General features: G+C 39.0%; 2 protein-coding genes across 5 annotated transcripts in view; both read left to right on the top strand.

Moving 5' to 3' along the window:
* Window positions 1-5,954: 5,954 nt before the first annotated feature.
* On the top strand, window positions 5,955-110,277 carry plekhm3 (pleckstrin homology domain containing M3). Of its 4 annotated transcripts, XM_031893433.1 has the most exons (9): window positions 6,785-7,242; window positions 23,095-23,865; window positions 28,530-29,459; window positions 49,694-49,839; window positions 53,207-53,400; window positions 62,148-62,211; window positions 77,955-78,112; window positions 83,376-83,443; window positions 87,137-87,316. In XM_031893433.1, exons 2-8 carry the CDS (start codon window positions 23,277-23,279, stop codon window positions 83,428-83,430), a joined length of 2,136 nt encoding a protein of 711 aa, XP_031749293.1. In that variant the 5' UTR covers window positions 6,785-7,242; window positions 23,095-23,276; the 3' UTR covers window positions 83,431-83,443; window positions 87,137-87,316. The 4 variants fall into 4 exon arrangements, with proteins under 4 accessions (XP_002937160.2, XP_031749292.1, XP_031749293.1 ...); XM_002937114.5 differs by lacking the exons at window positions 6,785-7,242; window positions 83,376-83,443; window positions 87,137-87,316 and adding exons at window positions 5,955-6,071; window positions 109,927-110,277; XM_031893432.1 differs by lacking the exons at window positions 6,785-7,242; window positions 83,376-83,443; window positions 87,137-87,316 and adding exons at window positions 6,129-6,736; window positions 109,927-110,277.
* A 32,930-nt stretch (window positions 110,278-143,207) lies between these two features.
* fzd5 (frizzled class receptor 5) overlaps window positions 143,208-144,179 on the top strand; it is a 5,593-nt gene continuing 4,621 nt past the window's right edge. Inside the window, exons 1-2 of the mRNA XM_004917745.4 lie at window positions 143,208-143,831; window positions 144,104-144,179. The exon at window positions 144,104-144,179 is cut by the window's right edge and continues 4,621 nt beyond it. The gene's annotated coding sequence lies outside the window, so the exon portion shown is untranslated. The remainder of the gene's footprint in view (window positions 143,832-144,103) is intronic.

Below are 144,179 nucleotides of genomic sequence, written 5' to 3' on the forward strand. Positions count from 1 at the left end.
ATATTGTGCAGCTGGCCTAGTGCATTATTTTCCTCTACCTGGAGTGTGGCTCTATTAACCTGCACCTCTTGTTGGGGGGGGAAATATTTTAGGGTGACAAGTGCCCTTTAAAGGGGAACTGTCCTCAGAAATAAGCTTTTATGTTTCTGTTTATAGTATGTAGAGAAAATCAGCACTGTGAAAATGATTACCATATATACTCGAGTATAAGCCGATCCGAATATAAGCCGAGGTACCTAATTTTACCTAAGAAAACTGGAAAAACTTATTGACTTAAGTATAAGCCTAGGGTGGGAAATGCAGCCGCTACTGCAAGTTGAAGTGATATCACCCCCCTCCCAGCAGCCAATTAGCAGAACAATGTGAAAGCATTAAGGTAGCAGCTCCCAGTTTATATCTGTCAGGACCTGCCTGTACTCAAACTCTGGACTCTATATTAGGCAGGTTCTGCATTACCTCGCTGAGCCACTGGAGACCTTGGGCATCCTGCCCTAAACATTATAATCATCCCTCTTTGCCCCATTGTTCTGACTCGTCGCCTCCTCCTCCCTTTAGTAAGCCAGGTGGTTGCAATTGGACAATTATCGGGCTTTATAAGCCAGTTAGAAGCAACCCCTGGTTGCTTGTTCATTAAGCCCTTTTTGTGATCCTGTGTCCGTACCTGCCTGACTCCTACCTGGTTCCTGCACCCGTACCTGCCCGTGTTCCTGTGACCGTACCAGCCTGACTCCTGTCTGGTTCCGTTTGCTCCACCCCGTTCCTTGTCTCCTGTCCCTGACTTCTGTTGGATCTCCCCAGGGGCGCTTCTGCCATTAGGCGAGTTGAGAAACCCACCTCAGGCGGCAGAAGCGCCCCAGTTACCAGGGGAGGCAAAAAGCCGCTTCCGGTTTTTAAACTGGAAATTCGGCTCTTCTAGTGCAGAGAATTGCGCTCTCTGCACTAGCGATCTCACCGCCCCTGGACCCGCTCCTGCGCTCAGAAGGTAAGCGCTGGGGAGTGGGGGGGGGGGGGGGGCGGCATCCAGGACCCGCCTCAGGCGGCGATATGTCCAGAATCGCCCCTGGATCTCCCGGTAATTGACCTCGGCCTGTTTATTTGACTGCTCTGCCTTCAGCCTGCCTTTGACCACTGCCTGTTATTCGGACCCTTCTTGCCTGCTGCCAGTCCCGACCCTCTGCCTGCTTAACGGACTTGTATTGTTTTGCCGCCTGCCTCTGACCACTGGCCTGTTTTATGGACTTGTATTCTTGCTGAATCCTTATAATAAATGTCTCTGCATCTCAATATGCCTTCTGCCTGTCTACAACAGTACCCGTTATATCCTTATTACACAGCATATAGGCTCCTACCTGCCAGCCACCCACCTGTGGCTGTGCCTGACAATATCAGAATAGCACACAATAATAAGAAATCCAAGTGCGGCTTGGGACTCCCCCAGTTACATGGGAGTAGGAGAAACAATAGGTTACCTGAAAGCAGTTCTAATGTGTAGCACTTGCTCCTTCTGAAAGCTCAGACCCAAGCACAATGCACTGAGATGGCTGCCTACACACCAATATTACAACCAAAAAAATACATTTGTTAGTTCAAGAACACTTTTTTAAATTATTTGCTATGTACACAGTGTAATTTAGAACTAAAAGTATACCATAAAAATCATGACAGTATTCCTTTAAAATTTACTTGATATGTTGTGTATAAAAACCTCACTAATCTTTTCCTTCAACATTTAAAAATCCCTGCAAGAAGACTCACTCTTGCTCATTCCTCCTTCTCCCTTTACATGGTGCACTATGAATAGAGGTCCAAAGAAAAACTTACAAGTGGGAGCATACTGTGGCTTCCTAGCATATTATTTCTTACCAGTGACAGAAGATGTCTCCAATAACTCGCCATCACTCTTTCCACAAACTGTACGCTCAGGCACATCCAATGACCTTAACAGGGTTAATGATATTTTATTCTGTTTCACGCGCCCCATTATGACGAGCCGCGGCGCTGCGCTGATGCTTGGCCCATCGGTTCCGTGTTGATTCCCGTCCCATCGGTAGAAGCAGACACAGTGCTTGTGTAACAATGCATGATGCGCCGCGTATGATGCCGCACGCACGCGTCTGCACACACGTACAGTTGTCCACGGGGGCGGGTGCGTGCAACGAGCGCATTGCATCTGCAAATCCAATTACCGTATATACTTGAGGGTTACTTTTTCAGCACATTTTTAGTGCTGAAAAACTCGGCTTATACTTGAGTATATACGGTACCTTTTAAAAATACAACATTTTTGGTTTAATTTTTACTGGCGGGGTCAGTGACCCCCATTTAAAAACTGCAAAGAGTTTGTAAGGAAAATAATTAAAGTCTAACAAATAAATAAGACCAATTGAAATATTGGTTATAATTGGCCATTCTGTAACATGCTAAAAGTTAATTTAATGGTGAGCCACCCCTTTTCCCAGACATGCCAGTCTGACTTCTCTAACTCAACATAATGGGGGGGGCAGCTGTGGGTGTTCAGATGACATAGTTGATGGTAAGGCACGCCCACTCTTCTCAATCCGCCTGCAACCTTACCTTAAAGGAGATGTAGGGACCTATAGGGTTAAGCTCCCTATGGCTTTAAACCCTTCCTCCTCCTTCACATCTTTATTTGTATTGGGTAAAGCCCCTGTACTCAGGTTACAGTTTAAAACAATATCCTCTATTGGTTAGTCAGGTTGTTCACACCCCCTGCAGACTGATATAGTGTCTAGCAGGAGGGTGTGACTTCCTCTTTGGCTGCCTCTGCTTCTCAGGTAACAGTGCCACTGAGTCTGGGAGCAGACACTAGTCCCTAGAAGCCAATTTGTACCCCAGAGACATCATCCCTCTGGAGAAAAGTCGGGGAGAGGGCCCCGTGAATGAGGTTAGCAATCACAGCAGATTGATTAATAGCACTTCTAGGAAAGTGACAGTAGTTGGCTCTAGCAAGCAAGGGCAGTCTAATAGCCCCATCAAGGAGAGATTAGATCCAGGAGAAGTTCTCCTATCCGGCAATGTTGCCTCAGTGTAGGGCCGCGGATTAGAGATAGAGACAGGAATAGAATAACCCTGATCCCTACTCACCGGAGGACTCATACACTAGGGGTTATCAACCTGAAGGAGTTCTTACTACCTGGACTACCTCCCAAGGGGTATTGGCTGAAAGGTGTGTTTCCCTGCCCACACTCTACCAAGAGGTGAGATAAAACGATGCATACCCTCTCTTCTGCTCAAGAGCGTATCCTTATTGTACCATCTAAGTCTGCCTGTCTGTTAGTATGATAACCCTGCCTACCCTCTGTGTCTAGGACCAATAAACCTGGATTATAGTTCACCAAAGAACCTCTCTGGCGTCCATTTATACCAACTGCACTATACAGTTTCAGCAAGTTGTAGTTCAACAACACCCTCTGCTCCATCCATCTCTTCCACATAGCGAAGGCCCATCCTAAGAAAAAAGGTTGCATGTAACACATGCTCTACTTCACTTCAAGCCTGGGTTTAAGCCAATACATAGCCAAACAAGTGTTACAGAGACATATAGAATAAACTAAAAAAGGCAATTATGAACATTATATTGTGATGGTTTCATTTTGGTCAAAAAATGTATACTATCTGTAAAAATGGCTGCCAGTCCCTGCCAGAAGCCCAGTAGGAGGGGGATAGCCAGTCACAGTCCTGCAATTAGACAAGCAATGACAGGTTACAGGTTCCTATCAGGTCAGCTGAGCTGCTGATTGGGTCTTATCCTACAGTGCAGGGTGCTAAGCGCTGCAGGCCTGCTGCACAACCTTGGAAAGGAGGCAGCAGGAAGTGGGAAAGATGGTTGGGACTAGTGGGGGCTATGGAGAAATTTTCAATAAATTACCCTGAAACACTAATTTTTAAAGTACATTCCTTCTATATTTAGTTGAGTACAATTAATTGACATACTGTTATTTTTCACACATGTCCCCTTTAACTGCACTTGTATTTGTCCAGCATGGCTTTTTTGCTGCAGCTGTCCCTTTCTATCTGTGTCCCCCCCATGTCCTGATTAGCCTGTTAAACACTGGGGCTGGAATCCTTTTTCATCCAGTGGTAGAGGCTAAATCTCTATTCCCAGAGCTGTATGCTGTTTTTAAGTATTTGAGCCATAACGGGCACTGCATATTTTATTGCTACCAATTAGAAGAAAGATTAAAACATAGTGTAGGGATCCATAAGGTTAACTAGTCCCTATGACTTTAAACAATGCAGCTTCCTTGTTTTGTGCTGTTACTGGGCAATGACGCATGTATCAGTTTACAGTTATGTCACTTATATCTATTGGTTAACAGGGAGACCACTCCCTTGGCACTCTGATATAGTGCTTAGCAGGGGGGTGCGTCTGCCTCTTTGGCTGCCCGTGTTCTCAGGGGAAGGACCCCTGAGCCTGGGAGCTGAACTAGGCCCCAGTAAGCCATGTGCCCCAGAGTGTTGTCATCCAGTCTAGTGAAGTCGGGGACAGGGACACCGTGAATGAGGACCAGTTAGATAGCAAGTTTTGTTGAGCACTTTCTAGGAAAGTGAGATAGTGAGGGAAGGAAGCGAGAGCAGTTTGGCTCAGAGGAAAGTAGTTGGAAGTACCATTCCAGACGGGCACTGTTGCCTTAGCGTAGGGCCACGGTTTAGACATAGGAAGCAGGTGGTGTGTGAACCCTGATCCAGAGTTGCCGTCGGGCCCTAAAGGCTAGAGGTGTTAAGCCTGAGGAGTGTGGTATCCAAGCTGATTGTTCAAGAGGGTGGAAAACTGACCAAGTGGCACTGATCCTGCCCAGACTCGAGAGGAGTTGGGGGGAACGGGTGTGCACCCTCTCTGTGCTGTCCTCAAAGAAATGCTATGCTAAACTACTGTATGCGAGTATATTGCACCAACCCTGCATATTGATTGTCTCTGACAATAAACCAATTCTACTGTTCAACTGCAAGAACCTTCTGGCGCCCATTTGTTATTCTGCACTGCACAAAGCTACAGTGAGTTGTAGTTGCACTACACCATAGCTCCGTTTGGTCATTTCCACATAGGGAAGGCCCATCCTGAAGGTCACGTGTACCCCATGCTCTAAACCTACACTAGCCATGCTGTTAGCTTGGTTACAGCCAAGAAAGGGTTACAATAGGAAGGCAGAAAAGGTAGCACTACCAGAGAAGGAAGCAGAACCTTGCCTGTAATGGCAGGTGTATTCTATTGATGTTTGCTTGAAGCACTCTTCTGTCTGGATTTAACTCTTGTTAAGGAGCTTTCAGTGGGACCACTATATTTACCACTGGCACTAACATGAAATATGGTGTCACATGGAACATTAATAAATGAAGGCATACTGATAGAATTGATGCAACCATGGGAAGGGGGTGCTGCTGTGCTCTTTGCAGATTAAATTGGACATTAGAGTACTGTGCCTAAAGGAGGGGATCCTTCTGTCTATACTGTATTCAGCTAAGCAGGAAAAGACTGAGTCTGCAATTATGTCTGGGGGATTCTGTAGAGTGGAAGGAGAGGATGTTTCATACCTTTCCTATGTACAGGTAATTGCTTCTTTGCTGCTTTCTTCACATCTCTAAATTTCAGGGGCCACATTACCTTTCTATTTAGCAGCAGATCGTTTTTCTTTTTTGGTCCTGGAACAAACTTCAGGTTAGTAGTGATGGAAAAAAACAATATCTCGTATCTTTTATCAGCACAAAGCCTTTACCCTGCCTTGGTTGTATTATTCTCTGTGTAGTTCCCCCATTCTCCTGCTTCATTTACCGAATAACCAATTAAAAAGTTCGTCCAATTTTCCTTTTTAAATTATAAATGTAAATAGATATCACTAAATAGCTCTAAATCGGTGCCCCACTTGTCAGAGTCTTATTGAAACTGGTTTCTGCGCTTGAGCCTCTAGGAACTGTAATTACCTTCCTTGTTGCAGGGAGGACCGTGAAGGGGGGAGGACTAAAGGTTGGGTGATAGTAAACAGGGAAGTGATGCAGAATGAGCATGAGTACAGGAGCCGCTCTCAGTGCTAGGAACTGCCTGCACAAGCCGGGTGCGTATTGCTGTAAGCTATCCCCTTTAGTACCTAGGGAACCCTTTAATGCAGCTTGAGCATAAAACGTTGTCCTTGTTAGTTGACATGGAAGTATCGCATGCAAACATTTTCATACTTGTCTGAATAAAAATAAATCTGGCTCATAACCCTATTGATATTTAAAAAATAAATTCTGCACATTTTCTAACAATATTCTTTCCTAAAAAAGCATGACTGTTGAAAGAATCTGAGTTTCATGGCATTTAGAAAACACATTTTACAAGATGAATAATCTTATGAATTCATTATTTTTGCCTGAGGTGTTTGTATTATATAAGATTTTGTTGTTTCTCATGATCTCAGGGGATTATTTTCTCTGCTTAACCTGCTGCATTTGTTTTCTTACACTGGATGGCAATATTGTTGTTTCCAGTTCTGTTGGTATGCTGTGCTGTCACAGGCATGTAAGAGTTAATCTTTTGAGATTGATGCAACCATGGGAAGGGGGTGCTGCTGTGCTCTTTGCAGATTAAATTGCACATCAGAGTACTGTGCCTGAAGGAGGGGATCCTGCTGCCTATACTGTAGATTCAGCTAAGCAGGAAAAGACTGAGTCTGCAATTATGTCTGGGGGATTCTGTAGAGTGGAAGGAGAGGATGTTTCATACCTTTCCTATGTACAGGTAATTGCTTCTTTGCTGCTTTCTTCACATCTCTAAATTTCAGGGGCCACATTACCTTTCTATTTAGCAGCAGATTGTTTTCCTTTTTTGGTCCTGGAACAAACTTCAGGTTAGTAGTGATGGAAAAAAACAATATCTCGTATCTTTTATCAGCACAAAGCCTTTACCCTGCCTTGGCTGTATTATTCTCTCTGTAGTTCCCCCATTCTCCTGCTTCATTTACCGAATAACCAATTAAAAAGTTCGTCCAATTTTCCTTTTTAAATTATAAATGTAAATAGATAATAACACTAAATAGCTCTAAATCGGTGCCCCACTTGTCAGCCTCTTATTGAAACTGGTTTCTGCGCTTGAGCCTCTAGGAACTGTAATTACCTTCCTTGTTGCAGGGAGGACCATGAAGGGGGGAGGACTAAAGGTTGGGTGATAGTAAACAGGGAAGTGATGCAGAATGAGCATGAGTACAGGAGCCGCTCTCAGTGCTAGGAACTGCCTGCACAAGCCGGGTGCGTATTGCTGTAAGCTATCCCCTTTAGTACCTAGGGAACCCTTTAATGCAGCTTGGGCATAAAACGTTGTCCTTGTTAGTTGACATGGAAGTATCGCATGCAAACATTTTCATACTGAATAAAAATGAATCTAGCTCATAACCCTATTAATATTTAAAAAATAAATTATGTACATTTTTCAACAATATTCTTTCCTAAGAAAGCATGACTGTTGAAAGAATCTGAGTTTCATGGCATTTAGAAAACACATTTCACAAGATGAATAATCTTATGAATCTATTATTTTTGCCTAAGGTGTTTATATTTTATAAGATTTTGTTGTTTCTCATGGGATTATTTTCTCTGCTTAACCTGCTGCATTTGTTTTACACTGGATGTGAATATTGTTGCTTTCAGTTCTGTTGGTACGCTGTGCTGTCACAGGCATGTAAGAGTTAATTTTTTGAGGATGATCTCATCATAGGAGAAAAGTGCAGAATCATATTAAAGAGCCTTAATGTGAGCCTTAATTAATCTCTTTCTGAATCTACAATGACAGGATGCATTAGGGCCTGGTTTTCAGTCTGCTGCACTGTGTCATTTGAATGTCATTACATTTGCCGTTTTATCATACAGTGTTAACCTTATAGTCTGAGGATGGTTTTAGTTTTTAGATCATTATGCAAATGTATAAACTGATGGCTCAGTATATTTGTTAGTACTGTGCAGCTGATGTACTTCTTGCTTTAAGTCCAGCTCATGAAAGACATTAAAAAGGGTGACACATCATTGAACAGATATAATGCATGTTATCAAGAAAACTGGCCTGGTAGGGGGGATAAAGAGGGATCACTGAAGCTGACATTTTGTATTTCTGCTATAATAACTTGCTAATGCATAATAATGTTGACATATAGGACCATGAGTCTACATTAAAATACAAAAATAAGGATTCAGTATAAAAACTCGGCAGGAGCACTTCAGCTTAGGGTTCTACCACCCAAAACAATTTGCTTTTACCAATGTCTAACATCAAATATATGATTGTAATATATGATATAAATATATGATTATGAAGATTTATCTATACTTGCTGTTTGAAGTGGCTATACAGCTTTAATGACTGCACTGTAGTCATTACATGTAACTAGACTAGGGGGGTGATTTCTCAACCCCCTTTAGGACCCCCTAATAGATTGTTAAAGTGATATTGTGAGTATGTGTAAATATAACAATAAAATCCTGGATACCTTGCAATTTGTTTTTTTTTTTTAGCTTTCTCATTCCACCCACTAGCCCAATATTACTTACAAGTCTGACACTTTGACATGGCCAATTTAGCAGTCCAGGGAGATCCAGATCCATCAGTCATGCTTTGGCGGTTGATAAAATGTGTCTAATTGCTGCAGTTCAAGGCATCTCAGCCTAGAAGAGAATTCCCCCCCGCCCCCAAATGTCTTGGCTGATCCAGCTTTCAAGAGATGAGATGACCTATAAACAACCTGCAAGATTTCATATATTTATGCATTCTTAAAGTTTTTTTCTTTTGTTTCTGTTTACACTGCTTCTTCTAATACTGCCTTTGTTTTTAACTTTCATTTTTATTATGTACAGTACATAGCACATGGACTTATTTATTCAGCAGATGATAGGGGTGCTCTTCCTCAGATCTAAACCCATTAATAAATGACCGGCATGAAATTAGTCCAAAAAAATCATAATTATTTTTGCATCAGTTGTAGTTTATTAATCTTAGGATTTAGGAAAAGTCCTTGCATACACAGGATCTTGAAAACTTGTGTATGTAAGTACATAAATTTCTGTTTCTAGAGTGACCTAGGTTACCAGTACAGAAGCAACTAGGAAAATAGCATCTTATTGGTTTGTGCTTATTCAGTATTATTAATGTAGATATTTTGAAGTTTTTCGAAATTTTCAAAATTTGTTCTGCTTTCGTACAGATCACAGATTCTGTCCTAATTAGAGCTTCCCACAATGCAAGAGCCAATGTCAAACTAGAATAACAGGACTTGATACAGCAAGTCTACCATAAGCAAGATGAGAAGGGCTTTTAAAGATATTTTTTACACCATTTCCCACTGACTCTCACATGTCTATTTGCAGGATTCCCTTTGAGATGTGGTGTCTTTTGGGCCTGCACTTGTCCTCAGTGTGCTGAGGTGGACATAATAGAGCCGTTTGCTCTTGCAGTTCTAGGGTCCTTTTGGGCCTCATGGTGTGGTGTACCCATGCCCACCCAGCACCACCCCGGTAATTCTGCCACTTCTCATGGCACAAGCCAAAAACAGAATCTAAACTAAACAGATGGCAAATATAATTTTCATTTGTGTGGCAACTGACACCATGTTTAGCCTGACCAGTATTCTGCATGCACTCATAGCAGAAACTATGTTTTCCTGCATGAGCCCATCTGCCAGCTCATGTGAAGCATTGAATAACAATTTGCTTCATGTCTAGTAACCCATAAAAGCCAAATCAGTTGTGTGTAAAAATGTTTCTAAGCCTTTAATGTGCAAGATGAAATAACTATGTTCTTGTTAATATTTGATCTTATTTAGGAATCCAAATAAAACCTTGCACATCAATTCTTTTTTTCTTCTTTATGTATCAATAAACAGCAATAATATTGTATAAACTTTTGCCAGACACTGAACAAATCTGCACAAAGAAACATTTTCTGGCAGGTACTGACAGAATGAATTGTGTGGAGAAACAAGGGGAAATTGCAACAGGAGACTTTATCAACTGTCATTTTGTTTTTCTAAAATATTATTTATCCTTTGGGTTGGTCACCTTGTAGAATGTTAGTTTGGAATATGCATTGTAAGATGACATGCAAATTGAGCGGCAGGATGAGAGTTCATGAATAAAGAAAGTTCTTCCAAATGTAGTATATTCATTGGAAGAAAGCAGGTCTCTGTGCTCCGTTTTAGAGAGCATACTTCTGTCACCGTTTTTTTTAAAGTCCATTGCAGGGTGCAAAGTACACAATGCATAGGTGTGTTTTGCACTTTGCAGCCTATGCTGCACTTGACTTGTTTTGACTTTTGTGCATGTTTACATGCACACAACATGATTAAAATATAGGCTTTGTGAATCATTTCTTAGCTGTTCTTACAACATTCTGCCCTGTATTGCCTGCAGCAATAGGGGACAGGCTCTGACAATTTAGCATGATAGAAACCTTAATTTAAAATATACGCATCTAAAAAGGCAGTGCTTGCAATTTACCCCAAACAAGCCCTAATCCCCAACTATATTCTGACAACCTCAGCCGCTTTTAGGGCCCACAAATCCATACCACATCATCTGCCCAGGCCCCACTTTAGATTTGGGCCACTGACAGTATTCTTGTCTTATTCCAACCCCAATGTTGTCCATGCATTCTTTCACCAATTGACACATGCTTTTAAAAAGTTAAACATTAAAAACTTGAACATGCTCAGGGTTATTTCACTTTTTTCACTATGGTGCATGCTCTCACAAGATTTAGAAAACATAATTATCCAATCTTGAACTTGGATGCCAGAATAAAAATAATGTATTTAATTTTCTGTTAGTTAACCAGAAAGATAAATACTGAAAAATATCAGCTTAATATATAATTCTCTCCAGTTTTGATAGTTTAGCTTTGCTAAGCTCAGTGCTTGGATATTCACTTTGGAGCCTTTTGGGGTGTATCACTGGTTCTAAAAAGTGTATAAAGGGATATAATGAAAATGTTAAGGTTTTAACTGCATTTACCATACATATTTTACCAAATGTTTTAGATTTCAAAAGTTGAAAAACATCCAATAATACTGGAAATACATGTTTCTTACAAATTTACATTATTGAAAGATACGTTTTTGAATTGTGAGCTAGAGAGGCCAAAGTCGTGTCCTGGATTCATCAGGCACCATAGGTTTAAAGTGGACCTGTCACCCAGACATAAAAAGCTGTATAATAAAAACCCTTTTCAAATGAAACAAGAAACCCAAAACCATTTTTTCATTACCACATCCATACCCATTATAAAAGCATTTAAGAATCCCAGCTGTCAATCATATATTGCCTGCCCCGCCTCTATGCCTTAGGCATAGGGGTGGGGCAGAGAGTTACTTTCACTTTCAATTCAGAACTTTTTAGATGTTACTGCCCTCCTCACATTCCCCCTCTCTCGGCACCATGTAATTTCGTAACCAGTGCATGGATATGGGCATCAGGTCCCCCCATACTGGCACAGAAACAAGATTTTGGCAGGATGCAATGCCTGCTTTGATAACAGTGTCCACAAAATGGCACCTGCCTGCTTGCTGCAATTGTGAATTCCAAGGCTGAAGAAAATAAGATTAAAATAATTTATATAGTGTAAGTTAAGTTTATCCAAAATCAATTTGGAATTATTTCTTAAGGTGACAGGTCCCCTTTAATATTAGGTTTTTTTTTTGGCCCCTCTGTCACCTATGCCCCCCTTTTTTTTAAAAAAAAAAAAGAGGGTGAATGCCTATACTAAAAACAAATCCACGCACACCCATTTTACCAGCACATTATTTTTTAGAAATCTATAATCACACGTCTGTAACAGTGTGCACAAAAATCCAAAGCACACAAATACCAAATATGCTGAAGCCCTACACTTACTTACCAAAAATTAGATTCCTAATCTACCAACCCACCATAATTGTCAGTCCTATCAGTAATGTACTTCGGAATGGTAATTCTGAAAATACTTTTTTTGTTATTATTATTACCTATTATTTGTATAGCACAGACACATTTCGACCATGCTGCCTATTAAAAGAAAGTTTTCCTCTAAAAAGCCATAGACCCTTGGAAAATACAAATTTAGTTGTTCGAAAATGGACAAACACAATGCCCTACTCCAAACCATGAAATTGAAAAGTTGTGCCAAAATCTTCAGTTTTGATGACACTTCTAAAAACAACCTTCATTTTTGAAATTCACAGTATCATATCTCTCAAATGCATTAGGTACTAAGATAAAATATCTCAAATATGAATGCCAGGGGACCCCTAAAAAGCTGGTAGGCATGCAGAGAAATTGCAATGCACAGATCATGTAAAGACCCCAAATTTGCTAACACACTGTATAGTACCACTCATCTCATCTCATGCTCTTTTAGAATTTAACAAAATATTTTTATCCTTGGATAGAGAACTGGCTGAAAGATAGATTTCAAAGAATCATTGTAAACGTAACATTACAGAATGGTGTTGGATTTCCTTTGTGCTTTTTCATAAATTACATTGTGGTTGGCGTTGTAGGTCCTCTCTATTCGCTAATGATACTAAATTGTCCAAAACTATAAGTTCCATGCAGGATTTCTGCCACTTTGCCGAAAGATTTGACTAAATTAGAGAACTGGGCAGAATTTAGCCTCTTCAGAGATCTCCTGTAGGGCCTTACCTTGGGAATGCAGTGCAGTTTTGGGGCCCAGTCCTTAAGAATTATAATTATAGGCAATTTAAATATAGGGAAAGGTTATCAAAGGTGCAAAGTGCAAAATCATGGGCAATTTTTTAAGTGATTAAAAGTGGGTGGGTGACAAAGCTCCCTGTGTGGCATGGCCCTGATAAATGAGAAGCAACAGATGGAATTCGGGCTGGGGGCTGTAGCAAACACATGGCTAGCCTAAAAGGCTGGGGGCTGCAGCAAACACATGGCACACGTTGTCATATACGCCAAAAACAAAATCCATAAAGTTGACCTGTAAATTTAATACTCCGCCTTCTCTTTTCCCTCAGGAGTTTATCATCAAAACTTACTGAATAATTGAACCGGCTCAGTCTGTCTGTAAACAAAAAAGCTTAGCCAAAGTTAGAGAATTAATCCAACATTGCTTAAACTGACACTGACATACTTGAATTAGATCAGTATTGCTAAAAACAGTCCCCAGCTTATGAACCTTCCTTCCAGCCATTTCAGCGTAGTGGTGCCCTAAGCTAATGGCAGATATTGGTTGGAGTTAAGTGTCTCTCCAGCAAGCTTGGATGGCGGGGGGCAGCATCGTGCAGTGAAAAACTGGAGAGCCAGATTTTATGTTGGGGGGAGGAGATCATTTTTAAAATTATACTAACACTGCTTCCTATGTCTTTATTCAGAATTTACTTCAGAATCAAGATAAAAAGCTGAGTTCAAGACTTCTGTCTAAAGACATATCATTATCAATTATTCACTTAGTGGGATATGTTCCAATTATGGACTCACAATTTACTCAATAAACAACTGGTATTGCTATTTTAATGTTACAGCTGGCCTGTTAATTATGTAATTGCAGCAATTGTATCAGATAACCAGGACTAGGTAAAATCCTATGTCTCTGGATCAGTTTTCCTACTGCGTGCAGTCAACCATTAGATCCTCCTGTATTCAGTTATATGGAGGCAGGGTAGTGGTAATATGGCAGGTTTAGTAATTTGCACTAAAGCAAAGGTCACATATTTTTTAGGCACCCCCAGTGAATGTAATCACTTACCTCATAACCAGGGCCAGTGCCTCTGCCAGCAGAAAACTGCACCGGCTCAGGGTACCTGCGGGCAAGCGATCATCTTCCCCTGGTCTACGCATGTAGATTACAAAGAAAAGCTGTCTTTTTTTGTTAAATTTCAGCTTTTCACTCTACTGCACAAGAGTAGGCTGTACAAAGACAGAAGGAAGAGGATCACTCCCTCACAGATACCCCAGGCCGGTGCAATTTTCTTCTTTGCTGCTGCTTGTTCAAAGATACATAGGGAGTTCAGAACAAATTGTCTGTTTTTAGTAGAAGGGGGGAGTTTAGAGAAAATAGTGCAACTTTCATATTGGTGCTTTATTATGGCAAAAGTAATAGGAAAATATGGATTTTTAATGTTTTTTTTTGTCCCAGAAGCATGTGTAATATATGGTCTTGTGCAAACAATAAATAGGCAATAATTATTTTCTGAGAGCAAGGGTTTCCTTTATGATGTCTTCCTTTAAAGGAGAAGAAAAGGCTAAGTCACTTGGGGGTGACTTAAATCGCCTACCTTTTACCCCGAGCTGGTGCCCCTGTTCGGAGAGAATAGAACCAGCCCGAGGTAGCTGCGATCGCTTCCTGCTTCACGTGCGCGCATGTGCAGTAGAGTGAAAAAGCCGAACTTAAACTATAAAGTCGGCTTTTCACTCTACTGCGCATGTGATTGTCCCGGGAATTTGCAGGCAGTGGGAATACGGAAGGAGGAAGCGCTCCGCTACAGTTACCCCGGGCTGGTTCAATTTTCTCCTAACAGGGGCACCAGCCCAGGGTACAAGGTAAGCGATTAAAGTTGACTTAGCCTTTCCTTGTCCTTTAACACCATTATGGTTATTTTTGTTTTAGTGGACACCGGCAGTAAAGTGAGTCGCCAAAGGAAAGACATACAGTATGCGTTGCTTCGTTTTATTAAGCTCACTTATTCAGCCTTTCATTTATTTGTGTTTTATTTTTCTATACTTATTTCAATAAGCATTTACTACTCCCAGCCACAAAACTTACTGACCAGTATCTCCTTCCTTATGCCTCCAAAATTTCAGAAAGGTTCTAGCATTTTACCCATGTGTCTACCTTTTCCTGCAATGTGGTTGTGCATTGCAGCCTGGGACAAAGTTGATAAGCCGTTACTAGATATTTTTTACTCCTGGCACTGCTGTTTCCTGGTTTAAACCTTATTTTTCTGATCATTCTGGTTCCTTCTCCTACTCACTTAACACAACTTTGTTGGCATTCCTCTATGCTGAGGTGCCCTGCTTTTCTTATTCTACAGTACATAGTTAAAAGGGTTGTTCATCTTGGACTTAACTTATAGTGTGATGTAGAACAGTGATCCCCAACCAGTGGCACAAGAGCAACATGTTGCTCACCAACCCCTTGAATGTTGCTCCCAGTGGCCTCGAAGCAGGTGCTTATTTTTTAATTTTTGGCTTGGAGGCAAGTTTAAGTTGCACACAAACCCAGTTTAATGCCCAAAAGAGTCTTCGGTAGGCTGCCAGTCCACATAGGGGCTACCAATAACCAATCATAGCTCTTTTTAAAACTATTTAAAACACATTTTATATGCTTGTGTTGCTCCCCAAAACTTTTTCAATTTGAATGTGGCTCACAGGTATAAAAGGTTGGGGATCCCTGATGTATACAGTAATATTCTGAGACAATTTGGAATTGGTCTTTATTTTTTATTATTTGTAGTTTTTAATTATTACACTTTTTGTTTAGCAGCTCTCCAGTTTGGAATTTCAGCAGCTATCTGGTTGCTAGGGTCCAAATTACCTTAGAAACCAGGGAGTGGTGTTAATGTGAGACTGGAATATGCGTAGGAGAGAACATGAATACAAAAATAAGTAATAATAAGTAACCATAAAATTGTAGCCTCACAGAGCCATTTGAAAGCTGGAAAGAGGCAGAAGAGGAAGACAATTCCAAAACTAAAAAAAAATTAAACAATGAGGACCAATAAAATTTTGTGTATATATATACAGTGGATATAAAAAGTCTACACACCCCTGGTAAAATGTCAGGTTTTGTAAAGCACACGCTTTACAAAAATGAGACAAAGCTAAATCATTTCAAAACTTTTTCCACCTTTAATGTGACCTATAAACTGTACCACTCAATTGAAAAACTGAAATCTTTTAGATGGAGGGAAGGAAACCAAAAAAAAAACTAAAATAATGTGGTTGCATAAGTGTGCACACCCTTAAACTAATACTTTGTTGAAGTACCTTTTGATTTTATTACAGCACTCAATCTTTTTGGGTATGAGTCTATCACTCTTGCCACTCTACCCCATGGCCCAGACATATGAAGAATACGGGAGATTGTTGTCACATGTACCACACAGCCAGTACTTGCCAGATATTCATGCAGCTCCTTTAATGTTGCTGTAGGCCTCTTGGTAGCCTCCCTGACCAGTTTTCTTCTCGTCTTTTCATCAATTTTGGAGGGAGTTCCAGTTCTTGGGGTGACTTAAATCGCTTACCTTTTACCCCGAGCTGGTGCCCCTGTTCGGAGAGAATAGAACCAGCCCGGGGTAGCTGCGATCGCTTCCTGCTTCACGTGCGCGCATGTGCAGTAGAGTGAAAAAGCCGAACTTAAACTATAAAGTCGGCTTTTCACTCTACTGCGCATGTGATTGTCCCGGGAATTTGCAGGCAGTGGGAATACGGAAGGAGGAAGCGCTCCGCTACAGTTACCCCGGGCTGGTTCAATTTTCTCCTAACGGGCACCAGCCCAGGGTACAAGGTAAGCGATTAAAGTTGACTTAGGCTTGGATGTTTTTCTTAGTAAGAAAAGGCTTTCGTCTTGCCACTCTACCCCATGGCCCAGACATATGAAGAATACGGGAGATTGTTGTTACATGTACCACACAGCCAGTACTTGCCAGATATTCATGCAGCTCCTTTAATGTTGCTGTAGGCCTCTTGGTAGCCTCCCTGACCAGTTTTTCTTCTCGTCTTTTCATCAATTTTGGAGGGAGGTCCAGTTCTTGGTAATGTCACCGTTGTGCCATATTTTCTCCACTTGATGATGACTGTCTTCACTGGGTTCTGTGGTATATCTAATGCCTTGGAAATTCTTTTGTACCCTTCTCCTGACTGATATCTTTTAACAATGAGATCCCTCTGATGCTTTGGAAGTTCTCTGTGGACCATGGCTTTTGCTGTGGGATGCGACTAAAAAAATGTCGGGAAAGACCAACTAGAGCAGCTGAACTTTATTTGGGGTTAATCAGAGGCACTTTAAATGATGGCAGGTGTATGCTGACTCCTATTTAACATGATTTTGAATGTAATCATGATTTTGAATGTAAACACAGCTACATCCCCAGTTAGAAGAGGGTGTGCACACTTATGCAACCACATTATTTTAGTTTTTTTGGTTTTCTTCCCTCCACCTAAAAGATTTCAGTTTGTTTTTCAATTGAGTGGTACAGTTTATAGGTCACATTAAAGGTGGAAAAAGTTCTGAAATGATTTATCTTTGTCTCATTTTTGTACAGCACAGGAACCTGACATTTTACTAGGGGTGTGTAGACTTATATCCACTGTATATACAAACACACACACCAATATCTATACTAAGGGGATTCATTAAATATTTTTTTTAAGTTTTTGTACTGTGCGTATTTTTTTCGACTTTTTCGTACCTTGTGACAATTCTGCGGCAATTTGTGCGATTATGAAAGTTTCAGATTCATTAAAGCTTAGTTATTGTGACTTTCCTTGGGCCAGGTTGAAGCTGCAGAGTGCCATTGAGTCCTATGGGAGGCTTCAAAAAACATGCACAGAAGGATCAAAGTCAGAAAGGTTTTCCTGCCATTTATGATCATTCAGATACGAAATTTTTTTGACTTTCGGATCACCAATACAACTATTACTTTTTTTTGTAAGCATTTCCATGACATTTTCGATCATCAGAAATTATCGGATCTAATCCGAATTTTACCCATTTCAGGATTTGAACTCATACTTTGATGAATCTGCCCCTAACTGTAGATTTTAGTATCACAATAGCCTTGAATATTATGAAATCATCAAAGCCATTTTTAAAGATAGCATCTGCCATCACAAAATCACTTAGAAGGGTGTTCCACAACCTCTGTGCCTTCACAGTTAAAAAAAACACGCTGCTTCAAATGAAATTTGAACTGAACTGGTTCTGAACTGGTTCTGTGGTTTCAAATTCCAGTATCATTGTTATAAAGATGACACACACATCCACCTGTCGGCTCAGGACATTTTTTATTGTTATCCTAAGTCACAGATTGACTTCCTCTATTATACCCACAATAATCACAACTGTGCAAGCCCAAGAAATATTTATGTGCTTTCAGACAGTGTTCCCATGCAACAGTATAATAGTACAAAAGCAGCAATCCAATCGGGAGTCTTTTACACTTACAAACATGTTTTTGACACATTCTTTAAATAGATTAGTCAACAGTGACCTCTACTGGTCACTCAAATCAACAGTAATGTATACCAATATGGCATAATAGGCAACCAAACTTCTGTCCTGCATATAATGATTTTACACAATTACCACAATTAGTGAAAAGCAAATATAATATCAGACAATGTAGGAACTTTGCTCTCTCTCTCTCTCACCTATATATATATATATATATATATATATATATATATATATTATATAAATATTTATATATACAATCTATAAATCATAATATTTAAACCCAGTGAGGGTAGCCAATTTATCCACTGGTCCTCTTTAAAGTGGAGCCTCTTGATTCTATAACTGATCTTATCCTATTTTCAGAAATTAGAGTTCATGATCTCTGAACACACTAAAATGTTTAGGAACGGGCTGATTTAGTTACTGACTTGTGTACATAAATCTGTACATGTCTGTTACACTTCAACCATGCTCTGTGAAGTAGCTAGGAGAAGCACGCCTTGGGGCATCTTTATTAACACTGGAATCAAACATCACCAGTAATGTGCCCATAGCATCCCATCAGTAAAGTTTAAAGGTGAAGGAAAGGTAAAAACTAAGTAAGCTTTATCAAAAAAGTCTATGTAAATACAGCCATAAGCACTCACAGAAAAGCTGTAGAGTCCTCTAGCAAAAGAAGCAAATTTTAGCTCCTTAAGGGCAGCGCTTCAGGGCATAGATTGGGGCATTATGTTTTCTGATAAAAATACAGAGCAGAAATGGTTGTCATTTAAAATGATATTAAATCATTACTGTTCTCAATTCATTCCATTAATAAGAAAAAGTAGAAGTGTTAAGAATCACCCTATGTGGCTTAACTCTGAGGTAAAGAAGTTAATAGGGAAAAAAAGGAAAGCTTTTAAGAAATATAAGTCAGAGGGGACAGTAGCTGCGTTTAATGAATATAAACACTATAACAAGTGTTGTAAAACAGCAATCCGGAAGGCAAAGATAGAAAATGAGGAGCGCATCGCGGCCGAGGCCAAGACTAACCCCAAAAAGTTTTTTAAGTATATTAATAGTAAAAAGATGCAGGTTGAGGGTGTGGCCCCATTGAGTTATAATAACAATATGGTTACAGCGGATACAGAAAAGGCAGATGTGCTTAACCAGTTCTTTTCTTCTGTGTATACAGTAGAGGAGCCAGTGGGCCAAGTCTCACCCAATAGCTTCACTGTTGCCTCAGCTCCAACTACACAGTGGTTGGCACAGGATATGGTGCTTAAAGGGTTACACACGATAAATGTAAACAAGGCACCTGGGCCAGATGGAATACACCCTCGGGTACTGAGAGAGCTAGGGGCAGAATTGCAGTGGCCCTTGTTTCTGATATTCTCAGACTCTCTTTCATCAGGTATGGTACCTAGTGATTGGAAGAAGGCGAATGTCACTCCCATATTTAAAAAGGGAATAAGATCTCAGCCTGGCAATTATAGGCCTGTAAGTTTGACATCCGTGGTGGGCAAGTTATTTGAAGGCTTGTTAAGGGATCACATTCAAAATTATGTAGTGGAGAATGGCATTATGAGCAGTAATCAGCATGGCTTTATGAAGGACAGGTCATGTCAGACCAATTTAATTGCTTTTTATGATGAGGTAAGTAAGAAGCTGGACAGTGGGGATGCAGTAGATATAATCTATTTGGATTTTGCCAAAGCATTTGATACCGTTCCCCACAAACGACTGCTTTCTAAGCTAAGGTCTATTGGTCTTAGTGAAGTCGTTTGCACATGGATAGAAAACTGGCTACAGGATCGGGTACAGAGGGTGGTTGTTAATGGCACATTCTCTACTTGGAGTAAGGTTCTCAGTGGGGTCCCTCAGGGTTCTGTACTGGGTCCACTTTTGTTTAATTTGTTCATAAATGACTTAGGGGAGGGTATTATGAGTAATGTATCAGTGTTTGCAGATGACACAAAACTCTGCAGACCAGTCAATTCTATCCAGGATGTGACATCCCTGCAGCAGGATCTTGACCAACTGGCAATCTGGGCAGCTAAGTGGCAGATGAGATTTAATGTGGATAAATGTAAGGTCATGCACCTGGGATGTAAAAATATGCAAGCCCCGTATAACCTTAATGGGACTGCACTAGGCAAATCCATAATGGAGAAGGATCTTGGAGTCCTTGTAGATAATAAACTTGGCTGTAGCAAGCAATGCCAGGCAGCAGCTGCAAGGGCAAACAAGGTTCTGAGCTGTATTAAAAGGGGTATAGATTCACGGGAGGAGGGGGTTATTCTTCCCCTTTACAGAGCACTGGTAAGGCCCCATCTAGAATATGCTGTTCAGTTTTGGTCTCCAGTGCTCAAACGGGACATTATTGAGCTAGAGAGGGTCCAGAGAAGGGCAACTAAGCTGGTAAAGGGTATGGAAAGTCTCGGTTATGAAGAAAGACTGGCCAAGTTGGGTCTGTTTACACTGGAGAAGAGGCGCTTAAGAGGTGACATGATAACTATGTATAAATATATAAGGGGATCATATAATAACCTCTCTAATGTTTTATTTACCAGTAGGTCCTTCCAACGGACACGAGGGCACCCACTCCGTTTAGAAGAAGGGAGGTTCCATTTAAATATTCGGAAAGGATTTTTTACAGTGAGAGCTGTGAAGTTGTGGAATTCCCTCCCCGAATCAGTCGTACTGGCTGATACATTATATAGCTTTAAGAAGGGGCTGGATGGATTCTTAGCAAGTGAGGGAATACACGGTTATGGGAGATAGCTCTTAGTACAAGTTGATACAGGGACTGGTCCGATTGCCATCTTGGAGTCAGGAAGGAATTTTTTCCCCTCTGAGGCAAATTAGAGAGGCTTCAGATGGGGTTTTTTGCCTTCCTCTGGATCAACTTGTAGTTAGGCAGGTTAGGTATAGGCATTATGGTTGAACTTGATGGACGTATGTCTTTTTTCAACCCAACTTACTATGTTACTATGTTACTATGTAAGAAACACAGGATTTTTTTTCTTCTCTTGTCTACACATGTTTTTCAGTATCAGACTTTTTCCGATCTCTCCTTAAACACATAAGGACACCCTTTAAAGATAATCACTGTCCTGTCCTGTAATATGGCAACAGACATACATTAGCTCAAATATCTACAGTGTGAAAACTACCCCTGGTATGTTTGCCTCCCTGGGTTTTCTGTAAGCATATTTTTTGAGGAACATAGAACACTTGTGTAAGAAGTTTGTATTAAAAAAATGTGCCAGCTAGGATCAGTAGCCTGAGCTTTTACAAGCTTTGTATACAAAATCAAAGATTTTTTTTAGGAGGGTCCTCAGTATGGAATCTCTGTCTAGTCTGATTTCCAATCACTAACACTGCTCCAACCTTATTAGCAGATTTGAACAGTTTTCATAGCAACCAGTATTTTTTAGTGCTAGTCTGTTATCTTAACTTATGCTGTGCCGCTGACACATTAATTTTGTCTTTTATAGTCTTGATATATAGTATCACAAACAATATTTTAGCATCCGGTAGGTAATGACTATGCCTTTAAACCCCATACTTAAATCACACTTTGTTTGGTAACTTCAGTTCTAAAGTCCTACAAAATCTGAACATTTCCAAGATTTCCAAACTTTGCATTGGTAGTTTTACATTTAAAAAATTTCCAAACCATAATCGCTAATGTTTCTTACTTCCTACTTGTTGTATTGTGTTAAAAATTGAAATAAAATAAATAAGTTACAAAAAATCACTTACACAATGAGGTGGTTAGTTCCATGCCTTAAATATTTGATTTTTAAAATTTTTATTGGGTTTTATGTACAATTCAATCTTGCAATAGAAATAATCAAGCATTAGTTCAGCAATAGTAAGGAAAAGCATAATGAACAACAAGATAGGTTGATAAAGCTATCTATTATAAATAACGCTTAAAACATAGAAATGTATAAGAGAGAAGACTGTCCGTTGTCGTGATTGCTTATAGCTGTTGCATTGCCATGCCTTAAATATTTATCATCACTGTTGCTTCTCTTTGGCTTGCTGTACATTGCCTTTACCTATCTTCCTTTTATGATTCAATCCTCCCTTGTCTATTGAGCTAACTACTGTGCTTACTCTATGCAGTCCCATCTTGTTATTGAATCACTTACTTTTGCATCACACCAGCATTTCTTGGATTTTTTTATTTATTTTATTTCCTGTTATTTATATAGCGCTGACACATTTCTGCATCACTTTACAGAGATTATTCATCATTCACATCAGTCCCTGCCCCAGAAGAGCTTACAGTCTAAGGCCCCTATTTCATTCACATATGCTGTAGGCAATTTAGTCAGGAACCAATTAACCTGCCTGTATGTTTTTTGGAGTGTGGGAGGGAACCAGAGTAACCGGAGGAAGCCCAAGCAGACACAGAGAGATCATACAAACCCCTTGTAGATAAAGTCCAGGCCAGGACTGAACTCAGGACCCCAGGGCTGTGAGGCAGAAGTGCTACCTACTAACCTACCTTTCTTAGCTGCATTAAATTCATCATCATTATCATCTTTCGGTCCTGGAACTGCCCTGATGATATTGAATTGCTGGTGTTTGATATTATATCCATCCTTTAAAAAAATTTACACCCCACATCCAAAACCTTGCTAACTTCTGCTACTTTCTAATGCTCAAAAGTACCCAAAATCTATGTAAGCCTTATCTTAGAAACAGCCAAATCAAGTATTCCCTCTCTCATTGTCTGTTTGTAGTGGTAAGTGAGAAAGTGGTTGGGGTGAGGGGGGATTACACATTTTGACTAAACATTTGAATATTTCACTAGGATATGTCTGCACTGAAAAATGTTTTGTCTCTGCTAACATTATGAGTTGTTATACTTTTTATACTATATGTAATTTTTTAAACAACTTATCCTGTTCTGAAATATAACATTTTTATATATGTTTATATAGTTTCTGCAGATATCATCAAATATGCTGATTTTCGGGTAAATTGAAGAATTCTTGTCACCTGTCCTGTCAGAGTCCTATTTAGTATATTTAATGAACAGATGTTTAAAATTACTATTGGGTTCCTGCCTTTGTTTGCAAAACCAGTTATGAGGCGCCATAAGTATTATTAATATATACAAATAATGGAAGCATTGGAAGTAGACGACATTAGTCCTGCACTAGAGGTTACAGAAGACTTTTTCAACTCTTTTGATAAGCTGGAAAATGGAGTCCATCAGCCACATGTTTTTGGAATTCACCAAGTCCCTGAATTTTTGGGAAATGAGATATCCAATAAAATCAAAGAACAAGCTGATGGACAAAATGCCAATACATCCCAAAGGAGCATAATTTGGGAGAGATGCAAAAGTAGTCTATTTGATGCCAAAACAAAGAATGGAATCCATGCCAAAGAACAAAATGAGTCTGCTAAAAGTACATATTCCGATGATCCTTTACTAGCAGAAAAAGAAAAGGGTACTTCTACTTTTAATCTATTTCAGTCATGTAACCGAAGGGTGGACAGACCTCATTCAGTCAATGACTCATTAGATCATCTTGAAGATGTTCCAAAATTTAAACCAGGACATAACAGATCTCGGTCAGATGTTAGTCATGTTGACTGGAAAAACATTCGAAAGCCAGCTCCATTGCAAAGGTCTTCAAGCCAGGGCGTGCATTGCACAAGTCCTTTTTCAGTATCCAGAAACAATAATATGGAAGCAGATAATGGTAGGTACCTTTCCCATTTATGTTGTATTTGTTTTTTTAAACATCTTTAATACAGTGTTTTCAATTCTCTTTCATATTTTATATCACAGAATATTGAATATCTTCTGTCTTAAAAGGGAAACTGATCTTGCAATGATCTTTATGTAGAATGTAGACATAATTATTAATAAAAATATTAGAATGAAGACTATCTGAAATAACCTTAGAATAATATGTGTGTATATATATATATATATATATAGAAAATAATCATCTGTGGCCAGCACACCCTTCAATGTTTCATCAAAAAAATTTTTATTGCAGATATATTGTTAAAACCAACGTTTCGGTCCTTGTTAGGACCTTTCTCAAGGTTTGAGATATATCCATTTGGATTGAGTTATATATATATATATATATATCTCAATCCAAATGGTGTCCTCACTCCAAGGCTCAATATTCTGCGGGGTGCATAGCCAAAATTATGTCTGTATAGAAAATAATTATCTGTGGCCAGCACACCCTTCAATGTTTCATCAAAATTTTTTTTATTGTAGATATATTGTTAAAACCAACGTTTCGGTCCTTATTAGGACCTTTCTCTTTTGCACAATGCAAATATTTTGTTCTGTGTGGGTTTTATGTATTTGCAAAGCCATCCTTTTTATTTAAACTACCACAGTATATCTGATTTACCTCATTAATTATATAAAAAATATGACTTTGTAAGTCCATCACATTAAGATAAAATCAGTGTAATCCCATTATAATAACAGTAATGATGTATAATTTGTGGCTGCAAAGTAGTTGCAGATCTCATGAAAAGCATTACATTGGCTTATTATTATAATTGCAAATCTGATCATTTTTAACATTATTTTTACACAATAGAAAGCGTGGTATAGTATCTTCAGTGCATCTCTTTCAGGCATTGAATAAAAGCAGCTTCATTCAACTATAATTAATGTTTTAATATGCATGAGTAGAAGTGGATGCATCTTTTAGCTAATACACTTGGTCTAAGGAGGCAAGGCAAACTCTTAATCTGGTTAATTTGTTCAACCTTTCCATTAACTTTAATTTCATTCAAGGTGTTTTTTAGCAAAAGCAAACTGTGCAAAGACTGGTACATGGTGTGCATGAATTAAATATCAGTTTCTTTTTCTCTTGCCTTCCCTTACTTTTTAGAACAATGCAGTAAAAGGTACAACCCAGGTGTTGGGTCATTTAATGTGATTAGGTTTCCTTTGTTGCCACTCAAATTCAATTTTTCTGATTGAGGATCTAAATTAACTGAAAATGTATTGCCATTTCCATTAAGACCGCTAATCAGAAAGAATCAGGGCTTTCTGACTGGACTGTTCAAAGCCAGCTTCCATCCTGACCCCCAGCGCCACAGCAAGATGTTTGAATTTTAATTGACTGGACCACTTCACTGAGAACTGATAGAGCTTAAGGGCTTCTTGTATTTGTAGAAGGAATATATAGGGAAACCTAAGCTTAAAAAAAAGCCATTACCAGGGATAAGGGCGCAACAGACCAGGGAACACTGATTTTGCAGAGAGAGAGGGAAATGTCATTTGTTGAAGATACAAAGACCAGAGAGAATGAGCATAGAACTGCTTTTCTACACTTCTAGTTGGATTAATATAGGGATATGATTTAGGCAACATTCACAACCATTATGTTCACTTTCAGGGGATTTGTGTGGGTTTCAAAGAAGTGTATTAGCTTTTCAGATGTTATAGGATTACTAATGAACAGTCAAGTAAGGCAAAGTAATGCTATAGTTTTAGCTATAATTTCTCTTGATATTTTATATCACTTTACAATTCAACAAAATGAGGATAAACAAACAGGATTGCATTTGTTTTCATGGTTTTGGTTCTTTTTATTTTGTTTTGTTTTCTTACAGATCTGGTAATAAAGAGTAATATACCAATCTTTATTAACAAACTTTTACCAACATTCTAGTGGAAAAAATGTTCTAGACTTTTACTAATAGGAACCAGGACATGTTTTAAAGTGCAATTAAAAGGTTAAAGATGAAAAAAAGATAAAATAGTTTGCCTTTATGTTTAGGTGTCCTTACCAGAAGTGATTTCCACCAAAGGTGGCCATACACGTTAAGATTTTTCTCTCCCAAATGACCCATTTCAGTGTGCAATCTGACAAATACATCAAATCATCGTAAAGTGATACCGAATGATCACACATCTAGCGATTTTTCATCCAACGTCAGTCAATAAATCAGTTGGGCAGGTTTGAAAATGTTGTTAACAATGAAATTTGCCCATTGTCCAATGTTTGCAGGGCTAAGCAGGTAGTTTTCCTAGCTTCAACTAGACGATCACTTGAAATGGTTGTTTTTGTTTATGGACAAACTGTATTTTTAAATGATTGTTTCAAGATAAGCTGTGTCCACGAAACTGAAAGATCTTTTACCTTAATGTGCATGGCAGTGTAAGACTATCTGTTAAATAGTTACATAGGGTTGAAAAAAGACCAGTGTCCATCAAGTTCAACCCATCCAAGTAAACCCAGCACACCTAACCCACACCTACCAATCTATACACTCACATACATAAACTATATATACAACCACTAGCACTAACTGTAGATATTAGTATCACAATAGCCTTGGATATTCTGATTGTTCAAGAACTCATCTAGGCCCCTCTTAAAGGCATTAACAGAATCTGCCATTACCACATCTCTAGGAAGGGCATTCCACAACCTCACTGCCCTCACCGTGAAAAACCACCTACGCTGCTTCAAATGGAAGCTTCGTTCCTCTAATCTAAAGGGGTGACCTCTGGTGCGTTGATTGTTTTTATGGGAAAAAAGAACATCCCCCATCTGCCTATAATCCCCCCCATCTGTGTTTTTCTGAACCATTGATCTTTTCCAAAATATTTGAGAAGTTGTTTATCAATATGTAATTTTCTTATTTTGCAGAATAGCTCCAATTTAGGGTACATGCATGCACACTAAGGGGCTGATTTACTAACCCACGAATCCGACCCGAATTGGAAAAGTTCCGACTTGAAAACGAACATTTTGCGACTTTTTCGTATGTTTTGCGATTTTTTCGGATTCTGTACGAATTTTTCGTTACCAATACGATTTTTGCGTAAAAACGCGAGTTTTTCGTATCCATTACGAAAGTTGCGTAAAAAGTTGCGCATTTTTCGTAGCGTTAAAACTTACGCGAAAAGTTGCGCATTTTTCGTAGCGTTAAAACTTAACGCTACGAAAAATGCGCAACTTTTCGCGTAAGTTTTAACGCTACGCAAAATGCGCAACTTTTTACGCAACTTTCGTAATGGATAGGAAAACTCGCGTTTTTACGCAAAAATCGTATTGGATCCGAAAAATTCGTAAAGAATCCGAAAAAATCGCAAAACATACGAAAAAATCGCAAAGTACCGATCATTACGAAAAAAACGCAATCGGACTCCATTCGACCTGTTCGTGGGTAAGTAAATCAGCCCCTAAATCTTCAGAATGCCTTGGACATATACACTCGGATCACATAACCCACATAAATGTCATCTAACCTCTCTTTTGCTCAATGAATAAGAATTATGCTATTGTGTAGGCATATCAACTCTACCTTTAATCCCCTAGCTCCCATTCCTCATAGTGCAGCAGCGAGCAGAGGAGCAGGATCTAACATAAAAAAAATAGTGACGTGTCAGAAATAAAATGGGACCACCATACTCCTCTTGTGATAAAATGTTTAAAGCTGCAGTGCGAGCAAAAGGTAGCCGATATACAATTTTTAATAAAACGTTTTAAGAGAATGTAATGGGGAGTATTGAGAATTTTTCATTACAATAGGTATAGTTCTTCTTTAAATTATCACCCTGCACCTGAACATTTTAGAGAAGGATGCTTTTTCCTTTAACCCAGGGGTCCCTAAAATTTTTACCTGTGAGCGAAATGTAAATATAAAATAAAGTTGGGGAGCAACACAAGCATTAAAAAAGTTTCTAGAGGGCGACCAGTAAGGGCTGTGATTGGATATTTGATATTCCAGTTTGGCAGACTATAAGAGGCTTTGTTTGTCAGTACACCTGTTTTTATGTAACCAAAACTTGCCTTCAAGCAGGAATTAAAAAATGAGTACCAGCTCTGAGGCCACTGGGAGCAAAATCCAAGATATTGGCGAGCAGCATGTTGCCTGTGAGCCACTGGTTGGGGATCACTGCTTTAACCTTTATGTTCCACCAACTGTTAAACCTACAGTACCAGAATAAAAGAATCACTGGTAACCATAGCTAAAAATGCTTACCTGAGCTGTTTTTCGTAGTGTTATATACAGGAAATGTGTGCATGCTCTTTTTCCTGTATGACATGCAGGTAAGTTGTTTTGTTTAATCTCTTTGCCAGCATAGTTACCCATGTTAAATAATTAGATTAGACTGTGTCTGCATCTATTTGTGCTAAATTAAAGAGAAACACTGGTTTATGAATGGCCTTCACCTGCAAAAACCTGTGCAGGTGATCCTTGCTAGTAAGGTGGTAGACATGATTTAAAAAGCACAAGAGAATATTCCTCTAAAATGTTTATTTTCAATGTAAACCCTAGTTACGATATATTCTATTAATTTTTTTGTTTTAAATTAAGTTAAGCAGTGTTAATGTGCTTCCTGTAATTCATAATTTTTTTTGTTTTACAGAATTAAGTTCCTCATTCCCAAATATTCTCAAGAAGGGATTCCTGGAAACTCGAATTACACCAGAGAGCTTTTGGAAAGGTTGTTATGCTGAGATATCACAATATAAATTGCATATATATGGTAGTGATTATAGTGGCAATCATAATGCCATTAATACGTATCATCTTTCTCAAATTGAAAGCATCACTATAACTGGAAGCCATGAAACTAAACTCGTTAATGTAATAATGACAGATGACCGATATCTGCAGTTAAAGGCGGATTCAGCATGGGAGGCCATAGACTGGGGTCAAAAGTTATGGGAAGCAATATGTGCCTTGAATCTTCTTCCTAACTACAGAAGTATTCACCAGGACATCTTAAAAAGACAAAATAACTTTCAGGATAGTATTAGAGATTGTATGGATAATAATGTCAACAAGTTCACTCCTAGTGCCATCAAAGTCTCGAATGGACACCAGAAAAACATCATAAAAACTGGAACTTTATATAGATTAACAATTCAGAGTAACTGGAAAGCTTTTACTTTTGTACTTTCTAATTCACATTTTGCAGCATATCAGCCTAGTTGCCTGGATGAGGATCCATTGCTCAGCTACAATATAGATGCATGTATAGCAGTTGAGATGGATATGCTTGATGGATATGATTCGTGTTTTCAAGTCATTTTTCCAGAAGATCTTCTTCGGCTTAGGACTGAGACACTGCAAAGGGCTCAGGAATGGATGGATGCCATAATATCTGCTGCTAATTCGGCAAGAAAATCCGATCAGAGTCTACTAGTGCCTCTCAGAAAGAAATCCAAAGAAAATCAGTCAGTAAAAGAACTTCAAAGAAGCAAGCGCCAGTCAGTGACCACTAGCTTTCTTAGTCTGTTGACATCACTGGCTTTGGAGAGAGGTCTCACTGCTCAGAGCTTCAAATGTGCAGGTATATTTTTGCAGTTATTATTTATAAGGTTAATGACAAAGTGTAATTATATGAATAAATATTAATATTTATACATTATTGTTAAGATTAAGCATTATCCCCTAACTACTTCTGCAGAAGTTACAAGCACCCAGAGTAAAATTCTTATTTTTTTTTAACGGAAGCTTTAGTTTCTATGCACTAAAAAACTCCAGCCTCCACCCTCACCACCCCCTTTTTCTATGTGGCAGAAGTAGAGGTAAGTGTAGGGGGGCTGGTAGAATTGTAGTTGGGTGCTGGGTAGACAGTTGAACTGCTGGGCTCTGATTTTTACCTTGTCACTGAGCCTAAGCTCAGAAATGGTCTTGTGTGAAAAGATTGTGCCCACAGTAAAATGTACTGTATTATAACTTTGAACAGGAGTAAAAGTTTGAAGAAGGCCATGGTCCCTCTAGCCCCCAATCTTTGATGCATATGTCGCTGAGGGCTTTAGTTCCCCTATAGATTGAAGTGCCAATATTTTCTGCAGCGCTTTAGGGCAAAGCCACACCTACCTACTTGTAGACAATACTGATAATTGTATCTGCATGTGTTTTAGCAGAAACAGTTCTCAGTATTGTCTATGGCAGGGTATTTTCTGCCAGTTTGTAGCTGGCTACAAGTAGCTCCATGTGTCATAGCCCTTACAGATTTTATACACCATACACGTAATTCCTTGCCCCAGTGGAACTAACAAGGTCTCTATTACACATTGTGTATATGTGTTTTTGCACTTGTTTTTTTTTTATTTAGTTTTTTTGCCCAGTGATTACCACCACCCTATGTCAATTTTTCCAGTGAATCATGGGTCCTTATCAGGATATACTTCATAGTTGTATAACAAATTTAACCTGTAGCAATGTATTGCAATTTACAACTACTATTAATGGCATGAACTGCCTGTTATCTTGTGATTCATTTGTTACTTGTTATTTTTTAACAAATAACTGTTCGGAGCTGTGAATTTTCTTGAACTTTTTCATCTGGTCCCCTGCATTATGGCTTATGAATGTTTCTCTTGTTTGGTTGCTGTTTAACCCAAGGGTGTCAGTTATATTTAATAAAGTGCTAAGATTTACATTCCCACCCCTTTGGTAAGAAGAACAAATAAGAGTTGAGGGTGCAAAGGTTTTTCTACAAATTCTTCAGCCTTTTAGTGCAAATTCCAGTAATTATAGTCATTGTGTTGAGGATGAATGGTACATAATACAACAGAAGCTAGTTCTAATTGAGACCTTACAGGAGGTACAAATCCCTCCTTTGTTTGGTTTGACAAATTAGTGCCAGAAAGTGGCAGGGTTCGAATGGGAATCAAAGCCAGGAACACAAAGATGGAACTTAAAGCTACAGTAATAACCCTCTCTTGTCCTGCCAGATAGGGGAAAAAGTAAAGACCGATGTACGCTGAAGTTTTCTTTTTGTTCAACATTCCCTTGACATGTCAGCAGCTTCGGGCTGCCTTATTTATTTAGTTAAAGTGATTAAATTGTAATAGCCTAAGACAAGCCATTGTCTTCTTTTCTAATCCCGGCTTCACAGACTCCAGCTGTCTACATTAATTGATTGACAATGACCTACTGATAAGGAAACGTGTTGGCAGAACCAAATTTTCCTCATTCACTAGAATTAGGCTGTACTGTTTTATTTGTTCAGCATGATGTGAGAAAAGCTATGAAATTCAAACAACCTTGCCAAGAATGAAGATTTGTCTGAATAGAATTTGAGAGGTTTGGTTTCATAGAACTTTTTAAAAAAATTTGAAGTGTGTCTGGATTTCTTTTTTTGCCATTTCGTTTGGCTGGTTTGCCCACTGACATAATCCTTGTTTTCTTGATAGGAGAGTTTCATGGGGGAAAAAATAAATATATATATATATATATAGCAAGACAGTGAGCTGCACACACCAGGACTTGGCAAAAAAATGATAAGTTTATTTAAGCAAAGAAATCCAATGTTTCGAGCACTAACTGTGCTTTTCCTCAGGGAAAAAACTTTTCCCTGAGGAAGAGCACAGTTAGTGCTCGAAACGTTGGATTTCTTTTCTTAAATAAACTTATCATTTTTTTGCCAAGTCCTGGTGTGTGCAGCTCACTGTCTTGCTTTATATGTTTTTGCAGTCAGGCTTGAAACTCTGTGATCCAAACATAAGGCTAAAATGTAATGTGCACTGAAGTCATTGGTTCAAATGGAGATCTTTGGAGTGCAGTGAGGGAATAAAGTCACAGTATAGCTTTGAGGTAGTGACAAATCGATGGAAGCACGTCTTGTGGGTCAGGTTTGTGAGTGCAGAGAACTGTACCTTGAGGGCTGAAATACGTTGGCGTATGTCTGTAGAAAGCCTAGAATGTGAAATGATTTTAGGAAGGTTTAAGAAGGTTTTTCTGAACTTAAAATAGATTTAGTGGGCTGCCAGATATGGGTTATTTGAGCCATGCTATTATATTTATTCTGTGAATGTTGTCTGCTCAAGCCGGGCCTTGAGATAGTAGATCTGGTAGTTTGGATAGAACCCATAGCTCCTCCACCAATAACTGTACAGGGGTTGCGAACCAAGCACGTCCTAGCCATTCAGAAGCTTTTACAATAGTTGAAATGCCTTAGATCTATATATTTTGCAGGAATCATGGAATGGAATAAATGGAGAAAGTGTAGACAAGATAACCCAGTCAGGGGCTGACCCAGTGCATCCACCCCCACTGCTTGAGGATCCCTTATCCTGGTAATAATGTGATGAAGCTATGTGTTGAAGCATTGATGTATGGTATTCACCATTTTCATTCCCTAGGATCCAAAGTGTTTCTGCTTTGGTGATGTGCCTGCCAATTGTGTATTCCTAGTATAAGATGAGAGATCAGGGAGCTTTCCACTCAGTCCATGATTCTGAAAACTTTCTTGAGGGTGCCTGCTCTCCTTGTACCTCCCTGTCTGTTCAGGTATGCAACTGTTGTTCCATTGTCAGACTCGATCTGGATATGTTTTTTTTTTTGGAAGGAAGCACTGCCAGTGGGTCAGAGCGTTGTACACCACTCTCAGTCCCAAGGTGTTTATATGGAGTCTGGTCTCTTGAGAAGATGTTCCTTGACAGACCTTTGGTGACTAAGTTACTCCCCAACTTACCAGACTGGTGTCATTAGTAATGATCTCTTGGATTTGCCAAGACCACTTTCTGCCTTGCTGTAGATGGTGTAGGTGAGTCCACCAGTGCAGACTGATGATGGATGCTGGAGTCAGGTCTATTGGTTGGGAAAGATCCTGATGAATTTTGCTCTATCACCTTAGAAAGTTCAACTGCATCCTATTTGTCCTAGGAGAGGGTATCTTATGAAGTCTGTGGACCTGCTCTTCAAGGACAGAGCTTTGGGCTTGAAATTTATACCTTGAGTTGGCTTTAGTCTAGAATTATGCCCAGGAAGTCTGTTGTCTGTATTGGAACTCATACACTTTTTTTGTTGTCTTCAAAGGAACTGTGTCAATATTATTGTCTAAGATTGCCAAGAGGGCATTAAGTACTATTTAGAATATTCTAGGGGCTAAAGTCAGCCAGAATGAGAGAAACTAAAAATAAAAATGTTGTTCGCCAATTACGAATGCAGGTGGTGGGGCGCTGCAGGGGCCCCTGGGAATGTGTGGGGGACCCTGGGGGCCTGGTGAGTTCTGCACTTCCCAGTCAGACCCTGTTTAAGCTTCCCCCCCCATACCCTGTTGCTGGATCATGGGACATTCTGCTGTGAATTTTGAGTTCCTTTTATTCCTGTCCTGAGTTTTGCCGTCCTGAGAATCGTGTATTGTAAGTCCTGTTCCTGCCCTTGTTTCCCCCTGATCTGTATTCCTGGTTTGACCATGGCCTGTTATCTGTCTTTTCCTATCTGGCCTCTCCTGACCTTTAGGCTAACGCCCCACAGAGAGTTAGTCACTGCTACTGCAAGCAACTAATCTCCACCACTAATTTCCACCAGCACCAGCAACGAAGTGAATCGCCGGTGAAAAGTCATGCACATTGCTTTGTTTTCCGAAGTCGTGCAAAGTTGCCTACAGGAGTAAACCTTGTGACTTTTGGAAAAATTGCTTTATAGGAGTGCATTATATCAAACATGTACCTAGGAGTTTTCAATGGTACTGAGCTTGATAATATAGTCTTTTTGACAACACAACTGGGTAGAGACCAACATACCTATCTGATCAATGAGATTGCATTGCATATTCCACCACTAAAATTGCAAAAAAAGAATAGCGGAGCACCACGAGAATAAAAATATAAATCCGTCTTTATTCAATCAACAGTAAAAGGCACATGCACATCCCAAAGGACCTACGGGATGTTCATGTGTCTTTTACTGTTTATGGAATAAAGACGGATTTTTATTTTATCCTCGTGGTGCTCTGCTATTCTTTTTTTTGCAATTTTACACTTGGGATCCATCTGGGAATGGATTCGCGTGTAGCACACTTGGGCTGAGCGGTTAGTGCTCTCGTGTTTTGGTTTGTATTTTCATGCATATATTCCACCACTAACCATGGAAAATGTTTTGCAATGTTGGGTTTTTTTTTTCTTTTTTTTTTTAAATGTTTATTTCATTTTAAAGATGTAAATGTAAATTTTCCTCAACAGTAGCTTAGATCTGAGGATCATAAGATGATTAGATGCTTTAATCATATCTCTCTTTCTAAAAAGGTGTGAAATGTATTTGCAGATTTCTGTCAGGTTTAGCAGAATGTACAGTTACATCTGTCAAAATTAGGACAACACCCTTTGCAACTGTACAGGCAGGGAGAATTATAACTACACTATAATTGAATCTGGGCCATTATTTGGAAATCTACCTAGTCCACTTTCTGACATACCACCTATGCAATATATAAATTGTATTGAGAGACACTATCACCACTTTCTGGGCAGTGAGCAAAAAAGTGCACCAAATTCTTACATAATGCATTTTGGCGTTGCAGAATTGCAGCATGTCTCTGTTCCATTTGGGGGTACAGAGACATGCTGATTCCCTATTGCACAGAGCGCTTTCTGCAACATTGCATATCATTCATATGTGCAAGTTCGGGAGGGGGAAATTCCCCTCAGGGCCCTGTCATTGCCACCTGCTCTGTTGCTTCTTACTGTGCACCGTGTGCAGAATTTTTCACCCAGGGCTAGGTGCAGAAGTGCTGCCTAATTGAACACTAAGGGGCACATTTACTAACCCACGAATCCAAACCGAATTGGAAAAATTCCGATTGGAAAACGAACATTTTGCGACTTTTTCGTATTTTTTGCGATTTCTTCGACGCCTTTACGACTTTTCGGAAATTGTTGCGACTTTTTCGTTACCAATACGATTTGCGCGAAAAAACGCGAGTTTTTCGTAGCCATTACGATGCGCTCGTATCTTGTCGCGACTTTTTCGTATTGAGCGCTCGTAAGCGGCGGGCGAAACTTTCAGACTTAGGATGATTTTGGAAGCCTCCCATAGGACTCAATGGCACCCTGCAGCTCCAACCTGGCCCAAGAAAAGTCACCATACTGAAGCTTGAATGAATCCGAATGTTTCGCACTCGGCGCAAACGCTACGAAAAAATCGCAACATTTTGCGCAACTTTCGGAATGGCTACGAAAAAGGCGCGACTTTTCGCGCAAGTTTTAACGCTACGAAAAAATCGGCAGATTTTGCGCAACGTTCGGAATGGCAACGAAAAAGTCGCGACAATTTTCCGAAAAATTGCAAAATACCGATCATTACGAAAAAAACGCAATCGTACGCATTCGGCCCGTTCGTGGGTTAGTACATGTGCCCCTAGAGGTTGAATTCTTGCATTTGCCCACATGTTTCTACCAATGGGAATTGTAAGTTGCCCTTATAATTACTTACCTACCACTGAAGCAGAATGTCGATGGCACCATGGAGCCAGACAGCGTAGATTCTGATTTTCCAAAACATATTTTATTGTGTTAAAAAAAATCTTGTTACCTTGGCCTAGCTTGGAAAAAAAACAGTGTCCATATATATATTATTTGCTGGGGGACTGCATAGGGATTATGAGTCTGTGTTGGAATCTATCTCCAGACGTACTTGATTTTAGAAACAAGACAACCTGCAGTATTCCTTTTAGGAGGAAAAGAATTATCTCCTGTGGGTACTACTCTAAAGGTGGCCATACACGCACCGATAATATCGTACGAAACCTTGTTTCGTACGATATTCAGTGTGTGTATGGTATGTCGGCGAGTCAACAATATTGCAGGAAGCTGCTGATATCGGCCGACTCGCCGATCGGACCAGTTTGAAAATTTTGATCGGGCGCCATAGAAGGCGCCTGACCAAAATCTCCCTTCAGCGCTGAATCGGCAGAAGGAGGTAGAAATCCTATAGTTTCTACCTCCTTACCTGCCGATTCAGCCCTGAATGGTGTGTGGCGGATCTGACGATGTTTCACACGAAACATCGTCAGATCGCCACATGTATGGACAGCTTAAGGGTATATAAGGGCTAAACTAAATAGGACATTTTGATCAGATTTTTTCTGGCTGCGGCCTTTCGGTCGCCTCTTCGAGCAGCTATACACACACCGAATATCGTACGAAACAAGGTTATGGGAATACTTCTTTTTTTTTTTTTTTAAAAATGCATCAGTTAATAGAGCTTCCCCAGCAGAATCCAGCATTGAAATCCGTTTTTCAAAAACACAAACAGATTCTTAATTTCCCAGGGCGCTACAGCCCTGTGGTCTGTGCTCTTATAAACTTCAGTCACACTTTACTGCTGAGCTGCAAGTTGGAGTGAAATGACCCTCTCCCTTTCTCCCCAGTAAGTTAGCAGATCCCAGTAGATATCAGAATCGCTCTCAATAGTTAGAAATCAAGACCGCTTGGGAGTAGGAGAAACAATAGATTACCTGAAAGCAGTTCCAATGCGTAGCTCTGACTCCTTCTGAATGCTCAGAATCAGGAGCAATCCACTGAGATGGCTGTCTACCCATGAATATTACAACTAACAATAATACATTTGTTGGTTCAAGAATAGTAGAGTGAATTATTTGCTATGTAAACAATGTAATTTAGAAATTAAAAGTACATCATAGAAAGCATGACAGGATCCCTTTCAGGATGCGCCACAATCAAAACAGCCTAGAAAGAGGTTATCCACATGCTGCCATGGGTGGAATTCTGACAACAATTTACTGTGTATCCCAGGTCAATAAAACAGGGAACTGATAGGTGCTGCCCCCTCATTTGTGCTAAGGCTAGTGCCACAGGTGGCTGGTTCTTGGCTAGTGGAAAAAAGCAGGCCTAGAGTCAGCCCTACGCTGGCACCAGCCTCCTACCATGCCTGCACCCAGAAGCATTGTCTCTACCTTGGTGTATCAGATGTGACTGATATATGCTGAAAATGTGAAGTTTCTTGGCTGAAATCTGCCGCATCTGCTTGCATGCAAGGTAGTACGCTGGTGTCAGCGTAGGGGCTGAAAATTAGCCCAGTGTGGCACTAGCCTCATAGTGAGAAATTAGGCTGAACTGCCTATAATGCCTCCTGTTCACCTTAGGATGATGGCACATGGGGAGATTTGTCACATTTGGGTAATCCGCCTACCCACAGGCAACAAATTTCCTAAAAAATACCTCTGCATTGGTGGCAATTTTTGGCACTTAAGAGCAGATTTATCATAATGTGAGTTTAGTGCTTACAACATAAAAACTCACCCATCTTCTGTTCATTCGTATGGGATTTTTAGAAATGTATTTATGAAAGAGTGAAACTTAGGGGCTGATTTACTAACCCACAAATCCGACCCGAATTGGAAAAGTTCCGACTTGAAAACGAACATTTTGCGACTTTTTCGTATGTTTTGCGATTTTTTCGGCATCTTTACGAATTTTTCGTTACCAATACGATTTTTGCGTAAAAACGCGAGTTTTTCGTAGCCATTACGAAAGTTGCGTAAAATCTTGCGATTTTTCGTAGCGTTAAAACTTGCGCAAAAAGTTGCGTTTTTTTCGTAGCGTTAAAACTTATGCGAAACTTCGCACCTTTTAAGTTTTAACGCTACAAAAAAGGCGCAACTTTTCGCGTAAGTTTTAACGCTACGAAAAATCGCAAGATTTTACGCAACTTTCGTAATGGCTACGAAAAACTCGCGTTTTTACGCAAAAATCGTATTGGTAACGAAAAATTCGTAAAGACGCCGAAAAAATCGCAAAAAATACGAAAAAATCGCAAAATACCCTTCTTTACGAAAAAAACGCAATCGGACTCATTTCGACCCGTTCGTGGGTTAGTAAATCAGCCCCTTAGAGTCCACCAATTGATAAATATGCTTCTTAAAATCCCATAGGAATAAATAGAACATGGGTGAGTTTTTATGTACAGAGTATTAAGTTCTAAACTCACATTATGATAAATCTGCCCCTAAAACATATAAATAACGTAACCACTAACAATTGCCTTTTCTTTTGATTTCCGTCAGTTACATTTTTTATCATCCAAAGAGCCTTTCCTAGGGTGGGGGTAGGGGCTGCGGCGGGCCCTGCAAAAACTAGTCCGACCCTGCTAATGCTGCTATTACAGGTAGTCCACCATGTATGTGTGCTTTTAGTTTGTGTGTAAGCACAGTGTCTCGTACAAGCAAGAGGGCAGACTTAAATAGTACTTAAAATGGTAGTTTTTCAATACTGTATAGAATTATCCAATAGCATATGCTAATAGAAAAAAATATTTTTCATGAAAAGGCATTATTTACATGCACCTAGTGATTTAAGGACTGTGTTATGTTAAAAATGTTTATTTAGACCTTCAGTGTTTAAGGGTATAGTGTGCCATGAACATGTATATCCATACAATACACAATAGCAGTGTTTTAGTTTATATTTTATATTTTTAAAGTATGTTATTTTATCATTAATGTAATTCATTGGTAGAGAGTTTTGCAATATTTTAAGCTGACTGACTTTTTGAAGCATGTATGATGTACGTAGGAGTGTTATGCATTTTTTTCTAATCTAATAATAGCATATAGTGGAACGATTTAATATCATTGCTTCTTAAAAATCTTCCTCATGAACAGTTAATAAAGGGGGTTATGTCAACGGCCTTAAATTTGCCCATTAGTAGTAACCCATAGCAACCAATCAGCAGGTAGCATTTATTGGTCACCTGTTTAAAAGCAAACATCTTATTGGTTACTATGGGTTCCTGGGCAGACTTAGTGCCTGTTATTACATATGGGGGAAAGTCCACAAATTCAGGAAAAGTGTATTTTAAGCCTGATAATATGTTAATATCTTAAAAGAAGCTTTTCCGAGTGCATCTTCTTTTCTCTGTTAGAAATAATATCCAGTTAAGAGTGCCTGCAAACCAGAGTAAGCAGCAATAAATAACATTTATTTCTATGAGAGGATAAAAGTTTATTTTATTCTTTGCTGGCAAATTACCCTGGGTGGAGCAGTTTGTATTTTCATAATAGAAATAGATAACCAAGGAATGAAACATTGAAACACACCTGCACATCAAAGAGTTGCTCTAATGGACGGCACACTTCACTTGAAAGCTAAAGCTGCATTGACGTGACACATAAGTCACTTTAGGCCACTAGCCTTCCTATGTCTGGCACATCTCTATTTTACAAAGAACAGATACTTTGCATCTAGCAGACATATGGCACAATTGTTCTTTTTGTCATTTCTCTCTGTTAAATTCAAAGCTGTAGAAGAAAAGGTGAGCTTTATTTTATTTTTAGCAAAAGCCATTCTTTAGAAACACAAGCAAAGCATTTTTTGTGGGTGCATGTGTTGCAAGCACACGTTTTGGCTATAGTTAGGTCTAACAGCAGCTCTTTTTCTTAAACTTTAAATAGTCAGTTCGAAAAACCAAGTAAATTAAACAGCTTTTTTTTTTTTTTTTTTCCTCAAATATACAGCTATATACATAGTGGTTCTCGAAAGTTTGTGAACCCTTGCAAATTTTCTCTATTTTGATATGAATGTGACCTAAAACATCATTTGATTATCAAACAAGTCCTAAAAGTAGATAATCTAGGGAAACAAATAAAACAAAATTATAATATTTGGTAATGTAAATGATTCAAAACATATCTGCATGTGGCAAAAGTAATTGAATCGATAGGACTATTATTGGTTTGGGCCTGTTTTGCTGCATCTGGGCCTGGACGACTTGCCATCATTGATGGAACAATGAATTCTGAAATATACCAGAGAATTCCAAAGGAAAATGTCAGGACATCTGTCTGTGAACTGAATCTCAAGAGACAGTGGGTCATGCAGCAAGACAACGATTCTAAACACACAAGTCATTTTACCAATGAATAGTTAAAGAAAAATAAATTAATGTTCTGAGTGGCAAAGTTAAAATCCTGACGCTAGCGAGCAGTTCTTGTGAGAAAACCTACCAACATCCAACAACTGAAGCTGGTCTGTATGGAGGAATGGGCAAAATTCCTCCTAGTCGATGTTCAGGACTTATCAACAGATACCACAAATGTTTAGTTGCAATTATTGCTGCACAAGGGTTTACACCAAATGCACAATCCACTTACTTTTGCCACATGCAGATATGTTATTGGATCATTGTTATCAAGAAATACATGACCAAATATAATAATTTTTGTGTAAAGGAGAAGGAAAGGCTAATAAAGAATTAATCTCAAACTGCAGGCATACCTTCAGTTGTCTCAATAGTGCCCTTAAGTCTCCCCATATTTCTCCCGTTCAGATGATCAGAAGCCAAACAGGAAGAAAAACCGCTGAGCTGTGTAAAGAAAGTTCCCATAATGCCTCACTCCTGCACAGACACCCAGACTAAGGGGCATATTTACTTATACAAGAACGCTCCGAGCGTTCGTTCGATCGGTCCAATCGTATTTTCCATGACTTTTACAGCACTTTTGCGACTTTTTCTTATTTTTAGAGCGAAAAAATCGGATCGGTTTTGCCGCTGTTTACAATCGTTCGGTACAAAAATTTTGGGTCTTTCGGATCACTAATACAATGTTTTTGTGAGCATTTTCGTGATACTTGCGATCTTCAGAAATTTTCGTTCCAATCTGAATTTTTCCTATTCGGGATTCAAACTCGTGTACATGCTCAGTTAGTTAGACTTCAGTCAGCTTCCTGCTGATTGGCTCAGAGCCACATTCCTAAGGGGGTGGAGCAGGAAAGAGCAGAAAGCAAAGAGCTGCATGTCTCTGGCAGAGGAAAACAGACACAACTAATCTTTTGACTGGGAACTGAGTGCAGCGTTTCTGTGAGTGCTTATGGCTGTATTTACATAGACCTTTCTGATAAAGCTTACTTAGTTTTTACCTTTCTTTCTCCTTTAAGAATAGAATACAATAAAGACAGAATCATACAAGTTTTACCACCCAAATCCAACCAAACCTCTTGGTAGATATTAAGTTCCTTTCTCCTTTAAAAATCAGATGATGTTTTAAGTCACATTCATAAAATTATGAATTCAAGCTTTCAAGCCCCGCTGTATGTTTTATATATATATATATATATATATATATATATATATATATATATATATATATATATATATATATATATATATATGCACTATATACACACATATATGCACTATATACACACAAAAGATAGCTAAATCAGTGTCTAAATGACGCTATGAAATACTTGCTGATTGTATTTATGTGCACAAGGGCACAAAATATATAAATGCAGTTAATACTATTTCATATTCTCACCAATTATTATTTAAAAGATAAACTGCTTAGAAAAAAACTGTTGTTTATTGAAAATGTTATTTAAGCATATAGGACATACCTTTTACAAAACTGTCTCTTGTTCCAGACTAAAACCATGTTGCAGTTTTACCATGTTTTACAGCTTATCAATCGGTAGTAATTGAGAGTAAAGAGAGTATTTTTTCGATCACTATGGAGGTGAATGTTAAGCAAAAAGTTTATGTATATGTTTACAGAAGGATATTTATAGCTGAATACTTTGGGAAATGTTTCTGCTTTTAAACAAACTTGTAAGAATTCTTGGTCAGGTCAGAGTGGATCATTTGCTTCATAGATTTAATTAATTGCATAGGGGCCACTTAGAAGTTCTTCTGATAGTCTGCTATTGCAGTGGCATTGTTTCTATCCTATCTAAAAGCTCCAGACCTGTGCTAGCTTTGTTAGACAAAGCCATGCTAGACAACGTTATTGCTTTAAATTTGGTAGGAATTGCCTCTGCATTTTATGAAGAAAGCACAGGAATGAAATATTATGAATTTGAAACTATTTTCCATAAGGATAATGTGCATGGGTCTCAGCTAAAATGTTACACCTAAAGAATACATTTTATTTAGTTGTATACTCTTCCAAAGGCATAAGTGCTAATTAATAAGTATCAGAAGAATAGTTACAGGAAGGACTGGTACTTTGTCACTGTATACTAAGTCAGACATGGCTAGCCAGGGAATTATTTCCTTTGATAGATTCTACTGGTTTTATTGCATAAAGCAAAGATTTTAAATAGACTTTTGAGCTGAATTTTATAAAAGACTTGGTATATCAAAGCTTCTTTCCAACCCACCTACTTTGGTAAACCTTACAAATACCATTAAAGTGTGATGTTTATGTTTGCTACTCAATCCTTCTTACTTTGAAGCACTAAACATCAAAGCCAGCAACCATCTTTCATAACTTTGTATTCATAGATTCACACTGTGATGTCCTAAATGGCAAAAGAAGGTAATATGCTACAAATATATTTGTAGGAAGATAGAGAGTTCTTTACTTTTTTGTTGACTTATGCTATATTCATGGAATGAATGGTCATTTTAGACCAACATAATAAATTAGCATAGGTGCTAACCCTACATTTTCAATGTGTGTACCACCTGTAAATCTTTTGTAAATCTTAGGAAATAGCTTTTGCTGACAGCGATGATTTTAGTAAAAGAATGCCAACTTCATCCCTTTCTTGTAATACATACATTTATTTAGTGAAGCTCTTAAATTGGATTTTACAGCTAATATAATTTTGTATTTGTATTATATGTATTGTACCAGCAGCTGAGCACAGATGCCTTCAGCAGGGTCACAGCACTTGTATAAAGACTAGTCTGCACATGAGTTGTACAAAGAGACTATATTCTTTTGGTACAAAAAATGAGTTCTCTTTAGGGTGTTTAATGTTCCTTACAGAAAACTAATGTGACCATCCTGGTGAAGATATTTAGAACTGGACTATTGCTGTTTTTGCAGTTTTCAGTTCAGTGTAATATAGATAGACTGCACAAAATAAACAATATTTGTAAGATAGTTAGTTAGGCAAAAATGTAAGTTATAAAGGCTGGAGTGAGTGGATGTCTAACATAATAGCCAGAACTCTACTTCCTGCTTTCAGCTCTCAAACCTCTTAGTTAGTCAGTGACTTTAGAGGGAGCCACGCAGGACATAAGTGTTCGGTTAATTTGCGAGCATGTAGGTCAGATTCAAATGCAAACTACCTGAAAAATTATGTCCCGTATGCCCTTTCCCTCAAGTCACTGATTGGTTACTGACTGCTGACTGCCCACTCCAACATGAAACTATTTTACCTAGTTTCATGTTTACACTGAACTATTCCTTTATTAGTGGGGCCTGTATTGTGTACACAACTATTCTGTAAAGCATGTACCTTGTATTGTGCATTGTTTAAAATATGAAACTGGCCCTGTACTTTGTAACCACTAAAGAAGTCTAGGTAACTTGAAGTTCAAATGTCATTGTTTGTTATGCTGGCATCACATTATTACTGTAAATAGAAAGATACATCAGATCAAGTATTAATGGTTTCTGTGGTGTTTACACATTAGTCTGTACTTGGGCTTGACCACAGATGTGTGTTACTGATACTGTATTCATTTTCTAATGTAGAAACAGTTGGAGAGACCTGCATCTTTTAACAAGGGAACAGATAGCCATGAAATGTACATATTCTTGTTTACATAATATGCAGCTAATTCAATATGTAATTCATATTTTATGTCCATGTGTTTGCATAAATATATACAAATATAGCATGTAGATTAAAATGCATTGCATTACATATGCATTGCTTTCTGGAGATAGGATCATTGATATAAATCTGTGAAGTTGTTAGGTTTAAAAACCTTTGAGATTTTACAATCAGACAATGAACTGTCAAAAATGTGCATGGGAATGACATAAGACTCAAAAAATAATCATGATTTTCCCTATAATTAATTATTGCTCACTGGATCCTGGTCATTCTTTGTCTTTCTGAGTTAATAACTGGTTATACAGATGCCCTCCAAAATGTCCAGGCTGATTTGGAGAACATGCGTGAAACTGGACTATAGAGTAGGAAGCTGTTAATGTGCAAAGTGCAGTCAGAGAGAGTGAGACCCTTGCCTCAGGTGACAGTGTGCATCCATTTACCTGGGTGGGAAAACACGATCTTTTGTAACTTTTAGAGACAATTTTTAATTTATTAAAAACCAAATAGTGATGTGGCCCCCAACATTGTGGGGGCATTGTGGCTGTAGGAAGGGAAGACAACTCAGACCCACATGCTGACAAGGCAAAGTACAAGATGTGGGAAAACAGCAGAGACTTAGGGTTGCCATGTTTGCCCGATATTATCGAATTTGTTATCTCATCCCCTGGCTAAGTATTTCAGAGGGTAACACAGCTGATCAGCTTGATCATCAACACTTTTAAACAGCCTTCAATAGCCTGTGTTCCATTACCCTTTTTAGGCACTTCTATCTTATTGCATTTTTTTTTTAATTCAGGCAAATTTATTGAGAAGATTTTACAGCAGTTTCAGCATATATACATCACATTTATGAGGCAGAGTTACACAATGTAGTAAGGTTTTAGTATATGACATATGGCAGTAACAAAAGTTGCAACAGCATTTGAAAATACATTGTAACCATTTCTTTTCCATGCGTTTTCCTTTCCCTTGTCATTTCTGACCGTTTCCCTCTGGATGTTGGCACATATTACAGTTTACAAACATATTATCTTAAAATGCTTTAAGAAAATACCGCCTGTACCTCTCTTAAGTGGATTTTTCTAGCCATTTTCCCCATATTTTTTCATGTTTTTTAGGAGCTCCTCTAGTTTTATATATTAGACTTTCCAGTGTACATAGGTGTTTGACTTCAGAGAGCCAATGTGAATATTTGGGGGGTGTCGAGTCTTTCCATTTCCTTGTTACTGCTTTTTTTGCTAAAAATAAACATTATCTGGTAAATACACTAAGATTTTGTGTGAGTAGTTCTTTGAGTCCTATGCCTAGCAGACACACCAGGGGGGTTCTTGGGAGTTTCACCTCTAGGATCAGGTCCAGCTTATTCAAAACCATGCTCCAATATTTACCCAGGACCGAGCATTCCCACACCATATGCATTAGTGTGGCATTTTCTACATGGCATCTAGGGCATTCTGATGTTGTATTTGGGAATATTTGATGCAGCTTAGCTGGAGTGTAATACTCTCTATGTACAAAATATAGTTGTATCATCCTATCTCTATAGTTAAGTGATGCTGTGAGGGGAGATTCCAGCACCTCATCCCAACCATCATCATCTAGCGTGCCCAGGTCTGTTTCCCATTTTCCCCTTAGTATCTCTAGGGGTTTGTTAAACACTTTGCTATGCAGATTAGCATACAGTGAAGAGATTAGCCCTTTTGTGGAGCCTCGCATTATTAGGTCTACTGTTGAGTTTTGTGATATTTGGATAATTGCTTTATTGTTTTGTAGTGATATCTTTTTTTGTATTTGCATGTATTGCAGCCACTGATTGGAGGGGAGCTGAAAGGTTTGAGAAGGAAAGTCTAAAAACAACATGAGCTCAATAACTTAGCCTTAACACAGTCCTTAACATATTTCCTGAACTCACCGTGCTGTTGCTTAATCTGGCTCTGACATGGAAAAGTCTTGTCAGTAAATACAGTACCTGCTCTAAGCCTGTGCAGCTTCCTGTCTCACTGAACACAGATTGTCCAGGACACAGACATGCTCAGTGCAGAGCAGAGAGCTCCGTTTTTTTTTTTTTCCTCACAAGCAGGGGGGAGGGGGCGGGCTGCTGCTGCCAGGGAGATTGTTTATGGAGGGGGAATTTGTGGAGCTGCAGAAACTTTCTAACAGGAGCAGGGAGCCGGCTTGTACTTTTCAGCCCATTCAGACATGCTGGATAAGATGGCGGCGCCGTTCACTGAAACAAGCATGTAAGTTCTAGCATGTGTATCTTTGTAAATCTTTCATTAGGCAAGCCAGGAATATAGCGATTTTACACAGCAATAGTAGTACTTTTTAATAGTGTGCTTAATAGATTTTGCCTTTCCTTCTCCTTTAAGATGACCATTTAAGTAGCCATTGTCCCATTTTGCCATACGTCCCCTATTCATCCATGTTGGCATTTTGCCTAGTTTAGCTACATGCAGAAACCAGTAGTTACACCATAGGAGAGTTTGCGGAAGGAAGCCTGTGAATTTAAGAATTTGAGTCTCCTTAGTCCAAATTAACCAAGCGTGTTGCATTACTACATTCTGGTATACTGTGTTGGAGGGTTTTTTAATAGACAACCATTGGAAGGGTGTGCATTTATTCCCCACCAGCAAAGCTTGCATGTGGAAAAGAGTCTGATGATGCGCCTCTTCCACCCAAGTAGCAAAGTGACTCATTTGAGCCGCTAAGTAGTATAAGTAAATATTGGGGAGCACTACTCCTCCCTTATCTTTATCTTTGGTGAGGGTAATCAGATTCAATCTAGGACAGGATTTAGCCCATATTATCTGGCGGAATATAACCTCTAGTTTAGTTAAAAAAAGCTTTTTGCTATTTGAAGGGGTGCTTGTAGTTGCACATAAGTTAATTTAGGTAAGAGAATCATTTTTATTAAATGGATTCTGCCCATGGGACCTAGTGTAAGTGATTCCCATGCTTTTACTTTGGCGAGTGTTTTTCCCATCAGGGGGTTTACATTGAGTTCATAGAAATCTGTTAAAGGTAGTTTCACTTTAATTCCCAAATATGTGAACTGCTTTTCAAGTGGAAATGGGAACTCCGGAGGGGCCTGGTGATCTGGGATTGGGTCTACTAGGAAGGTTATTGATTTTATGGGGCTGGTGACTAGGGATTTGCGCAAACTTTTCCATTAGGGAAAAGAGCTTTTGTGGAGATTCGGTCCAATCACCTAGATAGACTAAGGTGTCATCTGCATATAATTGTATGTGCTCTTCCCTGTCTCCAATACGCCAACCCTGTATATCAGTATGCTGCCGGATTGCTTGGGCAAAGGGCTCTATAGCCAATGCAAATAGGAGTGGGGACATTGGGCAACCTTGGCCAGTGCCTCGTTTCAGTGGGACTTTGTTAGATTGCATTCCGTTTACTATCAAGGATGCTTTGGGTGAGTTATACATGAGTTGGACCCATTTAATATAATTTATGCCAAAATTAAATCGTGCGAGCACCTGCCACATATATGGCCATTCCACCGTATCAAAAGCTTTGGCTATATCCAGTGCCGCTATTGGTCTTTGACCCAGATTATGATGTTTTGTGGCAAGGTTTAAATAGAGGCTTCTAATATTAAGGGCCGTGGACTTGCCTGGCATAAATCCAGTTTGGTCCTCTGAGATGATGGTGCTAAGTACATTATTCATTCTAGCAGAGACGATCTTTGCCAATATTTTTATATCTGCCAATAAGAGACAGATAGGACAATATGCATCCATTTGGGTTGGGTTTTTCCCAGGTTTATTTAACAATACTATAGTAGTCTCATACATAGAGGGGGGGAGAACACCTTCTTCTTTAGCACACAGTAGTGTTTTTAAAAGGTGGTGGCCGAGTATCTCTTTAAAGGAGATGTAAATGTTAAAAAAAATCTCATATGTTTAGCCTTAGACTACTATTCTCTACACTTTACACTACCTTAATTTTTAAAATAAGACTACCTTAATCCACCGTGTCCAGCACTTCCCCCTGGTGCTTTGCAGTCACATGTGCCATATTTGAAAGTCTTCAGAGAGAGCAGAAGCCCCCACCCTCCTGGAAAAAAAAAAAGCCTGCTCATACACAGGCTGGCTCCTGCTGCCTCCAGGCATGCGCAGAAGGGACTCTCCCCTGCCGACAAGTTGTAGGTGCAGTGAGAGACCTGAACAGGAAGTGGGGGCGGAGCTTCACGCTGAACAAGGAAGGAGTGGAATAGAGCAGAATGTAACTCAGCAACCAGGTAAGAAAGAACAGAGGGACAAAGGCAGGCAATCTGGGAAGCTGTTTAGAGTTATTTTATTAATAGAAAAAAAAAAGGTGAACTTATTCTTTAAAGCGTTTATAGAATTCAATAGGGAGGCCGTCCGGACCTGTTGCTTTACGAGTTGGGAATGAGTCTATGGCATCATACAATTCAGTGAGAGTAATGTCTTTATCTAACTCCTTTTTATAGTCCTCTGGAAGTGTAGGAAGAGCTAGGTTATTTAGGAATTCCCCTGTGTCTCTTTCAGTGTTGCTTATTTTAGATTGATAAATTTCATTGTAGAAACTTATTAATAGGGAGGTTATTGCCGCAGGTTTAATATGGTGAGTGCCCTCTGAGTCTACCAGCTCTGTTATTACTGAAGGGGATGAATGTTGTTTTGCAAGGTATGCCAGTAATTTACCTGCACCTTCCCCTTGCTTATTTTAACGTTAAGTAATTAGCATAGTTTTGTTGGACAATTTTCAAAGCCGTAAGATTTTGGTGGGAGGGGTTATGCGAGGCCTTGATTTCAGCGAGTCACACCTGATTTGCTAACTCATCTTGCTCTCTTGCTGAGTTACGTTTCACTATGTTTATTTCAGTGTGAAAAATTCCCCGCATATACGCCTTAAATGTATCCCAGACCACCAGAGGACTGGCTGTATTTGCGTTTTCCTCGAAGAATTCTCCTATTGTATTCCCAAGTTGTTCATCTATGTCTAGAATATCTAACCATATTGGGTTAAGAGACCATCTCCTATGCATGTTGGTTTTCAGATTCTCCCAATTGGTTAGTAGTGGAGCATGGTCTGATATTATCTTATTGCATTTTACATTATACTCATCCAAGGCTTTCTGAGACAACTCTTTTTTTATATTTTATATTTCCATGTTTTAGCACATTTTGTGATAGTTTACCTTCCATTGATTGGATCTTGTGTATCTTGTATGTATGTCCTTTGCTACCTGTGAGTAAATAATGTACTTCACACAGGCCTAAAATTTGCACTGTGTTAAGTTACCCCCTATAGATTTTTCTTTAACCTTTACTGTTGCAAATACCAAACTGTGTTTAAAAATAATTTTCAGTCAAGAAACTTGGAGTTTAAGGGTAGTTGAAACTTATAGGGCTCGTTTTATGACTCCTAAATGCATATGTGATTGCGCACATTTGCCACAATAAGTTGCACAAAAAAATACCATACGTTAAAGATACTTGCAAAAGTGCTCCTTGCACTTCCGTGTAGTTGTGCTTGGCCCAATTCTATATGTCCCACCCCACTTGTTAATTACGCACAGTGCAACTATTGATCCTGATGGTAGTTCCCAAGCAGCATACATCAATATACACAAGACACTTGCATATAAAGGATCATGCACAGATGACATTTTGCCACGCAGTGACAAGAAATAAGAAAATGCTGCATTGTGGGTAAATCCTAACAAAATTGCACTTTGCTCACTGCACTATGTGCTTAAAATTGTCTTAACAAGCCCTTATGTATTAGGTGATATAAACCTCTATAGTATAGAATGAAAGGCCTAAAGTACAGTAGTGTTAGTAAGTGACCAGATTTGCCAGTGTCAGGAGGCCTTAGTTTTATAGATTAACATTAAAATTTTGATCTGGCAACCTTTTTATGCGTACAAACTATTATTATGCTGTAAATTGTGTGAAATATATACTTAAAAAAACCATGTAACAAGAGCTTATTTAGATTTTTTTTAATGAAAAAATATTTTGATTAATATTTCTATTATCTGTCCTAGTGACCGTAGAAAGATTGAAACGCAGTTTGTTTTTTTCCTTGGTATGTTCTGTTTTAAAATATTTATATTGATTAGAATGTCTTACTAATTCTTTATTAAAAACTTATGTAAATAGTTTAACAAATTGCTATCTGCTTTTGTAAAAAGGGAAGTCACTATATTAATTGAATATGAATTTTACTATTTAAACATACTCAGACTGTTTGTTTTTCTTTCTTTGGATTTTTATAGGTTGCCAGAGGCCTATAGGTCTCTCTAATGAAAAAGCCAAAGTGTGCAGTTACAGTGGGTGGTATTATTGTAGCACTTGTCATGTGGACGATGGCTTCATCATTCCAGCCCGTCTTATCCACAACTGGGATGCTTCTAAGCACAAGGTACATGCCTCTGCTATCTGTAGGTACAGATTAAAATGTTGGTTTATCAATCAGGTTTTATTACCCCTTTGAAAGTGGATTTCTTTGTCCTTTTTTATTCTTCCTTTTAAAGCAACAGTTGAACCTGATTCTATACTGTCCAGAAGACCCGAGTTTCCTGTAAAGTGTAAGAAATATGGATATTTAAAAAGTAAAATGAATTCTAAGTTCAAGGACCTTGAAAGCAGTGTAAATTGCAGTAAAATATAAAATCATTGTTTGTCTGTTGACAATATATAGATATAAATCTGTAGGTAGTGGTAGTCAATTTCGACTGAAATAATGCCATGTCAAATATATATGTGTATCAAACATATCCACAGAAATAAGAAGTGTTGCCCCATATAGTAGATAACCATAACCTGATAGGCTTTAAAACATTTCCACTTGATTAATTCAAGTAGTCTGGAGAGACAAACCAACAGACTATCTAAGTATAGGACAGCGATAGAAAAACAAACAAAATTTGAATTGTGAAGAAACAGGACATTGTTACAGTGGAGTTAGTAAATACAATCCTACTGTGTATTTCAGAATGTGTTTTGGAGTTTATGTAGTTTATTTTTATGAGGTTTTCCATTACTGAAACCCAATCATGAAGTAGTTGACTAGAGAGAAACCACGCATACAGACCTGTGCCGAATGAACCCTATCATGAAGTAGCACAATTCATAATTACTCGTTTGTAGAGTTTGTAGCACTGGCCAGACCAGGGATGACTTGACAAGCTTGAATTTATTGCAATACATGGACAAGTGTGTGATATCTTTATGTTACTAAAATGTCTTAATGTAATTCATATACGGTACGACCACAATTGTGTGACTGGTAGGTCAGAGCCTATGTGTTTGGGCTTGAAGTACCCATGTTATTTGGGTATAGTGGATAGCATGCTTGAAATGTAAGCCACTCTACTTTAAATTAAACCTGCTGGCATTTTCATTAACATTTCTACATTTTAAAGCTGGAAATTATGTATATTCAAACCTTAAAGCGTAAAAATATCTCTTTAGTGGGGAAACAATGTCAGGAACATCGCAAATGTTACTTTCACTTTCAATTCAGAACTTTTTAGATGTTGCTGCACTCCTCACATTCCCCCTCCCTCCACACCATGTAATTATATAACCAGTGCATGGACATGGACATCAGGTCCACCCATACTGGCACAGAAAGAAGATATTGGCAGGATGCAATGCCTGCTTTGATAACAGTGTCCACAAAATGGCCCCTGCCTGCTTGCTGCAATTGTGAATTCCAAGGCTGAAGAAAATAAGATTAAAATAATGTATATAGTGTAAGTAAAGTTTATTTTGCTTTGACAAACACAATAGAAAACAATTTGGAATTATTTCTTAATGTGACAGGTCACATTGGCTCAGATCCACATTCCTAAGGGGAGGGAGTGAGTTTTTAGCATTCTTGAGGGCGGGGGAAGCAGGAGAGAGCAGAAAGCTGCTTGTCTCTGGCACAGGAATTACAGACACAAGAAATCTTTTTTCAGAGAAGTCAGTGCAGCGTTTCTGTGAGTGCTTATGGCTGTATTTACATTTACATTACCTTTCTGATAAAGCTTACTTAGTTTTTACCTTTCGTTCTCCTTTAAGAATAGAATACAATAAAGACACTTTTCTATCCATATACCGCACATAGAAACAATGGGATAAAACCCATTTAGTTGATCTGTTTCAAATTCATGTGAAGTATATTAAAACATTAGTACTGAGATATTCAGTTAAAAATGTTTTATTAAAGAATATAAGGCTAAAACTAAATCATACAAGTTTTACCACCCAAACCCAGCCAAACCTCTTGCTAGATATTAAGTTCAGATGAAATTCAGGACTTAAACCAGAGTTCTTGTGATACATTTGGCAAGAACTTCCATGATAACAACAACCACATTGACTAGGATGCTTGCATAGATCACTAGGGAAATCAATCATCAGCTTTGGTTGTGAGCACATTTTTCACAACTAAGCAAGGTGCTTTTTTAGAGTATGTTTAAAGTGCCTTTTTACCTATAGTATTCCACGGTTATACTGAAAATTTCTTATGTAAATCATCATTGTTTTACCCAAAATGTAGCATTTTGTCCCCATAATTCCAGCATATTTCAGCTATGCTCCAAATTGCATCTACCACAATTGCAACCAATGCGTCAAAACAGATACAGTTGAGCTTGAATTTTGATGAAAATCGTGTGCACGTTGCCTCTTTTGACACAACCTGCTTTGGGAACCCTGGAGCTACCAAGAGGTTAAAGGTGGCAGTAGCTCCAGGGTTCTCCAACATCAGTCATCCAGTTGTGCACCAGTCATCAGGAAAAACAGTTTGGACATATGGGGAACTATGTTGAAGCGCAGGAGAATGGTTAGATGCAAGTGCCTTAATAAAAAGGCATCAATGTGCAGTCTCCATTACATATATTTTAGGGCAGCTGCATTTGGAAATGGCCCCTATTGAATAGGATTTAAATTGGAGTGAGTCCATTTTTGGAGCTACTATTCATAAGTTGGCTCTGCAGTGTTTGAACTGAAAACATTTGCACATCTAAGAACAGGTTTTAATTTGATGAAAGCCAAAAGCTTTTTACACAGTACAAAGGTTTTTACCACTCACTTGAAAAAAAAAAGTTGGTTTTCATGTGACAAGCCAAAAAATTTGGGATCTTTGCGACTTTTCTCATGCAGACTTTTTCAGTTCAGACTTTTTAGTAAATGGTAAGACATTTGTGGAAATGAGTTTATTCGAATTTTTATAAATAAAAAAAATGAGAAATGTTTTAGTAAATGTGCCCCTTAATGCATTGTTATGCATATAATTTGCCACTAAAAGCTTAATTAACTATTTTCAGTTTATAACAAGACTTAGGCTAGCAAATCGCAACAGAACTAAATGTAAACCTGCCTTAAAGTACATCTGTGAATAGTTGCATTTTCTTTCAGTGTATTAACTTAATTTCAGATGTTTTTATTTCTAAAACAATTGAAAGGTGGCATTGAATAAAATGAAATGTCTTCATGAGAAAACTGCAAAAAAAATCTTTTGTTGTGTAATTATTGAACATTACCAATTTTCTTGTGATATGGTATCTCTGCCAAATAGTAGTCAAGGATCTATTGACTAGAGGGATAAAAAGGAAAGCTCTATATAAAGCAGTCTGTCCCATGAGGCAGGTGCACTTCTTTAACAATATAATTCCTAAATGTGAGATTCAGAAGGGTATTTAATCAGTATAATATTCACAAAGGAACAAAGGAAGGCCTCAGATTTCAAGGAAAGCTTTGCATTGCAAGGTACAATGTGACCTCTTAATTTTTTTCAGGTATCCAAGCAAGCGAAGGAGTTTTTGGAGTATGTGTATGAAGAGCCATTGATTGATGTTCATCAAGAAAATCCATTGCTTTACAGACATGTGGATTCATTGGCACATGTTGTGCGTCTTAGACAGCAGCTTAAGTCTCTTCGAGCCTATCTTTTTAGCTGTCGAGCAGTAGTAGCTGAAGATCTTCGAAGGAGGTGGGTTGGTCTGCGGGTATGTGCTGTGAGAGGAAACCAGAGTTATACCAGAGTTTACTGAGAGCCAGTAAACTGTACATCCCTACCTTATATCCTTACTCTACTGAAGCTCATTCCAGTGCAAGGTGTAACTGGATCACGTTAGGTTAGAATTAAAAATGTAATGATTCTGAAGATTTAAAGGCATGGTTATTATTACTATTATATCCTGATACAGGTATAGGATCTATTATCCTGAATGTTTGGGGTTTTCCAGATAAGGAATCTTTTTGTAGCATGAATCACCATGCCAAGTCTGCTAAAAATCATTTAAACATTAAATAAACCCAGTAGGGTTGTTTTGCCTCTAATAAAGATTTATTTAGCTTAGTTAGGATCAAGTTCAAAGTACTGTTTTATTATTACAAATAAAAAGGAAATAATTGAAGAGATGGCCTTCCTGTAATTCTAGATAATGGGTTTCTGGACAAGGGATCCCATACCTGTATTTATATAGCGCCGGCACATGACCTGTTAAGATACAAATATGCAGCTTCCAGAGTATTATGTACAACGCATTACTCAAATGCTTATAAAGCATTTATTTTCAAATCTAAAAATATAATATTTCCAACCTACTTTTATAAATTGTATAAAAGATTTTTTTAGACATGTTTTTATTGGGATGTTTTGCTGTTCACTCAGAAAGAATGTTTTTTGTCACAGGAACAGTAGTTAAATTCATGCTCATTTGCAGCACCTTTACCACTTTTCCACTCCTGTCTTGGAGTTTATGTCTGTAGATTGTCAATATATCAAAAGCCACACAAATTGCTATTTACATGCTTCACTACATACAAATAGCACATCCTGTGTGGTCTTTGCTTCTGGGCAAAAGCAAAACTTCCATATAATGGAAAGCCATACATCCCTTATAATGGTAAAGAATTCTCTTAAGCTATGACTAAGTGAGGGATTCCTAGCCCTTTTGTGTAAAAGACATGCAATGTTAACCTTTTCAGCACCAAAGAAAGTAAATAATTTGTCTTTTTGTAGACATCCTATTAATAAGTACTTTTAGGATATAATATTAAATATAATACCGTAGTCTAAATTACTGATGCACCAGGATTTAATAGAGTATGTTTTATTCTTTCCATTATTACTCAGTATACATATGTTTCCTTCCTATTATTTGATATAAAAAAAACCTCCAAGGGAAGTAGCTTTTTTAAAAACATTTCCCATAAATACAGCAGAGGCTACAGCAGACAAAAATGTAGTTTTTTCACTTTCACATAGCTGTAGGTAACATCTAAAGTTGTGCAGCACCTCTTTGAAACATTCTTTGAAGTTCATTTCTAAGACATATAAAATAAGATTATTTTTATTGCCCTCCATTTCTCCATTATGTGACTGACCTTTGAGTAGGAATGATGAGTCTATTGTATAGAGTTATATTTTGTTCTGATACACTTAAGGTAGAAGTAAATTATATTCTGTTCCAGCTCCCACTTTATGTTGCTGTCTGTAAAACCACTTATTCAGAGACAGTAAGCATGGCCTATGGAAGGCCTGTGACAGATTTATAAACAAATGAAAATGCCTCTGTTAATATTGCTGTCTGGAAATGAAAAAGCAAGCTGATTAATGGCTTTTGGACAATGCTCCATGTAGCGTTGTTATTTTGCTCTTCTTCACCCTTATTAGGAAAATTCTTTACTTTGTATTAAATACGAAAATTTTGAATCGTATTGTGGTCGTATGAGAATATTGTGGTATGATTCGAAATCTTTGTATTCGAACAATCATAAACGGCGCAAAATACTTTCTGACTTTGAACTTTCGTGCATGTTTTTGGAAGTCTCCCATAGGACTCAATGGCACTCTGCAGCTCCAACCTGGCCAAAGGAAAGTCACAATACCAAAGCTTGAATGAATAACAAAACTTTCGTACTCATTACAATTTTGTCGCACAAATTGTCGCAAAGCACGAAAAAGTTGCGGAAATTAACGAAAAAATCACAGAAAATACGCACCGTTCCAAAAGTTAGAAATTTTTTTTTTTTTTTTCCATTCGGACTTAGTTGTACTTTAATGAATAGGCCCCTTAGTGGTACCATGAAACCTATAATCTATTCATAACTTCCATAATATCCAGAATGTTTCATGTATATCCAAGCAATTTGACTAGATTGTTATTAATAGTAGATGATTTCTAGGTATCATATAAGGGGTTATTTAGTTATTAGGTTAGGGTTATTTAGGTTAAACACCGGATCCAATGGTTGCAAAAGCACATTACTTAGGGGTATATTTATCTTGCTGTGTAAAAAGTGGAGTGAATCATTACCAGTTAGCAATTAGATTTCAACAGTTAGAAAACCAAAGCCAATGAAAAGCATATGATTGGCTGCTATGAGCAACATCACTGGTTATATTTTATTCGACTTTTTACACAGCATGATAAATATAACCGTCAGTATTCATAAAAAAAAAAAAAAACAACTTGCACCCAGAGTCTGGCTGCTCTCTGCACCTAGCGCTAAACTGGAATAATGTACAAGGAAAAATTTTATGTATTTTCTTAGAGGTTATAAATACACTCCGCTAAAGTGAGCTGAAATTTTATTTGCTCAGGTATTTGCAGAAACACACTTGATTGTAACAATATTCACCTTATTTTCAAGCCCATTTGTATATTACTTAAGTTCTTAAACATGTCTGCCAAGTTGTCTGCCACTATAACCATCTGCTGTTACAGTAAAATTTCACTAACTGAGCATTCTTAACACAGTGCTCAAGAAGTTAGTAAAGATATGATATATCTGTGTAATATACAAAAACATATCAATACAAAAATATGACATTTCCTATTACCTTGATTAGCATAATAACATATAAAATATAGAAAAACATGTATATACATACATACTAAAAGTTTAAAAACAAATTGTTTAGATTTGATTTTTTATTTCGTAGCAGAACCATAGTTATGGTAATGGTAACAATTTTCAGCTTGTAATTTATCTGGGACCAAAAAAAAAAAAACCTAAAAGCTTTTATGCTTTCAGTAGCCGTTATTCTTGAAGGATTCCAGATGGCCTGATGTTTTCTAGGCTAAAGACCCAGGAATCTATATAATGGAACATATATTTACAATATCTACTTAGATAGGTATATTAGTGAAAAATACTGTAAACATTTTAAAACAATGGGTTTCAATAACCAGCCTTAAAGGATATATTATATTAGACTGAATAGCAAGTAGTCATCCTGATGGCCCTTTTGTGCTAACATGTTGAAGGTTATGTTTAAAAATTTTGTGTGTGTAAAATAAAAAACTAGTTAATATATTTTCATGTGAAAAAAAAACTTTTTGTTTCAATAGATTTGTTTTTTTTTTCACATATATTTCTGTCACCATGTACATACTTTATATGAACATTCCAAGCATATCTTCATATGGCGTAAGCATTCAAAAGCTATTGTAAATAAGTCTGCGACACACATAAAAAACAACATTTTGTTTTATGCATATATGTTACACTTATGCTAGGTGTCTTCACAGTTTTTCAGACATAAATATTTATCTGACATGGTAGCAAAGCCTGCATTTTTTTTATAATCTATAAAAATCGGGTGTGCGTCTCCATGTAGATAAAACTATACTCTACTAGTAGCAGGGATTAGGGCATATTTACAATAAGCAGGGGTGCAAGTGCCAGAGCAGAGGAAAGCATTACTTAGAGCTTCATCTGGCGCTTCTGTATTGTAGGTCCAGAATGGTAGGTGGGTGTTCCAATGAACACTTATGTCCTGCCATCCTCCCTCTACATCAGGGGTCCCCAACCTTTCTTACTCCTGAGCAACAGTCAAATGTCAAACGACTTGGAGAGCAACACAAGCATCATAAAAGCCAAACAAACAAAGATTGGCTATTAGGCAGCCTCTATGCACACTATCAGCTTACATGGGGCTTTATTTGGTAGTAATTCTTGTTTTTATTCAACTAAAACTTGCCACCAAGCCAGAAATTCAAAAATATTCACAATTTGCAAATATTTAAAAAAAAAAAAATATTCGCAAATTGCCATATTTAAAAACGCTTTAGGGACATTCACAATGCGAATAAAAATTTTGAAATAATATTTGCACATTAAATGCACTAGTCTTGTCAAGCTTTATAAATATAAACATGGGCAGGTAAATATGTTCACTGTGCGAATAATTCTGTGTTGTGCAAATTTTATAAATGGTTCCCAGAATGGTTATATAGGGCTGAAGTTCAACCCTTCCAAGTAAACCCAGCACACACAACCTATACCGACTCTAACATACATAAACCATATATTCCAACAGCAATACTAACTGTAGATTTTAGTATCACAACAGCCTTGGATACTATGCTTGTTCAAGAACTCATCCAAGCCCCTCTTAAAGGCATTAACAGAATCTGTCATCACAACCTCACTGCCCACACCATGAAAAACTGCCTACGCTGCTTCAAATGAAAGTTACATTCCTCTAATCTAAAGGGGTGGCCTCTGGTGCTCTGATCGATTTTATACAAAAAAAAGAACATCCCCTATCTGCCTATAATCCCCTCTAATGTACTTGTACAGACTAATCATGTCCCCTCACAAGTGCCTTTTTTTCCAGAGAAAACAACCCCAACCTTGACAGTGTAATCTTGTAGTTTAAATCTTCCAATCAGTTTAGTTGCTTGTCTCTGCACTTTCTCCAGGTCATTGATATCATTCTTAAGGAATGGAGCCCAAAACTGCATTGCATACTCAAGGTGAGGCCTTACCAAAGACCTATAAAGAGGTAAAATTATGTCCCTTGAGTCAATGCCTTTTTTTATGCAAGATAGCACTTTATTTGCTTAAGTAGCCACTGAATGACATTTCCCCCAACACAATACCATTTAATGTATAACTATTTATTTTTATATTATTTCTACCAAAGTGCATAACTTTGAACCTCATTTTCCATTTTGCTGCCCAAATTTCCAATTTTGTCCAATTGCTGTGCAGTACTTTGTATGCCCACCCAGGTCATTGATAAACAAGTTAAAAAGCAAAGGACCAAGGACTGACCCCTGCAGTACTCCACTAACAACACTGGCCCAATTAGAAAATGTTCCATTTACCACCACTCTTTGTACTCTATCCTTCAGCCAGTTTTCTATCCAATTAACAATATTATGTTCTATGTGCCAATATTCCTCAATTTTATTGTTAACTTTTTATGTGGTGCTGAACCAAATGCTTTAGCAAAGTCCAAGTAGATGACATCCACTGCCATTCCAGCATCCAGATTCCTGCTCACCTCCTAATAAAAGGCAACTAAATTAGACTAGCAAGATCTGTTACGCATAAAACCATGCTGGCACAAATTTATTGTATTGTGAATTGTAATGTATTCAAGTATCCTATCCATTCTTACCACTTAGAGAGAAAAATCCAAACATTTACTCACTTCCCATGACAGCTATAATCGATTTGTGCCAAGAAGGAAACACACTGCACACTGAGACTAACAAGCTGCAATTGATCCACCCTACTTTACTTTGCTTTTCAGTTATAAGAACTAAATTGGCTGTAAGAAATTACTGATAAATTAAATAATTGTTTATCTAAGGAAATTTTAAATAATCTGTAAGTGGTCGAAGCATCACATATTTTTTTTTCTCTGTTTAAGCACTGTGCGTGAATTGTGTAAAAATTGATCAATTGTGCATACTGTGCTTTCTTGTAAAACTGATGAATATTGCTTAGGGCGCCATAGAAAATATAGGGTCGGATTCAGTTTGATAAAAAAAAAAAGTCTTTAATTTTTTAACTTACATTTAAGTCTGTGGAGAGATTTGGAATTCCTATAAGAAATATTTTTTTCTCATCAAATTGAATCTGGCCTATAGTTCCTGTAGTAGTCAGGGCAACTTTCTCAGACTAAACCATGTTGTTGGCTAAATGGGGTAAGACACTAAGGGACTTCTATTTATATGCAAATATTTAGTAGAGATGAGTGGGAAAAAAAGCAAAGGTTTCAGAAAGTGACCTGCAGAAGTTAGAATTATGATATGGGCATGTCCGACCCAAATCAGCTTCTGACATTTGTGGAAGAAAAAAGTTGTCAGGAGCTGCAGACAAAGGTGGATATCTGGCCTCAAGGTGCACTTGAAATTCCCATTTAGCCTCTTTAACTCTTCAGTGGCTATGAATGAGCATGATTTTTTTCACACAACTCTTAAGTTATAGGAAAAAAAAATTGCAAGCTGAAAAAATTGTCAACAAGGAATTAGAAGTTTTTTGACCCTTTAATACAGTTCCTCATGTTGTGGTGACCCCCAACCATAAAATTATTCCTAAGACCATTTGAAATATGTGTTTTTAATGATGGTCTTAGGCGACCCCTGTGAAAGGGTTGTTCGACCCCCAGGTTGAGAACCGCTGCTATAGAGTTATTGGATCTATTATCCAGAATGCTTGGGCTTTTTTTTCCTGTAATTTGGATACTGAGATTCCATTAAAGATTTAAATAAACCCAATAGAATTGTTTTGATACCAACATGGATTTATGCAGCTCAGTTTCCAACAAGTACAAGGTGCTGTTATGTTATAACACACAAAGGAAATCATTTTTAACTATTAGAATTGTTTAGTTAAAATGGACTCTATGGGAGAAGGCCTTCTTGTAATTCAGAGGCTTCTGGCTATAAGGTTTCCACAGGGGAAAGTGATACCTGTAATCTTTCTTTTTCAGCATTTGTTATACTTTCTCCTAGTTTACTAGTTTTGCAGATCCAGTTGGGTTATTGTCCTCTAGACCTTCCAGTCCAAGTTTTCTACTAAAAGTACAAGTAAAGTAACAAGTTAAAAAAGAGATCACCCAAAAATTAGACTTGGCTTAACTGTTTCACAATTCAATTTTTCTTCACTGATCTACTTTTCTGTTTTATAAAAACAAAAAATACAATTCTAAGCAAAATTCATTAGTTAATTTTTATTAATTTTGCAAACATTGCATTTTATTTTTCTTGTGGTAGATGAAACTAAGGTTTTAAAATAATTAGGTTGTTTCCCCCATCACTTGTATCTTGCTACAAAGAGTTTTAATGCCAAAAACAAATACAGTAATGGGCTGAAGACATGGCTTTAAGAGCTCCAAATGGCAAATTATCAAATTAAATCAGATTAAGCCTTAATAAAATTATCATGATTCAGATGCAGCACCACTGCAAACAGAACAGATCCACAGAATTCAAACACATCTCTGTTAATGTCTGGCAGGCCTCACATAATAATATATTTACTTTAATGTCAAGATATTGATCTTATAAAGACAATTACAAGTGCATATGACATGATCTGTTTGAGCAGTTGTGCTTCACAAAATTCTGTATTTGGTTTGTAAATGGGTAAAGTAATAAAGACCAGGATAGCAAAGTGTTACATTGATACCACAATACAGTAAGCAAAGGATAAAGAGACTGCTGTGCTAGAAATGTATAAGATTCTTCTGGTTAGATTAATAACAACAACATGTACATGCCTAGGGATTTCATCAAGCAATTGTTACTCATTTGCTGTTGTCACAGGGAAATGTAATTTTAAGTAAAAATACTAGAGCCTAGAGAATACTAGTTGTTCTAGAGAAAGATAAAACCTATATCTGGACAGTTTAAATTTCACACTCTTTCAAATTCCAGAATTAAGCCTGATAATATTGCTTACTTGATAACTGGTGCTCCTCTGCTAAAAATCACACAGGGTATTTCTGCAGAAGATGCTTGTCACTGTCTTCTTCCATCTTCTTTTTGTACCGGCTTGGGCATGCGCAGTAGAGTGAAAGCCGAACTTAGACTTGAAAAGCTGGCTCTTTCACTCATGCGCAATCCCGTGCCCCAGTGAAAGGAAAAGAGAAGAGGTAGAAATACCCTGGGCCGTGGCATTTTTCTGCTAAAAGGAGCACCAGCCTGGGGTATCAGATAAACAATTACAATCATTAGGGGATGCCTAACATTTGGCACCCCCAGTGACTTAGACTTTCCTTCTTCTTTAAACAGGCTATAGACAAGCCAATAATGGCTGAAATTTGGCCAGCCTTGACCAAGTTGCTAGGTTATTGACCATGTATGACCTTACTGAGATACTTTAGTGACAACCTCATAAATAGATCACTTAATCATACATTTGAAATATAAATAGCAATTACATTTACAAATACAGGTATGGGACCCGTTATCCAGAATCCTTGGGAACTGGTGTATTCCGGATAAAGGCTCTTTCCATAATTTGGATCTCCTACCTTAAGTCTACTGAAAAAATATTTAAACAGTAATTAAATCCAATAGGATTGTTTTGGTTTCAATGCGGATTAATTATATCTTAGTTGGGATCAAGTACAAGGTACTGTTTTATTATTACAGAGAAAAAGGAAACCATTTTTAAAAATGGGAATTATTTCATTAAAATGGAGTCTATGGGAGATGGCCTTTCCGTAATGCGGAACTTTCTGGATAATGGGTTTCTGGATAAGGGATCTGATACCTGTAACTTTTAAAGCACTAATCATTTTTATTAAATTGACATTGGAATGTTGCTTAGAGTTATGTTTTCTTTTATTAGGCAAAAAAATATTTTTGGGGTTGACGTTAATTGATGTTTAAAATTATTTGTATAAAAGATCTTCAAAAATTTAAATACACTATGATTAATTGTATGTTTCTGAATAAAATATTTGTACAATTTTCTTTTCAGAATTTTCCCAAGGGAATATCTCTTTCAGCAGATCCACCTATATTCTCTGTCAGACCTTCAGCAGGTATGTTTTGATATATTGTGCAATACATGAATAATTGTTACAAATTGTTGTAATAGTTAAAGTTTAGCAGCAGGTAGCTCTGGTATTGGCTTCTCCAGCAGATTCCTGCATTAAAATCTGTTTTTCAAAAATGAAAACAGATTTTTTTTATATTTAATTTTGAAATTTTGTATGGGGCTAGCAATTTTCTTCATTTCCCAGGGTGCCACAGCCATGTGACCTATGCTCTGATAAACTTCAGTCACACTTTACTGCTGAGCTGCAAGTTCGAGTGATATCACCCTCCTCCCAGCAGCCAATCAGCAGAACAATGGGAAGGTAGCAAGATAGCAGCTCCCAGTAGATGTCAGAATAGCACTCAACAGTAAGAAATACAAGTTACATGGTAGTAAGAGAAACAATAGGTTACCTGAAAGCAGTTCTAATGTGTAGCGCTGGCTCCTTCTTTTTTTTTCTCAGAATCAGGCACAATGCACTGAGAAGGCAATATTACAACTAAAAAATACATTTGTCGGTTCAAGAACACAATTTTAAATGGTATAGGTAATTATTTGCTATGTAAACAGTGTAATTAAAAGTTCACCATAAAAATCATAACAGAATCCCTTTAATAAACAGTGCTATTCGTAACTTGAACTACAGTATTTTTGGAGATCTGTTAGACCAGTGGCACCAATGGTAAGAAAATGGCAATACTTGTCCAATATCACTCATTGTCAAAGCATTCATCTGTCACTAAGCAATATAGGTTGGATTTTGGACCATTAATGCAAAGTTTGAGGGTTTTTAGGATGATAGCCTCTTGTGTGTGGAGTAGCATTTGGGTGCTGTTAATACAAATTAGTATGGGCGACAGGGAGAATGGTAAGTCTGTTATTAGTCTTATAGCTTGATGTAAACTTTTTCCCTGCAGTTTGAAAATGTTTCCTATAATTTTTCAAATAATTTTAAGTGTCATTTTGTGTCATTTTTATATGTATATCTATTGCATAAGCATCCGCCCTTATTCAGCTTTTATACATTTTGGTTTGTTTTTTAAACATTTAAGTTATAATATAATACACACATACTTAACATAATAGGTGCAATATATTGTGACACAAAAGAAAAAAACAGAAAAAAGCAACTATTTGCCATCACAAGTCAGTTCTTGCTGTAACCATGTCTGTCTGCAAATATAGTTCTGAGTCTTTTGGTGAAATTATATACCAGCCTAACATAGGCTGGTGCATAGGCATAGTGTACAGAACTGATTTGAGTCCAATTTCCCAGGCAGGTGTTGATCAAGTTAATCAGATGACCCTTGTGTACCTCATTTTTCAAGTAGTTTACATGAACTTGCCAGCTTTTATGTTCTAGGGTTTTTTTTCCCAAACTCTAACATCCTGTCCTTTCTATTATTGGGGGAGTGGGGGTAGGACTGTGCTTGGTGGAAGGGAGGATGTATAGAATGTTTTGTTAAGATGAAGCACTGGATTCAGAGGCACTACTGTGCGTTTGTTATATATAACTGGTGGTTAAAGGATAAGTAACACTAATAATGCTCTATCCTACAAACCATTTACCGTATATACTCGAGTATAAGCCGAGTTTTTCAGCACCAAAAATGTGCTGTAAAAGTCGCCCTCGACTTATACTCGAGTATATACGGTATATGAAGGCAAGAATCAGGACATTGCACAGGAAGCTGAAGCAAGAATCTGACAGCAAGTATCTAACGCAGAAGGCATGCAGGAAGTTTCAGGTGGCTACTAACTGTCATTCAGTGTTTGTATGTGTAGGGCTCTGCTGCTCAAATGCTCTGTGGGTCCTGAGGGGAGAGGATGGAATTGCCATTATTTCTCTGGTTCTAAATATTACAGCAATGTAGCCCAAATCAATTTAAAAAAAATCAAATATTAAAACCTTTATTGGAAGATTGGAAGTAATGTATATGGCAAAGAGTGGCCTTTTTATTGACAGTGGGTGGTAATGCCCTTTAAAATGGCAGAACATAAACAATGGATGGTAGTGGCTATTAGTTAACAGGTGCAGTTGGGCAGCTTTGTACACGGCTCTGTTCTGTGCTGGGTGGCAAAGGGCAAAAACTAATGACCAACTCTAATGACTGCTCCTAGGCATGGTAAGGCAGTATCCCTTAAATAACCACTAGAACCTGTTGTTGTCCTTCAACAAATATTTGTACAGGGCATCCTAAGCAATCAGTACCCATGTGTGCTTATGTCACTTAACTAGTCTAGTTGCATGCTGTCTTGCCAGATTCTCACTCTCTGCTTCTGGGTAATGGAAGTGAAAAGCTCAAATGCTAAATGCATATTCTATTTAGTGGGGCTGATGCACTCTCACAAATAGAAGTTATTAGACAGTATAGACAGTTAAAAAAAAAAACTTAGCAGTAGCTGCTGCGTTTCCCACCCTAGGCTTATACTTGAGTCAATACATTTTTCCAGTTTTCTTAGGTAAAATTAGGTACCTCGGCTTATATTCGGATCGGCTTATACTCGAGTATATACGGTAATATTTTGAATGATGTAGTACAAAATACCTGTTAAAAGTTGGCTTCCGGTCATTTGAAGAAAGGCGATACGGCGATGCAGATGAAGTATCAGGGGAAGCGTCCACTATGCGTCCAGAAGGAAGGCTAGGCTCGATCAATCGATCGCCTTTCTTCAAATGACCGGAAGCCAACTTTTAACAGGTATTTTGTACTACAGCATTCAAAATAATAAATGTTTTGTAGGATAGGGCAATTATTGGGGCAGGGTAGAATAGATTTTTTAGTTAAAAATTTTTAGTGTTACTTTTCCTTTAAGATCCATCTTGTGTACATTGTGTACTGTGGACATATACTGTATGTGCTTTGCTATATATAAATTCAGAATGAATACTTCATCAGCAGACCGTTTATATCATATTAAGTGGTCTATTAAAGGTATAAAGGTAATACCTTTATTGGTTTACTAAGATAACCATAGAAAGCTTTCAGAACATTTTAGTTCCTTTCAATATAATCAGGTTTAAAAACTAACTAAAATATTCTGAAAGCTTGCTAGGTTATCTTAGTTAGCCAATAAAGGTATCACCTTTATACCACTTTTGATATTTTTTATTTCAAAAGTGTAACAGTAATATTGCTCTTTTACCTTGAGCTACCAGTTTGTGAAGGTCTGTGTGCTCCATCAGAGATCACCTGACAAGAAACTAGCTGTAGCAGGTGTGGGAGTAAAATACAGAACTCAGTCCATTCATTGGCTGATGTGACCTAACATGTATGCGTTCCCTTGGTTTGCTTGTGTGCACCTTCAATAGTATAAGCCCAGGGGTTAGCCCTTAGTACTTTAAATGGCATTTTTTTAATTTAGGATTACCCATTGGCATGTACTACTAAAAAAGTATATTTTTATGAAAATGGTTTATTTAGATGAAGCAGGGTTTAACATATGGGCTGTTTTATGTGATATATTATTATAGAGACTTACATTGTTTGAGGTATAGTTTTCCTTTAAAGGAGAAGGAAAGGCTAGTAAAGAGTTAATCTGAAGCTGCAGGCAATACCTTCAGTTGTCTCAGTAGTGCCCTTAAGTTTCCCCATATTTCACCTGTTCAGAAGATCTGAAGCCAAACAGGCAGAAAAAACGCAGAGCTGGGTAAAGAGGATTCCCATAATGCATCGCTCCTGCAAGAACTGTGTGACCGGGACACTGTAGGCGCCGCATGCACTTTGCTGAATTTCATTCATTAAGAAGCAGGCGCGCTCCCTTCACTGACACAGGAACAGGCAGCAGGCAAGCAGAACAGGCGAGCGGGTACCGGGTAGCGAGCGGGCGGGCGGGCAGGGGGGAGTGCGAGCAAGGTGTGTGCTGACGGGGGGTATTGCCGGTGTTTTGTGTGGGATGGGGGGGTGCAAGCGCGGGTGTTTAGAAATCCAAGATGACGGAAATAAAAAAAGCAAATTTTGGGTAGAAGGGAGGATTATTTTAAAAAATAAACTTGGCGATCTGCTACAGGAAAGGGGGCTCTACAACATATTAGGTGCTATAGTAGAAGCCTTTCCTTGCTCTTTAAAAAGATGGTTTACCTTGAAGTAAAAATTTAGCATGTTATAAAATGGGCAATTATAAGCAACTTTTTCATTGGTCTTCATTATTTTTTTTTTAACTATTTGCTTTCTTCTTCTACCTCTTTGCAGCTTTCAAATGGGGGTCACTGACCTCAGCAGCCAAAAAGCTATTGCTCTGCAAGCCTACAGTTTTATTGTTTTTGTTACTTTTTATAACTTTTTCTATTCAGGTACTCTTCTGTTCATATACCAGCCTCTTATTCAAACCACTCCCTGGTTGCTAAGTTAATTTGGACCCTAGCAACCAGATAGCTGCTGAAACAGCAAACTGAAGAGATGCTGAACAAAAAGTGAAACTTGAAAAATAAAAATAATAAAAAATGAAGACCAACTGCAAATTGTCTTAGACTATTAATATATCATACTAAAAATTAACCAAAAGGTGAACAGTCCCTTTAAGATTTGTGTTTTGCAGAGGTTTGGACAGTGATCTGCAGGTGTAAGCATTTTGTGTTCATAGTTACTCTTTAACTAGAAACGCTGTTTATGAACAGTTGATGCTCTTTCCTTGTTTCTGTATGCTTCTCATCAACTGGTAGCTCTCAGCAGGAAGTTTGCTGCCAAGTAAGATGGCTTGTTCCTTGCTTAAATGAGACAGCAGTGCTGTGTTCGTGCACGCTGTACCCGAGAAATGACCCAAGTTCAGAAAGAAGGGCAAACCAAAGACGCTTTGGCATTCTACTCTACCAGCCCCCATTGCTACCTCCTATTTTCCTCTTTCATATTGTTAATGGTCCTTTGCAGGCATGATATCTAATTAGAAGCATTTGGATTTAACAAGCAGAAAGACAAAGCGTGACAGCTCGAATATAGTTCCCTGCTAGTGATGATTGTGTAACATTCACCAAGCCATTCCTCGCTTCAAAATCCTCTCTAAGTAATGGAGGGCTGAGACCCGTATTAAAACATTACTAAATTGCTGTTAGCTACATGATTCCTGGCAGTGTGCTGATATTAATGACCCTGGTGTTAATTTCAGGGTGGTTAATTATTTGTTCACAACAAGATACATTTTGAAAAGACTTGGATCTGCTGAGTGTTTATATTAGAAGGTAGACTGACACTAAGCACTCGATATAAACAAACATTAAGCATTTCACTAATACATTTATAATGTAATGACACTCCATAGGTTTTATGATTATTATCCGGAAACCCTTATCCAGAAAGTTCCAAATTTTCGAAAGATCAACTCCCATTAACTCCATTATAACCAAATATTTCTAATTTTTAAAAATGATTTATTTTTCTCTGTAATAAAAAAGTACCTTGTACAGGTATGGGATCCCTTACCTGGAAACCTGTTATCCAGAAAGTTCCGAATTACGGAAAGGCCATTTCCCATAGACTCCATCATAAGCAAATAATTCTAATGTTTAAAAATGATTTCCTTTTTCTCTGTTATTATAAAACAGCGCATTGTACTTGATCCTAAGTAAGATATAATTAATCCTTATTGGAGGCCAAACAAGCCTGTTGGGTTCATTCGATATTTGAATGATTTTTAGCAGACTTAAGGTATGGAGATCCAAATTACAGAAAGACCCTTTATCTGGAAAACCCTAGGTCCCGAGCATTCTGTATAACAGGTCCCATACCCATACTTGATGTTAAATAAGCTACACTTAATCCTTGCTGAAGGCAAAACATTGGGTTTATTCAATGTTTAAATGATGTTTTACTAGACTCTTAAGTCCTAAGAAGATCCTAAGTACCCCAGGTCCTGAGTATTCAGTATAACAGGTCCCATTCCAGTACTCTTTTTTTTAATATATGGAACACTGTACACCTGTTTAAAATTATAAGGATATTAGAAGTCACAGAGGAGCTTTATGGCCATTTGCATTATTTTTTATAATACATACATTTTTGAAAATCATGTGATTAAAAATTACTAACCACCAATTTTAACTGATTGCATTACTTTCTAAGTATATTGTTTACAGGATATTTATGGCTTTTATGCATTTTATAATTATTATGCCCAATAGTGATGCACGATTAAGCTGTTTCTTAACCTGCACTGAAGCAAACCTGTCCGCATCCAACCTGAACCCAGCCAAACCCACTGTCTCTGCTTGCTTGACCTGCCCATGTCTGACGTCACTATTGGGGATGGGTTGGGCAAGTGCAAATTTTAAAAACAAGTGGCCAGCAAGTGACAGATTAGCATGAGCAGGCCATTTTGCTCTACAGTAAACAGTAAAGTACCTTATCAGAGGGTACAGGAGGGTTGTGCATATTCTGTACATGGGTCTCTTACTTAAGCATTCTCTTCTGGAACATCTTAAATAGTCTATGTGTAAACAGAAGGGGTATAACTTGAAGTTACTGAGCCCTCCAGAATAAAAGATTCTTATATATTGAACAAGCATGGTTCTTCAGGGAGCAGAGATCCAGCTGCTTATTCAATATGCATAGCTATTCAAGCACACATGACTACCTAGGAATTTGCAATGAGTTGTGGCAGGCTCAGGCTGGTGCTGCTTTTGGTAAGTGGGCTGTGTGCACAGATGGCAGACCCACAACAACAAGAACAGAATGGCAAATAGAGAAGAGAATGGATAGAATAAATGATATATTGTATATGGGGAAGGTAGAAAAAGGAGAGAATATGGAAAAGAAGGAAGGAAAGTTGCATGTGAGGAGAGCGGAAAGTGGAACAAGGAAGCAGGCCAAGAGCTACTGACATGCTTAGACGTAAAGGAAGGGACAGGTAAAAATCAGTAAATGTAATTTAAAAGTCGAAAGAGAGTCTAAGATCAAAGAATACAGCATAGAAAAGCTAGTGACAGCAGTGAAGAATGCCCAAATTATTTACATAATAAGTAAAAAATGACATAACAATTTGAAATGATTTGTTCTCTTTCAAATTATTTTCATTTAACTTGGGGTTGTTTTGTAGCACATACATTTGGGGGTTCTTAAATAATGTTTGACTTGTGTTGTGTCATTTGTCTCTTGCTGTAGTAAATGTACAATTTTGAATTGTTTACATTCACTATTTGGTGTTGACCTTGCCTGACAGGCCTTCATGTATTGTAAGCAATGCTGATTATTTTCTTTCCATATCTGTTCTATAGATTTATCAATCAGCTGTTTAATTATTTTAACGCTGCCTGCCAAAGAGACAAAAAAAAAAAAGAACTATTCCAGCAATAACTAAAGGTGGCCATACACAGGCCAAAAAAGTGCCTGGAGGCAACTTATCGGGCTGTGTATGGGGCCCACTGACAGACCTACCTGACCGATATCTGCCTGAAAATCAGCCAGCTTTTGTTCAGGCAGGTTTAAAAATCCCATACAGACAAGGAGCGCGTTGGTTGATTGATGCTGTCCTTGACCTAAAGCCTGCTTCCAGTCAAAGTGATCTGATCCTTCAATATCACCCACCCTAAGTTAGACATATCAGGAAAAGATTCACTCACTTGGCAACCTCGCCAAATGAGTAGATCTTTCAGTGTATGGCCAACTTAACTGTTGTCCACTACTGAATTGCCCTAACGTCCATTCATATTATTTTCAATATAAATGTAGTCATGAGAGCATTGTTTCGTAACTCCATATAGCAAATAGATTAACATTCTGAAACCACACTGCGTGTTGGTCCTGCTGGCACTATATCCTGGGTTTTATAAAACTGCGGTTTCCATGCTCCTGGGTTAACCATAATTACCAGGTTTGCAAATTGCAACTTTTACTCTGTTTGCCTTTGTCATTGCTGTATTTTTAGTTTTCTGCCCTAAACTTCTATTTTGAGCTGTGAGGTCATTGAAAATTATTTTCTGGCTAAGAATTTCCAAGCATTTTCCATATATGAAACAAGGCATATCTGTATGAAAGGGTGTCTGTACGGTCTTGATTGTTTCATACTAAAAGGTTATAAACCAAAAAATACTATTTTGCCTATTGAAAGAATATTCCTATCTAAAATGCATTAATTAATGGTTTTATTGGTTTTTAGAGTTATATGGTAGTATCATTGCTACTGAAAGCAGCATCTTTCTGGCTATATTCTCTGCATTGCTTCTTTTGAATATTGAAACAATATAACAGAAGCAAACTGATTAACAAAACTTAAGAAGCAGGCATGGCATTGTTGAAAACAAAATCATGGCTGGAGAAGTTACATTTTGTGCTAAATTGGCTTAAGAGTCAGGAACATTAGTGCAGAAATCTGCCGAAAGTTCTGTTCTAAGATTTTTGCAATTGGTCTTCTTTTTTTTATTATTTGTGGTTTTTGAATCATTTAGCTTTTTATTTAGCAGCTCTCCAGTTTGAAATGTTAGCAGCTGTCTGGTTGGGAAGGTCCAAGTTACCCTACCAACCAGACTTTGATTTGGTTGGTGTGGGTGCAGGAGATGTGCCCAACTTATATGCATTGTAGGAAAATGTAGGGTTTACACTTTTATTGCAAATGCTTTTACAATGGATATTATAATTAATAGATATTGCAAAGTTGCTTATAATTACAATTGCATTAAGTCTTAAAAAATAGTTCCTGTTATTTGTTAATGCATGTCTAAATACTTTATGCCTGTAACTTTTACTGTGTAGTAACTTAATATTAAAGTCCCAAATTACAAGCTAAACTAAAATACAAGCTAAGCTAAAATACCCCTACCGGGGCTTTTTCACCAACCAAAAGCTTGGCAGGGCGGGTGAAAAGCTGGGAGGTGGTGACTTCATGGGGCAAAAACACTGGTGGTCATGGGGTGGGACGGTGCCATCACAGGGGCTAGGCTATGATGTGGTGATTGGCAATTTGCTGATTGCCACATCAATCCTGCCCAAATTAGGAAAAACGAGCAGGCAGTTTTGACACTGACAGCTCTTACAAAAACTGGACTGTTTGGGTAAAAACCCAAAGCCCAGAGCAGTCTGTGCTACATGTCACTTAGCAATACAGTTATTTTATTCCTTTGAAAAAAATGCAGACACGGGGTGGACTGTTTATCAGAATTCGAAAAACTCAAAAACATTCCAAACCCTGTGTGTTTATTTACTAAAAAGAAGAAATGATTAATTAAAAAGGAGAAAAAAAGACCTTGTATACATTAAATTTGCATTCAGCTTATAATTTTCAATGGGTCTACCTACTCTCAAAAAATTCCAAAAATGTAAAAATCTCAAGGAACTTGAATTGAGAAAATAGTTTAAAATTTACCTAAGACAAAGTTTTTTTTTAGTTTTATTAGAATGTTGATAATTCAACCCAGTAAGGTAGAGTCCTGCAAGCATCCAGTCGGGCAGACCCGCATTAATATTTTGGGAATTAATGGGTCATATCTATATTTGTCTACAGACTGATGGTGACCCTCAGTTGTGCTTTGTTTCTTGTTTATTTTTTTTCTTAATTTTTTGTTTCATTATTAGTGGATGACAAATGGTTAAGTAGTTGCTGTGTTCATCCAACCAACCATCCTTATAAAGCTGTGCTGCTTTTTTGCTACGCTTTGATAAATATAGTAGTCCTGTGTTGCTTTGGCCTTCTCTCTCCATTACAAGAGTTGTGAAAAGCAGTCATGCTGGCACCTGAATCTTGGCACAAAAGATAAAAGAGAACAGCATGATTAGCATGTGTCTGTATAGCCTATTCATGTCCGCGTCTGATGTAAATGCTTTTTTCAGAGCAATTAACAGATGTTTACATGAATGGGAAACATATTGCACACATCGTCCTTATAAAGAGCTAAACACTCACCTTATTTAGATGTAAGTAATGTGGTTTTCGACACAGGCTTGGAACTTATACTTGTGCAATCAAGATATTTTGTGTTTGTTCAATCACAGTTAACACATGAGACAAATTTTGCAAGCATTTAATCAGTGTGGTAATCTCTATAAGATTGAATTTTTATTAGCCCACTTTTGTTATTGTTTTTACAGTATCTTGTATCCTTTTAAAATTATTATGTTTTTAAAGGGTACCTGTCACCCTGAAATTGTTTCCCCCACCACGGGCTAATAGATCCCACACTCCGGTTGGGAGAAACAATGGCTTTTGTTTTTGGTTGTTTTTTTTTTTTAAAGAAACAGCCCCCGCCAGTGCTAGGCCACCCACACTGGGAGCTCCTGATGTTGGTCTCCATGTTGGGGCACATGCATGCGCATAATGAGTGAGCTTGTGAGGAGCATCAACCTTGCCTATGTCAGACACATGTACATGAACCAAAAATGTTTTTTTTTTTAGTTTTAATATTGGTGTGTAGGCAGCCACCTCAGTGCTTTGGGCCTGATTCTGAGCTTTCAGAAGGAGCCAGCGCTACAAACTTAAGCTGTTTTCAGATAAACTATTATTTCTCCTACTCCATGTAAAGCTGGCCATACATGCGCCAATATAATTGTTCGAAATTACCGTTTGTACAATGTTTGTATCATGTGTGGGCTCCAAATTTTTGTCCCAGTAATTTTCATCCCATGGTAATTGGTCATTTAGTTGATCGGACAGGTTAGAAAATATTGGTGCAATAACAATAAAATCTATGCATGAATTGTGTATGTGGCATTTTAAAGTATGATCGATATCTGAACATTCAGTGGAAGAAGACTAAAATCTGAATGTATGGCGACCTTAACTGGAGGAGTCGGTGAGCTGGACTTTAATTTTTACATTGAATGCTATTCCCATATCTACCACTAGGTGGTAGATGGAAGCATTTTTAGCAATACAGGTGTCAGGTAGCTGCTATCTTGCGACCTTCCCATTGTTCTGCTGATCGGCTGTTGGGGGTGAAATGGAGGCGGGTAAAATTGACAAACATAATAACCCCCATATGTAATAAAAAGTTTGTGTGGGTGATGTAACCAATAGCAACCAATAAAATATTTGATTTTAAACGTGGGGCAAGTAAATGGTACCTGTAGATAGGTTGTTATAGGGGATTAGACTGTAACAAACTTTGTGGAAGCACAGGATATGGTATGGGCAGCATGGGTGAGGGAGAAAAGGTGAAAAAGGGTAGGAAAATAAAAGCAAAAAGACAGGATCAGGCCTTATGTACTTTACACACTATTTTCAGGTTGAGGTTAAAATAATGGGTGGGTTTTGCAGTACCTGTATTATTATAGATTGGTGCCACAAAGTGGTTTTTGAATTATTTTGCTTTTTCTTTAGCAAAAACAACCCTGTTTGTTAGGGTCTTATGAAAGCCTGAACAGAAAGAAAGGTAATATAACAACAAAATTGTAGGCTAACAGAGCAATGGTTTTGTGGCTGCCAAAGTGAGTGGCCCCTATGTAAAAGCTTGAAATTGAAAACTATTAAGAATAAAGACCAGTTGCAAAGTTAGCTTAAAGGTGAACAACCCATTTAAGGACTGTTTCTCCACTCTATTCTACTAATGCAGAAATTAATAGATAGATTTGTAGTAACATTCCTTTTAAAATGTATTTTTTAATTACAGTATTACATAATGCCCTTCTTTCATCCCAAAACTGTCACCCATAGTAAAATGTCTCTTTAGTGATATAGTTATCTATGTCAACAAAGTTTTAATTACCAAATAGACTAATATATATGGCATATATCAGATAGACATGGAACTGAACAGCTTCAGTTTGCATCTTATGTATCCTAATCTATCCTTGGATTTGTACAGTATCATCTCTATTAGGTATAGTTTGTTTTTTTTAGGCCAATGCAACTCATGCTATTATTAACATTTCAGCATGATATAAAACAAGGATTTCAGACGCTTTCTTGTTTATCACAATTGAGTTGATTTGAACTGTTGACCTTGAGATTGGAGTTCAGCCCATCCTGTTGAACTGTTGAGTCTGCCCCTGCAGTGAAAACATTCACAAAAGAGCTTTCAGAAAAAGCCCAAGAATCCCCAAACGCTAGGTAACGGTTATAAACTTATAGTCATAAAAGGAAGCAATTTGTCATTCATTGAGTAGAAAGTAGTACATTTGGGTAATCTTGACACCTGTCAGACCACTGAACAATTGTTAATTTTCTTTTCATTTTTTTTATAACATATATTACATTTTTTTAATAGTATATACTGTTTCACACTCATAGGGCTTGTGTGAAAAAGGAAAATCTTTATTGACAAAACTAAAATTTTATCAGGGTCCCAAGCCTTGGTCAAAGCAAACAAACAGATAAGATATTAAAATATCAAAGCCTACATTGACGAGTATATTGTTCTGCATTGACTAAAAAGGTCATCTATAATATTTTAATATCATTATCCAAAAACATAGCATCTTAGTAGACCTTAAAGTACATTCAGTACATACAGCCCAGTTTTCTGTGTCTATATATTTGCTGGGGGTTAGAGCTTTTATAATGCATCATCACATGACACCAATTATTTATTTAATAAATTAATAAAATAAAGAACCATAGGGCTTTTGGAGGCATAGAGCATAAGCAGTGTTTTTACTTGTCGGGAGATTTTTGCCCCCTGCCCTCAGTCTCCCGTCACACACAGTTTTTACCAGTATGCTTTGCGTGTCATGTTCCCCCACCTGTCTTGTGGCTGTGACTGCATACCTTTGTGTAAGCTTTAAATGGTATCAATAGTGAAATTAACTGGCCCCCTGCATTGTTCACACCTCATATTCAGGCTGTAAACCCCTGTATAGTTTACACCGGTATTGTTGACACCTTTAAAGGAGACATATTGGATAAATGGGAAAAACCCTAATTTTGTAGGCAATTATGAATAATATATGGTGCTGTTTTCACTTTGTGCTAAAAATTAATCCTATCTGTAAAAATGGCCCCTTTATTGGAGCTCCCTATAGATCCTATCACTTCTCCCACCACGTTTGAAATGAAGAGTGGGCGTGTCCTAACAGTTCCTGCCAGAAGCACAGTAGGAGGGGGAGAGACAATCACAGCCTGCACTCACACAAGCAAAGACAGGCTTCAGTTTCCTATCAGGTCAGCCTAGCTGCTGATTGGTTCCTATCCTACAGTGCAGTGTACGGAGGGCCGCCAGCTCCCCAGCTCATCCAGCTCATTCAGCCAGCAGGAAGGGGAACAGATGGGCGGGACTAGAGGGGTTTTTGTGGAATTTCTCAATAAATCAGCAGGAAACACAACTTTTTAAGCACATTCCTTCTATATCTATAGGAGTATAATTCACTGGTACGTTCATAGTTTTTATAGGATATGTCTCCTTTAAGTCTCTGTGTTGTTCACACCTTCTAGTTCCTCCATTGTTCACCCCCTACATTGTTCACAACTCAGGCTCAGACTGTAAGTGCCCACATTGTTCAACTGTTCACACCTCAGACTGTAGGAGCAGTGCCATCATTGTGTCACTGTATGTACTGCCTGCCCTATTCTGCCTGTGTGTGCCATACTCTGCCTACCCTATACTGCCTGTGTGTGTCATACTCTGCCTACCCTATACTGCCTGTGTGTGCCATACTTTGCCTGCCTTATACTGCCTATGTGTGCCATACTTTTCCTGTCCTATGCTGCTTCTGGGAGGTGAACATGGCAAGGGATTGTTGTGGGAGTTTGTTAGATTTGGAAATAGTCATTATATGGTCCCTAAGGTGTGTAATTATGTGCTGGGGGTTGTGGTGCTATCCACAGGGGAGGAGGAGGCATATGGATTTAAGGGTATGTATTAATATGACATAATAAACTTCTATCACATATGAATGAAGGACGATATCCCTGCAGCGAGCACCAACCATTTGGGTTTTTGGGTGTGGTTTAAAGTGGGTGCAGTTTAAAACGGGGAGTGGTCAAAACTTTTTTCCATTATTTGCCCTCTACCATGTAGGCCGGAAACATTCCGGCCCTCAGTACCACATAAGTTGGACAGCATTGTTTTAAAGAGTAAAAAACTCTGATACTCCAAATCACTTAATAATGTCACAAACAATATAGATGACCAGTGGAGTGTTGGTTCCATAGCAAAGACAGTTGTATTGCCTATATATTTATAATGGGGAAACTACACCAGTGACTGTAGGAACCCTGGCATAAATAGTGTGAGAAAGGCAGCATTTTACATTTAAACCTAAAACAATTCAATAGCTGAAGTCTGATTGGCTGTTGTGGCTCCACCCACTTTTTAAAACCTAAAAATGCAGTCCCCTAGTGACACTGGTGTTAATACTGTGAGAATGGCAGCAGGTTGAATTTCCCCATTGACAATCAATAGGTAAAATCTGATTGGCTGTTGGTGGCTCCACCCACTTTTCCTAACCTTGAACTGCAGTTACCTGGTGCATAACTCTGTAATGTTTGGGGGCCCTGATGTTATTACTGTGAGAATGGCAGCAGGTTAAATTTCCGCCACGTCAATAGGTAAAATCTCATTGGCTGTTCACAGCTCCGCCCACTTTTGGGCATAAAAAGATCATCATATTTTCATTCAGGCTGACCCCATTACTATGTGACTCAAGTTTGGGGAGTGTAGCCTCAAAGCTGTAAGTTTGGCAGCAGTTTCAATTTCCCCATTAACGTCAATGGGTGAAATTTGATTGGCTGTTGGCCCCACCCACTTTCAGGTCATCCAACAAATGTCGCTGTTTCATTCGGGGTGACTTCATGATTATGTTATTCAAGTTTGGGGGTGTAGCTTCAAAGCTGTAAGAGTGGCAGCTGTTTGAAAATTTTCCTTGTCAAAGTCAATGGGAAAATTGGGGTGTTCGGAGTGGCACCACAAAAAGACAGGGGGGGCAGGATCGCTTAAAAAAGCACAAGCAACCTGCTCCGCTATGGGGAGAAGAAGTGTGGGGAGTTTGGGTGTTGTACCCCTAAAACTGTAGGAGGAGTAGCGTTTAGAAAATGGGGGGCGCTAAGAAGAAGAAAAAGCGGAAGAATAAGCTGAAGTCAAAGAACAGTAGGTTGGGTTTTTCAACCCAACATAATAAAATATCCCCAGCGCCCACAAGTCCACTACATAATGGAGAGTAATGCTCCACAGGGCTGTATATTCTATATTGGCACAGGGCAATATGATGATAAAGGATGGCAACCTGAAGGGAATTTTTAAAATCTTCCCAACCAATCACAGCTATATTTGATGGAGAAGCTGAAGGGAGGCAGGGTACCCCCTACCTAGGTGATTGGAACATGCCTTGGCAGTCCTGAGCCTTAGGCTATGGCAGCACCAACCCTGTTGTTTCCGCTCTTTAACTAGATATATTTCAGTGTTATTACTGTCAACTGCGGTGGCAAATATTTATTTTGGGCGACTATCTCCCTGTGTGCCAGTACCCTAAGGATTATGACAGATGGGGAGACTAGTCGCCTGCAACAAATCTCCTCTAGTGTGGACGACTAATATCCTCCAAATGCCTTCCCAAAAGACATAATGTAAATTGCCGGTGGGAAACCCTCCATTATGCAACCATAGGAAAAATATAAATTACACTGGCCCAAAAAATAAATCACAAAAAACATTAAATTCAAACAAGTTTTCAGTTATCTGCCTTCCTCCAGTATTATGATTATCCTAAAATTATATGTGATAGGAATACAGAATTTAAATTTCATTAATTTGTATTATTTTTTTTTTCTTGGGTTCATATGGCCGTTGTAATTTGTTTTGTCTCTTTTCTTTAAAACATGGCAAATTTGGTATTCTTTCCTCTTCCTCAAAATTACCGATTTAATATAATGTGCTTTTCTTTGTTTGGGCAGGTTATTGAAGGCAAGCTTGCTCCGTTTCTCTTGAAGATAATCAAGTTTGCCACATCTCATGTATACAGCTGCAGTCTTTGTAGCCAAAAGGGATTCATTTGCGAGATTTGCAATAATGGAGAAATTCTCTATCCCTTTGAGGAGAACTCTACAAGCAGGTAACGGTTTTATTGCTATGTGGCTTGAAATAGAGTAAGTAGAAAAAGAGTATAGAGTAAGTAGAAAAAGCTCTACTTGTATAATCCCTAAATCCCTTGTAAATTCCATCCTAAATGTGTGGTTATCTCAGGGTATCATTGCCTATGATTACGTTACGATTATATCATAGCCTATGATTACATCTGTTGTGGACGAAATGCGCCAGGCAGTTTTAATATTTTGATGTGTAATAAACATCCACAACCTGTGCTCTCATGTATCTGTAAATCTACAAATTGCTTAAGTTGGTCATACATTCACCGATATTATCATAATCAGGGCGTGTTTAGTGGGAGACGGGGCAAACGATAACGGTCATCTCTTAAATTGGGCAGGACTTAAAGTTTTGATTGTTTTGAGTCGTGAGATAAGGGTAAAGAATTCCTTTGTTTTACAAGTATTGGATCTGTTATCCAGAAAGCTCCCAATTATGGAAAGGCCATCTCCCATAGGCTCCATTTTAATCAAATAATTCTAATTTTTTTAAATGATTTCCTTTTTCTCTGTAATTATAAAACAGTACCTTGTAATTGATCCCAGCTATGATATAATTAATCATTATTCAAGGCAAAACAATCCTATTGGGTTTATTTAATGTTTTAATGAATTTTATTAGACTAAAAGTATGGAGATCCAAATTACAGAAAGACCCATTATCCGGAAAACCCCCAGGTCCCAAGCATTCAGGATAATGGGTCCTGAATACCTGTACTTGCATATCTGATGATTCAGCTCTTAACATTACTAGTGTGGCCGAATGATCTTTCCTACGAATTTCTTTCCACAGCAGCTATTGGATAAGGGGGCACAAGGAAAAACAAGTAAGGAAGGCACACCTACATTTTTAGGTGTGCTTTCCATATTTTTTTAATAAGGGGAGTTGCTAGCCATTATACGTTTAGAATGTGCCTCTATATGAAGTTTGTAGTGGTTTCCTGCTTGTGTTTTCCAAGTTGCTTGAGAATGCAGTGATACAGCCCTAATTGGTATTGCAGAGTGTTTCCTATTTGTACTATGCCAGCCGCCACTAGTAATAAATGGCATTAATGAACAGTATCCAAATCTGTTCAATGGACACTGGGGTTATGTAACAAAAGGTACAACTTTTGCTACAGGTCTAGTAAAGCAGCTAGTCCGCTGGTACTATTTTCTGTTCTCTTATTTCAAAAAAATTTTTTGGTTTGCTGGGGGTGACTGCACCTGGACAAAAGTTCTTCCTTGTTCTGTTTATAAATAGTATAATATTGTACAATACGACATAATTGTACAATACAATATAATGTACAGGTGCATGTGTTTGTGTGTGTGTACACAAGAAATTTCTTTGAATTCTTAATATGTGGCTGCATTTGTCCTGTCAGGACTGAATATGCACAAAGGGAGACCTACAGAATTTATATTTGTGTAATTTTCATTTTTTTTTCTACGTTGATAAACATCAACATTTTTTAAAACTTGAATGTCACCATATTTATTAAAAAATCTAAATAAAAAATTTGTATTTTTTAAACTGTAACTCAATTTCAAGATTTTTTTTGCACCAAAAAATGTAAATAATCATCAAAAAAATACAATACAAATGTTACTTAATACCCCCTTTTAGAGTTCACAGTTCCTTGCTTACAAATATTATGCTCTCCGAGGAATTTCCAGTATATATATATATATATATATATATATATATATATAAATATATAAATGAATAGGCAGCTCTAGAAGCACATTATAGTAATAATATTGAGAGCAATATGGTTAGTCTATGGTTAGTATATGGTTGCAATGTGCAAAACTAAAAGCCACTTATAAATTATTTATAAATTTAACATTATGTTTGGAGTACGTCCATCATCTGTTGTAGATTATTGTTACAAATGTCAACCCATAATGTAAACATACATTTTAGTTATAAAAAAGGTTGACAGAAGGATTCTACACCAGTAGCTAGTAGTATGTTTTGGTTTTAGATAGATATAGAAATTTCTGGCAGTTATATTCAATATGTCTGTGGGGGGAGGAGAACATCGGCATGATGATGAGGCAGTAAGCTGGGTGACAGTTGTGACAAAATCTAATGGGGGGGGGAGGAAAAGGGAGACTGGTTTGGGGTTTGTGCATCCCAACAGATTTGCCAGATTGTGTGAAGAAGATGGGAGAATGAACTCTGGATTGGGGGTTCTAGATGGGGCTGATCTCTCTAACAGCCGAGAGACCAGTTTCTCTAGTAGTGGTGGGGAGGAGAGCAGAGCTAGGCCTAACGGGGTTAAACACAGAAGGAATATGGAATATCTTTAAAATATTGCTTAACAAGTATACTGGTCAGTATATTCCCCTTGTAAGCAAGGAAAGACATAGCAAAGACCTTTGTGGTTGAATAGAATTGTTAGTGTTGAGATTGGTTAGAAAAAACATGCTTTTGAAGCATTCAAGTTAGCTGGGACAGCAGAAACTTTCATCAGGTACAAGGAAGCAAATAAATTATACAAAAAAATTATCAGGCATGCTAAAATAGTGATGGAAAGGGGTATTGTAGTAAAAAAAATTTAAAAAAATGAAGCAACAAGGGGTGGCACGCTTAATATCACAGGGGGGTCACTTTGTTGATGAGCACAGTGAAAAGCAGAAATACTGAACTCTTTTTTTTTTATTGGTCTATGCAGCTGAGAAACCAGCTAATCAAGGCTTCCATTTTAATAGAACCAATTCCAGTAATATAACTACTGATGCATGGGTAACTTAGGAGGAAATTTAAAAGAGACTTGAACACGTAAAGGTAAACAAAGGTCCAGGACCGGATGGTATTCATTCCCGGGTATTAAACAAGCTTAGCTCTGTGATTGCCATACCGCTTCACTTAATTTCTCAGGATTCATTGAGGTATGGCATGGTGCTGAGGGACTGGTGAATTGATAATAAGGTTCCATTATTCAAAAGGGGATCAGCCTGTGAACTATAGGCCTGTTAGTCTGACAACAGTGGAAGAAAAGCTATTGGAAGGGGCAATAAGGGATAGAATACTTGAATGCATTGTAAATCACAATACTATAAGTTTGTGCCAGCATGGTTTTATGCGTAACGGGTCTTGCCAGACAAATTTAACTGCCTTTTATGAATAGGTGAGCAGGAACCTCAACACTCGAATGACAGTTAAAGTCATCTACTTGAGGAATGTTGGCCTGGAACATAATATTTGTACTTGGATAGAGACCTGACTGAAGGATAGATTACAAAGAGGGTGGTAAATGAAACATTTTCTAATTGGGCCAGTGTTGTTAGTGGAGTACTGCAAAGCTCAGTCCTTGGTCCTTTGCCTTTTAACTTGTTTATTAATGACCTGGAGGTGGGCATAGAAAGTAATTTTTTTAATTTTTGCTGATGATACTAAACTGTGCAAAACTGTAAGTTCCATGCAGGATGCTGCCACTTTGCAGAGCAATTTGACAAAATTGGAAAACTGGGCAGCAAAATGGAAAATGAGGTTCATTGTTGAAAAGTGCAAAGTATTTTAATAAGTTGCACGTCTCTGCACTCTCTCCAGCTCAACTGGTAAAGGGGATAGAAGAATTAAACTATGAGAGGTAACATTAGAGGGTATTATAAACAAAAATTTGAATTATATGATTATACAAATGAAAAGAGGGGAGTGGGAAAATGGATACAATGGTTACCAGCACTGGGAGCACTGCACTCTGCATAAAAGAAATTCAAATGCCTTCTTACAGGAAAATGTTCTTAAAAATCTTCCACTGCTCCTATTACTCCCCCTTAAAATTACATGAAGTGCAATTATGGCAACATAGCAGATGCCCAAAATGTAATCAAACTGAAGCAGACATGTTACATGCCCTCTGGAGCTGCCCAAAAATCAAGAAACTCTGGGGGGAGGTGAGAGACTATTCTAACGCTTAATTATACTCCAGTCTCCCCTGAATGAGCTACTTTAGGCCTCACAACAAAATTCCCATCCACACTAACAAAGGGCAGCACCAGGTTGATAATTATAATTTCATCAGTAGCGAAAAAAAAGCCATTCTTCAGGAAAGGATCAAACCACAACCCCTTTTCCATCTCTCTTTTTATCTCAAAATTGTCCCATCTATTTACCATGGACTGGATAGCATTTCTATGCAAAAAGAAAAACGGATAAACAATTTCTTTGAAACATGGGAAAGCTATATAAGCGACACTATTGAAAAAACGTTAAATGCTGGCGCAGTGCTTTCAGGAAACTCCTTGGTATAACGAAAGAATGATTCTTCTGGGCCTGACAATATAATTTCAAACACGAAATGTTGTGCCTGTATTATAACATGGCTTTTTCTAATTAGTTTATTAAAAAAAAAGAAAGCAGGGGTAGGCTATAAAAAATTGTAAAGGCTTCTTGAATGCAGTTTCCAGTAAGCATACATTTATGGGAGTAGTAGTGCACCATTCCAGCTGAAGAAAATCAATCCACTGCATACCTCCCAACATTTAAAAAAATGGAAAGAGGGACAAAACCAAAAGCTGTGCGCAGCATGGCGAATTTTTTTGACCACGCCCATTTTGCAACCACATCCCCTAAATACCACTCCCATTTGACTAAATTTGGCAGGTTATTTAATGTTTGAACAAATTTCTGGGGAGTTTGGGGTCCTGTTTTATGTGTTATTACAGTTTTGCTTAAAAAGGTGAAATTGCCCTTTAAGCTGCAAGTCCGAGTTCCTCTTTAGCTTATTAGTTACAATTGTATCTCAGAGCAGGCTGGGCTTTTTACCTTTCTGGGCTCTGCCAAAAGCCCACTTTAATTAAATGTGAGAAACAATGTTTCTAAGTGCAGGTGCTGCTCATTAAGATTTCTGGGCTCTCTGCCAAAAGCCACTTTTTAATTAAATATGTAGATGTATGTAGTGTATTTTTTAGCTTCAGTGCAGGAGATCAAAGGGAAATGAGGGACTTTTCAGTAAGAATCCAGGACTGTTGAGCTGTCAAAAGAGGGACAGTCCCGTGAAAATCGGGACAGTTTGGAGCTGTGCCACTGTACTCCTTCATATCTATTTATTAAAAAACATTAAGACAGACTTTGTATAGTGCATTGCTGAACATTTTAATGAATGAGGACAGGCCAGACTAGGGATGAGTTTGATGTAGGTGACCATCTTAAAGAGGATTATCTAAGCATATGCAGCACAACCAAGTACTATGGTTTGACGAAACAAATATTAAATGCTTTAGTTTCTATTACAGCACATCAGGTACATTTCGAGAAAAAAAGAAGCATTTGAAGACAAGAACACTTTGAAAACTGTTATGCATGGAAGTGTATCTGGTATAATTTGGGACTATATGGCAGTCAGTGACACAGGAAATATTGTGTGGATAGGAGGAGGAATGGATTTGACTTCCTTAAACTAAAAAAACATAAGCTGAAAAAGGTTTGGATATTGCAATAAGACATTCACCCAACCAGGTCAAAGCTGCATACCAGTTTTTCAAATTAGGAAAACCAGGCTCAGATATTGACACGGTGATCAGCTGATCGCCATATCATAGCCCCACCCATGACATCACAGGCCCCAGCTCTGCGATATCACAACATTGCCCAGTGATGTCACTGTCCACCCCCTTCCCAGCGTTAAGATGGGCATACAGGTTAAGCGGTCACCAAGCGAGCGGATCTTCTCCCGATATCCCCACCTGCAGGTGGGCAATATCGGGCAAATGTAGGCTAATTCGATCGTTCAGCAACAATGGCCGCAGTCGGTTTCCGACTGAATCTTTTAACCTGCCCGATCGATATCTGCCCAATTTTAGGCCAGATATCGGTCGTTCCTGCCCCTACACGGGCTGATAAGCTGCCGAATTGGTCTAAGGGACCGATATCGGCAGCTACAATCGGCCTGTGTATGGCCACCTTTAGCGGTGGGGAAAGGTGGCAACCTTCTGGTCTTCTGCTGGAGAGCTGCTATACAAACATTTGCATCTTGTCTCAGAATATTATTTTCTACATCATACTATTAGTTAACTCAAAAGTGAACAACCCCTTTAACCCATGCTAGGATTTTTACCAGTTTTGTTATCAGGTAAGTGGTTCGGAACCTGCTACTCTCCCATGCACAGTTTGTAAATAATTTTTTAAATGTACAGACTGGACATCCTTTGTCCCACTGCCTTTTGGATGCAGATGTCTCTCTTGTAATGAAAAGAAAACAAGAAAACACACCCTAAATATGAAAGCCAAGGGTCCACTGAACAGTTTGATGCCCATTGTGTATAGGATCACCGATGTATCTGGCATTTAGAGACCCCAAAAGGAAGTTAGTGCATACAGAAAACTATACATTTTTGAAAGTACACATTCTGACAAAACAAAAATGGGTAAATACATCTTTCTACTGCAAACTACCAAACTACAAAGCTGTGCTAAACAGAATGGTTTTTATGACATTTCTTAAAATCATCACAAAGCTTGAATTTTACCTCATTATGTACCCCCACATTTTGTACTGTATCAACATAAAACTTTCTAAATATGAACGCCAGGGGTCTACTGAACAGTTTGATGCCCTATATGCATATATTGGCCAAACTACATGCTGTACAGGGGCCCCCAAATAAAAATAGGGCATGTGAATTTTCACATAAGACACTCCGGCTCATGCAGTTTTTGCACCCGGTATGTGTAAGGAAGTTAGTGCATACAAAGTGTATAAGCTGCAATATAATCTACCGGCATGTGCATTATGTGCCATAAGGCCCCCTAACAGTATGGAGACTCTAGAAAACTATATATATTCTGAAAGTACACATTCTGACAAAACCAAAAATGGGTAAATACAACTTTCTACTGCAAACTACAAAGCTATACTAAACAGAACGGTTTTTGTGACATTTCTGAAAATGGTCACAAAGCTTGCAGGTTGCCCCATTATGTACCCCACATTTAGTAACATACCAACATAAAATACCCTAAATATGAACGCCAGGGGTCTACTGAACAGTTTGATGCCCAATATGCATAGATTTACCAAACTATGTGGGGTACAGAGGATGCCAAATTGAAATACAGCAGACAAAATGTCCATGTGCAAAGACAAGTAACAAAGAAAAATGTGAAATGCAATAAAATTGATAAAAATGAAAAAAAAAATCACTAAAATCATTTTTTTTGCATAATAATATCTGCAGTCAGAATCACAGTTTGAGTATTTTGGCTTGGGCAAAAGTTTTACAGACAAAGTCAAGCGAACAACAACTATGCATAACTGAAAATGCAATAAAATGGCTAAAACTGCAATAAAATACCCAAAAATGCACCAAAATCACAGAAAATGTAGTAGAAACACCAAAATAATACACAAAAGGTATTGCGCCGTGTGGTTAGCGAATATGCTATCCGCAATGGCAATAAAACTTTTTTCAGGCAAGAATAAAAACGATGCGATAAAAAAAAACATTCAAAATTACATAAGTGTGTAAGTGTGTGTACACTAGGTAAAATGTGTTTTGTGTGAATGTGTGTGTGTGCAAGTAAGTGTGAGTGCTGTAAGTGCTTTGAATGTGTGAAACCCCCAAACCCCCCCAAAAATGTATATGTGTGTGTAAGTATAAGTGTGTATTAGTGTAATAAGTGTGCGATTTGTATTTGGCACTTACCTGGGCAGAAGAATCTGGAGACACGGGAGAGGCAGCTGCACTGAACGATCTGTGAGTAGGCGGTGCAGGAAGGGGGGGGCAGAGGGGGAAGCTGAGGATGGAAGAGGCAGTGCAGTGAAAGCCACGTGCATTGCCTGGTCTTTCATATGGGGCCCCTGGGTGATCACGCCAGGGGCCACTCGTTCCCCCCTTGTGCTCGTTGCCTAGGGGCTGGGGAATGAATGGGGACCGAAGGAGCGGCTTGAAAAGCCGCTCTTCTGCTCCCAAACCCGGAAATTCAGCAGGACGTAGAATCTACGCCCTGTGGCACTTAGGTACTTTTATACACAGGACGTAGATTCTACGTCCTGTGGCACTTAAAGGATTAAAATTCTGATTATTGTTATTTATAAATAATGTATTATTTTGTGTGTGTATTGAAATGCACTATTGGCAGGGGTACATTTGTTTAAAATAGACTTGGACTGTAGATGGTCAGTTAGGGGCCTATTTAAATTAGAGTAAAATTCTTAACATCAGGAAAACAAAAGAGAATAGAAAAGAAATTTAAATTGAAAAAGTGTTCAGAAGAACACTCACCAATTGTTCATAAATTTTTGGGGATGTGTTTCCCCTTTAAGGCATGGTTAGTTTGACCTTGAGCTCAGTTAATTAAAATATTTGTAGTACAGTGTACCTAAATTGCTATACACCCCTCTCACCCCTCTCAACCTTCACATTTGATTTTTCAAAACAATTTACCATCTGCTTACAGCAATTTTTTGGGGCTAGGCAAGATCTAGATGCTCTCTTAATACTGACTAGGCCATTAGGATCAAAAGGACTGACTGACATCTACCTGTACTATTTCTCTGTTCAGCTTTGTTACTTACCTATCTTTTCACCCTTGTATAGAATTTGTCCAGTAAAAATACTACCCAGTGGCAGATCTTCCTAATGTTCTCTATTGATTTACATGGCAGGGAGCCTTCCTCATACTACAGTACCAATCTGTTTCCATTTAAAGTCCATTATAAAATAATTATATTTGAGGTGTAGACACAAAACATGCGCAGAGTTTTATGCTTTTTACACATCATCCAAGTTCAGCATGAATAAGTACACATCACATATATATAAAAAAATTTATGTATCCTTTGTGTGCGAGAAACAATATTAGGATAAAAATGGCCATACTTGCACAAATTAGGCTGGTCAACTGGTTTGGCCAATTCAATGTCAAGCCATTAGGGCATGTTTGGCCACCTAGCAGGCAGATATGTATGCCCATACTGGGTATGTCTTTTCTTTGGAAAGCCTCTTTCATGCACTGATGAGCTATGAGCAGAATTCTGAGGGGCCACAATCTTTCGGTTCCATAAACTGTTTGTTTATGAGATTGGACAAATGAGTCAGTGCTATTTGGTCATCCATGTGGACAGACAGTTCTGTGCCCTGAGTAATTGGATAACATCTAATTCATGTGCTGCCTTATGGCCGCATTCCTCCCATTCCGTTTGACTCATTATTCACATTTCTATCATTTTAAATAACATTTTTTGCTAAACTGAAAAAAACTATTTCAGTTATTTTATTCTTAGTGTAAAACAAACTGTAAGCAACTGTTTTGATTTGAGAAGTGAGATGATTGAGAGGGGACAACATTTATCTCAAATGAGAATAAGGTGGTGAGGGATTATATTGTAATGAGAGTGAGGTGTAGAGTGAGTTTAACTTAAATAAGCAAATGATTGCCGGATCAGTTTTAGTTTAAAATATGCCTCATGGTTGGTGAAAAGTCTTCTAGCAACTAATAGAAAGCACCTCTAAAAAAAATTATCAGCATAGCTCCACTACCTCCATGACAGTGCTATGGATGTACTGTATACTTTCTTAAACAGAATGATTACTGTAGTAATCCCATAGGACTCAATGGCACTCTGCAGCTCCAACCTGGCCCAAGGAAAGTCACGATACTGAAGCTTGAATGAATCCGAAACTTTCGTACTCGGCACGACGGCTATGAAAAAGTCGCTACAATTTACGAGCAAGTAGTAATGGCTACAAAAAAAGTCGCGACAATTTACGAGCAAGTCGTAATGGCTACGAAAAAGTCGCGACAATTTACGAGCAAGTCGTAATGGCTACGAAAAAGTCGCGACAATTTACGGAAAAATCACAAAATACCGATCATTACGAAAAAACCGAATTCGGACGCTCTTCGGACGTTCGTGGATTAGTAAATGTGCCCCTAGGTATATTTGTCAGCAGAACTGAAAAAGAAAGTTTATGTAATGTTTTCAGTGCAGTAATAGTTAAATTCTCACAGTATTAGGTATTTTGAAAATGGCATTCAGCCAATTTAATAGATAATTACAACTGGAGATTCTTATTTGAAAAATGATTAGTAGACACACAGGAATTTAAAAACAGGTAAACATTGAAGTTCATTCAACTTTATATATACCTTGCACACCCATAAATTATCCCAATTGGCAGGGGAAGCCATCCATCTTCAGTTCTTTTTGAGACACTAGTGGTACAAATGGTCTTTGTTTGACTTTAAATGCAGTTCCTTACCATCAAACAAGACTGCTGCTTATGTATTTATTTATTGACTCAAGCTTGTCTCAATAAAAATAATTTTTTTATCACAAATTTAATGTATATTTATTATTTGCAGTAGATGACAGAATACGAATCTCACGGAATACAATGTATTCAGTCATTTAGGTTTTATAATATAATAAGTACTTGGTTTTTTTTTTTTAAACAATTGCATTTGCTTTTCATAAGAAGACATGCAGGAAGGCAAGTTGTTATAGGTCTTCATAACCTCTAAAGCTACAAAGACTTATAAAGATCATTCTTAGATACTATATGGGAGACATCTTACTGCCCAACACAAAAGCAATTTGGTCACACCCTTATCAACCAAGGCAACATTGATTTACATCTTTTAATCTTTCACAACATTTCCAGAACCCCATCCTCTTTGCCCTCTGAATCCTTGAACTAGGACAGGCTTGTCTAAATAGAAGCACTTGGATGATATTGAGACAGGCTTTACATTGGTTAGTTACTTTAAAGTGGACCTGTCACCCAGACATAAAAAGCTGTATAATAAAAGTCCTTTTCAAATTAAATATGAAACCAAAAGCCATTTTTTTATTAACACATCTTTACCCATTATAAAAGCATTTAGAAATCCCAGCTGTCAATCATATTTTGCTTACCCCGCCTCTATGCCTTAGGCATAAAGGTGGGGCAGACAGTTGCATTCACTTGCAATTCAGAACTTAGTAGATGTTGCTGTGCCCCTCACATCCCCCCCTCCTCACTATCTAATTTCATAACCAGTGCATGGACATGGGTATCAGGTCCCCCCATACTGGCACAGAAACAAGATTTTGGTAGGATACAAAGCTTGCGTTAATAACAGTGTCCACAAAATGGTGCCTTGAAGGCTGAAGAAAATAAGATTAAAATAATTTCTACAGTGTAGGTGAAGTTTATTTTGCTTGACAACCACAATAGAAAACAATTTGCCCTTTAACCCTTTAAGTGCCAGCCGAATTCGTCATTTCGGTTCCCCCCAGTGCCAGACGTTTTTTAAGCATTTTGTACTCATTCACTTTAACAATGTTTTTTGGTAGAAAAACCTCCATGAAACTAGGGAAATTATATATCGTTTTTTTCGTCACTAATTGGGCTTCGACATACATACCAAATTTTATAACTTTTCTGGAGATATGATGTGTATTTTGGGTGAAATATGTAAAAAAAAAATAAAATTATGAAAAATTTCTGTATATTTTGAGTTTTTTTTCCATAGAAAAGTTAATTTTACACACTTTTTTTTGTTGTTTGTAAAAGCCCTGATACTCCCAAGTCCAACGATACCAAATATGTGGTGGTACCCCACAGTTCCTGTCCAGAAGTAACCCCCAAACTAAAGCAATACTTTGTACAATATCACACCAGAACAAAGCAGAAAAGCGCTTGTAACAGTTAATGCAGCATAACTTATATGTAAATCTAAAATATCCCCTCATGTTTGGTATCTTTAGAAACTACAGACCTTCAGGTTTCTAGGTGCAATGTAGTTTTCACTCAAAAGCCAAATACCTTTTGTCAGTGCATTGTGAAATTTGGAACTTTTTATGACATTTTTTTTTTTTTCTAAAACGTAAACTTGGACGCATGATCAAATGTGGATTTGACAAAAAAAAATCTCATAAAAATTTTCTAACAAAGGCATATTTGAAAGACAAACTTCTCCTGAATAAAATGATGCCCCATATGTATGGGTGCACATAAAGACATGGGCACCAAACACTCCAAAGCAGGGGCAATGCACAAGGGCAATTACAGCTAAAAATGTGGGGGCTGCGCTCTATATGCACTTCCTGCAGTTTTTCAGTGTTAACCCCCCTACCTGTGAAATAACCCCCACAAACTATATATTTCTGAAAAGTGCACACCTTCAGCTATTCAGAGACACCACTCTTCTCTTTCTACATGGAAAATTGTGGCCGCAGTCCCTTGCAGAAGTCAGCGCTTTGGTCAGAAATCAAGGAAAAACCAGATAAAAAACCTAGATTTCTCCCCAAAATCTCCATGGCAACTACCAAAAACTTACTAAACATCAATCTGCAAGTTCCCCTGAATAAAACGATACCCCATATGTATGGGTGCACATAAAGACGTGGCCACCAAATGCCCCAAAACAGGGGCAATGCATAAGGGCAATTTCAGTTGAAATTTTGGGGGCTGCGCTCTATGTGCACTACCTGCAGTTTTTCAGTGTTAACCCCCCCTAATTGTGAAATAACCCTCACAAACTATATATTTCTGAAAAGTGCACACCTTCAGCTATTCAGAGACGCCACTCTCCTCTTTCTACATGGAAAATTGTGGCCGTAGTTCCTTGCAGAAGTCAGCGCTTTGGTCAGAAATCAAGGAAAAAACAGATACAAACCTAGATTTCTCCCCAAAATCTCTATGGCAACTACCAAAAACTTACTAAACATCAATCTGCAAGTTCCCCTGAATAAAACGATACCCCATATGTATGGGTGCACATAAAGACGTGGCCACCAAATGCCCCAAAACAGAGGCAATGCAAAAGGGCAATTTCAGTAGAAATTTTGGGGGCTGCGCTCTATGTGCACTACCTGCAGTTTTTCAGTGTTAACCCCCCCTAATTGTGAAATAACCCTCACAAACTATATATTTCTGAAAAGTGCACACCTTCAGCTATTCAGAGACACCACTCTTCTCTTTCTACATGGAAAATTGTGGCCGCAGTCCCTTGCAGAAGTCAGCGCTTTGGTCAGAAATCAAGGAAAAACCAGATAAAAAACCTAGATTTCTCCCCAAAATCTCCATGGCAACTACCAAAAACTTACTAAACATCAATCTGCAAGTTCCCCTGAATAAAACGATACCCCATATGTATGGGTGCACATAAAGACGTGGCCACCAAATGCCCCAAAACAGGGGCAATGCATAAGGGCAATTTCAGTTGAAATTTTGGGGGCTGCGCTCTATGTGCACTACCTGCAGTTTTTCAGTGTTAACCCCCCCTAATTGTGAAATAACCCTCACAAACTATATATTTCTGAAAAGTGCACACCTTCAGCTATTCAGAGACGCCACTCTCCTCTTTCTACATGGAAAATTGTGGCCGTAGTTCCTTGCAGAAGTCAGCGCTTTGGTCAGAAATCAAGGAAAAAACAGATACAAACCTAGATTTCTCCCCAAAATCTCTATGGCAACTACCAAAAACTTACTAAACATCAATCTGCAAGTTCCCCTGAATAAAACGATACCCCATATGTATGGGTGCACATAAAGACGTGGCCACCAAATGCCCCAAAACAGAGGCAATGCAAAAGGGCAATTTCAGTAGAAATTTTGGGGGCTGCGCTCTATGTGCACTACCTGCAGTTTTTCAGTGTTAATCCCCCCTAATTGTGAAATAACCCTCACAAACTATATATTTCTGAAAAGTGCACACCTTCAGCTATTCAGAGACACCACTCTCCTCTTTCTACATGGAAAATTGTGGCCGTAGTTCCTTGCAGAAGTCAGCGCTTTGGTCAGAAATCAAGGAAAAAACAGATACAAACCTAGATTTCTCCCCAAAATCTCCATGGCAACTACCAAAAACTTACTAAACATCAATCTGCAAGTTCCCCTGAATAAAACGATACCCCCTATGTATGGGTGCACATAAAGACGTGGCCACCAAATGCCCCAAAACAGGGGCAATGCAAAAGGGCAATTTCAGTTGAAATTTTGGGGGCTGCGCTCTATGTGCACTTCCTGCAGTTTTTCAGTGTTAACCCCCCATACCTGTAAAAAAAACCCCACAAACTATATATTTCTGAAAAGTGCACACCATTAGCTATTCAGAGACGCCACTCTCCTCTTTCTACATGGAAAATTGCGGCCGCAGTCCCTTGCAGAAGTCAGCGCTTTGGTCAGAAATCAAGGAAAAAACAGATACAAACCTAGATTTCTCCCCAAAATCTCTATGGCAACTACCAAAAACTTACTAAACATCAATCTGCAAGTTCCCCTGAATAAAACGATACCCCCTATGTATGGGTGCACATAAAGACGTGGCCACCAAATGCCCCAAAACAGGGGCAATGCAAAAGGGCAATTTCAGTTGAAATTTTGGGGGCTGCGCTCTATGTGCACTTCCTGCAGTTTTTCAGTGTTAACCCCCCATACCTGTAAAAAAACCCCCACAAACTATATATTTCTGAAAAGTGCACACCATTAGCTATTCAGAGACGCCACTCTCCTCTTTCTACATGGAAAATTGCGGCCGCAGTCCCTTGCAGAAGTCAGCGCTTTGGTCAGAAATCAAGGAAAAAACAGATACAAACCTAGATTTCTCCCCAAAATCTCTATGGCAACTACCAAAAACTTACTAAATATCAATTTGCAAGTTCCCCTGAATAAAACGATACCCCATATGTATGGGTGCACATAAAGACGTGGCCACCAAATGCCCCAAAACAGGGGCAATGCAAAAGGGCAATTTCACTGAGCTCTATGTGCACTTCCTGCAGTTTTTCAGTGTTAACCCCCCATACCTGTAAAATAACCCCCACAAACTATATATTTCTGAAAAGTGCACACCATCAGCTATTCAGAGACGCCACTCTCCTCTTTCTACATGGAAAATTGCGGCCGCAGTCCCTTGCAGAAGTCGGTGCTTTGGTCAGAAATCAAGGAAAAAACAGATACAAACCTAGATTTCTCCCCAAAATCTCTATAGCAACTACCAAAAACTTACTAAACATCAATCTGCAAGTTCCCCTGAATAAAACGATACCCCATATGTATGGGTGCACATAAAGACGTGGCCACCAAATGCCCCAAAACAGGGGCAATGCATAATAATGGGGCTGCAATTTATGTGCACATCTCAAAGTTTTTCAGACAAAATTGCCCCTTAACTGTAAAAAAACCCATATAAACTATACATTGATTAAAAATAGACAACTTCAGCTATTTAGAGACACCATTCTTGGTCTGAAAAAAAATATAAAGTTAGATTTCTCCCCAAAATCTCAACGGCAACTATCAAAAAACTTGCTCAGTATCAATTAGCAAGTTACCCTGAATAAAATTACACCCCATATGTCTGGTTGCACATAAGTACATGGCCGCCAAACCTGAAAATGCACTCTATGCACCCCTTGCAGTTTTTTACTTTACCCCCCCCCCCAAATAAACCCCTAAATTGTACTTTACTCACCTATTTCTGTTTTGTGGAGCATCTTTGATTTGAGTTCCATCTTTCCTGTGGTGTTATGATACCAGTTTTTTGCTTCTTCCTACACTACTTTAGAAATGACAAAATCTGCACCACATTTAGAAGGATATTTGCCAAAAAATCCATAGTAATTTGGCCCATAAATGATGCAAATGTCCTTAGAAGTTGCACTAAAGGTTAGGAATTTAGGTGCCAACAATAAAGCTTGGGGCATTAGCATCAGAGATAAAATTATGTGCACCATTACGTGCCGTGCAGCAGTCACCAGTGGCACACCAGTATTACGCAAAGTTTTTATATTTAGAGAGCCACTGCAACTTGTGTAACCTAACCAGAACATACAGTAGATATTCAATTTGTACTACAAGCACAAAAAACCATAATGTATCTGTCATCCTGTGCTCAAGAACCTTTGCAAAAAACTCAAGGCCTACACTTACAGTAGTTAAATGCTGCCCAGAAATGCAAAGTAATATACAAAACTATGCACAGATAACTGCGCTGACAGGCAAGCTTTTGAGGTGCCAGTAAAAGGACTTGTGGCATCAGCTTTAGAGATAAAAACATCTCATTGATTCATCACACACCACAAGTTTTATCATGCGCCCTGTCAGTCACCCAGCACCTCAGTTCGCTATACCAACAGCACAATATAAGTCCTACCCCATAACCAAAGAAACACTGCAACTAGCCTGAATAACCATAGCTCAAACACAAAAATCTGAATGCCCAAGAACAAGTCTAAACAACCACAAGCTACAAGCACACTTTGTTTTTCTGACAACCTGTGCAAAAAACAAAATCACACACCATAAATCCCTACTTTACTAAAAAAAAAACAACACTTTTGCCAATATGACACACCTTACCAAACTTTTCATCACATATATCTATAACCTAGTTATAAGTAAAGTACGGACCTGCCAGAATAGATAAACTCAATAAATAAAAAACAGCGTCACTTTGCCAGCACAGCTAAGTTTGGAGTCCTGAAACCTTGTGCATAAAAACCTAGAACATGCCAAGTTCACTATTCTGATATGCTAAATCCTTATTCCACCAACAAACCCAGAGAACCATAACCTACCTATAAAAACACAAAATTCAAGTCCTCTCATAGTGTACCACAGTATGGTACACTTCAAAACATGGGTGGAAACACAAAGCAGGCTTGCTAGGACACTTGGGACAATAATACCGGACATCTCGCCTAACACCCTTGGAACGGCAAACCTTACATTTTCTCTGGGCATATGTTTTTTTAGGTGTTGGTGGAATTTGTGCTATAAAATGCTTACCCACCATTCGGGCAACATTGTCATTACCTGGCATGTCAGGAACCTCCTCTACATCACCAAACAACAAGGAAGGGAGCAACTGCAGCAAATAATTGTAATAAGACAATCTGGGGCCTGGTACTGCCGCCTTGTAAACGACATAAGAATTATAAAGGGCCATTTGGATCATATAAATTGCTGCTTTTTTGTACCAGGCCCTGGTTTTTCGGGTGGCATTATAATAATGTTGTATTTGGTCGGATTTATCAACACCACCCATATGCTTACTATATTCTTTACTACACAGTGGCTTTGTTTTTGAGGGCCTACCGCCACTTCTGTGTTGGACAATCATGGTCTCATCGTGGATAGTAGTAAGCATAAAAACAACTTTGGTGTCTGAATATTTTATGGCCAAGAGCTCATTGCTTCTTAGAGCATGTACTTCTCCACGCTTCAGTTTCTTATCCAGCAATTCCCTGGGCAGTCCTTTGCGGTTACGGTTGACTGTGCCGCAGGCTGGGGTGTCCAAAGAATTTAGGGCTCTAAATAAAGGGATGCTTGTGTAAAAGTTATCCACGTATAAGTGGTAACCTCGGCCCAGCAGTGGAGTTATGAGCTCCCAAACAATTTTACCACTGGTAGTCAAGTCAGTGGGACAACCGGGGGGGTCCAAATTAGTGTCCTTTCCCTCATACAGCATGAAATAACTAGTGTAGCCCGTGCTGCTTTCACAGAGTTTGTAAAATTTCATCCCATAGCGAGAACGCTTACTTGGGATATATTGGCGAAATTTTAGGCGCCCTTTGAAGAGCAAAAGGGACTCATCAACACAGACATTTTGGGAGGGGGTGTAAACCTCTGCGAAGCGCTGAGACAGGCTATCTATAAGGGGCCTCAATTTATAAAGCCTGTCATAACCGGGCTCATTAGGGGCAACAGCCGTTGTGTTGTCGTTAAAGTGAAGAAACCGCAATAAAATTTGATAACGGTTTCTTGGCATAACGGCTGAAAAAAGAGGGATGGAAAGGACTGTATTGGTATCCCAGTAGGAAGCTAAAGAATTACGTTCTACGAGTCCCATTGCCAATGTAAGAGCCAGGAATCTTTTTATTTCGTTTATATTTGTGGGATACCATGCCTGGGCTCTTGAAAAACCCGGTAAAGGGTTGCTGGCAAGATACTGCTCAGCATACAAATTTGTGTAACGGACCATGTCCTGTAGGATGGCCTCTGTAATATAGAGATTAAAAAAATCTATAATTTCAAAATTAGTGGTGTCCACACTGAGGCCAGGGACTGCAGTGAAAGGGGGAATTTCAGGGACATAATTACAGGGAGGCCCCCACGCAGGCTCTCCAACTGCTGCATCAGTGCTACCCTCACCCTCTTCTACTTCCATGGGTACATCTTGGGCACTACCACCAGCCTCTGCCTCTTCAGCAGTAAGCGTGCCACCACTACTAACCTCTGCGCTAACCGTGTCACTATCGTCTATCTCTGATTCCTCAGTAGAGTGGTCAGATGGAACATACTCAGACCCAGAATCGCTAAATTCTTCTGAGCTGGAGTCCATGCAATACCTAGCAGCTTCCTCGGTGCTGTAAAACCGTTTGGCCATTGTGCCAGAAATATACCGACAACTGCAAATCTAGCAATCAGCAGGCAAAGTGAAAACAAGCAAGCAAAAAAAAAAAAAAAAAAAAAAAAGCAGCAAGCAAGACAGCACTTGTAATAGGAGAAGCTAGAAAAAAAAAACCTCACTGTAACCTTTTGATAAACTCAAGCCAGCAAGGGATGACCAGGAGTTAACCTTTGGCAATAGAAACTACTAGAACAATCTGAACTTAGCACCTCTGGATCTTTCTAGAACAACTGAAACCAAATGGAATAAAACCACTAAAAGCAATCAAAGAACAATAATTACAATGAAATCGGTGGTCAGAGCCCTGGATCCACCAATGTCACTGCAAAAGCAACCTTTTAGGGGCACTAAATACACAATAAAGAACAATGCAAAGATAAAACACCATAAAATCAGTAAATTCAAATAAAACCACCCAAACCAACAAAAGAACAATAATTGCAATGAAATCGGTGGTCAGAGCCCTGGATCCACCAATGTCACTGCAAAAGCAACCTTTTAGGGGCACTAAATACACAATAAAGAACAATGCAAAGATAAAACACCATAAAATCAGTAAATTCAAATAAAACCACCCAAACCTACAAAAGAACAATAATTGCAATGAAATCAGTGGTCAGAGCCCTGGATCCACCAATGTCACTGCAAAAGCAACCTTTTAGGGGCACTAAATACACAATAAAGAACAATGCAAAGATAAAACACCATAAAATCAGTAAATTCAAATAAAACCACCCAAACCTACAAAAGAACAATAATTGCAATGAAATCGGTGGTCAGAGCCCTGGATCCACCAACGTCACTGCAAAAGCAACCTTTTAGGGGCACTAAATACACAATAAAGAACAATGCAAAGATAAAACACCATAAAATCAGTAAATTCAAATAAAACCACTCAAACCAACAGAAGAACAATTATTGCAATGAAATCAGTGGCCAGAGCCCTGGATCCACCAACGTCACTGCAAAAGCAACCTTTTAGGGGCACTAAATACACAATAAAGAACAATGCAAAGATAAAACACCATAAAATCAGTAAATTCAAATAAAACCACTCAAACCAACAGAAGAACAATTATTGCAATGAAATCAGTGGCCAGAGCCCTGGATCCACCAACGTCACTGCAAATTCAGCACCCAATAGCAATAAAAAAGTTACAGTGCAATAGAATAATTCAAAAACAGAAATCAATTATGAAAATGCCAAAAAAACACTAAAATGCAACCAAATAAATCAGATAATTATAGAGCAAGATCAGAAATAAAGTTTTAGTAAAAAAAAGACTGCCAAAGAAAGCAAAGAAAGAAAGAAAAGAAAAGAAAGAAAGATTTTTTTTTTTTTTTTTTTTTTTTTTTTCTAAGTGTAAGTGTGTGTGTAAGTGTCTGTGTGTGCTTGGGAAAGTTGTAAATAAGTGTGTATGTGTGTAAAAGTGTAATAATGACAAAGATAGAAGAAGAAATGGAAAAAAAAAAATAAAAAAAATTTTTAGACAGTTGAGATAGAAATAAGCAAAATAAACAGTGGTTAGAGAGTTGTAGTTCAGCTCACACAATGCAGGCAGGCAATCAGGGCGACCAATCCAGCAGGAAGGCAGCAGGAAGGCAGCAGGGGGGCTCCAGCAGTCACATGTGCTCAGCAGGAGTGAAGAGGCGACGCGGGGGCGGCGACATTTAAAGGGACAGCAGTGGACACGTCATCAATGCGTGTCCACTGCTGTCATTGGCTGAGGGACCGGATCGGTGCGGCTCGGGGACCGGATCTGTAAGTATGTGTTCATTCGCTCGTTGCCTAGGGGGTTGTGCAGGCTTTACAAGCGCTGCGCTGCTTTAAAAGCGAGCGCAGCGCTTGTAAAGCCGACAGTGCCATTGGACGTAGATTCTACGTCCCATGGCACTTTGGTCCCTTGGTACCTGGGACGTAGAATCTACGTCCCTTGGCACTTAAAGGGTTAAGAATTCCAGGGGCAGTCCATACTTGGTCCTATATTGGATGCATGCTTGGTCACTGAATGTTGTGGTAATTTATTGGCTTGCACCGGGTGCAGGGAGATATTAATCAGGAATAATTCTGTTGAGGACCCAGTTGTGCTGATAGATTTTTTTGAACCCCCTGACTGATATTATTTATGGCAAAGCCACTTACGGGTGGCGATATCGGGGAGGCATATAGGCGAATCCGATCGTTTGGCCCTGGGGCCAAACGATCGAATTCTGCACGCGGCAATGGGACAGTCTGTTCGGGGACCGCATCAACGAGCCGATGCAGTCCCCGATCCGACTGGATTTTCTAACCTGGCCGATCGATATCTGCCCAATTTCAGGCCAGATATCGGTCGGCCAGGCCCCTCGTTTCTGCCCATACACGGCCCGATAAGCTGCCGAGTCGGTCCAAGGGACCGATATCGGCAGCTTCTATCGGCCCGTGTATGGGGGCCTTAAGTTGTAGGCCAAATCTGACTTCTCAGGTCCTCGGACCAATGTTAATCTCTGCGTGTTTGGCTCAGCTTAAATCTACTAGTCATAGAAAATAGATAAAAAATAAAGATAAAAAATAGATATAAGAATAAAGATAAAAAAAAATGTGTTTACTTTATACCTTATTTCCTAGCGTAGTCTGCCACATACTGCCATTGCCCTCCAGTATGTTTTTCCTGCATGGGAATGTATGAGTTAACAGACTCCATTCTTGTCTTGCATATAAAGACAGGTTATTTGACCTGCATTTGGGTTGTTCTATATTTCATTATCTATCCCTATAATAATGAATGCTGTATTGCTGATATACAGATAGTGGCACATTGCTGTTTTTCATCTGAAATGAGGATTGTCTGCTGCAAATTCCCACATTTTTTATTTTTTTAGGTTTTGTGCACTCCATTGTCTATCCACATAATTATGGTTGAGTAGATTGCAAATACATAGATGCATGTTACTCAATTTCCTCTTGTACAAGAGATGGTCTTAATGTTGGCTACCCTAAAATGGTAAGCATTATTCAGCTGCAATATATAAAATGTGTCAGAAAAAAACAAAGCAAAATGCCCAGTTAGCTAAAGAAAGGGTTCATACTAGTGGAATGGTAATGCTTAACTGTGGCTTGGAAATGTATATATTATGTGTGTGACCTATAGCAGCATTAAGGGAGGTTCAAGCTTTAAATAAACACATGCACTAGTTTCATTAACAGCATATCTGCTTTGTCTCAGCTGCCCAGTTCAATGAAACAAGAAAAACACAAAGAGAGACATTTTTCCTAAAAAGCTCCACCAACAAGACTTGTAAGCCTAACCAGAAATCCAATATTTGTCCAGTGCTGACATGGATATTCTGCATGCTCTAAGAACTGAAAAGGCATGCTATGTTCATGCTGAATATACCCTGTTAAAACATTGCATTCAATTTGAAATTCTTTTGTTTCTAAATGAAGTAATGTCTTTATTTAGACTGATCACCACCATTTCTTTATTTAACAAAAAACGAACAACAGGGATAAGATTGTGATTGTTGATCTTTTGGGGGGTAAATTGTAAGCATTTAGGGCTCTGGCACACGGGGGAGATTAGTCGCCCGCGACAAAACTCCCTGTTCGCGGGCGACTAATCTCCCCGAGTTGCCATGACCCGCCATCCCGCCGGCGAACATGTAAGTCGCCGGCGGGATGGCACACGCGGCAGCGCGATTTCCCGAAATCGCCGAAAAAGACTTGCGAGATTAGTCGCCCGCGAACAGGGAGTTTTGTCGCGGGCGACTAATCTCCCCCGTGTGCCAGAGCCCTTAGAAAACATTTGCTTTGTTTATTCAACTTATGCCCATAGGCTTCACAAATTGATCTGTACAGGTATGTGTTCCCGTATCTGGAAACCCACTATCCAGAAAGCTTCAATTTATGGTAAGGCCAATCCCAGAGAGTCCATTTTTGAAAGTTATTTTAGCTTTTCTCTATAATAATAAAACAGTACCTCATCGTAACTAAGATGCATAAATCCACATTGGATTTAAAAAATTCCTATTGAGTTTATGTAACATTTAAATGGTTTTTAGCAGATTTAAAGTATGGTGACCCAAATTACAAAAGATCCCTTATCCAGAAGATCCCAGATAACAAGCATGCTGGATACATGTACAAGAATTTTTTTCAAAAAATGTTATTCAGCATAAATTTGAATTTTTTATTGCACTGGGTTAAACAATGGAAAAAGGGGGAATGTTTCCTGTGACTGTGAAGATCCCAGCAAAGCCCCATTAAGGTAAGTCCCACTTGTGCAAACAGTATTTTTCTCCTGAGAAATATCTACCATGTCAACGGGAGAAAAAAAGTTTCAGGTGCCTCTGTTTGCCATTTTTCAGACTGGAAAAGATGGTCCAGCTTTAGACAGCTCATTTTTCTTCTATGGGGGAAAGGTGGGAGACAGAGAAGGGAACAACACATTATTGTCCCACTACATAGGCTAGTCTTTTACCTGCTTCTTGTTTGCAGTGCATTAATTTTTGTCAGCCTTAAGCAAACAGGGAGAATACCTGGCTCATGCACTCACGGGGGGACTCAGTACACACACACACATACCCCAGGTCTCACTTAATCAGTATGACACATTCCTTTGTTAGTAAATGGTTCCAAAGCAAACAGAATCTGCACAGCTAATTAGTTGCTTTTAAAAAACCCTGCTTTGCTATCCTGTCATATCCTGCCCAGCAATAAAACAAGATAAATTTCTATTTAGTGACATAGATGTATGGGATCTGTTATCCTCAATGCTTGAGACCTGGGTTTTAGTCAGTCAGGGGTCTCTCTGTAATGTTGAGCACCATGCTTTCAGGCTACTAAAAAAAATGGGAAAACAAACTGTTATTGAGCTTATTCATTTCAAGCAGGTCAATAAACACCACCTGAACTTATAAAATACATAAATGAATTTAGTTTTATTTGTTTTACGCAGACGTACCTGATTTCACAGAGGAGAAATCTATATGGTACAAACCATTTCCCAACCCCAATTTAAGTTAACAGTTTCATGCAGCTCCTCTTTAACCTTGTCCCATTGTGAAGTGAAGGATTCTGAAGTCCCTAGATCCATGTTTCACGTCTGCTGCACACTAGGGACAGATTTATTACTGAGAGAACATCAAACCAAGTGAACCATAGGTATTTCTCTGCAGAAAGCACAACTAAGCCTTGTCTCCTGTAAATGTTTATGCTCAGTCATTATACAATATATAGACTATATAATATGTGAATGTTTAGACCAGTGGCTTGCAAGCAACATGTTGCTCACCAATTGAATGTTGCTCCCAGTGGCCTCGAAGCAGGTGCTTATTTTTGAATTCCTGGCTTGAAGAAAAAATAATAGGGTACAGGTATAGGACCCATTATCCAAAATGCTCAGGACCAAGGGTATTCCGGATAAGGGTTATTTTCTGTAATTTGGATCTCCATCCAAAAATCAATAAAATGTGAATTAAACCCAATAGGATTGTTTTTAATCCAAAAAGGATTAATTATATCTTAGTTGGGATCAAATATAAGGTACTGTTTTATTATTACAGAGAAAAAGGAAATCAATTTAAAAAAACTGAATTCAATTAAAATGGAGTGTATGGGAGACAGGCTTTCCGTAACTCAGAGCTTTCTGGATAATGGGTTTCTGGATAATGGATCCCATATCTGTACTGCCAAATACAGCCTCCTGTAGGCTGCCATGCTACACAGAGGCTACCAATAGCCAAAAAGAACAATACTATCCCAAGTGCAAAATTCATGCAGGGACCCTTTACTTGCCATGCCAAATTATCAATTGTTTGTCAAGGCCTGTACAGTTGTGAAAACTCACATACAAATGATTCACATATGTAAAATGAAAAACAGAAAAAGATGGCAGAGAGGTAGAATGAAAGAACAAGGCTAGAAGTGTTTAATATAAAGCAGTAAAAGTAGTAAAATATAGGTTAGTGGAGGTTCTAAGGATTGCTTACAGCAAAAATGGCTGTACATTTACTTTGGGGTACCGCTGCATGGGCAGCCCTGCTTAAAAGACATTAAGTTTTTGCCTGCAAAAAGCTGTGTTTAGTTCACTTTGGTATAGTAGAAGACACATGTGCATTAACACTAAAATTTGCAGATAGCTACTGCTATCAGTATGATTACCATAACCAAAACTTTAATCTTCTTCCGGTGAAGCCATTCCTTTGTTGATTTGCATGTATGCTTTGGGTCATTGTCATGCTGAAAGATGAAGTTCCTCCTCATGTTCAGCTTTCTAGCAGAAGGTTTTGTTCCAATATTGACTGGTATTTGGAACTGTTCATAATTCCCTCTATCTTAACTAAGGCCCCAGTTCCAGCTCAAGAAAAACCTCCCCAAAGCATGATGCTGCCACCACCATGCTTCACTGTGGGTATGGTGTTCTTTTGGTGATGTGCAGTATTGTTTTTGTGCCAAACATATTTTTTGGAATTATGGCCAAAAAGTTCAACCTTGGTTTCATCAGACCATAACACCTTTTCCTACATGCTTTTGGGAGACTTCAGATGTGTTTTTGCAAAATGTAGCCTGGCTTGGATGTTTTTCTTCGTAAGAAAAGGCTTTCGTCTTGCCACTCTATCCCATAGTCCAGATATGAAGAATACGGGAGATTGTTGTCACATGTACCACACAGCCAGTACTTGCCAGATATCCCTGCTGTGCTGCCACGCAGCTTTTACTGCCTAGCAGTTGTTATTATATGTTATTGTTATAATGTTATTTGGTATCATCCATTCACCCCTGCTGTTTCTTGCTGGATGGTTGCTCCCGCCCTCCATTTTGTTGTTGTAACTGCCCTTTTTGTTGAGTGTGTTATGAAGAGACTGCAGTGTATGTAAGCTGTGTATCTTCATTAGAAATTTACCTATGAAAAAGTCTCTATGTTTATACCCTTGCTACCTTGAAGCATAAAGAAGCATTGGAAAACACCTCTGGAGTCTTTATTCATTGAGTAAGCTATCTGTTAAGGTGATCATTCAACCTGCTGCACTCATCCTCACAGACTGGGTCTACACAGGGCTTGTGGCAGGTACAACTGATGCTGAGACAGAACACCTGCAGCTCCTTTAATGTTGCTGTAGGCCTCTTGGTAGCCTCCCTGACCAGTTTTCTTCTCGTCTTTTCATCAATTTTGGAGGGACGTCCAGTTCTTGGTAATGTCACTGTTGTGCCATATTCTCTCCACTTGATGATGACTGTCTTCACTGTGTTCCATGGTATATCTAATGCCTTGGAAATTCTTTTGTACCCTTCTCCTGACTGATATCTTTTAACAATGAGATCCCTCTGATGCTTTGGAAGCTCTCTGGGGACCATGGCTTTTGCTGTGGGATGCAAATAAAAAAATGTCAGGAAAGACCAACTAGAGCAGCTAAACTTTATTTGGGGTTAATCAGAGGCACTTTAAATGATGGCAGGTGTATGCTGACTCCCATTTAACATGATTTTGAATGTGATTGCTTAATTCTGAACACAGCTACATCCTAGTTAGAAGAGGGTGTGCACACTTATGCAACCACATTATTTTAGTTTTTTTGGTTTTCTTCCCTCCACCTAAAAGATTTCAGTTTGTTTTTCAATTGAGTGGTACAGTTTATAGGTCACATTAAAGGTGGGAAAAGTTCTGAAGTGATTTATCTTTGTCTCATTTTTGTACAGCACAGGAACATGACATATCAGGGGTGTGTAGACTTTTTATATCCACTGTAGATCGTGCAGTTACTGCATGCCTGGGTTTCCTGCTCTGGGTTGCACCACTGTGTGTCCACTTTACTATATCACTTCAGTTACATGCAGGCTTACACATGTGGGCCCTCCTGCCAGTTTATCCAATTACTGTGAGTGAATAGCTGGAAGCAGCATGGAGCCTTCATCATTTTTTACTCACACAGCGTTTACAGTCTTGTGAGAGTTCAGTTGCTAGGTGATTGGATAAATCATCTTGATGCCACCACATTTTAAAACCGTGTGGTCACACAGAGGATTACACACTTCTCTGTCGCCACAGCAAACAGATCTGGTGCCCAAATACAACCACTGTGCCAGCTCTTAAGAACCTATGTTCTTAAGTATTCTTTTATGCAGCACTTGAACTTACATACCCTCATTTTGATTATATTTGCATAGTTACTACGTAACTTATATTGTATGCAACTTTCAAAGTGCATTTCCACACTTTTACTGACTTTTTATTACATAGTGTTACCATTCTGCTCTTCTGCTTAAGGCGGTAAAATATAACTTGGCTTTGTGACAACATCAAGTCAACAACATCAGTACTTTCTACATAAGTTGAACCTCCCAAACTATATTCTCACCACAGTTACTGAGTGCAAAGTGAACTACCCTCACCCATTACTTACTAGACCGAGTACATGACTACTACTACCCCTTCTAGAGCGTATTTCAATTTAGCATAAAGATAATAAAAATCCCCACTGTCAACTGAACCAAGGTCCTTACCCTCCTGGTTAGTTATTTAGTGGTGAACTGTATATTGCATAAGCAAGAGATCATGATGTGCAGACTAATTTGCTTTCCAACTTAGTCTGTGAAAGGCTTGAGACAGGGCCAGTATGTTTTAGAGTATGTGCTATTCCTCATATCTTTGCAATTGGTCTTCACTGTTTATTTTTATGGTTTTCAAAAACTTTCTTCTCTCACCACAAACAAGCACAGAGTTAGAGAAAAGAGTCAAGCAGTCAATGCCGGGAAGCTGAGTCTAATACGGAATGATTATAAAAGAAAGACACTTCCTCATTTAAAAAGTCTGGGCAAATTTGCACCTAGGCAGTAACCCATAGCAATCTCTGGTTAGCTTTTTTAAGCCAATTGCAAGTAGAACAATGAAAACTATTGGTTATTGCTCAGGTGTGATTTTGCCAGTACTTATAAATGACCCTTACTGTGATCATCTGTAGCAACTCAATATCTGCAACAAATATAGCAACAAATTACCTGAAGGAACAGCAATATGCAGGTATGGGATCTGTTACCCAGAATGCTCAGGACCTGGGGTTTTCCAGATAAGAGGTATTTCCATAATTTGGATCTGCATACTTTAGGTCTGTAGGAGATGACCTTTATGGATACTGCTTTTCCACATAATGGATCCCAGTCCTTAGTATGATATGTTTTAATTTCCTTATAGCATGCCAAGGGGACATTTTAAAATGATAGTTTTAGCATGCCGTTAGGTGAGATGTCTAAATATGTATAATAAATATTAGTCATTTTAATTCAATCATTATGTAATTATAATATCTACATTTAGGGCATTCCAATTTTTCATTTAGGAATAAATTGTGCAACTTCTGTATCCTATGAATCATAAATCACATTTTATCTATAGTTTCCCTATACACGGAAACCCAAGTTTACTTTCAAATGCTGATGCAAGGACTGCTTGATAAGCAGTATGTCTTACATTTTTGCCAAGTGGCTTCAAGTTAATATGTCAAGATCTGTGACTTGTTATTCTTGTCCCTGTGTTATTATCTTGCAATTGTTCACCTTTATCTTTTATTTCCTTTTCTGGGTAGAGACCTTTGTATTGAAACAACAGGTGCTGTGGGCTGTTCAGCCATTTTATGTGGCAGTTGCACCAAGGCCTATTGATAAGAGCTATGAGTGAGCAGAAGATATTAGCCAACAGCCAGGGTGTGTCAGTGAGAGAACACAAAGCTGCCAGCAATATTATAGTTATTAGTCATTCCACCTGCAGTAAGCCATGTGCAGCTGCATTTAGACTGTGCTAAATTAGTTTGATAAATGCAATTCTAACATCATGAGTTAGTTCCCACCTTATTTGTTAAATGGTTTGCTGTTCTTCTCGTATCATACTGATTATGTACAGAAATGTACAAAAGATTTCACACTTGTCCTTTATGTTGAATGTAAAAAAAAAAAGTGTATGCAGTGGTAAAATACTAGAGTACTGTGTTCCCTTTTGCATTTTAAAGGATTGCAGGGCCAAAAAGATTAGGATTGCTGATTGCTACTGAAATTTATTTGCAGGTGACCCCACTGCCGCAGGCCAGTAACACTACCCATTCCAGAATAAGGTGCAGAACTGCTTTGTACTTTGTGCCCACCAGCAAGCTAGGGGACAGGAGAGGGACACCTACAAGTTTCCTTCAATCTGCCCCCAAAGTCTTGGCTGCTGGACAGGGTACAAAGTGGCAAAAACATGGCACTAGTTTTGTTTACTGTATGTAAAATATATATTTCACAGATCATTGTTGAATTTTGTTTTGTATAAGAGCGATAGCAATGTAAGATAATTATCCATTATACTATTTTTTGCCTAGCTCGCCTGCTGTGTTCTAATGTAGTTCATACTGAGTTTTAATCAATTTATTATTGAAATTTCTCCAAAAATAATTGAAGATTTAATTCTCAATAAATAGTGAAATCTTGGCAAAGCTAGCGTGCTTTTTCAACTGCTTTTAAGACATGTCTGTATATCTGATTTGTGAAGCAAATCTGTTTGTTGTCCATTAGCCTTCACACTAGCCAAACATCTATTTGTTTTCCATTAAACAGAGTAGACAATTACTGTGTATTGTGTATTTTCCATCCTGCCTAGTAAGACGATATAATGTGTTTGCACTGTTTAACATCCCAAAATTGCAATCTAACATCTTATTAGCACGAACTCTATTTAGAATACATTCAGAAAATCTGTGATGAAAAGGGTAGCTGATTCTGGCAGCAATATCTTTTCTATTAAATGTGTACATTTAATGCTAAAATAAAAAAAAAAAACATTTTTCAGAGGTACTTGGCCTGTCCCATATTTGCCCCTTGCAGCAGTGTCAATTCGGGGCTGCTGCCTCCTGATGCAGCAACCTGATGCCTCCCCCTCTCTCTCGTCCCACACTTACAGCTTTAGCATCGGAGCAGGTTCCAAAAGGGGCCACATCACTAGTGTAGAGAGTGCTAATGCACTTTTCTGCACTAGCAGAGCCAAATTTTCATTTTGGCTGCGTTTTGCTGCCCTTGGTAACTGGCTGCTCACTGCCACCTAAGGCAAAATTCTCATTTTGCCTCATGGCAGGAGCGACCCTCCCTTGCATTATTAGTCTAAAGTGGCCTTCAGTTAAGGTTGCCACTAGGGATGGGCAAAATAATTTGCGTGGTGAAAAAATTTGCAGAACGTCAGTAAAATTCGCTGTGTGTCACTTCCTTTGACGTGGGCGTCGGCTTTTGACACGTGTAGTTTGGCAACTACGGATTGGTGAAAAAATTTGCCGGGCACCAGTAAAATTCACCATGTGGTGTTTTTTTTAATGTGTGCATCATAGAAATCGATACCCTCGTCAAAGGGAGAGACGCGTGGCGAATTTTACTGTTGCACTGTTAATTTTTTCGCCCATCCCAAGTTGCCACCTCTCCGGTTTTGACTTGGACAGCTCAGTGCCGTGTTGTAGCCCCGCCCAATGGCATCACAGCCCTGCCCCTGCAATGCCCAGTTGCATCACAATTCCCTTCCCCACTCCTGTGATGTCACGGCCTCGCCTCTTCCCCACTCCTGTGATATAACTGCCCATCCCCTGCCCAGGCTACAAACATCGGCAGAGGTGGCAACCCTACCTGCAGTTTTCCCATATTATGAATGACTATTTAAAGGAATTCTGTCATGATTTTTATGGTATACGTTTTATTTATAAATTACACTGTTTACTTAGCAAATAATTACCTATACCAGGGCTTCCCAACCTTTTCTGTAGCACGGCCCGGTAGGAGGCAAATTTTTTTTCCCACGGACCAAGGGGGGCGGGGCGCGCCGCGTAATACATGCGACGCGCTGGGGAGGGGGGGTGCGCTGCGGCCCACTGCCCTGCTGTCCACGGCCCGGAACTGGTCCGCGGCCCGGCGGTTGGGGACCCCTGACCTATACCATTTAAAATTTTATTCCGGTGTTTCTACTACTCTCATGTAACTGGAGGAGTCCCAAGCCAGACTTGAATTTATTACTATTGAGTGCTAATCTGATCTACTGGGAGCTGCTATCTTGCTACCTTCCCATTGTTCTGCTGATCAGCTGCTTGTAAGGGGGTGGTATCACTCCAACTTGCAGCGCAGCCGTAAAGTGAGACTCAAGGTTTTCAGAGCATAGGTCACATGGCTGTAGTAGCCTGGGAAATGAATATGGCTAGTCCCATGTGAAATTTCAAAATTTGTGTTTTTGTGCTCTATTAACTGATGAGTTTTGAAAAAAACATGTTTTCTCATGACAGTATTCCTTTAAGGGAAGCAATGCTGGTAGAATATCATGACCAACATATACTAATCAGTTATGTGTAACTAACACGGCTGCTGTATTATTGTTAATGACATACAGTTGATACAGAGGGCCATGTAACAGGGCAAAGTTTGCTCTGCAATCAGAAGCAGTATTTATTCTGCAGCAGCAAAATCTCTCTGGATTCTATGGGTTACAGAACCAAAGAAAAACTTTGTCCCTTTAGTAAAAAAAAGTTTCCAGATAACTTTCCTGCATATTTCAGCTCTTGCCATATCATAGTAAAGAAATCATTAACAAAGATATGATGCAAAACTTTATATATTGGTACAAGACACCATTGGGGAGAATGTAATAAAAGTCTGCAATGGGAAAATAAGTTGAATTTGAAAATGTATGCCTCTGTGCGAACAAATATGGATTTTGTGAACGCGTAAACTGTTTAGTGACCACTTTCAAGAGTGGAATATTATTGTAGCGACAGCGTGCAGAGTATGTAATATAATTTCATAAAGTGGACCTGTCACCCAGACATAAAAACTGTATAATAAAAGCCCTTTTCAAATTAAACATGAAACCCAAAGTCATTCTTTTATTAACGCATCCATTCCAATTATAAAGGCATTTTAAAATCCCAGTATCAATCATATATTGCCTGCCCTGCCTCTATGTCTTAGGCATAGATATGGGCAGTTACTTCTTAAATGTCACTTCACTCACATTTCCCCTCCCTCCTCACCATCTAATTTTGTAACCAGTGTAAGTGAAGTTTATTTTGCTTGACAAACACAATAGAAAACAATTTGGAATAATTTCTTAGGGTGACAGGTCCCCTTTAATGAAAAAAGTTGTAAAGTTTGCTCCAAAAGATTACGCCAATTGCAATGTGCAATTTAATGACCAATATTACATAGCGAAATGCTAATTTTTATTCTTATTTGTCTCCATTTTTTTCTGATTGTGACTTATTACATTCCTTCACATGTTGTAATATGAGCCATATTGGCTGTAAACATGAAACACATTCTGTAGTAGAACAAGACTCGTTGTTAGAAATAGATAAAATTGCACAGTTGAAGATTCTTTACATGTATATATAAGTACAAAGCCATATGTACAAATATTAGTTACTCTTAAAGGATGTTTCAGGTATTTAAGACTTTGCTCTTACTTGCAGGTGTGAAAATTGTGGAGCAGTTTTCCATACAGACTGCAAAGTCAGAACTGTTCCTTGTCCCAAGTGTGTGCGCAAGGAGCTCCAGAAGAAACAGAAGTCCTTTTGGCAGCAGCTGGATATGGATGGCAGCTTGGATGAGGCATGCAGCATGTTTGAGCTCTCTTACCAGAGCACATGATGTTTGGATCTGGGTAGACCCACTTGCTTTTTATGACCCAGTTACTGCCTAATTAAGCAAGCAGTTGGCCTAACCACAAACCATTTCGAGTCCTATAGTGATACTTGTGCTCCTTTGTTGTTTTAAAGTACTGTTAAAAAAAAAAGTTATTTAAAATTGTTGCTTATCCTTAACATTCTGTGTCCACTGATTATATTTTCATGCTATGACTTTTTTTATGAACCTCAAAAATGTTATGCATACACTTTATGCACTTTTATATACAGTGGCTTGCAAAAGTATTCGGCCCCCTTGAACTTTTCCACATTTTGTCACATTACAGCCACAAATATGAATCAATTTTATTGGAATTCCACGTGAAAGACCAATACAAAGTGGTGTACACTTGAGAAGTGGAACGAAAATCATACATGATTCCAAACATTTTTTACAAATAAATAACTGCAAAGTGGGGTGTGCGTAATTATTCAGCCCCCTGAGTCAATACTTTGTAGAACCACCTTTTGCTGCAATTACAGCTGCCAGGCTTTTAGGGTATGTCTCTACCAGCTTTGCACATCTACAGACTGAAATCCTTGCCCATTCTTCTTTGCAAAACAGCTCCAGCTCAGTCAGATTAGATGGACAGCGTTTGTGAACAGCAGTTTTCAGATCTTGCCACAGATTCTCCATTGGATTTAGATCTGGACTTTGACTGGGCCATTCTAACACATGGATATGTTTTGTTTTAAACCATTCCATTGTTGCCCTGGCTTTATGTTTAGGGTCGTTGTCCTGCTGGAAGGTGAACCTCCGCCCCAGTCTCAAGTCTTTTGCAGACTCCAAGAGGTTTTCTTCCAAGGTTGCCCTGTATTTGGCTCCATCCATCTTCCCATCAACTCTGACCAGCTTCCCTGTCCCTGCTGAAGAGAAGCACCCCCAGAGCATGATGCTGCCACCACCATATTTGACAGTGGGGATGGTGTGTTCAGAGTGATGTGCAGTGTTAGTTTTCCGCCACACATAGCGTTTTGCATTTTAGCCAAAAAGTTCCATTTTGGTCTCATCTGACCAGAGCACCTTCTTCCACATGTTTGCTGTGTCCCCCACATGGCTTGTGGCAAACTGCAAACGGGACTTCTTATGGTTTTCTGTTAACAATGGCTTTCTTCTTGCCACTCTTCCATAAAGGCCAACTTTGTGCAGTGCACGACTAATAGTTGTCCTATGGACAGATTCCCCCACCTGAGCTGTAGATCTCTGCAGCTCGTCCAGAGTCACCATGGGCCTCTTGGCTGTATTTCTGATCAGCGCTCTCCTTGTTCGGCCTGTGAGTTTAGGTGGACGGCCTTGTCTTGGTAGGTTTACAGTTGTGCCATACTCCTTCCATTTCTGAATGATCACTTGAACAGTGCTCTGTGGGATGTTCAAGGCTTTGGAAATCTTTTTGTAGCCTAAACCTGCTTTAAATTTCTCAATAACTTTATCCCTGACCTGTCTAGTGTGTTCTTTGGACTTCATGGTGTTGTTGCTCCCAATATTCTCTTAGACAACCTCTAAGGCCGTCACATAGCAGCTGTATTTGTACTGACATTAGATTACACACAGGTGCACTCTATTTAGTCATTAGCACTCATCAGGCAATGTCTATGGGCAACTGACTGCACTCAGACCAAAGGGGGCTGAATAATTACGCACACCCCACTTTGCAGCTATTTATTTGTAAAAAATGTTTGGAATCATGAATGATTTTCGTTCCACTTCTCACGTGTACACCACTTTGTATTGGTCTTTCACGTGGAATTCCAATAAAATTGATTCATATTTGTGGCTGTAATGTGACAAAATGTGGAAAAGTTCAAGGGGGCCGAATACTTTTGCAAGCCACTGTATGTCATCAAAACTGTTGCAACTTATTTATAACAGGGTGACCCAGTAAGCAGCCTGAGGATTGCCAGTCCCTTGTTCAGCCTATAAAGCTAATGGAATACTGCACATTCTGACTGCTGCAGTTCTCTCATGGAGAGTCATAAAGGGACTTTCATAATTGCAACCATTTCACACTTATTTGAATGGGAAACACTTTACTTATTGCAGACACTGGAAATAACAGACATTGAACCAAGTTAATATCTACATGACAGCACCAGTATCTACCATTGGTAGTGCTTTATCCACATTAAAAAAAAAAATAAAAAGTGGTTGCATGCTTTACGTCATGCCTCATGCTTTACCTAGTTGCTTAGTTTGTAGTAACAAACAGAAATGGAATTTAGTTCTTTTTAACCTTTACTGTAGTTTTTAACTTAGTGCAAAAAAAATATTTATAAAATTTAAGATTGTCTCAAGGATGCTAAAGCAGTGAATGCAAAACCTAAGAACATGGAAAAGTATTTTGTTAGTTACCTTTTCCCTGTATAATCGAGACCTTTGTGGAAACATTAATTACGCTGCTTTTAGCAAGAAAAATTTACACTGTTTATTTGTGCTGCAAAATATGTTGCACTATGTATATATAAAATAATAATAACTGAGGTAGGCATAGAGAGAAATTTTAACCACATACAAAGTTATGTGTACACTAGTTTATGTCCATAATTGTTGCCTGGTATGTTATACAGGTATGGGACCTGTAATTAGGCTTGCCACCTTCTGGCAGCAGGAACTCCGGGTGGTGGGGCGGGTGGTAACGTCAAGGGGCAAGGAGGAACGCGTGGTGGTGGTTGTGACATCTCTCCGAATTTCCTCATTTGAAAAACCAGTTAGGTTGAAAAAAGATATACGTCCATCAAGTTCAACCATAATACCAATATATAACCTGCCTAACTGCTAGTTGATCCAGAGGAAGGCAAAAAACACCATCTGAGGCTTCTCTAATTTGCCGCAAATGGGGAAAAAATTCCTTCCTGACTCCAAGATGGCAATCGGACCAGTCCCTGGATCAACTTGTACTAAGAGCTATCTCCCATAACCCTGTATTCCCTCACTAGCTAAGAATCCATCCAGCCTCTTCTTAAAGCTATATAATGTATCAGCCAGTACGACTGGTTCAGGGAGGGAATTCCACAACTTCACAGCTCTCACTGTAAAAAATCCTTTCTGAATATTTAAACGGAACCTCCCTTCTTCTAAATGGAGTGGGTGCCCTCATGTCAGTTGGAAGGACTTACTGGTAAATAAAGCTTTAGAGAAGTGATTATATGATCCCCTTATATATTTATACATAGTTATCGTGTCACCTCTTGGCCAGTCTTTCTTCATAACTGAGACTTTCCATACCCTTTACCAACTTAGTTGCCCTTCTCTGGACCCTCTCTAATTCAATAATGTCCCGTTTGAGCACTGGAGACGAAAACTGAATGGCATATTCTAGATGGGGCCTTACCAGCGCTCTGTAAAGGGGAAGAATAACCCCCTCCTCCCATGAATCTATACCCCTTTTAATACAGCGCAAAACCTTGTTTGCCCTTGCAGCTGCTGCCTGGCATTGCTTGCTACAGCCAAGTTTATTATCTACAAGGACTCCAAGGTCCTTCTCCATTATGGATTTGCCTAGTGCAGTCCCATTAAGTGTATACAGGGCTTGCATATTTTTACATCCCAGGTGCATGACCTTACATTTATCCACATTAAATCTCATCTGCCACTTAGCCGCCCAGATTGCCAGTTTGTCAAGATCCTGCTGCAAAGATGCCACATCCTTGATAGAATTGACTGGGCTGCAGAGTTTTGTGTCATCTGCAAACACTGATACATTACTTATAATACCCACCCATAAGTCATTTATGAACAAGTTAAACAAAAGTGGACCCAGTACAGAACCCTGAGGGACCCCACTGAGAACCTTACTCCTAGCAGCGAATGTACCATTAACAACCACCCTCTGTACCCGATCCTGTAGCCATTGTCCTACCCACGTACAAACGACTTCACTAAGACCAATAGACCTTAGTTTAGAAAGCAGTCGTTTGTGGGGACCGGTATCAAATGCTTTGCCAAAAGCCAAATAGATCACATCTACTGCATCCCCACTGTCCAGCTTCTTACTTACCTCATCATAAAAAGCAATTAAATTGGTCTGACATGACCTGTCCTTCATAAAGCCATGTTGATTATTGCTCATAATGCCATTTTCCAGTACATCATTTTGTATGTGATCCCTTTAAAAGCCTTCAAATAACTTGCCCACCACGTATGTCAGATTTACTGGCCTATAATTGCCAGGCTGAGATCTTACTCCCTTTTTAAACATAGGAATAACATTCGCCTTCTTCCAATCCCTAGGTACCATACCTGATGAAAGCGAGTCTGAGAATATCAGAAACAGAGGCCACTGTAAAACTGCCCCTAGCTCTCTCAGTACCCGAGGGTGTATTCCATCTGGCCCAGGTGCCCTGTTCACATTAATCTTGTGTAAACCTTTAAGCACCATATCCTGTGTTTTGACCCAGACAGCCTTTCTGAAAACTGGCCAGTCTGGACAGGTGGCAACGCTACCTGTAATCCAATATGCTCAGGACCTGGCGTTTTTTGCATAAGAGATCTGTAATTTTGATCTCCATACCTTAAGTCTACTAAAAAAACATTTAAACGTTAATTAAACCCAATAGGATTGTTTTGTATCCAATAGGGATTAATTATATCTCAGTTACCATTAGGTACAAAGTACTGTTTTATTATTAGAGTCATTCTCCTCTGGTATTTGACATTCTGCCAAATACCAGAGGAGCTTCCAAAGAATGGCATCTGCTGGCCTGTTGGTGCTGTTTGGGCCTCAGTATACTTGAATTGCCAGGGTTTTGAATCTCAGTAAAGGCATAGAGCCTGGGGGCATCCCACTTATTCTGTAGGCTGAAATACAAATGAGAGCAGTACTCAGGCCTGTAAAAGGAAATGTGCTACCCCAGCCCAGTGCAGTGGACAGAACTGTCTCTCGCTTAACTTACCAGAGCACAGAGTAAGGCCTGCTGGACTGAGTGGTGGGTTACTAGTGATAATGACATGATCCTATCAGTTATAATAGCTGTACAGTACTGCGTAACTAAATGGCTGGCCTGTCTGTGGCCATAGTGACTTAGCTGTGCTGTGTCAAATTTAGCCCCACAACCATGGGCACATAAAATCAATCTGAACAGCTACACAGCTTTTCAGATTGATTTTATGTGCCCAAGGTTGTGGGGCTAAATTTGTTACATGTTTTATGAGAGGCTTTGTGACTGCTGCTTGTGAGTGTGTGTGTATAGAGCAAGAATTATATTCAAGGTGTTTGAGTCAGTATTCACCCAAGAAAAATAGATATTAATTGCAAGGCAGTAAGAGAGAGAATGGTGCTGTCCCAGCAAGGTAGAGTGAGTGTGGTCTTAAAAACTGGACATAGTAAAAACATCACAGCTCCCTGACTTTTTTCCAGCCCTGCCTATAATATTCAAAAACATGATAGCCATATGCAACTGCAACCTTTGACTGAAGAGTGCATTTAAGACACTTAAATAACTCTAAAAAGCTTTTGCTTAGTTTCAGTGTGCTAATAAAAGCTTTATGGGGAGGCAGTTCATGCAACTGGAAAGGAAAAATATATACATTTACTTACTACATTTACTCTGTATTATGTACTAGGCCAAGACAAAAGATGTAAGAATCATCTTCTCTCTAACATTTCCATTCTATTTTACATTTAATCAGACAATAGTTTCTTCAGCTTCTAAACAGAGTAATGTCCGACCATGGGGAGGTGTGTTTTGCTATTTAGAATGCAGAAGTAAACTTAGTTAATTTTACACTAAGGTATATTAACTAGAGTAATGTGTGTTGATATCTATTTACAAACAAACAGTCTTAATTTATCCATGTTCAGTGCCACAGTTTGTATATGATATATACTTATAATATTTTCTTTTATACGTATGCAGTGAATCCACGATTTAGTTTATTGGCAACCTTCATGGTACCTTATTTCTACCCTCAGGTGTTCCAGTTTGTTAAGGTTACAGTAAGCAAATTGAAGGAGAAGGAAAGTAATTTTGGCATTATACTGCCAATAGATTTACCACATTAGTGCCACCTAGAACAATATATTTATTCTGCAGAAACCATTAACATACCTGAGTAAACTGCTTTAGAAGCTTTCTCCGTTTGCTTGAGATAACAGCTGCCATTTTAAGTTGCTTCTGTCCTGCAGTCTCTAGCCCTTGTAGCTGAGATCACACATTCCTAAGGGAGGGGGGTGCAGGAGAGAGGAGAGAACTGCACCGATTCTGGCCCCTGGAATTAAGGCTGTTTCTGAGAGAGGAAGTCAGACACTGGAACATCATGTTTACAAGAAATCCTGTGTTTCTTTTGATAGAGCAGCATTACTATAAGTGTTTATGGCTGTATTTACATAGACCTTTCTGATAAAGCTTACTTAGTTTTTACCTTTCCTTCTCCTTTAAAGAAACAAGCTACAAAATAAAGACAGTGAAAATACGGTATTCATTTTTCATGTGCACTATTGAACAACCTGTTATCTACTTGTGAGTGTTTGGCTTCTTACAAATCAAACCATGGAATTACCTCGGTACTGAAAAACTGCAGTTGCTAAACTCTTCAATGTATGGTCCACCTCACACATTATAAGAAACATAAAAAGGATGATGCAAATAACTGATCATGTACTTATGTAGAAAGAATATCTTCAAAACAGGTACCCATATACTAAGAGGTAGTGTCTTTCCTTAGCATTGTTGTAGCTTTTATTAAAAAGGGCTAATATTTATTAATAGGGTGCATCTTATAACTGTCCTCTTAGGCAGTAATGTATGAACAGTTTTTTTCTTATTTGTTTTTTTTGTTTGCCCCAAAGTTGTAACAGAATCAACCCCAATTAATGATCTACATCTATAATGGCTAAAAATATATGGTGCTGATGCTGTCTATTTAGCATTCCTTTGCCAAGACAAGCTGTATAGCAGCAAATATGCAGAGAAGGAGCCTTCTATGTATATAGTAAAGGTGGCAATATTTATATATGGCTGATCAATATAAAGAAATTTTAATTTTACTGCCTGGTCACTGTCACATGTATTGGCCCAATGGCAACTACTTTAACAGTTCTACTTCCAATGAGATGTCCAGAAAGAAGTTTCAGCTTTCTGACACCTGCAATTCTTGCCTGTGGTGTATCATCGAAAACATTGGTGATAGGGAACCTTCCTTTTGTGGTCTATGCAATTTGGTCATCCATTTTTGTCTGGTCAAATTGTACAATCCACATGTGCAAAACCACTTTATGCTATGTTCTTATATTTTATGGTCTGTTGAGTAAAACGTTAATAATTAAAGCCATAATATATTTTCCATTCAATATTTACAATTATCATGGTTTAGTTAGTTTTGTTTTTTTAAGGCCAAACTGTTTGTGTTTATTGATTAATTTAAATGGCACTGCATCAATAAAATTGTACAATATTTGAATGGGTAAACATCTGTCATCTGTCTTGAGTTTTCCTTTTTAATATTACTGCAGAGTTAATAAAAACTCAGTTCTGTAAGGGTCTTGAATGTGGATAGGAAGGCATTGCACCCATCCGTGAAAGCCACACAAGCATGAAAGGTTGCCTTTGCCATGGAGTGCGTGCTGCATCTGTTACCTCTACTGCATTTACAAGGCGCTATATCTGTTTAAATGAACTGCAATGGAGGTTGTAAGGAGAAGCAAAGTAAGAAAATATACATTATGTACAAGGTGGTAGAAAAACCCATAGAGTTTTCCATGATGGAAAGAGTTGCTGTGAGAAAAAACTCATAGGATATTCATTAGTCCTTTCCCAGGTACTTACTTGCCTTCAGAAATCAATGAATAGTTCCCCAAATCATCTCACATCAGAGCAAGCAGGTACTGAAAAGCAACATTGCACAAAAATAAAATTAGTTTGGTGGTATGGTTTATTTGGTTCTGACAAATCTATACTCTGCAAATTGCAATACACTTTATTAGGTTGCGTGCCAAGAGAGGACTGATACCTATTGACAGTGCTTTCACAGTTAATTACATTCTTTCACTGTATGAATTCAAAATTATTTATTGAAAACACTGTAGGGAACTGAGCACCCAAGGGACAGTATACTCCCTTTCAACATTAGTAAAATGAATAGGGCACATTTGCCTTCTGGTTTATATATATATATATATATATATTCTGCCCCTTTAAAATAACTTTTACCTGAATTCCTAAGTAATAGGTGCATTATCTCTATGATCCATTTCACATAATGCACATATCTGCATCATTAAATTAAGCAAAATTGCTAAATCTTTGGAACTAAAGATTCTGATTCTGTAATTAAGAAGTAAAATTAAAAAACACCAATCCATGTTTAGCTTTATAGACAAAATGATGCCAATTTGATTTTTACTGGAAAGCCACTGACCAATTAACATATTTTCCCTATAGTTTGTGGGATTAAAGGACTAAAAAATGACTGTAGAACAAAAATAACTTCCAGAGTTATGTTGGTTTTATAATTTTACCATAAATATGGTCTTCTAGACGTAGTTTTATGACTCAGCAAACCTGTAATGAATGGGTACAACATTTTGGGCCCTGTGCTTTGGCAGAAGGTTGCACTCTTTAGTGAAATACTAGTGGTAGATGTGGACCTTACTGAACCTGATTCAGTTAAGTGATGCGCTTATATGTAAAGAAAATCGTATTTATTCATTTGGAAAATATAAAGGTGGTGCTCTGCGGGGAAACACCAAATCCTAAATTATAGCTGTGTTGCAGCAAGTCCAACTATATCTGCAGTTACAATTATCTTGTTCTCTTTGAACTTGGAGATCTGCGGTACAATCAGCTCTTAACCATAAAAATAAAATCCTCCTTTCACAAGACCTAACCAGAAGTAATTAGATAGATGTTAATCCAATAAATGTACTGTAGGCTTCAAACAGAAATATGAAATAATTGCTTAGCGGCCTCAGCAAGAATTCAAGAAGTACTTAGAGACTGAAAAAATAGCAATATTTGTATAAAATATGAGGGTGTGTATCATTGTAAGATCCTTTTGTAGAAGAGAAACATCTGTAAAATACATTTTTAGACATTGCTCAGTCAGTTCTAGTTGTAAATCTTCAGATGAACAAAAAAGGGAAACTTTCAAAAGGCCGGATTTACCTCTTGGGGTCCCCAGACCCCACTCTACTGTTCACTGGTTCTTTAGTCAATGTGTGTGTGTGTGACATTAGCTTCTAAACTAGTCCCAAGCCTATGAAGCCTTTGAAAAAAATCCAGAGCTGCCCAAAACGACACAAATAATAATGGGTCCAGAAGAGGCTCCTAAAGATACTCCAGATTGCAGTGCTCCCTTCTCCATTTAGTAAAACTAAAGTAAAAGCTTATATAACATTTACTGGGGATCTCGATTTACCCTTCAGTGCCAGCTGAAACGATAATGCTTACTTAGGGGTATATTTATCATGATGTGTAAAAAGTGGAGTAAAACATTACGGGTGATGTTGCTCATAGCAGCCAATCAGATCTTTGCTTTGGTTTTCTAACTGTGAAAATCTAATTGCTAATTGGTTGCCCTGGGCAACATCACCAGTAATGCTTCACTCCACTTTATACACAGCATGATAAATATACCCCTAGAGTTACACTTATAAATAATGTCCATACCCAATTCAAAATATTTTGGCTACTGTGACCAATCACTGTCTAAATAGGGCATTTGGGCCACATTTTACAGGTATAATAGTGATTATGAAGGTTCAGATTGATGACAGTTTATAGGGCAAAAGTAGCTAGGGAACTAGGAAAATATAGCTGCAGTTATTAGCTACAGTAATGTTAGACTAATATCTGCTCTGAATATAATCCTATTTTAACTAGTTGGATTTTCAGGGGTAGTTCTAGTAGAGCAAATAAAAATCTCCATATTTTATACTAAATGTTTTTAGTGGCTGAGCTCCTGCTGCCACTTCTCTCCTCCAAGATAGCAGCGCCCATGACCAACAAGTGGGACATGTGTTGGTGTGTGATGTCATCACACCATGATTGGCACGACAATTCAAAATAAATAGACGCCAAAGACCCAGGTTCAGTGCCCAGATATAGGTCTTTTCCTGGGCTCATCTAACTTATTATTTTGGCTTGTTCCACCGGTTCCTGACTTTCTGTTTTGTTCCTGACTACGCCTGCCAAGATCCTTTGCCTGAATTCGATTAAGAGACTTGATTAACCCATTGGATACTGCAAATCATACTCTGTGAGCTTCCTACTCAGTTCATACTCTATCCCCCTTTTAGCCTGTCAGACCTTGATACACTGCTTCTAGTCTTTTCAGGAGAGGCAACCCCACAGTGTGGAAACCACTGTCCTAGACTGTGATGACAATAAATGGCTAGAAATGCTAAGGCTAAAGTTGCAAATGTCAGGAATATAATTGCAAATAATATTCACAAGGATGCATTTTACCATCAAAAACCATGAGAGGAACGTTATGGACAAGATGTAGTACCACTTAGAAGGTATGAAAAGTTATAATAATCAGATCAGAGCTAATATGACGGACTACCTTTATTCTATAATATATCATTTTAATCTTGATTGAAAATCCCTCATCCACAAGGCATGATTAGAAAGTAAAATGTTTGTGAAACATAAGAATGAAGAAACATCTCAGGACATGGCCATGATCAAAACTCTCCCAGTCTCAACACAAACAGAGAGACTACAACAAAGACTGGAAAGCAATTTGTGCTGCTATAAACAATAAATAAGGTACCCCTCATTCGTTACATCAATGCTAAGTGACTTCTCTTAGAATAGAAGATTATACACCTGAGGTGAGCTAATCCCCTCAAAACAGGTGACAAATGTTCCTCAGATTTGCAGAATAGTTTCCGCGCGGGATATTTTTGTAATACATTGCCTTCAAGTATAGTACCTTCATATCTTGCCATTTGTCAATTTGGAAAATGCTAAGTTCTTCTTTTGCTCAAAAAGTATTGCATGCATAGTAAAGCTGCTATCTTTTACCAGTTTATTAAAGGAAACCTATACCCCCAGAATTAATACTTAGCCAACAGATAGTTTACATTATGTATAGTGACCTATTAAAGAATCTCGCCAAACTGGAAAATAATATCAGTAAATATTGCACTTTTACATTCTTTCCCTTGAGCCGCCATTTAGTGAGGGTCTGTGGGCTCCCTCGGAGATCACATGACCAGAAATAATGCAGCTCTAACTGTAACAGGAAGAAGTGTGGAAGCAAAAGGTACAACTCTGTCCATTAATTGGCTGATGTGGCCTTGCATGTATGTGTGCCCTTAAGTCACAATTTTCAATTTAGGATTACCCAATAGCACATACTATTAAAAAATTATGGTTTTATGAACTGGTTTAAGCAGGGTTTTACATATGAGCTGGTTTATGGAATATATTTTTATAGAGACCTACATCGTTTGGGGGTAAAGTTTTCCTTTAAGGTTAACATTTTATCTTATGTTGCATTCACACAAACAAATTACTCAGGATATTATGCCACCCAATACTATTAATTGCTTTGGAACCACTTATTTGTTCAGTTGGAGAACATACCTCAGCAGTGGCATAAACTTCAGCTGCAAAACCGCAAGGCACCCACAATCTGCCCCCCCCCCTGCACAGACACACAGAAGATTTGATTTTATTGTGGTAGGGCTGTCTGCTAGAAAATCTTTAACCTAAATGCAAAGGTTCCTTTTTAGAATCAATACTCTGTGGTTACTCTTCTGTTTTTGTTTCTAAGTATAAAGGTAATATTATAGAGATTTGCCAGCTGATTAAATAAGGGGATCTGCTATTTGTGTGGCTGCTTCAAATAAATGTTTTTGCAGATGAAATGGTTGATGCTGGCCCCCTATACTGTTGGGAATTCATGTTTCTTATTCATTTCTAATACAAATGTTCTAATTAGTATTTCCCATGTTTATAATATACAGGTATAGGACCCGTTATCCAGAATACTGGGGACCAAGGGTTTTCCAGATAAGGGGTCTTTCCATAATTTGGATCTTCATACCTTAAGTCTACTAAAAAACCAATAAAACATTAATGAAAGCCAATAGGGTTGTTTTGCGTCCAATAAGGATTATTTATATCTTAATTGGGATCAAATACAAGGTACTGTTTTATTATTACAGAGAAAAAGGAAATCAATTTTAAAAATTTTAATTATTTGCTTATAATGGATTCTATGGGAGACAGGCTTTCCGTAATTCGGAGCTTTCTGGATAATGGGTTTCCGGATAACGGATCCCATACCTGTACTAAAACATTGGTTTGTTTTAAATAAAGTTATGTCAGTTGTGCAGAATGTTAATATGGTCATTATTTCCAACCTAGCTGATGGGGCTAATCACTGGTTTCTGATTCGGTATATGGAGACAGTATATGGTGTTTAACTGCAAAATTGCTCTTTACTCCTCTTCTGGGTTTGATTAGTTTTTATTGATTTGACTGCAGTAGTTTTATTACTACTGGCATTTTGGAAGACCATAACTCCAGTTTGAGGATCATTTGTTTTTTTACAGCTGTCTGAACGTCTGGGCCTAAGGCAATAAAAAGAGATGGGATTTGGGTTTCTGCATACTTTACACATGCAACTGTGCTGCAGCATACTTTCTAAGCATTCCTTTATGTATTATTTTAAAATTATTAAAATTTAAAATTATTTTAGATGTAAGGCACTGGGGACAGTTGATGGCATGATTCACCTAGCACCCCCCTTCATCAACATAGAGTTATAACATTAGGGGGCCTAACACCGATTTTTAGCGTATTTTGTTTTACACAGTATAATAAATAGGCCCCCAAGAGACATGGGTTAATCCTGACATAAACTTTTTTTGAATTCTTTCTATCCCACTATCCCAAATGTTGAAAAAGAGCGATGAGATGTTTTTGTGTGTGTGTCACACGACTTCTGTGTTTGCAGTGAATGATGGGAGATTATGTTTGTGCAAGGCTTATTTGCATACAAACCAAATAAAGTCGAAGTACATTTCCCTCATTCCTTATAGGTTATCACTGTTTTAAGACGGTGGCTTGTACTGTGTGTACATTTCTTTGAGACTTGCTTGTAAACTAGCAAAAGATTCTGACTTGCTACATTATACTACATTATATAGAAGTGTCATGATGTTCTGTAATACATAACTAGGCTTCAGATCTTCTCACCTGTGACACAGCAAGTCCCTAGAGTTCCCTGAGAGAAGCAAGATTCAATAATGAATGAATTCTTTGCCTCTCTGACTGTATATGTAAATATTCACACCCAAGGGAGTATGAGCTAAAAGCAAATCTGGAAATATAGGTAACAAGTATATGGAACCTGACACTGAATAGCGTTTGTTTGCATGGTTTAAACTTGCAGTGGTATGAATTTAGGTAAGGATACTTTTATTGCATTTTAAGGTAGAACTAGTTAGAGGCATCATACACAGGCCAATTATTATCCAGTTTTGTCAGAATTAACTAAATTGGAAGCCAAGGTTGCCACACAGACTTCAACACAATAGGTGACTCGAGTTGAGATTTAAATCTGGGTCACAGGGGAGATTTAGAATTCTGTTCTCACTATGTTGCAGCCAGATGCTTTCAGCCGAGACACTTACTAGTCGCTTTGAAAAGGTGATTTGCCATAAGGGCTCTGGCACACGGGGAGATTAGTCGCCCGCGACAAAACTCCCTGTTCGTGGGCGACTAATCTCCCCGGATTGCCATCCCACCGGCGAAAATGTAAATCGCCGGTGGGATGGTATACGCGGCGGCGCGATTTCAGTCGCGGGCGACTAATCTCCCCGTGTGCCAGAGCCCTAACACAGGTTATCACTGTACATCCCAGGGGTAATTTACTACTCCCACACTTTTTCTGTAGGGAGTTGTGTGTTAAGGTGGCCATACATGGGGCGATTGTAGCTGCCAATATCGGTCCCTTAGACCAATTCGGCAGCTTATCGCCCTGTGTAGGGGCACAAACAACTGGCCTGCCCGACCAACATCTGGCCTGAATTCGGGCAGATATCGATCAGACAGGTTAAAAAATGTAGTCGGATCGGGGACTGCATCAGCTGGTTGATTTAGTCCCTGAACTGACTACGCCTATTGCTGCCGTGCTAATTCAACCGAATTAGCCTAAATTCACCCTATATCGGCCACCGTTAGGTGGGGATATCGGGAGAAGATCCACTCACTTGGTGACCTCGCCAAGCAAACGGATATTAACGTGTATGGCTCCTGGTGCCCAAATGTTTGTTAAATAGGGCTGCTGGCCAAAAGAAGCCCTATGCTATTATAAGTATTGCAAAAGTAGATAATACTTATAGGCTTTACATGCTTTTTAAAATTTTGCAAGCAACTTTTTGCTTTTAGCATACTTTTTTATGCCCAACAGTATTGCGGGGAGCTCTGTAACTATTGCTTACACTGAAACAGAAATTACTCCAGAAGTGCTGTCAATCCTTGCACTGTATATAAATGGCACGAAGTCAAAATAGGTAGGTATAGTATCCAGGGAAAAGCCCTGTGTACTTCCAACCCCCCAGGCAGCACTTAGCTGTTTGGTATCTACAATATTCGCAACAAATCTAGCATATCACTGGAGTTTTGATTACTATGTCATACAGAATAAACTGTCCTGGATATCTGTTGCACCCTCCCCTAGAAAAGTCAATGAGGCTCGGCAGGGGTGTTTTTGGTCTCTGAGCAACCCGAGGCGGCTCCTCCAATGAGGCTGCAGGCCGAGCTGTTAAAAGACAGACTGTCCCACGAAAATCGGGACAGTTGGGAGGTATGATCTAAGGATATGGATCCCGCAAGTGGCTATGATTAGGATGCCCCCATGTAGACCTTAATTTTGTACATATATATATATAGTTTAAAATGCAACATGGTTAACATATGTTGGGCATGGTTACTAAACAGTGTGCTTATCAGTGTATCTGCCCCTTATAGGTGATGGATTTGTCCTTGCAACTCAAAGTGTGCCAAATTTATCAGTTCAAAACAACAGATTAGTCAACTAAGCACCAGGTCATTGACAACCCTTAAATTAAACCTGTCCTTCCACCAGCTTATTCAACCCACTTACCAGCAGATCCATTAGCAACAGACCAACCAAAGCAGGAAACCAGAAAACTGTTTTTTTAATTATTTCATATAACAATGTATTATTTTAAATCTTGAATGCAAATTCCAACTACTGGATTAATACTGTTTCTACTAATCTCTATAAGACCAGACTCTGTGTTCAAGAGCCTGTGTTTGAGAGTCAAAGTGGGCAGAATAGTGTGCTGCTCATTCAGTGTTTCTGGGCGGTGTTGTGCAGACCCACATTCTTTATGTAATCCTTGATGTTTTTCTTTCCTTAAACAATGATATTGTGCAACAGATGCATAAATACAGACAAAAAAAAGACAAACTAAAGAGTAACTAAAGACTAATTATTGGTATGTAATGGGCAATAGCACATGTGGCACTGATGTTTGTGATGTGATCAAATGCAGCTACCCCCAACTCCACAAGTTGCACAGAACTCTCTACTAGTGTTCAAAAACAAGCATTTTCTAATGATAATAATAGATGTGGACTGACCCATGACTGCCCATTCCAGCAAATGGGAAAACATTTGGGATGAGAATCATGTTGATCACACCACAAGTAGTAGTGATCAAAATCTGGAAAGTTTTTTTTTTTCTTTTTTTTAGCTGTTCTTTTTGCTGAACGGGAGCTCTGACACTAGCTACTCTCTGCAAAGTTCTGTGGTTTGTAGATTTTTCCAGAGAAGGAAAGGTTTGTTTGTAAGGTCAATTGCAAATTTTCACTCTCATGTACAGTATATTAAGAGATTAATGGTAGTTAATGTCAATAGGTAGTCATGGAATTGCCCCTGTGCTTGCTAGAGTGAGGCCCTTATACTGACAGTTCCAAAACTACTTTCTAAACTTGGCCATACACGCACCAATAGTATTGGGCAAAACTATTCGGCATGTGTATGGTGGATTGACCAATGTCGCAAAAGCCTTGGATATGGGTCGCCACATCAATCGGGCGGGACAGAAAATTGGCCACCTTTAGACATGGATATTGTCATTGTGGCATGATTAGACCTGGACAACCTAACCCTAAGCCTTTCAGATGTTACCAAATTCCCAAACCATTATTTTCCCCATTAGAAAAATATTTGCTATGTTGTAAAAAGAGTGATTATACAGTAAATTCTTATGGATCAACTATAAGCAAAGTAGACACTTAGTAAAGATGTTACTTGACTGATATGTGTTTTTAATTTCATAGATGAATAGATGTGTGATGTTGATATCTTATTCCTGCCCGTTATTGGATCTATAACATAAAGCATACAACAGAGATATAGAGAAAATGCTACCTGGCAGTTTGCATGTTAAAGGAGTAATGTATGTTTCATGTACAAACATGTCAGGTTTATTTTAAGACAATAAATTTGACTTTGTTGTTTGTAAGAAATAAATAAATAAAAACTGAACATAAGACTGGTCTAGTTGGTTTAGTACAGAGCTGTAGTTCTTTTGTACACAGTGCAGCAAAAAGCCTTTCCCCCACCCCCACCACCAATCAGTCCTTTAGACATCTCACTGGGGAAGCACCACAATTTGCGTAGCAGCAGCTAGAGTTGGCTATACATGCAAAGAAATGCTCATGTAGCGTGGTGGCAAAATGAGCAGATCTTTCCCTGACATGGCCACCTTGAGGTAAACAATATCAGGCTGATCTGGTCATTTTGGCTGAAGGACCAAAGGATTGTTGGATCACAATGATGCAGAGATTTTTAAACCTGACGATTGACATCTGGCAGGCCCGTTGGATGTTCCCATAATCAGGCAGATAAGCTGACAATTTGATCTGAATGGGCTGAATCAGAAGCAACAAAACGTGCTTTGTTTTTTTCCCAGAGTTGGGTAAACATACGGGCACAAAGTTGGAAATGCGAGGAAACTTTGAGCTACCTTGAAATGCCAAAGCACCATGTAGGTTTCCCCACCGGCGATTTGCATGTTAGCCAATAGGAAAGAAACAAGGGATGTTTTGTTGCCCACATTAGCAAAGATTTATTGAGGCCAACAAAATGTACCATGTGCCATTTCCTTAAATGACTTCTGGAATTACTAGCAAGCCTAGGCTTATGGACTAAATGGGCGCATTAGAGCTTAGTGCAAGTTTAATGGAGTATGTATGGAAGCAAGTACCTTTGTGTATAGTCAATGCTTGCTCGATTTTGTATCCATTTATGTATTCTGGACGTTGCATTTGCAATCTTAAATAAGGGCTTCCACTTGGATTTTCCTCTCCAAAATACACAAGGAAGCCTCATTTACAACTGCAAGGGCACAAATCAGTGCAAAATCGAGCGTTATAATAACCACTTAGAATATTGGAATCATTATAATAACCATTATGAGAACCATTTAGAATTCATATTGTCTTATTATCATGTGCGGTTTTAATGTGTGATCATTTTCCCAAAAGCACTGTTTGCATTATAAGTTGGAAAAGTGCAGCTCATTTCTAAGCACAATGAGAAGTGCACTTCCATACCAACATAGGAAGAGGATTAAAACAGGATTACTCTTCCTGTGCTGGGTGTGATATTTGTTTAGCCAGTCTTGACTTGGCTGTTCCAGTCCCTCTTAACTCCTACTTTACCAGTTTCTCTTGTATTCTGGATCTCACTGTGTCAGCACTTGGTTAGTTTCTTAAGGCATTATAGAACCACATACAGTCATTATTAGTTATAATTTATAAATGAGCCGAAAAGGTACACAAAAACTTAAATAGTCTCTGCGACACCTTCACTGCAGGTATTCACATTTTACTTAACAATTACTTGCAGATTTAGAAGAATTGTAATCACCATTTGGTAATACTTTGTTGCCTGTCAGGAAAGTGCAAAGAAAGGTGCACTTTATTACTTAAATTCCTTAAGTTTTAATTTGTCATTAAAACAAAATGAAAACCCATGTAAAATAATATAGATGTGTAGGCAGTTCTCAAGCTATATAGTTTCATTTAATTTTTGTCCACGCTCTACATAGACCTATTCCAAACGAATGGGTTAGCCATTTATAAACTGACGTATAGCTGAATGTATAAAAATAGCCTGACTACAAGGCCTCAGTTTTAATATCAGTGTTATTCTGACTGCTTATTTCTCATTTCAGATCCTCTGCCATTCATCTTCCAAAACTTCTAATTGGTTGCCAAGGTAGATAACCCTAGCAGCCCTAATTGTCATCCATTCGATACCTATATGCTGGTTCTAATATTTGTAAATGAGACCTAGGGTGATGGTGTTGTTGCTATTTACTTATTTACTCCAGCAACCATCTATTGCATTGTTAATTGTGTGTAGGTGTGGGTTAAGCCGACATCTTTCCACTGTTGTCAGTATAACAGTCTGAATTTATCAAAATGTAATGATTGGTACCTGCTCAGAGAATTTGTTTTGAAATTCCCTCATTAACCTCCTAATACCCTAAAGTAACTGCACGCTAAACCACATTTCCCCCGATCTCAAATATTATTAGATTGAAATTTAAAGCAGCTCACACAAAAATATGTCAAATTGAAATCTGACATAGTTATACAACTACAACAAACAAGAAACCCTCCATATATATATATATATGTAAAGACCAAAGTGACAGCACTCACAGGCTTTTCCAAAATGAATAAAAAATAATAAAGATGTAGAATTACGGTGATCACCGGAATCACCGTAATTCTACATCTTTATTATTTTTTAATCATTTTGGAAAAGCCCGTGAGTGCTGTCACTTTGGTCTTTGCATTTTACTTATTGCTCTGGCACCCGGGTATCGTCAAAAGACTAAAGGAGTGCTTCCAAATCTGTACTTCTATATATATATGTATGTATACAGGAAAAGGCAGGGACTCTCATTTTAAAGGAATATCATAGCCTGGGTGCAGGATTGATTAAAATACAAATTCACAGTCCGACAGGACCTAATTAACATAGAATATTTTCTTCAAACGTTTTGAATAAACATTTGAAGTTGCTTAAGTCCTGTGATAGAGCAGAGTTTTCAGCTTTTTACATGTGGTAGAACAAATATTTCTTATACTGCACGTTCAAAGCCAATTTTTATTAAAATGATAATGCCATACAAAAAAAGGAGTCCTTGAGCAGACAGTGGGTGTCCAGCTGGACAGCTCTGATACATAAAAATATATAAGATATGTGCAAGAATACCATTGATTTGGGATGCCCCATGTGTCCCAAGTGGGCCAGCACCAAATATGTAAAATTCCCAAGCAGTAAGCTTACCCAAACGACAAATTCTGATGAATTCAAAATGGGTAAATATGTCTTTTTCTCCAAACTACTTATTGATCCCCAAAAAGTTAGCAGTTACTTTTCTGAAACTTTATAGCACTGTATTTCCCTAATGTCTCAAAGATCAATGATGAAACAAAATAAATATGAGTTCCACTGGCTTCCTAAATAGTTTAATGCCAGGTATGCATAGGCTTACTAGTGTAATAATGTGGCAACCAGAGGCGACAATATACAATTAGTGAATGTGAACTTTTTTTATGGCTAGCAGTCCAGCTACTACAAAATCCCAACATTTTTCAATTATGTTTGGTAAAACAACACAAATAATAAGTTGATCCCAACCATATACAAAACCATCTATATCTTGAAAGTTTCAATTCTGCTCAATTTTAAAGAACCTTATCTTAAGCAAAGATAAAATATTGTAAATATGTATGCTATGGGCACAACATCTTTCCCAGGGGTCCTCAAACATGGGGCCAGTTCATGGTCCCTCAGTCTGTTTGGGGGCCGGACTGTAGTCCTTAAACTAGCCCTCCCCATCAAACTATGGCCCACTCCCTGCTGCGTCCTCCCGCTCCTTGTTTCCCGCTGCATCCTCCTGCCCCCTGTTCCCATACTCCCCACTGCATCTCCACGCTGCGTCCTCCAGCTCCCTGCTCCCCGCTGCATCCTCTAGTTCCCTGCTCCCGCTGCATCCTCCAGCTCCCTGCTCCCGCTGCATCCTCTAGTTCCCTGCTCCCGCTGCATCCTCCAGTTCCCTGCTCCCGCTGCATCCTGCAGCTCCCTGCTCCCCGCTGCATCCTCTAGTTCCCTGCTCCCGCTGCATCCTCCAGTTCCCTGCTCCCGCTGCATCCTCCAGCTCCCTGCTCCCCGCTGCATCCTCCAGTTCCCTGCTCCCGCTGCATCCTCCAGCTCCCTGCTCCCCGCTGCATCCTCTAGTTCCCTGCTCACCTGCACCCTGCTGCGTCTTCCGGCTCCCTGTTTCCCTGCTCCCCACTGTGTTCGCAGGCTCCCTGTTTCCCTGCTCCCCACTGTGTCCTCCGGCTCCCTGTTTCCCTGCTCCCCACTGTGTCCTCCGGCTCCCTGTTCCCCTGCTCCCCACTGTGTCCTCCAGCCCCCTGCTGTGTCCTCACCCCTGGTTACTACCTGTCTGCAGACGCAGCAGGGAGCCGGGAGCCGGAGGGCACAGTGGGGAGCAGGGAAACAGGGAGCCAGAGGATGCAGAGGGAGCAGGGGGCCAGGATCTGGCCCACGGGCCGTAATTCGAGGATCCCTGTTCTTTCCTATAACAATAATTTAAGATCAGTTGTCACCATTGCAGGTGAATGGTAGTGATAAACAGCGGGGTTCCTCTATGACTGCCCTGTCTTGTGTTGTAGAGAGGACAGTCATAAACAGAATGTGCACCCTAATTACTCTGGCACTAAAAAACAGCTGTTAGAATATTTAATTATGCCATGGTGAACACAAATGTTTAAACTGCGCTGGGCCCCAGAGGTAAAAAAAAATATTTCTGATTGGTGCCCTAATGGAAGAGCTCCCTCGCCCAATAAAAGCAATGGAAAGCAGAAGTGGTGGGAAGGTGGAGGGCAAGCGTAGATGTAGAAAGTTTCCCACAGTTTAGTTGGCTTTAGTGGGTGGAGGGAAAGTGTAAATGAACAGTTTCCCACAGTTTAGTTGGCTTCTTCAGAATATACTATTTAGAATATTTACAGCAAAATCTATATTTACCTGTTAATTGACCATCATAATATACTGAAAAATATTCACATTTAACCTGGAGGGGCTTTATTACAAAAAAATAGATCCTTACAGCAAACAGCACTGTTAGTATCAGTATATTTCCCCATGCTTTTGGCCTATATCATAGCAAAGGTGAATGCTGCGAGATCAAAGTACTTGTCGCCATTTACAAAAAGGGTGTATTTATGTTCAGCGCATAAAGTAAACAAGGTAGATTGGAATGCCCTAAAAGCTTGCAGCTAAGTGTTAGGTTGGATTATTTAAAACCTTTTAGATCTGGTATCCATGCCTTTAAGTACTTAAAAGTCCAGCAGTGCCAATATACTAACTTTGGTTCTGCATGTATAAAAGCCAAGTGCATTGGATCTTCAAGTACAATAAAGAGATGTGGTACCAGCTAGCTACTGGTTTTTTGTTTTTTTTTTTTTTTTTTTTTTTTTGTTTGTGTTCTGTTCCCATGAGCAGTTAAGTGGTACCCTCAGTCACACACAAGCTCTTCAAATACTGAACTCTTGCAAAACAGAGGCGCAACTTTAAAGACCTTTGGCTGTGTACATTCAGCTATAATGCCCTGTAAAGGTGCCCCTAGACTCCCAGATGCTGTTTCTAAGCAATCGCATTTCATATTAATTTCTTACATGTTTAATAGTAGGCTAAGGCAAAATCATTTTGTGGCGCTGTGTGTGTCATTCCCTTTTCAAAAATTCAGTTGGAGAGTTTGCTTATTTCAAAAGGTACATTTCTACTCCCCCCTTCCCTCATGCAAGTTTCCTTCACAAACACCCAATTGTCAGTGCCAATTAGTGCATTGTTAGCATACACAATGGCGTTACTGTAGCCAGTGGATGGTCCGCTTTTGTGATTCTCCAGTCGGCCGTGGGGGCAGTCAAGTTTCATTTAGGGCAGCGCGTAACATGGACAGAAAATGCCATCAGAAAAGCAAGAAAGAAACGGAGGAAAGAGGAGGAGGTAGATGGGTGTTTAAGGAGGGCTAGGGCAAGTGCATGAATGCTATTCAAGTGTTAGCCCAACTTGGTGAAAGGACCAATGTGCAAGCCTTACGTTGAAATCCCATCTTGTAAATACAAAGGCAAGCTCAGCCTTAGCAGTAATTAGTGCTCTAACTGTGCTATGTCCACTGTGCCTGTAAAACCAATTGTCCCTATGTTTACACTCCCTCCCACCAATGAAATAATGGGAAAGCGGACACTTCACTTCATCCCCAGCAGCCTACAGCCTTCCATTCAGCATCTCTGAGTAGAGTGTAACCCTTTCAATGCAGGTGTTTGGGCACAGAGAACTTTCTGTTCTGTGGTACCTGAGTGATAATATTTCCATCCATAGGAATGTTATCCCATTTCTTTTTTCCAAATTATTTTTAAAATAAAGTTATATGCCAGAGGTGGACCTTGATGTCCAGCCCACTGGGCTTTTAGTTTTATTGCTTGTCATTATCGCTAATGACAACTGCTCAGGACTGGTGGGTAAGCACAGAGGGCATCTACTAGGGATGCCTTCCTATATTTTTACTCCCTGTTTATTTCCCATATTTATAACATTAGCATCAAGCATCATTTTTACCAGCCAGGCCAGTAAAATACTGGTCCGTTGGCAACCCTAACATCTGAGGGTCATTTGGACAGAAAAAGACAACATTTCAAATACGTTAGTTTTAACATGTGCCAGGTCTCTGTTTTTTGGTACCTCCTGCAAAGCATAAAAGCTGCAACCCTCCTCCCCTGTGTTCTGTCCCTGCCTTTCAATTTTCTAATTTTTCTAAACACACAGGTCACTTTGCCTCACACAGAGCACAAGATACTCGTTTCTTCTACTAAATTAAGGATCTCTGCTCCACATTTGTGACTGTCGGGTGGGAGTTATAAATGAGAAATGCTTTGCTGGCGCCAAAAAAAATGTGCCCCCAGTTATCGTGGAACCCCCTGCATTTTCATTATGAACTCTTACCCAACACTCATGATTGGAGCACAGATGCTTATTAAAAAGTAGAAACAAGTGCTCCTGCTCCAGGTAAGACAGAAAGACTTTGCTAAAGGGAAATACACCCTCTTCCTTTTTGACATGAGCTCATTCAGTTGGGCTTATGGAAAAAAGTGTAGAATCTGAACTTCCACAAATAAATATATTAGTTGGCTTGATCCACGGCTTAAGCAGGTCATACACGCACCAATATTATCATACAAATCTAGTTTCATACTATATTCGGTGCGTGTATGGCGGCTCGACGGGAGGATCGATATCACAAAGGCTGCGGATATTGGTTGTCTCATCAAATTGGCAGGTTAAAAGATTTTTATTGGGCACCGTTGAAGGCGCCTGAACAAAATCTACATTTAGGCCTGAATCGGCAGTTCGAGGTAGAATTTGTATTGTTTTTACCTCCATATGTGACGATTCAGCCCTAAATGTCAATGGAGGGTGGGAACGATATTTCCTGCGACCAATGGTTGCAAGAAAGATGGTTTTTGCTACGTGTATGGCCACCTTTAAACAGAATCGTGTTCACATCATGCAACTTTTGTCAGAAATGCACATTCATTTGTGTAAGTGTGATCAATAAATCCTGTATAAGTAAATAAAGCTGTGCTGTCATCCTTTAGGATCTTGGAATACATAGCACCCATGGCTAATGGTTTTCACCTGCAGCAAAAGGGCCTAACCTGGCTATGCCAGCTCACACTGCTAGTATAGGTGGATTTCATCCAATAAACGCACATATAGGCTGAAATCTGCAAATGTTGATAGAAGTACAAACAATATTGTGGATCAACTGTTGCATATATGTATTAGTGATATGCACCCTGCAGCTCCCTATATGTTGTTGAATTTGAGATTTTGTGAGTTGTAGTTTAACAGTAGCTTTAGGGCTGTGGGTTAAACATTACTGAATTATGTCATTATGTCCTCAGAGGGGGGCCCAGTCTACATTGCCAGGGGCCTCTTCTTCTCTAACTGCAGCCTGGTAAGGTGTACTTTGTAGGTTGTGCAGCAGCTGTGAATTGAGGTAAACGCTTAATTACACATGCCCATTTTCTTTCTGCTCAGTTTCACATACATGGACATGTAGGATTATTAACAATCATGCAGTATCCACACCTCAAACACTTAGTCAGGAAGAGACTCCTACGTGTTTTCCAGAAGGTACAAAGAGCACATTTTGCCACAAGTATAGACCTGCTTGTAATAAAATAATGCACAGTCTAACATCACCAATCTGGTTTAAGGTTTTACTTTAGTGGATGGTTACCTACAGACTAATTACTCATTTTCCTGATAAGCAAAGTGTACATACGTACTGTTATATTTACTGTCAGTAAAATACAATAATAATATTAAAATATTAATTAATCCCAAAGATAAAGTGATTATATATGAGATCTATGTAAGTGGAACTTTCCCTGGTGATGATACCCAGGTATTTAAAGGAGTTGACCCAGCTGAGTGGGGATGGAGAGACTGCCTTTACACCAGTTATACACTGGAAACAGATAGCTCTCTGTCCTATAAATGGTCCCACTGGCAGGCCAAGCCGACTGGGTGCCCTAGGCAACCCGGCCAGCCACCTCACCCCTTCTTCCTCCAACCCTCCCCCAGAGGGCAGCCCTGCCTAGTGCCCCTACCTAGCCGGACCGATTTGATGATGTATTATTTTACACTTATTTAAGCCTCCAGGTTATGCTATAAGAAACCAACCCATCTGATAAAGCTACTGCCCAGCCCAAACCTCTGCAAGACCTTCCAAAGGTATGGCCACTCAACAGTCGAAATCGAGTCAAAGGCCTAGTTGGGTAAAATGGAAATGTTATTTATGATGATTTGACTGTGTAGGCCACCGCTACTCTGTAATATATGGATTCTGGTGAGTATTACCAAATATAATGCACTTGAGTCATCAGAAAAAACATGATAGAGTGATATCCCCAGGGTCGGACTGGGGGGTGCAGGGCCCACCGGGGCTCCCGGCCCAGGGGCCCTGCAGGTGCCCCAGCCGCGTCCCCTAACCCCCCCCAGGGGCCCCCCTAACCCCCCCCCCCGCAGGGCCCCCTCCTGACGTCCTCCCCGAGCGCGTATAAATTGAACGCGTCAGGGAGGAACAGTCAGTAGGGGGAGCGCCGGCAAAGGTCGGACTGGGCCGCCGGGGCCCACTAGGGCCGGGGCGGCCCGGCGGCCCAGTCCGACCCTGGATATCCCACACACATACAAGAGCTGTATTATGGAGACAATAACATCTTCTTGTGATTGATTCATGTAAAGGGAAGAGGGTGTATATGGGTAACAAGTTATTATTTTCTCTGCATCTCTAAATCCTCCTTGTCTGCTAGCAAGTCCCAAATGGAAGTCTCTTAAAGCAGACTTTGGTTCCCTCCTCCCGCTTTGATTTATATTTAAATATTGATGACATAAGGCACATTTTTCCAAAATAATTAAAATATTCATTATTGTTCTGAAGTTAATAAAGCGAATATAATCTGCACCAAGGTCTGTCATAAACATAGACTCATCCCTGAAACTGCCAGTTATTCCTTACAACAAAGAATGCTTCAGTGCAATGGTGCAACCTGGATTCCCAAGCCAGCCCTGTCCTTGCTACCTGCCATAGATAAGGCAGTAAGAGCAAGGCCCAGTTGCGGCCTGCCTCCTCCTCTTGTCTCTTATTTGCACATCTTAATGACTCAAAACTTTGGGGGTACTTCTACGTGCTTCCTATCACACATGAACACAGCATTGTGCAATGGAGCAGCACAGAACACTGCACGAAGACCCAGGGTCGGACTGGGCCGCCGGGACACCGGGAAAAATCCCGGTGGGCCCCGGCCCTAGTGGGCCCCAGCGGCCCAGTCCGACCTTTGCCGGCGCTCCCCGCTACTGACTGTTCCTCCCCGACGCGTTCAATTTATACGCGCTCCGGGAGGACGTCAGGCGGGGGCCCTTCGGGGGGGTTTAGGGGACGCGGCTGGGGCACCTGCAGGGCCCCTGGGGCGGGAGCCCCGGTGGGCCCTGCACCCCCCAGTCCGACCCTGCGAAGACCTGAGGCAATTCTGGAAGAGAGAAAAGCAGTGTTTAAAGTGACAATAATGCTTATTTTTTGCAGTTTGCATACTGCCTTCCCATACATTATTATTATTATTAACATTTATTTATAAAGCGCCAACATATTCTGCAGCGCTGTACAATAAGTTAAGTGAGAACCCAGGATATACATAAACCCAAACAAATACAAAAATTGAGAATTTTTTTCAAATTCACACTATAACCATAGGGCATCATTTTAGTAAAGTATGTGGATGAATTATAACTGCCTCCTATGATTATGGATTAAGTATCTACTCCCACTAAATACAAAGATTCAATAGGTTTTACTGTACATTTACAAAAAAACTAAAGTGAATATATATAAGTTGTACATATAAATAGGTAGTCTTTAACCTTTTTAAACTCACAATTTTTTTTTTTTTTTTTTTAAATTTGGCAGATTTCAGCTGGCAATTCAGGTCCTTCAGACCAATTCGGCTTACCTGCCTGTGTATGGGCACCCCCGACAGGCCTATCTGACCAACATCTGGCCTAAAATTGGCCAAATCTCGATCAGGCAGGTTTGATTTTCTAGTCGAATCAGGGACCACATTGCCTCGTTAATGTGGTCCCTGGTCTGAAAGCCCATATACCCACTGTTTTAATTTGGTCATTTGGCCATAGGCCAAATGATAAAATTAGCTTGGTATTGTCCACCTTAGGTGGGCATATCGGGAGAAGATCTGCTCATTTGGCAACCTCACCAAACAAGCAGATTGCAACGTGTTTGCCCACCTTTTTAATACAACCTTTAAATCTGAGTTAGAGGCTCGGATTGGCTTATCAGAGAATATTTAAGACAATGATTGCCCTAGGTATATTACTGAATTGATTCTGCCTTTAAACATGCTTTGTTTGATTGAGTTTGCAACAGATCAAGTTCTAGTAATTGCTACAGCCGGGTCCTGCTATACTTACTCTGAGAACAGTTTGCCAGACAGGAGGGACCTCTGGGGTCAACAAGCCATTTACTGAGGTTCTGAGTGCATTCTTCTCTCTAGTGCCGAGAGACGCCACACCCAGAAAAAAATGCATGAAAACAGCATTACAGAGCCACTCCACTGCTATATCCTGCATTTTTCTGTGTTTATTTAAAATGTCGATGCCAATTCACCCCTGATCTGTAAACAGCACAAAAAGAAGGCTTAATGCTACATTAATCTACTTCTTCCAAACAATCAGTGCATTAGGGAAGTAGGCAGGCTGAATAGAAAGGGGCCTTGCAGAAAGTCAGTGGAGTAGAAAGGTCATAGTACAATGTAACCTATTAACCTTCTGAGGGAAAAAAAGCTTCTTTTTTTTAACCGTCTAGCAATTTGTAGTTCCCTTCTATTGTCATTGGCTTCTTACCTGCAAATCTCCATTATTAATGATGGGTTTTTAGAGCAGCCAGCAAAGCTGCTCAGACTCTGGCAGGAACTCCAGTGGAGTCCTTCTGCTACCCACTTTGAATAGTTCAATAGGCCTGACATCTGCCATATGCTTCTCCAGAGCACACTTTGTGCAGAGGACTAACGTATTTCTTTCTGCTGAGAAATTATTTCTTTAACAAAAACCACTGTAAACAAAATGTATGATTTTTTTATATACGGAATTCATTCATGAATTGTAAATCTTTGCAGCCACTACAACTACCTACATTCAGTTTTGTATGTTCAGAAAAGCAAAATACATTTCTTGTGAAATTCAACTAAAATCCCTATACATGTGTGATTTAGACATCTCCATGGAAAAGTAACTGAAATTTTGTGTTTGAATAAATCTAATTTAATTAAAAAATAAATATAAATGTTACCATACTATCTTGCCAATCTACTTTTCTTTTGTACATGAATTATTTTTTACTTATGATCTATGCCTTTTGGAGCTATGATACATGGTGCTACTAGTAGCCAGCTACTTGTCATGGCTACAAAACACCAGAAAATACCCAGCCACAGGGTATTGTCTCTGCTAAAACACACGTAGAGACAATTATCAGTATTGTTCATTTTGTAGCAGTGACATTGGCTTTAGGGCTGTGGCACATGGGGAGACTAGTCGCCCGGGACAAATATTCCTTGTCGCGGGCGACTAATTTCCCCGAAATACCATCCCACCGGCGGTGGGATGGCATACGGGGTGCCGCAATTTCCCCAAAATCACGGAAGTTGCCTTGAGAGGAAATTTTTTTAGACAAGTGTGCCCATATGTACGCAGTCATAGAACCACATGTCGCTTGCCTTGGTCCATAATTTAATCTCACAAGAACATGGTCCTCGCCACACTTTGAAAGATAAGTTAAAGTGTAGGTATATATATTTTTTAGTCTTCACACCATATAAAATTTAGACATCTGGGTGCCAGTACATGTTGGCAATTAAAAGGCCTGTATGCCATGATCATTAAAATAATTGCATTGAAGGTCTCTGGACTACAAGAAAGGGGTTCATTTATTAAAGTGGGCAAGGAGCAAAAAACACAAACTCCAATCCACTTGCACTTAAAAGCTGCTTAGCTGAGCTTTGCTTTATAAGGTGCATGGTTGAAAGTACGAGCGCACAAACACAAGGGACCATGGACCTGTATTCAAGAGTTACTTTGCGTACCTTCACAAACCTGACTAGCAGTTAGTGAGTCTCTGTTTCCAGTGCTGTGAGCATGTCCATGCCAGGGATGATGCAATATTCACGCACACTGATTCCATTAAAATGCAAGCACAACTTGCTGCAGTTTATTAATGCAGGTGCTAATTTGCTCCCAAATTGCTAAATAGTATGCATGTCGCAACACACAGGTCACATTCCATATTAATGTGGTCATACATCTCCAGAATTCGCACATTTGGCATGGTCAGTCTTGACCTGATTTGGTCATCCAGGCTCTCATCCTGGGGCATATGGAGGCTTGCCAGAAAATGATTTAGATTATTCTAGGATACTTTTGTCTTCTTCCTTCTTTGGAGGTAGACTTTGGCTTCACCTATGGCCAGCAGCATGCTGGGATTCTCTTTCTGAGGGCACAGGAAACATTTAGACCATATGTTTCCAGACTTTGGTGCTATCCTCACAGGATGGGGGTAAAAAAGTGGGTAGGGGAGACAGCCTGAGTGGCAATTAGGGTAAAATTCAAACTGAAACTTTGTTTTCTGACGAGGAAATCAGATACAGCGGAACAATGTTTTTTGATGTGTATGTATCCTTGTTGTGAGCTAACGGCACCCAAACATGAGGGGCCTGAACCCAAACAGTGTAAAAACCTCTGGTTTAGATTGGTATGAGTCTGTACACCTGGCCCCGCAGGTATAAAGTAGTAGTTAGAACAGTTTGATGCAATATTTATTGGAATGTATTGAAGCACATCATTGGAATCTATATCTTACTGGATACCTATATAAGTATATGATTAGTAAATAAAATTTTGTTTATCTATTTAATGAGATTTACCAGTAGGGCTGTACATGGCTGTTACATATCCCGCTTAGCTTGAGTAAGCTGGGGGACACAATGTGCTGTAAAGAACTGATTATGGCAAGTGTAAAGTACAGAGCTCCCTTTTCCTGTGTGAGGTGAAAAACATAGGATATTAAAAAAATGCTTTTTCTAGGGCTGACAGCCAAGTTAGTTCTTAAGAAAAAAGCTTCATTCCAGTTGTGAAAATGTGTGGTCTTATGAATCAAATAATAAACAAACTCTGAGGGCCTCTTTCTTATTGATCAGTTAATCCCTTAAACATACAGAGAGCTGTTACTACACGTTACAAGCCATCTAAATAAGGCATTACTCTGACAAAGCTTTCTCTATAAGTACTTAGTATTGTTGCAGCCAGGCAGCCTTGGCAGGAAATTCCATAAAAAGGGGAGAACAATGGAAATGGCTTGTGTCCCAATAGATGTCCACTATGCAGACAGTTTTCTATTACTGATATTTGTTTAAACTCCTACAGAACTGATTTATGTGAGCAAACAATCACGTCATGATCACTAACAGTGACCGTGTAGAGTGACGGCATATGCCAACAGTTGGCAGGAAAAATGTGCAATTTAAAACTGAGAAGACAAACTTAATACAAGTAACAGATAGAATTTTGTCACTTGATCTCACATCATATAGTGGTACATATGAGAATGGTACAGTCACAAAAGCTTTCTGTGTCCAATGCAGAGTCAAAGCAAAGCTAAATCACTAACTCTTCTCATGCAAGAACCAAAAAGCCCACAAAATATAAACATTTTTGCCTGCAATTGTAAGAAACTGGGGCCTCTATTACCTGGATGTCTTAGAATAGGTGTGATCATGTATCAACACATGCAGAAAAGCCTTAAAGTTAGTTTATCACTGGTATCTCTCAGTTTGATGTACAGTATGATGGGTCCCTTCTCTCTCCTTGTTAAAGTGCATTATAAATCTGTGCCTGTGTAGTTGTAAGGTACATTATCCGTGTACAGGCTATGAAAATATGGTAAGCTGTTCTTGCTAACCTATGACAAATAACCCATGGTTGTGTTCTATTAGCAATAACATCAAGCCTTTAGCCCATGCTGCCTAAATGGGGTTATAACACAAAAGGAGGGATATAGGACATGGTAAGGAATGATGTAGCCAGGCTACAAATGCAGGGGCAGGGGCTGCTATAAGAAACCATAGACAGTAACTACTTAGTGGGCTGGTGGGGGCTGTTTGGGCCTCTGTGTAATCAAAATGCCAAGGTCCCCGAAAAAATCCCAGTCCTGGCCTGAATGTTGCCAACCACTTGATTTATAATTCACCTTTAAAAATGTTGCGTCAGGGTGGAAAGATAATAGCTATTGTTTGGTTGTGAAAATCTTCTTTAGCGTAGACAAGACTAAAGGTGGCCATACACGCACCGATATTATCGTACGAAACCTCGTTTCGTACGATAATCGGTGCGTGTATGGCATGTCGGCGAGTTGACCGATATCGCAGGAAGCTGCCGATATCGGACGACTCGCCGATCGGACAAGTTTGAAAATTTTGATCGGGCGCCATAGAAGGCGCCTGACCAAAATTCTCCCTTCAGAGCTGAATCGGCAGAAGGAGGTAGAAATCCTATTGTTTCTACCTCCTTACCTGCCGATTCAGTCCTGAATGGTGTGTGGCGGATCTTACGATGTTTCGTGCGACCGATGGTCGCACGAAACATCGTCGGATCGCCACGTGTATGGCCACCTTAACAGGGTTTTTTAATAAGCATACGACATAGTGCAAAATGCATAAAACAGATGCAACTTCCATGGTTTTTGCACTTTGCCTGTGCTTATTACACAGGAAGTGCCAAACAGGCAGGATACAGTTGGGCCCAGTACTTACCACCCACCCTATGACAGACGTAGAGTATTTTCTGTCCACAATGATCGGGGCCGGAACTAGGGTTAGGCAGATAATGCATCTGGCTAGGATGCAACGACCTCTCCTGCCTACCCCTAGTCTGTCACTTGTTCCTATGTTTGAGCATTTTGCCCCTCACTGAGCTGGAAATTATGCAGGCAGCAAACTACTTGTAATCACTGCAATTTTTTTTCTCATTGACAACAAGATGATCCAGGATTGCTGCAGGGCCAGTAGTTTGGGAGTTAATCTTCTATTCAGGAGGCTTTTGAAACAGGAAGACATTCTGCATTAGGTGCCCCCTCTTTCTCCACTCACACTACTGTGCTGGGCTCTGGAGAGGTAGCATAGCATTAATGAACCCACCACAGCCCCACATACCTGAACTGACATGGACACAATGTTGTAATAAAGTATTTCCCCATAAGCCCTGATTCAATATGTACCTTATTGCATGCATCATATCTATGCCAGTTTATCTAACAGGGCACAACACCAATTTTGGGAGTGTGGGAAGTTTGTGTGGAGTGGCTTTTTGCCATACCAAGTCACTACCACCTGAGGTAAGTTTCCCAACTATCACATGGTAAGAGACCCCTGCAACCAATGTACAGTACACTGCATATGAAATGTGTAGGCTCCAAATGCTGAAAGGATTGTGAGGTACTGTGGTGTCTTCATAGAGTGTTTTAGCTGCCTCAGTTTCTCTGGCTTTTATGGAAAATAGATTTTTGGTTTGCTAATAGGGGCAGTATATCTCCTTGTTTATCAATAAAGGAGTTCAATGAATAGGACTGTTGCTGAGCATACATTCTGTCTGTTGTTTTGGTATTTCTTGAGCCAAGCAAATACTAGATTCAGTTACAAACTTCCTGGGACTTCTGACCAACTGTGAGGAGAGGGAAAGGTGTCTTATTAGATTGCTTATGTACAAATAAAGCACAATAGATTTCTGCTTACTTGTAATCCAAAAAAGTCACACTGTTTATACAAAGCTGATTAGATCTATTTTTTAAACTAACAGTTTATTACCTGGAAGCAGTAAGTTAAAAAACAAACAATAATCCTTAACTGCTTTATAAATCAAAAATAAGTAAATAAGATTGTTTTTAATCAAAGACATGATACATAAGCAGAAAATATCAGTAAGTGGAGGTGCCTTCTCAGGTCCTACTTCATAGGTAATTTCAATACATATTTGTAAAACAGGTCAACGTCAACTTTTTAAGTTTTGGACCCTAAAAGGCAAAAATGTGGCACCATCTCTTCCAAAGCATCTGTGCAAATATACACACAGGGGCACATATATAAACGCTTTGCAATTACCTGTGAGACAGAGTATTAATATTTAAAAGTACACATTAATATAAAATATATAGTGTCTATGTGCCTTTCCACAAAGATCCGGGAGACACATTCTCCCTCTATCCAAAAAACACTAATAAAACTGTCAACCAGAAAGCGATTTTAGGGAGAAACAGTGAAGCAAAGAGAACAGCAATATGGGCGTGGTTAGCAGTCAGTGGGCAGATACAGAGCTTTTGATTGGACCATTAGGCCTGGGGGCAGGAAAGGATTGACAAATGGGCAAGGCGGGTGGGGATCCCATTGGAGCACAGGTAGAGAGATTATGAAAGTTCATTGGGAAGTGCCCGGGGTTGCCGTGCGGTTTGGCTCGGTCTCCCAGTGACATTGGGCGCTAATACATTGCACAGGCGGAGTCCGGGAAAGTTGTGTTGCTACTGGGGAAATCTCTGTATATCCGCTGCGGGCTGAACAATTAAGAAATGGGAGCAGCCGAGCGGGTTACACGAATCAATTGATGGACGAAGTCTCCGCGATAAAGGACTGAATCGGGAAGGAAAATAACTTTTAGCGCACTTGTCAACGCTAAAGATGGTGCAGTTTGTGTTGCTGGGAGTTTATCCATAAGCGCCTCTTTCTGCCTGTGTCGGGCTCAAGCTTCCCGTCTCCTATCCCGGGCTCTCCTGCCTCCCCAGGGCTATCGCTGGGCACCTCGGAGCCCCAGTCCGACCAGGCTCCCCCCCCCCATGCCACTTCCACTCTCCGACCTCTCATTCTCCATTCATTGTGCGACGCGTCCAAAGTCCGAGGCAGCGGCAAGTGTCGTGCGGTCCCTGCGTACTAAATACACTGTACGGAGCTCTGTCCGGCAATACACATGGCGAGCGCTGACAGTCCCGCTGCTGGGAGGCAATCAGGTACTTATGGGGCAGGGAGATCACTTTGCTGCGATACACACACTTGCTTCTTCCACTGTTATTATTCTAATAACTATTATTTATATTTTATTGCACATAAGGCTTCACTTTGCAGTTCTTACATAATTAATATGCCCAACACACATAAATACCTTGCTGCATGATACACAAATTAGTAACTAGTCATATACTTTTTTTTAATGTTGTTCTCATGAATATCCACAAATCTACTACTGTTTATAGAATTCTTATCAATTGTATTTTTGTTCCAGAGTGGATCCAGGGACTGAGTATGCAGTGTGCTGCAGCCACAAGGCTAACGATCTGTTTGGCCCCAGAATGAGAAGA

The sequence above is a fragment of the Xenopus tropicalis genome, chromosome 9, assembly GCF_000004195.4.
Source record: "Xenopus tropicalis strain Nigerian chromosome 9, UCB_Xtro_10.0, whole genome shotgun sequence".
NCBI classification, from domain to species: Eukaryota; Metazoa; Chordata; class Amphibia; order Anura; family Pipidae; genus Xenopus; species Xenopus tropicalis.

Excerpts from the sequence above, each read along its gene's own strand:
- plekhm3 (XM_002937114.5), top strand. The coding sequence starts at position 23,277 with ATGGAAGCATTGGAAGTAGACGACATTAGTCCTGCACTAGAGGTTACA. Across the intron at positions 29,460-49,693 it reads TCAGAGCTTCAAATGTGCAG|GTTGCCAGAGGCCTATAGGT; the intron begins GTATATTTTTGC and ends GGATTTTTATAG. Across the intron at positions 53,401-62,147 it reads GCTGAAGATCTTCGAAGGAG|AATTTTCCCAAGGGAATATC; the intron begins GTGGGTTGGTCT and ends TTTTCTTTTCAG.